Below are 143,566 nucleotides of genomic sequence, written 5' to 3' on the forward strand. Positions count from 1 at the left end.
GCTGACCCCAGCCCTGTCAGGAGATGCTTGGCTACAAACTTTCAGAAGTGCTATCTAAAAAGAGTCAACAGCCACCTATGACCTTGTTTCCATTCCCATTTTGGTAAGTAAATGTGCTAGGCTTCTCCAATTCTCTCTCTCTCTTTTTTTTTTTTTTTTTTTGAGACAGAGTCTCGCTGTGTCACCCAGGTTGGAGAGCAGTGGCATGATCTGGCTCACTGCAAGCTCCGCCTCTCATGTTCATGCCATTCTTCTGCCTCAGCCTCTGAGTAGCTGGGACTACAGGCGCCCACCACCACCATGTCCGGCTAATTTTTCGTATTTTTAGTAGAGATGGGGTTTCACCGTGTTAGCCAGGATGTTCTTGATCTCCTGACCTCGTGATCCGCCTGCCTCAGCTTCCCAAACTGCTGGGATTACAGGTGTGAGCTACCTCACCCAGCCTACATGAGCAAGTTCTTTAATGGCGATTTGTGAGATTTTGGTGCACCCATCACCCGCGCAGTATACACTGCACCTTATTTGTAGTCTTTTCTCCTTCACCCCCTTCCCATCCTTTCCTCCTGAGACCCCAAAGTCCATTGTGTCACTCTTAGGCCTTTGCATCCTCATAGCTTAGCTCCCAATTATTAGTAAGAACATAGGACATTTGGTTTTCCATTCCTGAGTTGCTTCACTTAGAATAATACTCTCCAATCTCATCCAGGTTGCTGTGAATGCCATTAACTCATTCTTTGTTATAGCTGAGTACTATTCCATTGTATAGATATACCACAGTTTCTTTAACCGCTTGTTGATTGATGGGCATTTGGGTTGGTTCCACGTTTTTGCAATTGTGAATTGCGCTGCTATAAACATGTGTGTGCAAGTATCTTTTTCAAATAATGACTTCTTTTCCTCTGGGTAGATACCCAGTAGTGGGATTGCTGGATCAAATGATAGTTCTACTTTTAGTTCTTTATGGAATCTCCACACTGTTTTCCATAGTGGTTGTACTAGTTTACATTCCCACCAACAGTGTAGAAGTATTCCCTGTTCATCACATCCATGCCAACGTCTACTATTTTTTGATTTTTTGATTATGGCCATTCTTGCAAGAGTAAAGTGGTATAGGATTGCCAATTATCTCTTTTTTTTTTTTTTTTTGAGACGGAGTCTCGCTCTGTCGCCCAGGCTGGAGTGCAGTGGTGCGATCTTGGCTCACTGCAAGCTCCGCCTCCCGGGTTCACACCATTCTCCTGCCTCAGCCTCCCAAGTAGCTGGGACTACAGGTGCCTGCCACCACGCCCGGCTAATTTTTTTTTTTTTTTTTTTTTTTTTTTGAGACGGAGTCTCGCTCTGTCGCCCAGGCTGGAGTGCAGTGGCCAGATCTCAGCTCACTGCAAGCTCCGCCTCCTGGGTTTACGCCATTCTCCTGCCTCAGCCTCCCAAGTAGCTGGGACTACAGGCGCCCGCCACCTCGCCCGGCTAGTTTTTTGTATTTTTTAGTAGAGACGGGGTTTCACCCTGTTAGCCAGGATGGTCTCGATCTCCTGACCTCGTGATCCGCCCGTCTCGGCCTCCCAAAGTGCTGGGATTACAGGCTTGAGCCACCGCGCCCGGCCAATTTTTTGTATTTTTAGTAGAGACGGGGTTTCACCAAGTTAGCCAGGATGGTCTCGATCTCCTGACCTTGTGATCAACCTACCTCGGCCTCCCAAAGTCCTAGGATTACAGGCTTGAGCCACTGCGCCCGGCACTAATTATCTCTTTAAGCTCCAATTTGTCATCTAGCACCAATGCTTCAGAAGGACTTCTGAACCTTCACTTCTCTAGCTCCTCCCACTATTATGAAAGGTATAGCTCCTAATTTAAGTCTCTCATCCAACAACACTCATTAAGGCTCTGCTTTCCTGAACAAAACCTGAACAATGTCCAATTTGTCAATACAACAAATACAAATTAGTGGGGATTTAGCTAATGCAGTGCTTAGAGGAAATTTTATAATTTATTTTTTATTTTTATTTTTTTGAGACAGTCTTGCTCTGTCACCCAGGCTGGAATGCAGTGGCACAATCTCGGCTCACTGCAACCTCCACCTCCTGGGTCCTTAAGGCTCTGCTTAAGCCTTAAAAGGTGCTTAAGGCTCTTTTCAAAGAATCAACTTTTGGCCTTTTAATTTTTTAAATTGACTGCTTTATATGTCATTGATTTCTACTCACTATTCTTTCCTTCTGTTGACATTTGTCTAATTTTTTCATCTTAATGTGGAATTTTAGATCACTGATTTCAAACCTATTTACTTTTAAAATACAATCATTTAAAACTGTAAAATTTCTGTGGCCAGGCACAGTGGCTCACATCTGTAATCCTAGCACTTTGGGAGGCTGAGGCAGGTGGATCACCTGAGATCAGGAGTTCAAGACCAGCCTGGCCAACATGGTGAAACCCCGTCTTAACCAAAAATACAAAAATTAGCTGGGTGTGGTGGTGAGTGCCTGTAATCCCAGCAACTTGGGAGGCTGAAACAGGAGAATTACTTGGACCCAGGAGGTGGAGGTTGCAGTGAAAGCTCAAAAAAATAAAAATAAAAAATAAATTATAAAATTTCCTCTAAGCACCGCATTAGCTAAATCCCCACTAATTTGTATTTGTTGTATTTTCATTATCTTTTTTAAACATTTAAGTTCAGGGGTACATGTGCAGGTTTGCTATAAAGGTAAACATGTCATGGGTGTTTGTTGTATAGGTATTAAGCCTAATGCCCATTAGTTATTTGTCCTGATCATCTCCCTTTTCCCATCGTCTACCCTCCAATAGGCCCCAGTGTGTGTTGTTCCCCTCTCTATGTCCATGTGTTCTTATCATTTAGCTCCCACTTATAAGTGAGAACATATTGTATTTGGTTTTCTGTTCCTATGTTAGTTTGCCAAGGATAGTGACCTCCATCTCAACTAATGTCTCTGCAAAGTACATGATCTAGTTCTTTTATATGGTTGCATAGTATTCCGTACCACATTTCTTTTATCTAGTCTATCACTAATGGGCATTTGGGTTGATTCCATGTCTTCGCTATTGTGAATAGTGCTGCAGTGAACATACGTATGCATGTGTTTTTATTACAGAACAATTTATATTCCTTTGGGTATATACTCAGTAATGGGATTGCTGGGTCAAACAATATTTCTGTGTTTAGGTCTTTGAGGAACTGCCATACTGTTTCCCACAATGATTGAACTCATTTACACTCCCACCAACAGTGTATAGGTGTTCCTTTCTCTCTGCAACCTCACCAGCATCTGTTATTTTTTTACGCTTTAGTAATGACCATTCTAACTGGTGTGAGATGGTATCTCATGGTGGTTTTGATTGGCATTTCCCTAATGATCAGTGATGTTGAGCTTTTTTTCATATAATTGTTGGCCACATGTAATGTCTTCTTTTGAAAAGTGTCTGTTCATGTCCTTTGCCCACTTTTTAATGGAGTTATTTGGTTTTTTCTTACAAGTTTTTAAAATTCCTTATAGATACTGGATATCAGACCTCTGTTAGACGCATAATTTGCAAACATTTTCTCCCATTCTGTAGGTTATTTGTTCACTCTGTTGATAGTTTCTATTGCTGTGCAGAAACTCTTTAATTTAATTAGATCCCATTTGACAATTTTTGCTTTTGTTGTAATTGCTTTTGGTGTCTTCATCATGAAATCTTTTCCTGTTCCAACTAGGCATGGTGGCCCACGCCTGTAATCCCAGCACTTTGGGAGGCCAAGGTAGGTGGATCACTTGAGCTTAGGAGTTTGAGACCAGCCTGGCCAACAGGGTGAAACCCAGTCTCTACTACAAATACAAAAATGAGCTGGGCATGGTGACTCACACCTGTAATCACAGCTACTCGGGAGGCTGAGGCAAGAGAACTGCTTGAACCTGGGAGACAGAGATTGCAGTGAGCCGAGATCGTGCCACTTCACTCCAGACTCCAGCCTGGGTGACAGAGTGAGACTCCGTCTCAAAAAAAAAAAAAAAAAAAAAAGGAAAAAAAAAATCTTTGCCTATTCCTATGTCCTGAATGGTATTGCTTAGGTTGTCTTTCAGGATTTTTACAGTTTGGGGTTTTGTATTTAAACCTTTAATCTGTCTTGAGTTTATTTTTGTATGGTGTAAGGAAGAGATCCAGTTTCAATTTTCTGCATATGGCTAACCAGTTATCCGAGCACCATTTATTGAATAGGGTGTTCTTTCCCCCATTGCTTGTTTCTGTCAGTTTTGCCAAAGACCAGATAATTGTAGGTGTGTGGCCTTATTTCTGGGTTCTCCATTCTGCTCCATTGGTCTATATGTCTGTTTTTGTACCAGTACCATGCTGTTTTGTTTACTGTAGCTGTGCAGTATAGTTTGAAGTTGGGTAGTGTGATGCCTCCAGCTTTGTTCTTTTTGCTTAGGATTGCCTTGGCTATTTGGGTTCTTTTATGCTTCCATATGAGTTTTTAAATAGTCTTTTCTAGTTCTGTAAATAATCTCTTTTACAGTGTAATAAGAATAGCATTGAATCTATAAATTGCAGTATGGCCATTTTTATGATATTGATTCTTCTTATCTGTGAGCATCGAATGTTTTTCATTTGTGTCATCTCTGATTTCTTTGAGCAGTTTTGTAGTTCTCTTTGTAGAGATCTTTCAGCTCCCTGATTAGTTGTATTCCTAGGTATTTTATTATTTTTGTGGTGATTGTGAATAGGATTGCATTCCTGATTTGGCTCTCAGCTTCACTGTTAGTAGTGTATAGGAATGTCTGTGGAGAAAGGATCCTACATCCTCATCTGATAGCCATGAGATTGAATGAAATGGTATAGATTGAAGCTAGTCAGACTCCACTTTCCCTTCCCTCAGTGTCAGTGGGTTCCAGTGAGAAGCTGAACTTACACATTTACTCAGAGACAATGAATGTAAGTTAGTGCTCTGCTTTTTCTGGAAAGGTGTCAGTAGGGCTGAGGGTGGAGCTGAACTTACCCTAACCATCTAAAAGAGGTGGTATAAATTAGTACTCTACTTCTTCAGGTTGGTGTCAGCCAGGCTTATCAGGGAGCTAAACATTCACTCACACCAAGACCTGTGTGCTATACCCAAGCAGGGGGAATGCTGTCAAACAAGAAACTTTTGTTGAACATAGTCTCACATTATAATATTCCAAATATCCAAAATATAATTTTAAAAATCACACATAATACCAATAACCAGGACAATTACAACTTTCATGAGAAAAAAATAATCATTATCAACAGATGCCAATAGTGATGAATCAGATATTGAAGTTCACAGGCTATCATAAAAGCAGCAGTCATAAATATGCTCTAGTAAGTAATTGCGAATTCTTTGAAACAAATGGAAACAATAGAAAATCTCAGCAGAAAATTGGGAATATTAAAAAGAACCAAAGGGAAATTATTGAACTGTTAAAACAATAACTGAAATTAGCAACTCACTGAAGGGCAAAATAGTTAATTAAACATGACTGGAGTATGAAATAATGAACTCAAGCTGGGTGCAGTGGCTCACACCTGTAATCCTAGCACTTTGGGAGGCTGAGGCAGGTGGATCGCTTGAAGTCAGGACTTCGAGACCAGCCTGGCCAACATGGGGAAACCCTGTCTCTACTAAAAATACAAAAATTAGCTGGGCATGGTGGCACATGCTTATAATCCCAGCTACTCGGGAGGCTGAGGCAGGAGAATCACTTGAACCCGGGAGGTGGAGGTTGCAGTGAGCAGAGATCACGCCATTGCACTCCAGCCTTGGGGACAGAGTGACACTCCATCTCAGAAAAAAAAAAAAGAAAAAAGAAAAAAAATTGAACTCAGTGACAGATACATAGCAACTACACAATCTTAACAACATAGAGAAACAGACTAGAAAAGAATGAATGGAGCCTCAGGGTCCTATGAGGCAATACCAACAGATGAAATATTTGTATCATCAGAGTCCCAGAAAGAGAAAAGAAAGAGTATGGGACTGAAAAATATTCAAGGAAATAATGGCTGAAATTTTCCCAAAGTTGGCTAAAGTTATAAACCTGTAGATTCAAGAGGCTGAGCTAACATAAATAGGATAAGCCAAAAGAAATCCATGCCAGTACACATTATAATTAACCTTCTGAAAACAAAACACAAAGATGTGCTTGCTTCAGGCTGGGCACAGTGGCTCAGCCTGTAATGTCAGCACTTTGGGAGGCTGAGGCAGGCAGATCACCTGAGACCAGGAGTTCGAGAGCAGCCTGGCCAACATGGTGAAACCCTGTCTCTACTAAAAATACAAAAATTAGCTGAGCATGGTGGCGTGTGTCTGTAATCCCAGCTACTAGGGAGGCTGAGACAGGAGTATAGCTTGAACCTGAGAGGAGGAGGTTGCAGTGAGCCAAGGTTGCGCCACTGCACTCCCACCTGGGCAACAGAGATTAGCATGGCCCCTGTGCAAGGATGACACACAAATTCATGAAGCCTTCCATATTGGAAAAAAAAAAAAAACTAAACTAAACCCACAGAAAAAAATCTTGAAAGTAGCATGTGAGAGAAATGACACCTTACCTACAGGGGAAAAGCAATTAAAATGACAGCAGATTTCTCATCTGCAACCATGCATGCTAGAAGGAAATGGCACAACATTCTTCAAGTTGTGAAAAGGATTGTCGGTGGTGAAATCTACATCTAGCAAGAATATCTTCAGGAATGAGTAGAAAATAAAGAATTTTATTTCTCAGACAAATGAAAACAAAGAGTATTTGTTGTTAGCAGGCCTACCTTTTAAAATGGCTTAAAATGTCAAAATAGGAAATAAAAAGCACAAAGAGGCTTGGAACTTTGGAAAAAGAACAATGGAATGAGTAAAAATGGGAATAAATATGATGGACTCTCATTCCCTTCATGAATTTCTTATATCATATTTGATATAAAAATTTTAACATTACATGATATGGTGTTTAATGTATGTAGAGGAAATACTTAAGACAATTATACTTTAAAACTAGAGAGGGATTTCTACTTCTGAAAACATGGAATAGACATAGTTTTCCCAGTTTATCCCATTCAGTACAGATAAAATCCAACAGAAGTCTGTGAAAGGTGGAGGGATGAAGCCTGACTGATTAGGTACATGGAGACCTGAGGAAGAACATGGAAGCTCCCTTGGCTTTCTTTTAGCCTTGTATATCCCAAACTGGGTGCTAGAGAAGCCTGCAACACAATAATGCCAGTGAGCACAGGCAAAAATAAAGACCTAAGAAAGACTGACTCTTTAGTCAAAAGATCAGGAAAGAAGCAACCTAGCAAGAGATACAACTTAGATATTAATTTATCCACCTCAAACACTGCAGACAAAGTTCAGTCCCAGGCCCACCCCACAGATGGCTGTGTGGGAAGCCTAGAATTCTACCACTCTTGCCAGGTTTTAATGAGGCACAGGGATCAAGTCAGAGAAAGCTGAGTGGGGAGCTGAGACTTTTATCCTTATGATCCTTATCCCTCCTCCCTCCACAGTGTCAATGGAGACTGTCTGTGGAACCTAGACTTCCAGCCCCATTTGGGCTTAACAAGGCACTCACATTCCCATACATGGGTACCAGAGGAGACCTAGTGAAGATTCAGGACTTTCACCATTACCTAGCAATAATGAAGCCACACCACTATGGTGTTAGTGGAAACCACGTGGGGAGCAGTATTAAGACACCCTGGTGCCTACCAGCGAGGGTGATATTAGCAGAGGCCTAAAGGGGAACCTGAACTCCTGTGCCACCTAGCAGTAATGAAGAGCCCCTTTCCTCTGGTGTCAACAAAGGCTGAGTGGGGAACCTGGATTTTCTTTTTTTTTTTTTTTTTTTTTTGAGACGGAGTCTCGCTCTGCTGCCCAGGCTGGAGTGCAGTGGCCAGATCTCAGCTCACTGCAAGCTCCGCCTCCCGGGTTCACGCCATTCTCCTGCCTCAGCCTCCCAGGCAGCTGGGACTACAGGCGCCCGCCACGTCGCCCGGCTAGTTTTTTTTTTTGTATTTTTAGTAGAGACGGGGTTTCACCATGTTAGCCAGGATGGTCTCGATCTCCTGACCTCGTGATCCGCCCGTCTCGGCCTCCCAGAGTGCTGGGATTACAGGCTTGAGCCACCGCGCCCGGCCAGGAACCTGGATTTTCAATCCTGAAGCAGAAGAATCGCTTGAACCCAGGAGGGGGAGGTTGCAGTGAGCCAAGATTGCACCATTGCACTCCAGCCTGGGCAACAAGAGCGAAACTCCGTCTCAAAAAAAAAAGAAAGAAAGAAAGACATGTTAACCCAGAAGTCTATATCCAGAGAAGAATATCCTCCTTTGGCGTGTTCAAGACATTCCTTTTTTTAAGACAGAGTCTCATGCTAATACCCAGGCTGGGATGCAATGATGCTGTCTCAGCTCACTGCAACCTCCGCATCCCGGATTCAAGCGATTCTCCTGCCTCAGCCTCCTGAGTAGCTGGGATTACAGGCGTGAACCACCATGCCCAGCTAATTTTTGTATTTTTAGTAGAGATGGGGTTTCACCATGTTGGCCAGGCTGATCTCAAACTCCTGACCTCAAGTGATCCATCCACCTCTGCTTCCCAAAGTGCTGGGATTACAGGCACGAGCCACCGCACCTGGCCCCAAAACATTCTTAAAGGACTTAAAAGTAAATTTGTCACCAGCAGATATACCCTGAAAGAATGGCTAAACGAAGTCCTCTAAACAGAAAAATAAAACAAAGAGTCTTGGAACATCAGGAAGAAGGAACGAACAATAAGAAGAGAAAAATGTAGGTAAATCCAGTAAACTCTTAAGTTTTCTGAAAAACTTTGTTGAAGCAAAAATTATATCACTGTCCAATGTGGTTCTCAATGTATACAAAGGCAATATTTAAGACAATTATAAATGAGGGCGGGTAGGGCAGGCACGGTGGCTCATACCTGAAATCCCAGCACTTTGGAAAGCCAAAGCAGGTGGATCACCCGAGGTCAGGAGTTGGAGACCAGCCTAGCCAACATACGAAACTCCATCTCCACTAAAAACTACAAATATTAGCTGACGGTGGTGGCAGACACCTATAATCCCAGCTACTTGGGAGGCTGAGGCAGAAGAATCACTTGAACCCGAGAGGTGGAGATTGCAGTGAGCCGAGATTGTGCCATTGCACTCCAGCCTGGGGGACAGAGCGAGACTCCGTCTCAAAAAAAATAAATAAATAAAATAAATAAATAAATAATAAATGAGGGAGGGCAAAAGGATGTAAAGGTAAATGAAGTTTCTTTTGAGATGGAGTTTCGCTCTTGTTGCCCAGGCTGGAGTGCAATGGCATGATCTCAGCTCATCGCAACCTCTGCCTCCTGGGTTCAAGTGATTCTACTGCCTCAGCCTCCCAAATAGCTGGGACTACAGGCATGCACCACTATACCCGGCTAATTTTGTATCTTTAGTAGAGATGGGGTTTCCCCATGTTGGTCAGGCTGGTCTCCAACTCCCAACCTTGGGTGATCCGCCTGCCTTGGCCTCCCAAAGTGCTGGGATTACAGGCATGAACCACTGTGCCTGGCCGGTAAATGAAGTTTCTACACATTACTGGGACTGGTAAAATACCAATATTCAGGAAACTGGCAAGATATAACTATTTTATTTATTTTTTGAGCTGTATTACAGGCATGTGTCACCACGCCCAGCTAATTTTTTTATTTTACTAGAGATGGGGTTTCGCCATGTTGGCCAGGCTAGCCTTGAACTCCTGACCTCAGATGATCCACCTGCCTCAGCCTTCCCAAAGTGCTGGGATTATAGGTGTGAGCCACTGCACCTGGCCAATATAACTTTTATATATATATATATATTTTAATGGTTTAACTGGAAGTTGCTCCTAAGGGCATACAGCAAATCAAGAAATATTCAAGAAAGTCATGGTAAGAACAGCTAGAGTCTGTGGCACTTAAACCGGGGCACACTCTCTCCATCCCCTAACCCCAGCTCAGAGTTTTTGGAAGCTCCATTCTGGGTAGTTGTGGCCATGAAGACGGGGCCCCCTCTCCTTCAGCTCCTAATCAGGGGATATGGCGTATCATAGGAGGGACAGGTTTCCAGCATTCCTCATCCTCTTTCATTCCAAGTTGAAGAGACTAAATTCCTGGTGAGACTGAGACCTTCCCCTACTCAACACCTACTCCTAGGGTGGAAGCTCTACCCCAGCTGAACACACCAGAACAACTAGGCGGAATATCAACAATAGATGACTTAACTCTCACCAACTAGTTCTAACAGAACACTCCATCTTTAACAATGGAAAAATACACATTCTTCTCAAAAGCACATGAAACATTTTTTGGGATAGACCACATGTAAAGTAATCAAACAAGCCTCAGTAAAAAAGATTAAAACAAAGTATGTCTTTGACCACAATTAAGTAAAATTATAAATTAATAACAATGAAAAATTGGAAATTCACAAATATATAGAAATTTAAAAATACATTTTTAACCAGTGGGTGAAAGAAATGAAAATGAAGCCACAACATACCAAAACTTAAGGGATGCAGCTAAAGCAGTGCTTAGATAGAATTTTTTTTTTTTTTTTTGAGATGGAGTTTCGCTCTTATTGCCCAGACTGGAGTGCAGTGGTGCAATCTCTGCTTGCTGCAACCTCCACCTCTGGGGTTCAAGCAATTCTTCTGCCTCAGCCTCCCAAGTAGCTGGAACTACAGGAACCTGCCACCACGCCCAGCTAATTTTTTGTATTTTTAGTAGGGACGGGGTTTCACCATGTTGGCCAGGCTGGTCTCAAACTCCTGACCTCAGGTGATCCACCACCTCAGCCTCCCAAATACCAGGGATTACATGGGGGAGCCACTGCACCTGGTCTTAGATAGAAATTTATACCTGTAAATGCCCACTGCCGCGCGGTGGCTCACGCCTGTAATCCCAGCACTTTGGGAGGCCAAAGTGGGCGGATCACCAGGTCAGGAGATTGAGACCACCCTGGCTAACATGGTGAAACCCCGTCTCTACTAAAAATACAAAAAATGGCCGGGCGCGGTGGCTCAAGCCTGTAATCCCAGCACTTTGGGAGGCCGAGACGGGCGGATCATGAGGTCAGGAGATCGAGACCATCCTGGCTAATACGGTGAAACCCCGTCTCTACTAAAAAATACAAAAAACTAGCCGGGCGACGAGGCGGGCGCCTGTAGTCCCAGCTACTCGGGAGGCTGAGACAGGAGAATGGCGTGAACCCGGGAGGCGGAGCTTGCAGTGAGCTGAGATCCGGCCACTGCACTCCAGCCTGGGCGGCAGAGCAAGACTCCGTCTCAAAAAAAAAAAAAAAAAAAAAAATGAAGAAAGATACCAAATCAATAACCTAACCTTTCACAATAAGACACTGGAAAAAGAAGAGCAAACTAAAAGCAAGGAGAAGGAAGGAAATAATATAGTGTAGAGTTAAAATCATTGAAATAGTGATAGTAATAATAAAGAAAAGAAATGCAGTCTAAGTAGTTTATTTGAAAAGATCAAGGAAATTGACAAACATGTAGCTAGAATGAACAAACGAAAAAGATGAAACTAAATAACTAAAATCAGAAATGACAAAGGGGACATTACTACTAACGTTAGGGAAGTAAAAATGATTAAAAGTAAATACTATAAAACTGTTTGCTAGGCCGGGCGCGGTGGCTCAAGCCTGTAATCCCAGCACTTTGGGAGGCCGAGACGGGCGGATCACGAGGTCAGGAGATCAAGACCATCCTGGCTAACACAGTGAAACCCCGTCTCTACTAAAAAAATACAAAAAACTAGCCGGGCGAGGTGGCGGGCGCCTGTAGTCCCAGCTGCTTTGGAGGCTGAGGCAGGAGAATGGCGTGAACCGGGAGGCGGAGCTTGCAGTGAGCTGAGATCTGGCCACTGCACTCCAGCCTGGGCGACAGAGCGAGACTCCGTCTCAAAAAAAAAAAAAAAAAAAAAAAAAACTGTTTGCTAACAAATTAGACAACTTAGATGAAATGAACACGTTCTTGGAATGATAGAAATTACTGAATCTGACTAAGGAAGAAACAGAAAATCTGAACATACCAAAGTATCAGGCAGTTCTTGTGTTGTTGCAGAGGAATATCTGAGGCCGGGTAATTTATAAAGAAAAGAAGTTTAATTGGCTCATGTTTCTTCAGCGTATAGAGGCATGGCACCAGCATATGCTTGGCTTTTGATGAGGCCTCAGAAAGCTGACAATCATTGTGAAGGCAAAGGGAGAGCGAGTGTGTCACATGGTAAGATTAGGAGAGAGAGGGGGAATCATGCCATACAACCAAATCTTGCATTAACTCAGAGCACAACTCACTTATCACCAAGGGGATGGTGCTAAAGCATTCTTTATCTTTATTATTATTATTATTATTATTATTATTATTATTATTTTATCATCATCATCATTATTGCAGGGAGCCAAAGGCCCACAGGACATGACCAACTCAGCATTCTGCTGGAGGTTATATGATCAAACCGCAAACTGTTTATCATGAATGCAGGATGTGGGCAAACTCACACTGCCCTGCCACCAAAAGGTTTGCTGAGAGACCTCATTCCCTGGCATGGGGTGCCTTGCAGTTACCTACTGAGAAAATTAGCGCCTATTGTTCAAAGGATGCAGTCTCACAATCCTGCTGTGAACCAAAGCTGTCTGATAATCACCGAGCCACCACCCCTGGCCTAACCCGTTCTTGAGGGATCCGCCCCTGTGATCTGCTCACCTCCCACTAGGCCCCACCTCCAACATGTGGAATCACATTTCACCATGAGATCTGAGGGACAAACATGCAAACCATATCAACCTATAACAAGAAAATAGATAGAATTCATAATGAAAACACTGCCCACAAAGATAAGCTCAGTCCCAGATGTCTTCCCTGGTGAGCTCTACCAAACACTTAAAGATGAATTCAGGCCGGGTGCAGTGGCTCACGCCTGGAATCCCAGCACTTTGGGAGGCTGAGGCAGGTGGATCACGAGGTCAGGAGTTCGAGACCAGCCTGACCAAGATGGTGAAACCCCGTCTCTACTAAAAATACAAAAATTAGTCGGGCATGGTGGCAGAAGCCTGTAATCCCAGCTACTCAAGAGGCTGAGGCAGGAGAATAGCTTGAACCCAGAAGGCGGAGGTTGCAGTGAGCCAAGATTGTGCCACTGCAGTCCAGCCTGGGTGACACAGTGAGATTCTGTCTCAAAAAAAAAAAAAAAAAGAATCCATAGCAATTCTTCACAAATTCTTCTGAGAAACGAAAGAGGAGAAAACGCTTTCCAACTCATTATTTGAAGCTAATATTGCTTCAATATTAAAATCAGAAAAAGACATCACGAGAAAACTACAAACCAATATCTCTTATGAAATAGGTGCAAATCCCTCAATTAAAAACTAGCAAGCTAAATCCAACAACATAAAAAAGGACTAAATACCACATTCGAGTGGAATTTATCCAAGAAATTCAAGATTAATTTAACATCCAAAAATCAATGTAATGCATCATATTGGTGGAACAAAGAACAAACCCCACAGGATTATCTTAATATTCAGAAAGAGCATTTGACAACATTTAAGTGGTTCTGTTCCACTTGAAGATTTATATCTTCAAGATGAAAACATTCAACAACAAACTAGGAGGAGAAGGTAACTTTATTGTGATGGTTAATTTTATTTGTCAACTTAAGTAGGCTAAGGGATACCCAGATAGCGGGTAAGACATTATTAATGGCTGTGTCTGTGAGGGTGTTTCTGAAAGAGATTAGCATTTGAATTAGTAGATGGAGTGAAAAAATCACCCTCACCAGTGTGGGTGGGCTGCATCCAGTCCACTCAGGGCCCAAATAAAACATAAAAGTAGAGGAAGGGTGAATTCTTTTTTTTTTTTTTTTGAGACAGAGTCTTATTCTGTCCCCAGGCTGGAGTGCAGTGGCACAATCTTGGCTCACTGCAACCTCCGCCTCCCAGGTTCAAGCAATTCTCCTGCCTCAGCCTCCCAAGTAGCTGGGACTACAGGTGCCCACCACCACGCCGAGCTAATTTTTGGGTTTTAGTAGACACCGGGTTTCACCATGTGGGCCAGGATGGTCTCAGTCTCTTGACCTTGTGATAGGAAGAGTAAATTCTTTCTCTCTGCTGGAGCTTGGATGTCTGCTTCTCCTGCCCTCAGATATAATGCCCCTGATTCTTGGGCCATCAGGTTCAGGCCAGTACTTATATTATCAGCCTTCAGACTCAGATTGAATCATACCACTGGCTTTCCTGGTTCTCCAGCTTGTAGATAGTAGGTCATGGGACCTTTGAGCTTTCATAACCAGGTGAACCAATTCCCAAAGTAAATTTTCTTTTATGTGTTTTATATATGTACATATAAAATTGGTTCAGTTTCTCTGGAGAACCCTAATACAGATTTTAGTGCTGAGAGTGGTTTTAGTGGAACAGAATTTTTAAGATGAGTTTTCTGAATTGGTTCTGGAATTGGCTGTCCAGTATGAATTGATTTAAAGATGTTAATAATTCTATTTCCAGTGGTAAAGAGAGAGCACTGATAATCCGTGGCATGTTCATATAGATACACAAAATATCTACATTGGATACTCTCAATCAACCACGTATAAGAAGCAAGGAGATAAGTGACTTTGTATATGATACTTTCAAACATTTTTGGAAAACTAAAGAATATAATGATGTTGGCTAATGCTAATGTCACTGGACAAAGTGGTGAAAGAAAAGGACACACTCAGGGATTTGAATTCCCAGGTCAAGTGCTGCAGAAATGATCCAAGAGTTTCTAGGCATACCCTGAAGGACAGCCTTATCTCCTACAGGCACAGGGCTGAAATTGCTGAAAAATCAAATGCAGAACCTCATTCTGTGATTGGCTGAATTACAGCACAAGTTGAACTCCAAGCCACGTAGGTGTCTACTCTTAAAGTGAGGAAAGAATGGAGTTCTGTAAACTTGGATGACTTCAATAAGGCTAGAGACATTGAGCCTCCAAACTCTGATGAATCTTTCTGCCAGTGGAAGAGGTCTCCCCAAACCCAGTGGCGTTGGCCTCCAAACCTGCAGTGATGTTGGTCTTTCCACGTCCGCCTGAGGGGATGAACCTTGCATTGCCTGAGGAAATGGTAAAGACCTATCCTGAGGCAGTTGTCTTGCAAGACACTGCTGGTTTTCCTCAAGACCCATATGCACCACCCCTTTTCATTTCTAAACCTATACCTAGACTGAAGTCCCAGCAGGTCCCTAAAGATGAGGTACAACGTGTAACCCACGAGAAGGTATACTATATTCCAAAAGAACTGCTTGATTTTCTAGTTTAAACAAGCAGAAAGCAGGGAACATGTTCAGGAATCAATATCAAGGGTGTGGGGTAACGGGGGAAGGAACAGAAAGTTGGATCAAGTCGAATTCATTAATATGAGCCCACTAAGCAGAGATTCTACACTTAATGTTTCAGCTCAGGACTCAGAAAGGGCTCTCACAGTTTGGTTGGTTGGCTGAAATGTGGATCCAAAGATTGACCACTGTGAGTAACTGGAAACATGCAACTTCCCTTTGTTTATTTGTTTTGTTTGCTTGTTTTTGAGACGGAGTCTTGCTCTGTCGCCCAGACGAGAGTGCAGTGGTGTGATCTCGGCTCACTGTAAACTCTGCCTCCTGGGTTCAAGCGATTCTCCTGCCTCAGTCTCCCAAGTAGCTGGGATTCCAGGCGTGAGCCACTGTGCCCAGCCATCATCTGTTCATTATTCTTATTTTCCCTGCTGTCTTTTGAATTGAGTATTTTTAATGATTTTATTTGTCTTTTGTTGGTTCATTGGGTATATGTTGGTTGTGTTATTTCAGTTATATCTTCGAGTTTATATTACACATCTTTAATTTACCACAATTTACCTTCAGTGGTATTATACTATTTACACAAAGTAGAACTTTACAACAGTGTGCTTCCATTTCAACCCTGGCCTTTGTGTTATCATAGTTATGCATTTTACTTCTATATATATCATAAACATCACAATACCTTCTTATTACTTTAAAAGTTTATTATGTATTAAAGCTATTTAAATAGAACCACAGCTTTTACATATTCTTTCTACTGTTTTTCATTTCTCTGTGTGGATCCCTATTTCCATCTAATATCCTTTTCCTTTTGATTGAAGGACATCCTGATTTTTCACTGGGTAAAAAATTCTAAGTTGATACATTGGCTTTTTTTTTTTTTTTTCAGTGCTTTAAAGATGTTGCTCCTTTTACCTTGCTTTTTTTTTTTATTTTTAATTTTTGAGATGGAGTCTCACTCTGTTGCCCAGGCTGGAGTGCAGTGGCACAATCTCGGCTCACTGCAACCTCCGCCTCCTGGGTTCAAATGATTCTCCTGCCTCAGCCTCCTGAGTAGCTGGGATTACAGGCGCACACCACCACTCCCAGCTAATTTTTGTATTTTTAGTAGAGACAGTGTTTCACCATGTTGGTCAGGCTGGCCTCGTACTCCTGACCTCATGATCTGCCTGCCTTGGCCTCCCAAAGTGCTGGGATTACAGGTGTGAGCCACCGCGCCCGGCCACATTTTTTATTGAATGAAATCTGCCTGTGATCTTTGTTCATCTGTACATAATATGTCTCCTCTTTCTGGCTTTTTAAAACAAGTTTCTTTATAGCTGCTTTTAAGCAGTTGTACCTTGGTGTCGTTATTTTCATGTTTCCTTTGTGTGGGCTTCACTGAGATGCTTTAATCTGTTGGCTTATAATTTTCATCAAATATTTTTCATAATAATAATTTTCATTTGAGTAATTTTATCCCTGTTTTACCTTGAATAGTTTCCCCTTCCATGTCTTCAGGCTAACTTGTTTTGCCCCTGAGATGTCCAGTCTGCTGCAATACCAACTGTGTCAGTCAAGATCCTCCAGAGAAATAGAACTAATAGGATATATATGGATACATGTATACACAGGATATATAAAGAAAAAAGTAATAGGATAGGAAAAAACTAATAGGATATATGTGTGTGTGTGTGTATATACATATATATTCTATCTGTTCATCTGTTTATCAAGAGGGAGAGAGATACTGATTTATTTAAGGGATTGGCTCATACAATTGCAAGGGCCTGGCAAGTCTGAAATCTGTAGGGCAGGCAGGCTGAAAATTCAGGTAAGAGTTGATATTGCAATCTTGAGTCTAAAATTCCTAGGGCAGGACAGCAGCCTAAAACATCAGGGAGGATTTCTGTTAAAGTCTTAAGGCAGAATTCCTTCTCTGGAAACCTCAGATTTTGCTGTTAAGGCCTTCAACTGATTAGATGAAACCCTCCCACATTATGGAATGCAGTTTCCCTTAAAGTCAACTGACTGAAAATGTTAATCACACCTGTAAGATGTCTTCATGGTAGTATCTAGACAACTATTTGACCAAGTAATTGGTCATTGTAGTGTAGCCAAGTTGACATGTAAAATTAATCATCATGCCATCCAGTATGGCATGATGCATAGAAAAACTCTTGCAGAAGTGTTTCCTGTAGTTTCTTGAAGTTGTAGTTATAATAAATGTTTTAATGCTCTTATCTTGGTTTTTCTTTTCTTTTCTTTTCTTTTTTTTTTTTTTGAGACGTAGTCTGGCTCTGTCGCCCAGGCTAGAGTGCAGTGGCACGATCTCGGCTCACTGCAAGCTCCGCCTCCTATTTTTTTCTTTTTTAGACAGGGTCTTGCTAGGTTGCCCAGGCTGGTCTGGAACCCCTAGGTTTAAGCAATCATCCCAATCGTTTTCAGCAGCCTCCTAAGTAGCTGCAACTACAGACACATGCCACTGTACCCACCTTGTGCCCTTACCTTTTCATTATATTTTCTGTGTCATTTCTATTTGTTGACTTTTCTCTTCATTTTGGGGAATGTGTTCTTTGCATGCTAGCATTTTTAAAATTGGAATTCTAAAATCCAGGGTCTCAGGATGGAAGCAGGGCTAAGAATAGAAAAAAAAAAAAAAATCCCCAGTTTTGCCTTATTGGATGCTGGATAGTTTTGTATTCTTTTAAATATTCTTGAGCTTTTTATCTGGGATGCAGTTAAGTTACTTGGGAACAATCTGATCCTTTCTAGTCTTGGATTTAAGCTCTATTGGGTGAGACCAGAGAAGCATTTAGGTTGATTTTTGCCCCACTAGAGGCAAAACTGTTCTGAGCACATGACTTGCTGCCGTGTGAATTCACGTTTCCACTCTGTCTGCTGGGAACAGGCATGACAGTGTTGATGTTCTTTTTGAGCTCACAGTATTGCTCTCTAACCCTTTCTAGTGTTTTTTACCCCTAATTTTGAGGAGTTTCCTCACATGTACATGCTGGTCAGCACTCAGCTAATACCTGAGGAAGAGGACTCTGCACATCTCTGGCGTTCTCTCTCCCTTTCTGTACTCTGCTCTGTGAACTCTAGCTGCCTAGGCCTCCTCAGATTCCCAGTTCCATCTCCTCAAGTTGAACTCCGTGCTCCACTTGAGTTTCCTTCTCCGTGCTGTGACTTGGAAATTCTCTCCATCTGCGGGAAGTTTAAGGGCTCGCCTGCATCATTACCCACGTCTTGGAGATCACTGCTCTTCATTGTCTCATGTCAAATGTCTTCAAATGTTTCATATATTCTGTCCTTTTAAGTGTTGATTAAGGTGAAAGGCTAAATCTGGTTCCTGTTATTTCATTTTGAGAAGAAGCAAATAGGAAGTAACTTAAAAATACCACTTTTATCAAATTCTTAGAAAAAGAGTATGTCTCATTTTGCAAAGACTTTGGTATGTTTCTGAGCGTATTATTCTCTTACACCACATCTGTAGTGTCAGTTACTCAGGAGGCTGAGGTGGGTGGATCACTTGAGCCTGGGGAGGTCGAGGCTACAGTGAGCCGAGACTGCACCGCACTCCAGCCTGTGTGACAGAACAAGACCCTGTCTCAAAAAAAAAAAAAAAAAAAAGAAAAGAAAAGAAAAGAAAAAAAGAAAGTAGAAGGATGGTTACCAGAGGCTAGGAAGGGTAGTAGGGGGTGGTGGTGGATGATTAATGGGTACAAAAAATAGAAAAATAAATAACACCTGGTATTTGCTAGCACAACAGGCTATAGTAAAAAATTTAATTTTACATTTAAAAAGATGAGTATAATTGGATTGTTCCAAACACAAAGGATAAATGCTTGAGGTGATGGATACCCTATTTACTGTGATGTGATTATTATGTATTGCATGTTTGTAATACATAATATTACATCTCAGGTAACCCATAAATACATCCACCTACTATGTACCCACAAAAATTAAAGGTACAAAAAGTTAAACTGACAAAAAAATAGGGGTGTAGCCAGACGTGGTGGCTCACGCCTGTAATCCCAGGACTTTGGGAGCCTGAAGTGGGAAAATTGCTTGAGGCCAGGAGTTCCAGACCAGCCTGGTCAACATAGCGAGACCCAGATTATTTTTCTTCTTTTTTTTCTTGAGAAGGAATCTCACTCTGTTGCCCAGGGTGGAGTAGTGGCACGATCTCGGCTCACTGCAACCTCCACCTCCTGGGTTCAAGCAATTCTCCTGCCTCAGCCTCCTGAGTAGCTGGGACTACGGGCGCCCATCACGATGCCCGGCTAATTTTTGTATTTTTAGTAGAGACGGGGTTTTACCACATTGGCAAGGCTGGTCTCGAGCTCCTGACCTCTGGTGATCCGCCCGCCTCAGCCTCCCAAAGTGCTGGGATTACAGGCGTGAGCCACCGCGCCCGGCGGCGAGACCCAGATTCTAAAAAAACAAAACAAAAAATTAGCCGGGTGTGGTACTATGCACCTGTATTCCCAGCTACTCAGAAAGTTGAGGTGGGAGAATTGCTTGGCCAGGAGTTTGAGGCTGCAGTGAGCTATGATCACACCACTGTACTGCAGACTGGCCGACAGAGAAGACCCCTTCTCAAAAAAGAAGTAAGTAAATAAAGTACAGAGATGCAAAATCACAGATGTGAATTTGCAGGATGGAGGACAAGTAACATCTTTTTTTTAAAAAAAAATTAAATTAGAAGGACCGTATAAAAAGTTAAATAGAAAGACTTAGTGCTCACCTGACCTCCCTTCTCATGGACCCGAAAGTTAGATTTTACTTTGTGATTTTTCACAATTTCTCCTGGATGCTGCGGTCCCGCCCCTCGCGGCATTCTGGATGTTGTAGTTCCTCGCTCCAGGGCATCCACGGTAGGGTAGTTGCGCGCCCCGGGGCAGTCTGGGTAGTGTAGTTCCGTGCCCAGGGGCGGTCCAGCTCGCGTACTTCCGCGTCCCGCCATCGTCTCCCGGTGTGTGGTGAGTGTCCTTTCACAGTTCTGGTGAGCTAGCCCAGAGGTGGTCCCCGCTTCCGCGGCTCTTCCACGGGAAGGAAGATCGGGAAAGCTGGCATGGGCAGTCCATGCTGTGGCCACATGTTCCATGGTGTTTGAGTGTCGGCTGTGGGGTCTGGGCGTGCGCCGTCCACCCCAGAGAGAGGTCTTGGCAGAGGTCCTCTGGTGGGGAGGGGGCATTGGCGTTGTTGCGTGCTTTTGGCGGGGCTTTGGGCCCAGTATCTTGACCTGGAGGGGCCAGTGCAGGCCTGGGACCGACTTCCCGAGCTACTCCGCAGGTGCGTCCCAGGTACTTTGGGGGCCGTTGAGTGGGCTCTGCCTGGGGTACCCAGACAGCATCCTGCCACCAGCATAGCGCCATTCGGTCCCACCAGCATAGCGCTATTCCCTCCCAACATCGCGCCCCGGAGGTCTCTGGGCCAGCAAATGTGGCTTTGGGGGCAAACTTCTCATTAGTGGGAGGCACGCGGCTTGGGCATCAGTCGGGTTGTTTATTTATTAAATTTTATTTATGCATCAGTCGGGTTGTTTGTTTATTAAATTTTATTTATTTATTTATTTATTTATTTAGTTTTGAGACGTAGTCTCTCTCTGTCGCCCAAGCTGGAGTGCAATAGCGCATTGTCGGTTCACTGTAATCTCCGCGCCCCCCACTCTCCCACCCGCCGGGTTCAAACAATCCTCCTGCCCCAGCCTCCAGAGCAGCTGGGATTACAGGCGCCCGCCACCACGCCCGGCTAATTTTTTGGTCTTTGTTTTGTTTTGTTTTGTTTTTGAGACAGAGTTTCGCTCTTGTCGTCCAGGCTGGAGTGCAGTGGCGCGGCCAACCTCAGTCCGGTTATTTATTAGGACTCCTGTGGCTGGCTGGTGCACCGTGGTGGTGATGGTGCAGCTTGGCCGCAAGGACTGGGGTTTGTGGGGGAGGACTGTTTGTGGATAGACATCCAGACTTGGTCTTGATAGTGGGGGTACCCCTAGGGCCATGCGACTGGGGTCAGTAGCCTTAGGGTCTGGGGCCCTGCTGCGCCTTGGTTAGTTGAGAAGGGCTCGGCTGGAGTTAGACATCCCTGGGTTGTGGGTTACATGGGTGCGTACTTGTGTCCAGATTGTCAGCGTCTGCAGCTGTGTGGCTTCCTCGGACTTTGGGACTCTTCCGGGAGCATGGGTTGCAACAAGTAGAATGGTGCCCATAGGGCCAAGGAACGTTTTTCTCAAGCCCCAGGGGGCTGTTGAATGACTCCTTGAATTCCTGGAGGTGGAGGAAGAAGTTGGGTGGAAGGCATCCAGACGTACATTTTTTTTTTTATTTATGAGGTGAAGTCTCGCTCAGTCGCCCAGGCTGGAGTGCAGTGGTGCGATGACAGCTCACTGCAACCACCATCTCCTGGGTTCAAGCAATTCTCTGCCTCAGAGTAGATGGGACTACAGGTGCCCACCACCACGCCCGGCTAATTTTTTTTGTATTTTTAGTAGAGATGGGGTTTCTTTCTTTCCTTTTCTTTTCTTTTACTTTCTTTCTTTCTTTCTTTTTTTTTTTTTTTTTTTTGAGACGGAGTGTCGCTCTGTCGCCAGGCTGGAATGCAGTGGCGCGGCGTGATCTTGGCTCACTGCAGTCCCCACCTCCCGGGTTCAAGGGATTCTCCTGCCTCAGCCTCCCGAGTAGCTGGGACTACAGGCACGTGCTGCCACACCTGGCTAATATTTGTATTTTTAGTAGACAAGGGGGGCAGGTTTCACCATGTTGACTAGGATGGTCTCGATCTCCTGACTTCGTGATCTGAAAGTACTGGGATTACAGGCGTAAGCCACCGCGCCCAGGCCGCGCCCAGCCAGAGATGGGGTTTCACCATGTTGGTCAGGCTGGTCTTGAGCTCCTGACCTCGTGATCCATCCGCCTCCGCCTCCCAAAGTGCTGGGATTACAGGCAGTGAGCCACTGCCCCCGGCCAAGACCTACATTCTTATTTCTAACTTTTCAGTAATGAAAACATTGCAAAGATATCCAGAAGTAGTTATGAAGTTCTATGGATTCATCACCCAGCTTCACCACTTATAAATGACTGACCTGTCTTCTTTCCCCCAAATCTGCAACCCCAAGTGTGGATCTCTTTGGAAATTGTCTCTTTCACTTAGGGGTCTATACCAGGATTTGCTGTCTTGAGTGACCCTTCATAGTGTGAGTTCAAATCCAGGTCTCTCCCTTTGTCGCTGTCACTTTGAGCAAGGTACTTAACCTCGTGGAGCTGCTGTGAATGTAGAATGAAGTAAAACTTGTGTATGACACTTCTGTGATGTAGTGCTTTAAAACAAAATTCAGATGTCATATCATTTCATCTGCAAATGGCAAAAACCACCATTACTTTTGCACCATCCTAATACTTCAGTATACATCTTTCATAAATAAGGAATTTAAAGAAAAACAACTTCAGCATTAACGATCATACTCAACAAAATTAACCGAACTTATTTAATATCACCTATACAGGCTATGTTGTTTCCCTATTTATCTCAAAAGATGCCTCACTACAGATGTTTGTCCACCGCAAAGCTTTCCTGAGTTTTCTCTGGCAGAATTACTTCCAGTGTCCTTTTTAGTTGCAGAGCACTTTATTACATGAGGACTCCACGGCTTGCATGGTACATCTCAACTGTCCGACTGTCCCAGTGGTTTTGAGATAGTTCTTTGAGGGGACAGGCACCTTGTCTGGCTCCTCATGGGTCACTGACACAGTGCTTGGCACCCACCTGGACTGTGCAACTGATTAACTCTGAGGGTATGAGGAGTTGTCCTTTTTGCCTGGAAAAGGAAGTTCATGGAGGATAGAAACTCAGATGGAAAAAGGGGGTTAGGCTATTACTAGGGAAAGCCTAGGGTGCCAAGATTGTGTGTGGATCTCATCTGCGGTCAGCGGGATCTACTGCCGGGTTCTGACAAGAGAAGGGTCATGATTTCTTTTTTTCTTTTTTTTTTCTTTTTTTTTTTTCTTTTTTTTTTTTTTTTCTTTTTTTTTGACACAGAGCTTTGCTCTGTCGCCCAGGCTGGAGTGCAGTGGTTCGATCTCATCTCACTACACCCTCTGCCTCCCGGGTTCAAGCGATTCTTCTGCACCACCATGCCCAGCTTTTTTTCTTTGTATTTTTAGTAGAGACGGGGTTTTACCATGTTGGCCAGGATGGTCTCAGTCTCCTGACCTTGTGATACGCCTGCCTTGGCCTCCCAAAGTGCTGGGATTACAGGCGTGAGCCACCTCGCTTGGCCGAGAAGGATCATGATTTCTAACTGCCCTCATTACCCTATCTCTCTGTTCCCTTTTACAGTGAAAGTCATCAAAACAATTGTCTGCACTTGATGAATGCAGTTCCTTTCTGTGCATCATCTGTTTAATTTCTAAATATTGTGGGGGGAGGGTTCTAGATATACTTACTGACTTCTTATTTAATTCCATTCAGGTCAAAGAACAAATGATGTAGAATGTCAGTCTTTGCAAATGTATTGGGAGTTATTTCCCAACCCAGCATGTAGTGTGAGTTGGGGAATGTCCCAGAGGCCCTTTAAAAGCATGTGCATTCTGTTGTGCAGTGGTGTACTAATATCAGTTTGGTCAAGTCAGTTATTATGTTCAAATCTTATTTCATTATGGATTTTTTTTTTCTAGTTATTTTATCAACTGTTGTGGCAGGGTGTTAATTCCAACTAGGACTATGGAATTTGCCAGTTTCTCCATTGAATTCTGTCAATTTTTGCTTCACATATTTTGAAGCATTGTTACTATAAGGTGCATACACATTTATCTTTGTTATATCTTCCTGATGAATTGACTGTTTTATTATCATGAAACATCCCTTTGTATCTCTGGTAATACTTTGTCTTGAAATATAGTTTATCTGATAGTTATATACCCATTCCAGTCTTGTTATGTTTACTCTTTGCATGTTCTATCTTTTCTCATTCATTTTCTTTCAGCTGACCTATGTCTTATATTTAAAGTCTTTATATTGTAGACAACATATCGTTGGGTCTTGCTTTTTTTTTTTTAATCCATTCTGGCAATCTGTGCCTTATTTATTTTTAGAGATGAGGTTTTGCTATGTCGCCCAGGCTGTTCTCCAACTCGTGGGCTCAAGCAGTCCTCCTGTCTCAGCCTCCCAAAGTGCTGGGATTACAGACATGAGCCACCGTGCCCAGTCTGTGCCTTTTAATTGGAATGTTTATTTCATGTAATTATCAATACAATTAGATTTAGGTCTCTTTTACTGTTTTTTTTTTTCTTCCTCTGTTCTTATTCCTGCCTTCCTTGGGCCAGTTGAACTTTTTTTTTTTTTTAACATTCTAATTTAACTTAATATAATTTAATTGCCACTTAGCTATACTGCTTTGCATTTTTACTTTATATTTTTAGTTGCTGCTTTAGAGATGACAGTATACATTTGTAACTCTTCACAGTCTATGTGATCTTGTACAACTTCATGTAAAATGAGGGATCTTGTAATTCTGGTACTTGTACCTACTTACTCCTTCATTCTATGTATTGAATCTTCATGTGCTGCCAATCGCAATGCAATTTTAATATATTTGCTATAAACAGTCTTTTATTTTATCTTTTTGAGGTGGAAGCTTGCTCTGTCGTCCAGGCTGGAGTGCAGTGGCACAATTTTGGCTCACTGCAATTTCCGCCTCCCGGGTTCAAGCGATTCTCCTGTCTCAGCTTCCCAAGTCACTGGGATTACAGGCATACACTAACATGCCCTAGCTAATTTTTGTATTTTTAGTAGAGATGGGGTTTTACCACGTTGACCAAGTTGGTCTTGAACTCCTGGCCTCAAGTGATCCACCCACCTTGGCCTCCCACAGTGCTAAGATTACAGGCGTGAGCCACCGCGCCTGGCCTCAGTCATGTATTTTAAAGACATTAGGAGAAAAAGATAGTTTTTTTGGGGTGTGAACATTATTTATCATTTCTGGTGATCTTCAGTCACCACAGAAAATCCAAGTTTCCATTAGGCATCATTTCTCTTGGGTTTGCAGAAACTCTTACAGGGCAGTTCTGCTGGCAATAAATTTTACTGGTTTTCTTTTACTCGAAAATGTCTTTGAAGCCTTTTTAAAAATCAGCTTTATTACAAAATCACAACTCTTAAGTGTACAATTTGATGAGTTTTAAGTAATGTATATTGTTGTATAACTGATTTGCTCCTTGTCACCGAAGTTTTGCCTTTCCTAGAATTCCACGTAAATGAAATCATATAGTATGTATTCTGTTTCTGCCTTGTTCCTTGATCAGTAGTTTATTCCTGTTCCTTTCTATTGTATTCTGTTGTATGAGTCTGCTACCTTTTTATTTATCCATTCTCCTTTTTCTGTTGTTTTTGATTGTTAGGTATAGTAATTAAGCCACTGTGACCATTCTTGTACAATTCTTTTCTTTTCCAGGGTTCATTTACTAGGCTGATGTATAACTCTTTCTGTGCCCTATTTTTTAAAAAAATATCTCTTGGGTACTTTGGGAATTGCTAGATCATATGTATGTTTAACATTAAAAACCTGCCATACAGTCTTCAAAAATAGTTATAGCATTTTACAGTTGTGTACCTGGACCAAACTGAGGGTCAGGCTGCTATTTCTCCTGGCCCGATAACGTGACGCAGATGAACTGGGGAGGAAGAGAGTTTTTACTTCTATAACTGGTTACGGGCAGAAGGCCTGGGAATCGTCGCAAAACTCAAAATTACAAAGTTTTGCCAGGCGCAGTGGCTCACGTCTGTAATCCCAGCACTCTGGGAGGCTGAGGCAGGCGGATCACTCGAGGTCAGGAGTTTGAGACCAGCCTGGCCAACATGGTGAAACCCTGTCTCTACCAAAAATACAAAAATTAACCAGGCTTTGTGGCAGGCATCTGTAATCCCACCTACTTGGGAGGCTGAGGCAGGAGAATCACTTGAGCCTGGGAGGTAGAGGTTGCAGTGAGCCAAGATCGCCCCTTTGCACTCCATCCTGGGGGACAGAGTGAGACTCTGTCTCAAAAAAATAAAATAAAATAAAATAAATTACAAAAATTTCCAGAGCTTATATACCAAGCTCTATCTCTACGTGTAAGTGTGCCTTCATCTAAAGACATAAGTGATTAACTTCCTTTAATCTATAAGGTCTGAGTCCTGAAGACCTTCCTCTGGAGCCTCAGTAAATTTACTTAATCTAAATGGGTCCAGCTGCTGGGGTAATTACTGTTATTTTATCTCCTGCTAAATCATGGAGGTTTGGGGAGTTCCCTCAGATCCTCAATAAACTTGTTTGTGGAGGCCTAGGGAGTTTCTTCAGACCCACAATAAAACTTGTTTAATCCTAAATGGGTTCTGTTAAGAATTCCTTAGTTATTTACAAAAATTAGCCGGACATGGTGGTGCTTGCTTGTAATCCCAGCTACTCAGGAGGCTGAGGCAGTAGAATTGCCTGAACCCGGGGGCAGCGGTTGCAGTGAGACAAGAAGATCACACCATTGCACTCCAGCCTGGGTGGCAGAGAGAGACTCTGTCTCAAAAAAAAAAAAAAAATTGTAAGTTATTTTGTCATGCTTTAAGGCCTGGGAAAGGCGTAGGCAAAACTCTTGATGGGCTTTTGTTACATCCCAGCCTTTGTATAAGGGCACTGGCTTTTAATATTTAACTTAACCACACAGTCAGTACTGAAACAGTTCTTGGTGCGACCTGACCTGCCACAATTCCCACTGTCAATCTGCACATGATTTCTGTCATGCTTGTATATTTATTTATCACGAGAATTGTAGGGAGATAGGGCATCATAATCTTTCTGGCTACTTCCTGCCGAGATGTGGTCATTGTTGCAGAGCACCGAACGCAGCGCTGGAGTGGAAGAGTTCAGTTTGTTCCCAGTAGTACTCTCTGTTTTGGGGGCTTAGAGGCAGTGCCTGCTGAAACATAATAGTATGCAACAGCAACACATATAAATAGGTTGCTGCTGTTTTCTTCTGGAGTTTAAGTTGTCTAGTCTTCAGTTCACAGGGTTTCAAGAAGGCACAGCTTAGGGTTCAGTGGTTTCAGATTAGGAAAAATGGGGAAAAAGGAAAAGAAGGAGGAAAGATTTGAAAATAGTATTTTGGAGACCTGTAGACAGAAAAATTAGAATTTAATCCAAAGTGTAGAATATAATAAAAGCTAAAAAAAAATCAGGTGTAACTAGAATTTAACAACAGGTGTACTATAGTTTCTGAAACATAATTTTTCTGTCTCCAGTTTCCCATTTTTATTAAAAGATAAATCATGGTAGGACTGGTTTTCTTCATTGTACTTGGTCTAATTATTTGTGTACAGTGCAGGAAGAATAATTATATTTCACGTGGGTGTTCTAAATTGGCTTTGATAGAACTTTGTTTCATAGAAGGAATCTGAGATAAGACTTTTTAACGCCAAGCCCAGCCATGGATTTGTATCAGCAGATACCTATCAGTTAGGTGAATACCTCTCCTCGTGAGGTTCTAGGATAACTTGGGGTTCCTGGCCTGTCAGAAAGTGATTACTTACCACAGATCAGAAACCCCATACAGGGACTGTGTACACAAAATATGAGGCCAGTTTCCAAGGACTTTATTGGCTTTATAAGTGAAGTTCGATTCGTTAAAGGAGAGCACATCATTCCAGTTAAAGCCTTGGTAAAATACCCATTGTAAATTGAAAATACTGTTTAAGTTGACAATGCATTTAATACACCTAACTAACCTGCTGCACATCAGAGTGAATCTAGTCTACCTTAAATTTGCTCAGCATACTTACATTAGCCTACAATTGGGCAGTCATGTGCCCACGGTGGTTGGGGCACAGCTTGGTTTTGTGTATTTCAGGGAGGCATGAGACATCAATCAAATACACTTAAGAAATACATTGGTTTGGTTCAGAAAGGACAAAATCATCTGGCAACACGGTCCGCTATAGAGTATGGGTTATTTACCTTCACGATTGTGTGGCTGGCTTGGAGCTGTAGCTTGCTGCTGCTGCCCAGTATTGCAAGCCCTGGAAAAGATGAAAATTCCAGATCTGAAGTAGGGTTTTGAGTGCACATGGTGCTTTATGCCTTGTAATCCCAGTGCTTTGGGAGGCTGAGGTAGGAGAATCGCTTGAGGCCAGAAGTTCTAGACTAGCCTGGACAAACAGTGAGACCCCATCTCTATAAAAAAAAAAAAAAAAAAGCCAGGCGTGGTGGCACACATCTGTAGCCACAGCTACTCTGGAGGCTGAGGCAAGAGGATTGCTTGGCCCCGGAAGTTGGGGCTGCGGTGAGCTATGATTGTGCTACTGCATCCAGCCTTGGTGACAAAGTGAGACTACCTCTCAAAAAGTAAATGAAAAAGAAGTATGGTTTCTACTGAATGTGTATTGCTTTCACACCATTAAGACATCAAAAAATTGTGAGTAGAACCATTGTAAGTTGGGGACTGGACTCTTTAAATTTTAGTCCTTTGAAATTGGAGATTTGTTTTATATGCCTCAGTATTGCATCTACTTTGGTGAATATTTTGTGTACACCTACAGGATATGTGTTCTGTACTTGTTGGGTTTGATGTTCTGTAAATGTCCATTTGATCAATACTGTCCAGTAGTGTTTTCCAGATCATCCATTTCCTGACTTATTGTCAATTCACTTTTCCATTAACTGAGTGAGGTGTAATAAATTTTCTTAACTATGATTATGCATTGGTCTATGTCTCTTTTTCCTATTCTGTAATTTTTCTTCCTGTATTTTCTCTCAGTCCATGGCTTGTCTTTTCATTGTCTTATCAGTAATGTAAAATAGGAGTCATGAAGGGGGGCATCCTTGCCTTGTTCCTGATCTTAGCGGAAAAGCATCTAGTTCCTCAATGTGATGTCAGCTGTAGGCTCTGCACTCTCTCTTTTTTTTTTTTTTGGCGACAGTCTCACTCTGTCCCTTAGGCTGGAGTGCAGTGGTGCAATCTCGCCTCACTGCAACCTCTACCTCCCGGGTTCAAGTGATTCTTCTGCCTCAGCCTCCCGAGTAGCTGGCTGCCAGCTACCATGCCCAGCTAATTTTTGTATTTTTGGTAGAGACGGGGTTTCACCATGTTGGCCAGGCTGGCCTCGAACTCCTGACCTCAAGTGATCCTCCTGCCTCAGCCTCTCAAAGTGCTGGGACAGCAGGCGTGAGCCACTACACCTGGCTTGCACTTCCTTTTTATTTAAGCATAGCCACAATTATTTGCAGAGGACATTGGTTAGACCATTTTTAACCTAACTTATAAACAGTATAAATTGTATTGAACTTAATTTTTTTGTGTTATCTATGATAACATTTTTAAAATGTTATCTAATATCTAATCATGTGCAGGTTTCCTCAATTGCCTCAAAAATGTCTAAACAAGGTTCACACATTACAGTTGATTGGGGTCGCTCTTTTTTTTTTCCTTTGAGATGGAGTCTTGATCTGTCGCCCAGGCTGGAGTGCTATGACGCGATCTCGGCTCAGCTGTACCTCCACCTCCCAGGTTCAAGTGATTCTTCTGCCTTAACTTCCGGAGTAGCTGGGATTATGGGCGCCCACCACTATACCCAGCAAATTTTTTGTGTTTTTAATAGAGATGGGGTTTCACTATGTTGACCAGGCTAGTCTTGAACTCCTGACCTGGTGATTTATCCCGCCTCGACCTCCCAAAGTGCTGGAATTACAGGTGTGAGCCACTGTTCCCAGCCAATTTTTGTATTTTTAGTAGAAACGGGATTTCACCATCTTGGTCAGGCTTGTCTTGAACTTCTGACCTCGTGATCCATCCTTGGCCTTCCAAAGTGCTGGGATTATAGGCGTGAGCCATTGCGCCTAGCCGATTGGTGTCTCCTTAATTCTCTTTTTATTCTGTAAGATCTGTAAGAGCTCTTTCTATTCTATTTTTTCTACTGTATTTTTAATGCTATTCATTTGTTGAAAGTGTTGCATTTTTTGAAAATTGCAAACATGTTAGTTCACACCACAGAACGTTTGTATCATTTCTTAATGACTGTTCCCTCCATATCCAGAATATCACAATCATACTGTTGACAAAAAGAGTCAAACTCTGTAAAATATTTTTAGAGATTTATTCTGAGCCAAATATGAGTGGCCATGTCCCGTGACACAGCCCTCAGACGATCCTGAGAACACCCAAGGTGGTCAGGGTACAGCTTGGTTTTACATATTTTAGGGAGGCATGAAACATCAATCAAATCTATTTAAGAAATACATTGGTTTGGCCGGGCGCGGTGGCTCAAGCCTGTAATCCCAGCACTTTGGGAGGCCGAGACGGGCGGATCACGAGGTCAGGAGATCGAGACCATCCTGGCTAACACTGTGAAACCCCGTCTCTACTAAAAAATACAAAAAAATTAGCCGGGCAAGGTGGCGGGTGCCTGTAGTCCCAGCTCCTCGGGAGGCTGAGACAGGAGACTGGCGTGAAACCGGGAGGCGGAGCTTGCAGTGAGCTGAGATCCGGCCACTGCACTCCAGCCTGGGCGGCAGAGTGAGACTCCATCTCAAAAAAAAAAAAAAAAAAAAGAAATACATTGGTTTGGTTCAGAAAGGCAGGACAACTCAAAGTGGGGGGGGTGGGCAGATTCCAGGCTATAGGTAAATGTAAACATTTTCTGGTTGACAGTTGACAATTGGTTGAGTTTATCTGAAGACCTGAGATCAACAGAAAGGAAATGTTCAGGTTCACATAAAGGATTGTGGAGACCAAGTTTTACTGTGCAGAGGAAGCTCTGAGATAGCAGACTTCAGAGAGAGCAGGTTGTAAAATATTTATCAGACTTAAAAGGGTGCCTGGCTCTTAGTTGATTATCTCTTGTATCTGGGAAGGAAGGAAGGAAAACAAAGGAGAAAGGGGATTCTCTATAGAATGTGGATTTTTCCCACAGGAGACTTTGTAGGGCAATTTCAAGGTATGGCAAGGAAATATATTTTGGGGTAAGACATTTTGATTTTCTTCCTTGTTATGCCACAGTCAGATTGGAAAGTAAGTCATGATATACAGGGTTAAATAAAACTCATCAGACGAGAATTTATGGTTTGTAGGGCACGAATCCCCAGACCCCTTAGGTAGGAATTTGGGCAAGATAAAAAAAAAATCAGAGCTTTGTCCTCAAAACCTAATACTATTAACAACAATTCTCATCACATATTGAATTGTCTCTTGTAGTCCGCTTTTCTCATTCATTTGTGCAAGACAGGATCCAGTCAAGACCTATACTTGTCATCTGAAGAATGATTTATTTCTTAGGAAATATTTTCATTAAGAAAAAATCTACCCCTACTTCTCCGTTCTTAAAAATCTCTTCATGAGGCCGGGCGCGGTGGCTCAAGCCTGTAATCCCAGCACTTTGGGAGGCCGAGACGGGCGGATCACGAGGTCAGGAGTTCGAGACCATCCTGGCTAACACGGTGAAACCCTGTCTCTACTAAAAAATACAAAAAAAGCTAGCCGGGCGAGGTGCCTGGCGCCTGTAGTCCCAGCTACTCGGGAGGCTGAGGCAGGAGAATGGCGTGAACCCGGGAGGCGGAGCTTGCCGTGAGCTGAGATCCGGCCACTGCACTCCAGCCTGGGCGACAGAGCGAGACTCCGTCTCAAAAAAAAAAAAAAAAAAAAAAAAATCTCTTCATGAAATTGACTTGTTATAGAACTAGGTCAGTTACTGACTGCCTGTTCCTAAATTCCAAGTCACATTTCAAATTTTGGTACCTAATTTTTGATACATGAGTGGAGGGAAGGGTGCAGCTAGGGTCATATAGGATACTCAGGTTATGGCCTCCACCCTGCTTCACGTCTCCCTGAAAACCAGGAACTTCTGCTTTGGACTTCCTGGAACCTGTCCTTTGGCCTCAGGGTAAATGTGGATGGGATGTTTCTGTTTTCAGTATGTTGAGGCTTTTTCTTTTTCTTTTTCTTTTTTTTTTTTTTTTTTGAGACGGAGTCTCTCTCTGTCGCCCAGGCTGGAGTGCTGTGGCCGGATCTCAGCTCACTGCGAGCTCCACCTCCCGGGTTTACGCCATTCTCCTGCCTCAGCCTCCTGAGTAGCTGGGACTACAGGCGCCCGCCACCTCGCCCGGCTAATTTTTTTGTATTTTTTAGTAGAGACGGGGTTTCACCGTGTCAGCCAGGATGGTCTCAATCTCCTGACCTCGTGATCCGCCCGTCTCGGCCTCCCGAAGTGCTGGGATTACAGGCTTGAGCCACCGCGCCCGGCCTATTTTTCAACATGAATGCTCATTTGAGGGCACTCTGAGGCCTTTTTCTTTTAATGGAGTCCACACAAAGTCTCACCCAGCTGCTGGAAGATGGGGGCTCCATTCCCCAACTGGAGTTTGGATATGAGCCTGTTGCTGGCTCAGCTCTGTGGGCTTTATTTGTAAGACACTGGCTAAGAATGGGCTTCACTAATGCCCTCTGCAACCTGCCTTTGTTGCTTCCCTGTTCCCCTACTCCCTACTGAATTGGGAGGCTGGACAGAGTGTGAAGGGTGTTCTTCCCAAGTACCTCTCTCACTTCTTATCTCTTTCCCCAGATTTGCCTCTGCAACTTGACTCTTCTCTAGGAAGAGCACTCCAGAGAGCAGGGATATGGCGCCAGGACTCCTGACCACCAGGGAGGAGGTAAGTCCTGAAATTTCTTCCTAGCTATTGCAGGAAGGATTCATAATAGTTTCTTGTCCTGAAGGCTGCCTTCTTGGTATTAGGCAAAGCCTATCTTGATCTTATAGGTGTGACTCATCTTATCTGGAGCTTTCTCTCAGTCTTATTTGCTGCATTTATGACTCACGTATTTACCAAGGAGTTAACTGTACCATCACATCCTGGGCAGTTAAAACAAAAATACAGGACATCCATGCTTATGTGCCCAGTGACTCCGAAGGCCTACAAAAGTATAGTGGCTCACACCTGTAAACCCAATACTTTGGGAGGCCGCGGTGGGTAGATCACCTGAGGTCAGGAGTTCGAGGGCAGCCTGGCCAACATGGTAAAACCCCGTCTCTACTAAAAGTACAAAATTAGCTGGGCATGGTGATGGGCACCTGTAATCCCAGCTACTAGGGAGGCTGAGGCAGGAGAATCACGTGAACCCAGGAGGCTGAGGTTGCAGTGAGCCGAGATCGTGCCACTGCACTCCAGCCTGGGTGATAGAGTGAGATTCCATCTCAAAAAAAAAAAAAAGTATAAGAAGGCTCTCAAAAGACAAATTGTCTGATTTGCCCCTGAAGGGTTTTGCAAGCTGAAGAGTTAAGGGAAGAGACTGCTGTGAAAATGGCACAGGACAGTGGCGCATGCCTGTAATCCCAGATACTGAGGAGGTTAAGGCAAGAGAATCACTTGAGCTCGGAAGGCGGAGGTTGCAGTGAGCTGAGAACCTGGGCGACCGAGCGAGACTCCATTTCAAAAAAAAAAAAACAGAGGAAAATGGGGCAGGAATCCTATCTCTTCTCAGAGACGAGGTGACTGGCAGGCTATCCCTCACCCTGTGGGAAGCTTTCAACAGCCAGTGGTCTTTGGCCACATTAGTCTTCTCTGTATAGGTGAGGGCTCTAACCTGCTATTTCTGTGTGGTGCATGGATAGATTTAGTTTTGCAGGCCCGTACTTTATAAAGTGGGTTTGCTATACTTGAAAATTGGAAGATTATGCTTAAAGGTCCAGATTGCCTCCTTCTCTGAAAATAGATTATTCCCCACCAGCTAGGCAGCATTTGAACTTGATGTAACTGAATGGAACTAACACTGACAACAGAAATGGCTGTCAGGCAGGGCATTTTTGTATTGATTTTATCAATTAACAAAATATTTATTGTCATTTTTGCTAATTCAGTTTTGCTTTGTGCTATAAATGTGTCAAGTATAGAATGTTTTTGAGAGATCTGTATGTAATCATATTCCGGGGCTCATGGTGGATATTTGCATATTTCTGGATACATTAAAAATGGTTTTGATCTTATCAGAATGTCACTGAGAGCTGTGAGTCCCTTATTTGTTACACTTTTGAGAGAAATCTGTAACACCTTTGAGAGAAAATATGTATGTAGCACAGGCAGTTCAGGATTTTTTTCCAAGGTAATAGGAGACTTTTTTTCTGTATGTTGCACTGTATGATTTCTTTGTGTTAGAAACAAAATGCTTGTTCCTCAGTGCCGCAAAGAAATAGCACTCAAATGTAAATTTGATTTTCTCAGCAAGGCAATTTTTACTTCTATAGAAGGGTACAACTCGCGAATGGAGTAATGGTGAGAGCACACCTGGACAAGGGAGGGGAAGGGGTTCTTATTCCTGACGCAGGTAGCCCCTACTGCTGTGTTGTTCCCCTGTTGGCTAGGATTGGACTGCACAGTCTAAGCTAATTCTGATTTGCTATTTTAAAGAGAGCAGGGGTACCAGCCAGAGTGGTGGGGTGGGTAGTTTGGCAGGAAGGGCAGTTACTCAGGATGATTCAGGCCCGAGCAGGTGACCAGGGGTGATTCAGGTCAAAGCAGGTGACCAGGGGAACAGATGTGAACTACTGATTATAACTGGTGGGAAAGTTGTTTACTGAAACCAGAGGCAAGGGGGTGAAGAGAACGAGGAAGTTAAACTTTAAAATGGAGAATCAGAGAATAAGAGAGCTGAACATACTGACATACTGATTCTTTGAAGAGAAACTTGGAGTTCACTATATCTAACATTTGTGAAAAATTGATGAAAAGATACAAGCATCTAAGAGGCTTAGCTTTTTAAGACAAAGCTTCCATACCTAGAATAGTGTCTCTTAGTCAAAAAATACTCATTGCGTAAAGGGAAAAAGGTTTGTTTGTTGTGATGCATGTTATTTTAAGCATTGAAATTGTGTATTTTATGATTTTTAAAATTGCATTTCCTGGTACTTTGTTATGCATCAGATCTGAATTATGTAGAAAAACCTGACCTATATGTAACATGACATTTAGGCATTTTTCCTAAGGGCTTTTGCCTGAGAGGAGAAATTGTAACATGCATTATAGTTGTAACATAGAAAGGGAGCTGGTAAGCACAGTATGTGAGCTAATAAGAAACTAATTAGCACCCTGTGAACCCAGAAAACCTGAGACAGGTCCCAGTTAATTTAGAAAGTTTATTTTGCCAAGGTTGAGGATTGTCAATGAAAAGAGTCAAACTCTGTAAAATATTTTTAGAGTTTTCTGAAACAAACATGTGTGACCATGGCCCATAACACAGCCCTCAGGAGGTGCTGAGAACACGTGCCCAAGGTGGTCGGTGTACAGCTTGGTTTTGTATATTTTAGGGAGGCATGAGACATCAATCAAATACACTTAAGAAATACGTTGGTTTGGTTCAGAAAGGCGGGACAACTCAAAGCAGGGGTTTCCAGGCTATATTTAAACATTTTCTGGTTGACAGTTGGTTGAGTTTATCTAAAGACCTGGGATCAATGGAAAGGAAAGTTCAGGTTATGATAAAGGATTGTGGAGACCAAGTTTTATGGTGCAGAAGAAGCTCTCAGATAGCAGACTTCAGAGAGGAAGCAGGTTGTAAAATGTTTCTTATGGGACCTAAAAGGGTGCCTGACTCTTAGTTGATTATCTCCTGGATCTGGGAAGGAAGAAAAAAAGGTAAACAAAGGGGAAGGGGATTCTCTATAGGATGTGGATTTTTCCCACAAGAGACTTTGCAGAGCAATTGTAAGGTATGGTGAGGAAATATATTTTGGGGTTAAATATTTTGATTTTCTTCCTTGTCTCATAATGTTATGCCAGAGTCAGATTGGAAAGTAAGCCACGATATATAGAGTTAAATAAAACCCATCTGATGAAAATGTATGGTTTGTAGGGTATGACTTCCCAGACCCCTTAGATAGGAATATGAGCAAGATAAAAAGAATCAGAACTTAGTTCTCAGGATGCTCCCATGACAGCCTCAGGAAGTCCTGACAACATGTGCCCGAGGCGGTTGGGATACAGCTTAGTTTTATACATTTTAGGGAGACATGAGACATCAATCAATGTATGTAAGAAGTATATTGGTTCAGTCTGGAAAGGTGGAACAACTTGAAGCAAGGGCTGGAAGACTTGAAGAGGGGTTCCAGGTTACAGATAGGTGACAGGGACAGTTACATTCTTTGAGTTTCTGATTAGCCTCTCCAAGCGAGGCAATCGGCTATGCATCTATGTCAGTGAGCAGAGAGGTGACTTTGAATAGAATGGGAGGCAGGTTGGCCCTAAGCAGTTCCCAGCTTGACTTTTCCCTTTAGCTTCGTAATTTGGGGGCCCCAAGATTTATTTTCCTTTCATAACCCCTTCATTGAATATTAAATTTTTTAAAAATGTCTGTTTTGTGCAGGAGACTTTGTTGGTTTAGGAACAATGATACCTATAGCATAGCATCAATTTGTATAAGATATTTGGTTTATTTAGGGGTTCACTCCTCATTGGAATTAAAACTTAAAAAACTTTTTTTTGTTGAGATATTCACATACCATACAACCCAACCATTTAAAATGTACTATTCAGAAGATTTTATTATAGTAACAAAATTGAGTGACCTTCACCGTCATGTTTTCATCACTGCCAAAAGAAACCTCATGCCCATTAGGAGTTATTCCCCATTCGCTCCTCTCCCAGCCCCTGGCAACCACTGATCTGCTTTTTGTCCTATGGATTTACCTCTTCTAGATATTTTATATACATGAGGTCATACAATTTAACAAAAACGAAACATGTATCATAAAAAATTACAGAGTAGGGGTGTTGACTCATGCCTGTAATCCCAGCACTTTAGGAGGCTGAGGCGGGTGGATCATGAGGTCAGGAGATCGAGACCATCCTGGCTAACACGGTAAAACTCCATCGCTACAAAAAATACAAAAATTCGCTGGGTGTGGTGGCGTGCACCTGTAGTCCCAGCTACTCGGGAGGCTGAGGCAGGAGAATTGCTTGAATCTGTGAGGTGCAGGTTGCAATGAGCTGAGATCATGCCACTGTACACCAGCCTGGGCAACAGAACAAGACTCCGTCTCCAAATAAATGAATACATACATACATGTGGAGTAGGGAAATCCAGGCCTCTGTCCTTCCCCAAAAACAACTAATGAGCTGGCAGAAACTGTCAGAATCAACTTTTGTAAAATTCTGGAATCTTGTCAAAACTGAAGACTTGGTGAAGAAATAAGCTGCTGCTTAGTGGTGAGAGTACTGTAGCATTTCAGACTGCCTGGCTACCATCAAGTTGCCTCTCTCCCACCTGTCCATGAGGAAGCCCAGGCACAAAGACTTTAAGTCAACTTTCTTAATAAGCACAAAGAACAAGGAAACTATGGACATGGAACTAAAGTAAATGAAGTCAACAATTTTCAACAGAGAATATCAGTATAGAAAACTTATTTTAAAAGGTATACTATGAGGCTGGGTGCGGTGACTCACACCTGTAATCCTAGCACTTTGGGAGGCTGAGGCTGGTGGATCACCTGAGGTCAGGAGTTTGAGACCAGCCTGATCAATATGCTGAAACCCCATCTCTACTAAAAATACAAAAAAAATTAGCCGGGCATGGTGGCGGGCACCTGTAATCCCATCTACCTGGGAGGCTGAGGCAGGATAATCGCTTGAACCCAGGAGGCAGAGGTTGCAGTGAGCCGAGATTGCGCCACTGCACTCCAGCCTGGGCAACAGAGTGAGACTCTGTCTCAAAAAAAAAAAGGACTATAACTACGTATAAGTAAGTTATTGAATTAGTAATATATTGAATTAGTATATTGTAAGTATATTGAATTAGTAATAAAGTAAGTGTATTGAATTAGTAAGAAAAATCCTCCCGAGGGTCAAGTACAGTGGCTCACACCTGTAACCCCAGCACTTTGGGAGGCCGAGGCAGGTGGATCATTTGAGGTCAGGAGTTCAAGGCCAGCCTGGCCAACATGGAGAAACCCCATCTCTACTAAAAACACAAAAATCAGTCAGGCATGGTGGCACGTGCCTGTAATCCCAGCTACTCAGGAGTCTGAGGCAAGAGAATCGCTTGAACCTGGGAGGCTCAGGTTGCAGTGAGATGAGATCGTGCCATTGCACTTCAACCTGGGCAACAGAGTGAGACCCTGTCTCAAACAACAACAACAACAAAAAGTCCTCCCAAGAGAAAAAGCCCATGACCAGATGGCTTTGCTTGTTAATTCCACCAAACATATAAAGAAGAGTTAACACAATTCTTTCTCAAAATCTTCTAAAACATTGACACTGCAAGAAAAGAGGACTATAAGCCAGATATCCTTTATGAATATAGATAGAACAATCCTTACCAAAAATATTATCAAATTGGATTCAGCACCGTATTAAAAAGATTATATTATTGCCAAGTGAGATTTACTCCCGAAATGGAAGGATAGCGCAACATATGAAAATCAGTAAGGTGGTATACCACATCAATGGAGTGTGGGATAAAACCCCACAGTCATGTTATTCGATGTAGAAAAACATTTGACAGAATTGAACACCCTTTCATGGTAAAAACGCTCAGTAAACTAGGTATGGAAGAAAACTCCCTTAACATGATAAGGGCCAGGTATGAAAAATCCACAACTACAATCATTCTTTATGGTGAAAGACTAAAAGCTCTGGGAACCAGGAACAAAGCAAGGATGCCCACTTTTACCCCTTCTATTTCATATAGTACTGGCAGTTCTAGCCGGAGTAATTAGGCAACAAAAAGAAAAGGCATCCAAATTAGTTAGGAAGAAGTAAAATTATCTCTTCACTGAAAGCATGATCTCATATTTACAAAACACTGGAGTCCTCTGCTGTGGTATGAATGTGCCCCCCAAAATTCATGTGTTGAAACTTAATCACCAATGTGATCCAATGTGATAGTATTAAGAGGTGGGCCTTTAGGAAGTGTTGTGGGCGAAGCCTTCATGAATTGAAATTTGTGACCTTATGAAAGGTTAGTGGTGGGCCGGGCACGGTAGCTTTTCACTGTAATCCCAGCACTTTGGAAGGCCAAGGCAGGTGGATCACCTGAGGTTGGGAGTTCTAGACCAGCTTAGAAGCAGAGACTGGACCCTTACTAGACACTAAACCTGCTGGCACTTTGATCTTGGACTTTCAGCCTTCAGAATTGTGAGAAATAAATTTCTGTTCTTTATGAATTAGTCTCAGCAAAATTTTTTTTTTTTTTTTTTTTTTGAGATGGGGTTTTACTCTTGTCACCTGGGCTGGAGTGCAGTGGTACGATCTCGGCTCACTGCAACCTCTACCTCCCAGATTCAAGTGATTCTCCACCTCAGCCTCCTGAGTAGCTGGGTGACGCCTAACCCAACGCCCGGCTAATTTTTGTATTTTTAGTAGAGGTGAGGTTTCGCCAAGTTAGCCAGGCTGGTCTCAAACTCCTGATCTCAGACGATCTGCCTGCCTTTGCCTCCCAAAGTGCTGGGATTACAGGCGTGAGCCACTGCACCAGGCAGCAATTTTTTTTTATAACAGCAGGAATGGGCTAAGTCATCCACAGAGAAAATTGTTAGAGCTAATGAATTAAGCAAAGTTGCAGGATACAAAGTAAACACACAGAAATCTGTTGTATTTCTGTACATTTACAATGAACTATCTGAACAGGAAATTTTAAAAAATTGTAACAGCATCAAAAAGAATGAAATACTTAGTGATAAATTTAACCAAGGAAGTAAAGACTTGTTTATAGAAAACTGCAAAATACTGCTAAAAGAAATTACAGAAGACCTAAATAAATGGAAAGACTTTCCATGCTTGGAATGAATGAGAAGATTTAATATTGTTAAGATGGCAATACTACCCAAAATGATCTATAAATTTAGTTCAATCCCAATCAAAATTCCAATGGTGTTTTTTTCAGAAATAGACTCAGACTGAAATTTATATGGAATCTCATGGTACTCTGAATAGCTAAAACAATCTTGAAAAAGAAAACAAAGTTGGAGGACTCACACTGCCTGAGTTTAATACTTACTGCAAAGCTATCATAATCAAAATAGTGTCCTACTGGCATGAGGATGGATACGTGTAGATCAGTGGAATAGACAGTCCTGAAAAAAATCTCACGTATATAGTAAATTGAATTTTTTTACAAGTATGGATGTAGAGATCATTCCATCAGAAAAGGGCAGTGTACAAATGGTACTTGGACAACTGGATGTCCACAGTCAAAAGAACACGCTTGAGATAAATGAAAGAACTAGAATGCCTCAGCAAGGAAATAGAAGGTTTTCAGAATAAGTATATGGAAATTTTAGAACTGAACTAAAAAGCTAGGGGACAGACTTACCAGTATATTAGAGGTAACAAAGAAATCAGTGAACTAGAAGACAGAACAGAGAGAAAATAGAGTGGAAAGAAAAATGAATAGAGCCTCAAGAATTGTGGGAGTACAACAAAAGATACAATAATATTGTCTTTGGAGTTTGGAAGGGGAAACAAAGGAGGGAAGGGCTGAAAAAGTACTTGAAGAAATAATGGCCAAAAGTGTCCCAAATATGGCAGGAAACAAACCTACAGATTTTAAAAGCTTACTGAGTAAATTTGGAACATGATGAACCCAATAAATCTATGTCAGAATACATTACAAGTAAACTTCTGAAGACTAAAGATGAAGAAAATCATCCTGAAAGCAGCCAGATAAAAATTATGTTACTTATAGGAGAAAAACAATTAGAATGCCAATGGATTTCTCATCAGAACTGATAAGAATTGACTGGACGCCGTTGCTCACGCCTGTAATCCCAGCACTTTGGGAGGCTGAGGTGGGCGGATCACCTGAGGTCGGGAGTTCGAGACCAGCCTGACCAACATGGAGAAACCCTGTCTCTACTAAAAATACAAAAAAATTAGCCAAATGTGGTAGTGCATGTCTGTAATCCCAGCTACTCGGGAGGCTGAGGTAGGAGAATCGCTTGAACACAGGAGGAAGAGGTTGCAGTGAGCCGAGATGGCACCATTGCACTCCAGCCTGGGCAACAAGAGCAAAACTCCGTCTCAAAAAAAAAAAAAAAAAAAAAAAAAACCCAACAGTATAGCTTACTGTGCCTAAAGTGTATAAACAATGTGGTTTATGCTGGACACTTGCTTTCTTTATGAGATCTGAGATTTTAATACGTGCTAGGCAGAGGATGTCTGTTGACTAGCCCCACTGAGACTTTGGGCACTGAGTTTCTAATGGGTTTCTCTGATAGACAACATTTAACGTATCACAAATTATTACTGAAGAATTGCAGAGTCATGTGTGACTCTGTTGAGAAAGAATTCTTGGCATTTTGTGTCTGGTTTCCTCCAGATTTGTCTCTCAAACCATTTCCCTTTTCTGATTTTGTTTTGCGTCCTTTCGCTACAATAAGCATAGCCATGAGTATAACTACATGATGAGGTTTATGAGTCCGTCTAGTCAATCATCATACTTGGGAGTGGTACTGGAGTCTCATACGGTTTGGTTCTGTGTCCTCCCTCAAATCTCAGGTTGAATTTTAATTCTCAGTTTTGGGGGAGGGTCCTGGTGGGAAGTGATTGGATCAGGGCGGTGGATTTCCCCCATGCTATTTTTGTGATAGTGAGTTCTCACAGATATGATGGTTTTTTTTGTTTTTGTTTTTTTTAGGTTTCAATATTTTATTCAATTTTTTTTTAACTGATATTAACTACAGCATTTGAAGGGGAGGAGTTAATTCCACACAAAATGCAAGACACTAAAATGTACCCATTAAACTACTAAAAAACAAATTGAGTGGTGAGAATACGACAGAAGTCCAGTTTAGATTCTGAGTGTTGTCACCATGTGATTACGATCACACAGACTCTTCCAAGCTTCCGGCTGGAGCTTCTGGAAGCTATTTCATAGTCTGATGCAAGGGCAAAGAAACACGCAAGGAATAAGTCCTGAATTACTGGTTTCATCACATCTACCCTCTCCACCCCAAAATGGCGGAGAAGACACAGTGAACCCACCCTGCAGTCCTTTTAGTGTGAAAGAGGTGAGGATGAGCTGGGGTGGGAACATGTCATGACGCTGTGTCTGAAAAGGTCCCTTTCAGGTGAGTTTGTACACACAATCAGGCAATGAACCTCTCATCAATTAAGGTTGGGAAACCAAGGTTCCATTCTCAGTCAATCAGAATTTCATTCATTTACTCAATATCAATTTACAAAGTACCTACGACATATTACCAGCTTCCACTTACAGCCATTTCTAGATAAAAAAGAAACTTGGCATCTCAGAGGGGCCACCATGTTCCCTCCAAGTCTGCCGCTGAAAGAACCTTTTTTGAATTGGGTTTCTTCTGTACCCCTGAAAGGGTACCACCTTAAAGCTGAATCATCTTTAACTTGGGGGTCTAACATGATATGTAGCAATACTTGCATCCTAGACATACAACATTAAAAGATACACTAAATTCTGAAGGTTGCTATACTGTGAAATTGTTTGTTTGTTTAGAAACGGAGTCTCGCTCTGTCACTCAGACTGGAGTGCAGTGGCGCAATCTCCATTCACTGCAACCTCCGCCTCTCGGGTTCAAGCAATTCTCCTGCCTCAGCCTCCCGAGTAGCTGGGACTACAGGCATGTGCCACCACACCCGGCTAATTTTTTGTATATTTAGTAGAGACAGGGTTTCACCGTGTTTAGCCAGGATGGTCTCGATTTCCTGACCTCATGATCCACCCGCCTCGGTCTCCCAAAGTGCTGGGATTACAGGCATGAGCCACTGTGCCCGGCCAAAAATAGTTTAAAATTAAACAATACAGTGTTCATTTATGTTTGAAATTCCAGTCCTCAACCAAGCTTGTGACCACCAGCATTGACATTCTTGCCATCCAGGAGAGCTGACAGTGTCAGTTTGATACCTGGCTTTAGGGTCTGAGTGTATCTTAAACCTCTCAGGCTGGAGTTGTTCACTTTAGCTGAGAAGCAGGCATCGGGGTCGATCTGATACTTGGCTGCTATTCCAAAGCTAGTGTTACTGTTTCCTGCTGTCCAGGCGAGATTGATAGTAGTCTCCAACTTGTTGTTCACCTTCTGGTAAATGGAGCTGCCAAACTCTGTCCTATCGTTCACCTTAGTGTGAAGCTGGAATTCATCAGTCTTGTAGCCAACTGCACTGTTCCTCTGGGTCACTCGGGACTTTGCATTCTCAAAATTCATCTGGTAGCTGGCCAGCCAGCCCTCGTAAGCCAGCACCAGAGCACCCTGGATTGAGGACCCAGCAATGTCAAAATCCATGTCTCAGCCCAGGTTAATGTGCTCCTGCTTGTACCCTGTTTTGATTTTAGCATTTTTTCCCCCAGTGTTAGGTGAGAAGGATGAATTGAAAGTCACCTTCAGTTCATGTGTAAGCTGATCTTCCACGGTAACCTCAGTGCTTGCTGTGTTGTCAGTGTTCTATTTCTCTGTCAATGTCAGGCCATATTCAGTCCATCTGTACTTGGTTTCCAGAGGGCCTGTCACTTTGGTGGTCTCACTGTTGGCTGAGCCTGAGCTTGTAAATTCCAATCCATTCTTTTCTTTTGTTTTCAAATCAAGTTCTATTCAGCCAAATCCATAGCCCTTGGTGAAGACATCCCTGGCAGATTTTCCAAGATCTCATACGTGGGTGGCCCAGCTATCTTCTCAGAGGTGGCGGCAGCAGGCTCAGAGGCAGCTATGGCAGGGGCTGTGGTGCGGAGGCAGATTTCCCTCATGCTCTTTTTGTGATCATGAGTTCTCACAAGATCTGATAGTTTAAAAGTGTGTAGCACTTCCCTCTCTTGCTTGTTTTTTCTCCTGCCACAATGTGAAGATTTACTTGCTTCCCCTTCATCCTTCCACCATGATTGTAAGTTTCCTGAGGCCTCCCATCCATGCTTCCTGTATAGCCTGTGGAACTGTGAGTCAATTAAACCTCTTTTTTTCATGAATTACGCAGTATCAGGTAGTTCTTTATAGCAGGGTCCCCCGAAACAATCGGGAAGAAAAGACCATGGTAAGAAAGACGTATAGGGTAAATGTAGTAGGCATTGCTATTCTACATGAATTTTCTAAACTTGTTGATGGCGGAAGCAAAGATTATCATATGGTCTGATGTGGATTTGAATGTATATAGAGGAAATACTTAGGAAAATTATGTTTTTAAACAGAAGGAGTAAGGGGATGTAATGGGAGGTAAGTTCTGTACAATTATTCAAACTGGTAAAATGGGCCAGCTGTGGTGGCTTATCCTCTAATGCCAGCACTTTGTGAGGCTGAGGCAGGAGGATTGCTCAAGCTCAGGAGTTTGAAACCAGCCTGGTAACACCCCGTCTCTAAAAAAAATATAGTATACCATAGTAACACCCCATCTCTAAAAAAAAAAAAAAAATTAGGTGTGGTGATGCATACCTGGTCCCAGCAACTTGGGAGGCTGAGGTGGGAGGATTGCTGTAGACTGGGAGATTGAGGCTATAGTGAGCCGTGATCATGCTGCTGCACTCCAGCCTAGGTGTCAGAGTGAGACCCTGCCTCAAAAAAACAACAAAATAGCAATCTGGTAAAATGATGGCACCCGTAAATTATGATAAGCTATATGTATGTAATGTAGCACCTAGAGCAACCACTTAAAAAGCTATACAGTGGCAGGGCATGGTGGCTCACACCTGTAATCCCAGCACTTTGGGAGGCCAAGGCAGGTGGATCACCTGAGGTCAGGAGTTCAAGACCACCTTGGCCAACGTGACGAAACCCCATCTCTACTAAAAATACAAAAATTAGCCAGGTGTGGTGGCGGGAGCCTGTAATCCCGGCAATTGCGTGAACTTGGGAGGCGGAGGATGCAGTGAGCCGAGATCGTGCCATTGCACTCCAGCCTCAGCAACAGAATGAGACTGTCTCCAAAAAAAAAAAAAGCAAAAAGCTATACAATGAAATACACTAAGAAACACTGTAGGCAAATCAAGACAGAACTATAAAAAAGTTTGAGTAACCCATGAGAAAGTTGTAAAGAAAACAAAGAGGCAAAAAGCCCAGAGAACAAACAGAAATAAAACTGAAATGGCAGACATTCCAACCAATAAGAACAGAATACATATTCTTTTCATGTGCCTTTGGAAACATAGATGAAGGTAGACATATCCGGGGCCATAAACCAACATAAAGCAAGAATTTCTTTTGTTAAAATTTTTTTTTCTAATTTAAATCATGTAATGTCGGTCATATCAATAGGCTAAAGAAGAAAACTGATTTTTTTTTTTTTTTTTTTTTTTTTTTTTTTGAGACGGAGTCTCGCTCTGTCGCCCAGGCTGGAGTGCAGTGGCGCGATCTCAGCTCACTGCAAGCTCTGCCTCCTGGGTTTACGCCATTCTCCCGCCTCAGCCTCCCGAGTAGCTGGGACTACAGGCGCCCGCCACCTCGCCTGGCTAGTTTTTGTATTTTTTTGGTAGAGACGGGGTTTCACCGTGTTAGCCAGGATGGTCTCGATCTCCTGACCTCGTGATCCGCCCATCTCGGCCTCCCAAAGTGCTGGGATTACAGGCTTGAGCCACCGCGCCCGGCCCAGAACAGTATTCTTAATGGTGAAAGATTAAATGCTTTCCTTCCACAATTGGGAACAAACCAAGGTTATATCTGTTCTTACCACTCTCATTCAGCATAGCGCTGGAAGTTCTAACCACATTAGCAAAGAAATGAAACTGTTCCTATTTGCAGAGGACATGATTGTCTATGTAGAAAATCTCAAGGAATGAAGGGAAAAAAAGCTTTTAAAGCTAAGTAAGTTTAGTCCGGTTGCCATGTAGAAGATAAAACAGACAAACAGTTGTATCATATGTCATAGCATGAACATACGGTCACTGAAGTTAAAATACAATACTATTAAAATTACTAAAAAAAAGAAGAAAGCTGAAGAAATTCTTAGGTGTAAATCTAACAAAATGTGTAGGGTCTGTTTGCAGAAAATCACAAAATGTTGATGAAATAAATCATAGACTGTCTAAACAAATGGAGAGACATACTATGTTTATGGATTTGAAGATCCAACATAGTAAAGATGTAAGTTCTCACCAAATTGATATACAGGTTTAATGGGAATCCTATCAAAATTTCAGCAAGGGCTTTTGGAGATATAGACAAGATTATTGTAAAATTTGCATAGAAAGGCACAGGCTGTTTTAAAATAGCTAAATCAACTTCTAACATGAAGAATAAAGTGAGAGGAATTGGTTTACCTGATTTCAAGTCCTGCTGTGTAGCCGCAATAATCAAACGTGTGTTCAATCAGTACAACAGAGAGCCCAGAAAGAGAACCACCATCAGTGTATGGAGGGGATGAATAGTCTTGAACATATGGAACCAGGTTTCAGGTTAAAAGCAGGATCTATAAATCTGACTTGGGTGCTCTAGGACTGCTTTCTTTTTGCCTTGACTGTGGTTAGTGGCTTAAGTTGGTTAGTGGGCATGGCTGGCTGTTGAGTGAGCAGGGATGTGTTTGTGTTACAGGCATTGATGGCCTTCCGGGATGTGGCTGTGGCCTTCACCCAGAAGGAATGGAAGCTATTGAGTTCCTCTCAGAGGACCCTGTACAGGGAGGTGATGCTGGAGAACTACAGCCATCTGGTCTCCCTGGGTAAGGCTGGCCTGTTTAAGGTTTCAGATTCTGCTTGTGGGCATTTTAATCTCTTACGTAGCAGCTGCCATGCTTCTGACTCAGAAAGAAAAACAGTTTTTCCCCTATTCCCCCAGAGAATGCCTGACTTTAGTAGAGCAGTTTTATGTGTGCGTGTGTGTGTGTGTGTGCTGTGAGCGTGTGGTATGTCTGACACTGCATTTCAGGCCTGTTTACCTTGGCTGGGCTCCTCCTCTAAGGTTATCTTCCTTCAAAAGGAGGAATATTTTTATTGACTCAAGCACAGGGTAGAATCAACATATTGCTTTTAGGTCTAGGATCCCCTCCCTGTATTCATCCTGTCTCAGCATTCATTGTTTACTCCACCCCTGCACCTCCCTATCACCTTCCGGGTTTATTGCATTCCTGGGTTGGCTCTGAGTTCTGAGATAGCCTCTTAAACCACTAACTCAAGATCACCTTGTTTTTTTTTTTTTGTTTTTTTTTCCTGTGAGTAGGAATTGCATTTTCCAAACCAAAACTCATTGAACAGCTGGAGCAAGGGAACGAACCTTGGAGAGAGGAGAACGAACATCTTCTGGACCTTTGTCTAGGTGAATGGGGAACCCTGGGCAGGCGAGGGTGCAGGGCAGTAAGGAGCTCAGCAGGTAAGGAAGGAGGGGCTGTTTTTGAGGTGCTAGGAGAAAGTTCTTCTTCAGGCCTCCTAGGCCACTGGTAAAGGCTGCATGGCACTGTCTGCCTTCCACACTGTGTGCCTCCCCCCAGGAGAGGGCACCCCTGGCATTCCATCTCCTTCCTCCGTCAGGGAGCCTCACTCCTCACTTGGCTTCCTGTCTCAAGCACATTCAGGATTTCTCCATTCTTGGGCTTATGTGGTTGGTGTGATCTTCAAAACAGTACCTGTCCTTTGAGACTAAGTCCTCTGCCCCGGTTTTTTTTTTTTTTTTTTTTTTTTTTGAGACAGTCTTGCTCTGTCGCCCAGGCTGGAGTGCAGTGGCGGGATCTTGGCTCACTGCAACCGCCACCTCCTGGGTTCAAGTGATTCTTCTGCCTCAGCTTCCTGAGTAGCTGGGACTACAGGTGCCCGCCATCATGCCCAGCTAAATTTTTTTGTATTTTTAGTAGAGATGGGGTTTCACCATATTGGTCAGGCTGGTCTCGAACTCCTGAGCTCAGGCAATCCATCTGCTTTGGCCTCCCAAAGTGTTGGGATTATAGGCATGAGCCACCGTGCCCAGCCAGTTTCTATTCTTAACCTGATAGCTTTTTTGTGCATCATTTCTATCCTGTAAATTCTCATAACTCTGTTTCTTTTATCATAGATTATTTAAGATTACAGCAAGGTATGAAAAACTGTATAATGAGTAGGGTTGGGGCAGCCCTATAGCCTGAGAGATAACATGTTATAAAGCCAGGTAATAGCCCCATACTTTTCCTGATTGTGTCCTGTTCCTCCGCTTCTGTTTTCTGAGTTAGCATTCCATGACTGCCTTTATCCTTTTATTCCATCCGATGGGTTCTTCATTCATATAGGGTGTTGTTTTGCATGTCTGTAAACTTCTCTGCACATAATATTATTGTTTCCAACTTTTTGACTATGAAATAATCTTGCTCTGTATTCTTGTATGCCTCCTTGGGAACACGTGCAAGAGTTTCTCTTAAGATATATACCAGCCAAGTTCGGTGGCTCACGCCTGTAATCCCAGCACTTTGGGTAGCTGAGGCAGGTGGATCACAAGATCAGGAGTTCGAGACCAGCCTGGCCAACATAGTGAAACCCCATCTCTACTAAAAATAGAAAAGTTAGCCGGGCATGGTGGTGCATGCCTGTAATCCCAGCTACTCGGGAGGCTGAGGCAGAATTTCTTGAATCTGGGAGGTGGACGTTGCAGTGAGCTGAGATTGCGCCATTGCACTCCAGCCTGGTTGACAGAGCGAGACTCCATCCCACAAAGAAAGGAAGGAAGGAAGGAAGGGAGGGAGGGAGGGAGGGAGGGAGGGAGGAAGGAAGGAAAGAAAGAAAAGAAAGAAAGAAAGAAAGAAAAAAGATATATACCTAGGTGTGTAGTAGCTGGTTCACAGACATGCATAGCCTCAACTTATATAAGTTATGCCAACTTGTGTTCTGAAGTAGGCATGGCAGCTTATGCTCCCAGCAGGAGTCTATGAGAATTCTTGTTGCACATCCTCACCAGTATTTGGGATTGTCAGACCTCATGTCTTATCCATCTGTTCAGCTGGAAGTGAAATCTCAGACAGGTTTTAAGCTGCTTACTAGTGGGCATGAGCATCTTTCCTATGTTGCTTGGCCCTTCCTGATTCCCCATTTGTGATTTGACCATTCAAGGTATTTGCCTGCTTTTCAATGGATCTATTCTTTTTGTTATTGATTTGTAGAACTCCCATATAAATTATGGAAACATTTAGGTCTTTAATCTAACCAGAATTAATTTTATATGAATGCTGGGAGATAGGAATTAATTTTTGCCTGCTTTATCTTCTTGTTTATTTTCATGGTTTCCTGGCATTTTATTTTTGTTTTGTTTTTTGCTTTTAAATATAACTATCTAGCTGGTGTTACACTGTGTAGCAACTGAGTGCTTTTGTCTTTCTAAAAAAAATTTCATTATATAAAAATGGATTGGGCACAGTGGTTCACGCCTGTAATACCAGATTTTGGGAGACTGAGATGGGTTGAGGTGGCCTTAACTGAGGCCAGGAGTTTGAGACTAGCCTGGCCAACGTGGCGAAATCCTGTCTCTACTAAAAACACGAAAATTAGCCGAGCCTGGTGGCGCATGCCTGTAATACCAGCTACTCAGATGGCTGAGGAGTGAGAATCGCTTGAACCTGGGAGGCGAAGGTTGCAATGAACTGAGATCACACCACTGTACTCCAGCCTAAGCTACAGAGTGAGACTCTGTCTCAAAAAAAAAAGTAAAATAATGATAAAAATGTTATTAAGATACAGTAATTAAGGTATAAGATATGTTTTTAAGGTATAATAAACTACACTTATTTAGGTGTAAAATTTGGTTAGTTTTGGTATATGTATACATGCATGAAACCACTGCCACAACTAAAGTAACAAGCATGTCTGTCATCCTTGAAAGTTTTCTTTTGCCTCACTGTAATCCTACCTCCCACTCCTTCCTGTCCTCCCCTGTACCTGGGCAACCACTGATCAGCTTTCTATAATTATAGATTTGTCTGCATTTTCTAGAATTTGTATAACTGGATTATACAGGATACAACTGGATTCTTCACTCAGCATAATTATTCTGAATTTTATCTATGATGTGTGTATCAGTAGTTTATTAATTTTTATTGCTGAGTATTCATTTATATGGCTAGGTCACATTTTAATACTGACCTATGGAAAGATATTTGGGTTTTCATTTTTGACAAATATAAATAAAGCTGTTTTAAGCATGCAAGTTTTCGTGTGAATATAATGCTTTCATTTCTGTTGAATAAATACCTGGGACTGGAATGGCTGGGTTGTATGATGATGGATATAGTCTATATTTAACTTTTGAAGAAACTCACAAACTGCTTTCCAAAGTGGCTGCACCTTTTCGCATTCCCACGGCAGTGTATGAGAGCTCCAGGTGTTCCGTATCTGTCGAAACTTGGCTTGGTTATTGTATTCATTTCAGACATTCTTATAGCTGTGCAGTGAGTGGCATCTTACTGTGGTTTTGACCTTTTCTTCATGACTGATGACGTTGAGTATCTTCATGCACTTATTTGCCATCTTACATCTTCTTTAGAGAAGTGTGTTTTCACATCTTTTGCCCATATAAAAATGTGGTTTCTTATTTTTGTATTATTGAGTTTGAGAGTTCTTCAGATATTCTATATAGAAGTCCATTATCAGATATATGATTTACAAACATTTTTTCTGTGGTTTACTTTTTATAATCTTACTAGTGCCTTTCAAAGAGAAATTTTTAACTGGGATGAAATCCAGTTTTCAATTTTTTCTCTTATGAATTACAGTTTTGGTAGTGTATTTAAGAAATTTTAGTCTAAACTAAGGTCAAAAAGATTCTCATTTTTTTCTTTTAGTAATTTTATAATTTTTAATTACATTTAGGTCTATACGCCTATTTTGAGTGAATATAAAAATGTACATAAATTCAGACTTCCGCTTTTTTAGGGTAGGAAGGGCATACAAATATCCAATTTTTCCAGCACCATTTATTGAAAAGACTACCCTTTACTGAATTTCCTATGTACTTTTGTGGAAAATCAGTTGACCATGTATGATAGGTCTATACCTGGACTTTAGATTTTTTTTCTACTCCTCTGTTAGTGTCTCTATGCCAATACCACAGTTTTGATTACTGTAGGTTTATTAGGTCTTGAACTCACTGTAAATCCTCCATCTTCTTTGGGAAGCCGAGGGAGGCGGATAATAAGCTCAGGAGTTCAAGACTAGTCTGGCCAGCATAGTGAAACCCCATCTCTACTAAAAATACAAAAAAAATTAGCTGAGTGTGGTGGTGTGCACCTCTGATCGCAGCTACTTGGGAGGCTGAGGCAGGAGAATCGTGTGAACTCAGGAGGCAGAGGTTGCGGTGAGCTGAGATCGCACTATTGCACTCCAGCTCAGGCAAAGTGCAACGAGACTCCATCTCAAAATAAAATAAAATATCCTCCATCTTTGCTTTTTATTTTGCAAGTTCTTTTCGTTATTCTTTTTTTTTTATATGAGTTTTAGAATCAGCTTGTCAGTTTTTATCAAAAATGCCTACTGAGATTTGGATTGGGATCAAGTTGAATCTGTATCAATTTGTGGAGGACTTACATGTAAATAATACTGTGTCTTACCATATGTGAACACAGTGTGGCTCTCCATTTACATAAGACCTCTTTCATTTTTGTCGGCATTGTTTTGTCATTTCTAGTATACAGGCCTTACATATCTCTTGTCAGATTTGCCCCTAAGTATTGTATTTTTTGATGCTATTTTTAAGTGTCAATTTTCAGTTGTTTATTGATGGTACATAGAAATAAAATGGATTTATGTGTAGTGATTTTGTATGCTGTAATCTTGCAAAACTCACATCTTTTTCCACTGGAATATTTTAATACGAAGGACCTTCTCTGTATTCCAGATGGAATGTGAATGGCAATCCCTAAAGCTGCTTAAGTTCCCTCTTGCAGATATGATCTTACTGACTCTAATCAACGATACAAGAAGTTTTTCTTAGGAATAGTATGGTCAAAAATAAGAAATACATATTTTGTGATTAAAAATAGTTAACAAATGGAATAACATATAAATCAGTATTCTATTTATAATCGTCTGCCTTGAACTAAGGGTCTTCTGTTAAATAGTTTAATTCCATTAAATTCTTCACTTCTGTTCTGATAGGGCACTTGAAACCCTGATTCAGTTTCTTGCTATGGGTTGCTACTTGCGGAGTACATTTCTGATCAATGCTCTTAAAAATTTGTTCCAGGGGCTGGGTGCGGTGGCTCACACCTGTAATCCCAGCACTTTGGGAGTTGGGTGGTGGGTGGATCACTTGAGGTCAGGAGTTTGAGACCAGCCTGGCCAACATGGTGAGACCCTGTCACTACTAAAAATACAAAAAATTAGCCAGGCGTGGTGGGTGCGCCTGTAATCCCAGCTTCTTGGGAGACTGTGGTGGGAGAATTGCTTGAACCCAGGAGGTGGAGGTTGCAGTGAGCCGAGATAGCACCACTGCACTCCAGCCTGGGTGACAGAGTGAGACTCTGTCTCAAAAAAAAAAAAAAGAACTTAGTCCATAATTACCTAGGAGTTATGGTATCAACTTACGGAAGCTGAAAGCACTGCCAATTTCCAGAGCCTTTAATTTATACCATCATGGGAATTAGTATTATCTCCAATTGGCAGCCTATTTAAACCTAGAAACAAAATTTTTTTTAAAAGTCAATTTGTATAGTTTTAACAGTTTTGGATAAGAATATGCTTAAGCCAAAATATGTATAGTCCCTGAAACATCTTTATGCTAATAAGTCATCTATTACTAACCTTCAAATGTTGAACTTCTCCTTAATTCGCCAGAGTTTTTAAAAATCCTGGATTGTTGAGCAAAACAATGTGTGCAGTGTTGTGCAATGCTATTCGGGGTATATACTTGGCTGCAGTCTGCCCAGAGGCTAGAGGATAGCACCCTCGTTTGCCAGGAGGGCAGCATCATGGATTCCTCTTCTTCAAGAGGACTTAAGAGTGTCCGTGCAGCAGTTCAGGAGACAACTCACATCAGGCTGCTGTGGAAGTTCCCTGGCCTAAAGCCTGTTCCACACAGGAACCAGTATCTCTTGGTACAGCTTATCTGATTCGTGGGTGCCCCTTACTTGAGTCGCCATAGTCAAGGAAGCCCAAAATATGGCTCCCGTTCAGATGTTTAGATCTTATTTATAGCATCTTCAGGATCGTAATCAGTCTGTTACTTACTGCAGCTCAGACACCAAGTTCTTGGCTTGCATAAACAGCAGGCCAAGCAAATGTTTCTCAGGCAAGGTTTCATAGGCATGAGCTGGAGCAAAAGCAAGAGAGCAGCGCCCAAGAGAGGAGGATCAATGTGTAACTCTACTTGCAGCAGTTTATAGAGCTGAAGCTGCCTGTGATGCTTTTTTGAACTTTTTAGTTTGGCTGATAGGACTAATTTGTAGTGTGGGTTTTCTGTGCTGCAATAGAGCATGTAATGTGCCCTTGTGGGTTGGAAGAGAGGTCTTTGTTGTGAACATCTGAAGAAAACTGCTGGGCAGGTATTGCAATCCACAGGCACCTGTGGTGATTCTGACCGAGACTTTCTCTCTAGCAGAGCCTAGGACAGAATTCCGGCCCAGTCTTCCCCACCTGGTGGCCTTTTCTAGCTCGCAGCTCCTCAGACAATATGCACTAAGTGGTCATCCCACACAGATCTTCCCAAGCTCATCTGCAGGAACTGACTTTCAACTGGAAGCTCCAAGATGCTCTAGTGAAAAAGGAGAAAGTGGAGAGACAGAAGGCCCCGACACCTCATTAAGAAAGAGGCCAAGCAGAATTTCTAGGACATTCTTCAGCCCACATCAAGGTGACCCAGTAGAATGGTTGGAAGGGAACACAGAAGGAGGAATAGACCTTCGCCTGGCCCAGAGGATGAGTCCTGGGGGGTCAGACACAATGTTGAAGGGAGTCGACACCTCAGAACCTGGAGCAGTCATACGTGGAAACTACAGACTGGGACTTAGCAGAAAGTCAAGCCTGTTCAGCCACCAGAAGCATCATGTGTGCCCTGAATGTGGGAGAGGCTTTTGCCAGAGATCAGACCTTATCAAGCACCAGAGGACACACACCGGGGAGAGGCCATACCTGTGTCCTGAGTGTGGGCGTCGGTTTAGCCAGAAGGCCTCCCTCTCCATACACCAGAGGAAGCACTCGGGGGAGAAGCCGTATGTGTGCAGGGAATGTGGGCGACACTTCAGGTATACATCCTCCCTCACTAATCACAAGAGGATTCACTCCGGGGAGAGGCCCTTTGTATGTCAGGAGTGTGGGCGAGGCTTTCGCCAGAAGATAGCCCTCATTCTCCACCAGAGGACACACTTGGAGGAGAAGCCCTTTGTGTGTCCTGAATGTGGGAGAGGCTTTTGCCAGAAGGCATCCCTCCTCCAGCACCAGAGCTCACACACAGGTGAGAGGCCCTTCCTGTGCCTCCAGTGTGGGCGTGGCTTCAGGCAGCAGTCACTCCTCCTTAGTCACCAGGTCACACACTCAGGGGAGAAGCCTTATGTCTGTGCCGAGTGTGGGCACAGCTTTCGCCAGAAGGTCACTCTCATCAGGCACCAGAGGACACACACCGGCGAGAAGCCTTACCTGTGCCCCCAGTGTGGGCGGGGTTTTAGCCAGAAGGTCACCCTCATTGGACACCAGAGGACGCACACCGGGGAGAAGCCCTACTTGTGCCCTGACTGTGGGCGTGGCTTTGGTCAGAAGGTCACCCTCACCCGACACCAGAGGACGCACACCGGCGAGAAGCCTTATCTGTGCCCCGAGTGTGGGCGCGCCTTTGGCTTTAAGTCGCTCCTCACCCGACACCAGAGGATGCACTCAGAGGAGGAGCTTTACGTTGACAGGGTGTGTGGGCAAGGACTCGGCCAGAAGTCACACCTTATCTCTGACGGAAGGACACACTCGGGAGAAAAGCCCTGCGTTTGCGATGAATGTGGGCGCGGCTTCGGCTTTAAGTCTGCCCTCATCCGGCATCAGCGGACCCATTCTGGGGAGAAGCCCTATGTCTGCAGGGAGTGTGGACGTGGCTTTAGCCAGAAGTCTCACTTGCATAGACATAGGAGGACCAAGTCTGGTCATCAGCTCCTACCCCAAGAGATCTTCTGACCTTTCCTTTCCTCGTGAATGTGAAGCTGGCAGAAATCACTAGTAAATGCTTCGGTTTCCTGAAATGGGATGGGAAAAAAAAAATGTTGCTTTCTTTCATCGATCATGAGATAGTTGAATTTTGGTTTACCTTCTATATTCACAATTTGTCTTGGCTTGCTAGGGATTCCATAACAAAGTACCCCAGGCTGGGTGACTTTAAGAACAGAACTCTATTTTCATATTTATGGAGGCAGAAAGTCCCAGATGAAGGTATTGGTAGGTTTGGCTGCTGCTAAAGCCTCTCTGCTTGGCTTGCGGATGGCTGCTTTCTGGCCACGTCCTCACGTGGCCTTTTTTCTGTGTGTATGCTTTCCGGGTGTGGCTTCCTCCTCTTGTAGGGATACCAGTCATTCTGGAGAGAGCCACAGCCATATGGCCTCATTTAACCTTCATAACCTTCTTAAAGGCCCTATCTCCAGATACAGTCACACTACGGGGTTGGGACTTCAACATGAATTTTTGGGAAACCCAATTTAGTCTATAACACTCCACTACCAAAGTTCAGGTCCTTCAAACATACAAAATACATTCACAGGATCCCGACAGTCCCAAAATTCTTTACCCATTTCAACTTCAACTCTAGATCCAAAATCTCATTTAAATATCATCTAAACCAAGCGTGAATGAGACTTTAGGTACAATTCATCCTTAGGCAAAATTCTCCAGTTGTGATCCTGTGAAACCAGACAGATTATCTGCTTCCAAAATATTATACAATAGTGGGACAAGCAGAGGCTGGACTTCCCCATTCCAAAGGCGAGACATGAGAAAGAAATGAAGAATGATGGATCCTCAGCAAGTCTCAAACCTGGCAAGGCAGCTTGCATTAGATTTTAAGTCTCGAGACTAATCCCCTTTGGCTCAGTGCTCTGCCCTGTGGGCCAACTGGATTGGCAGCCCTACTTTTTGGGCTCACGGGAGCTGCAGTGTCGCTTCCTTGACCCTGGGCAGTGGCTCCTGGCCCACTGAAATTGAGGAGGAGACACACTTGCCCTCTAGCCCTGTGCTCTCTGGGCCCATTAGAACCTTTGAGAATCACATTCTTCCCTTTTCTTGTACCTTCCTGTAGAATCCCAGAAATCCAACAGCCTGCCTCATTTTGTCCTGTCTGTTTCTCTATTCAGTTCAAGCTGGCAGCGTTTCTGGTGAGACGGTTCACTGGTTCCATTCAGACCTATACTAATCTCTTTATCACGTGGTTGTCCAGCCACACCCTAGTGTTCTTTCGAGAACATACTTTCTCATCTTTTGCAATGCGGACAGGCTGAGAATTTTCCAAATCTTTAAGTACTGGTTCTTTTTTGCTTAACAGTTCCTTCAATTTATCTTTCTCCTCTCACATTTTACTATAAGCAGCAAGGAGAAAACAGGCTCCACTTGCATCACTTTGTGTAGAAATATCACCTGAATATTCTGCACTGCCTCACTCACAATTTCTATACTCCACAAAACACTAGAATGCAATTTGGGCAAGTCCTTTGCAAGGATTCCAGTTTCCCGTTACCCATTCCTCATTTCTGTCTGAGACCTCACCACAATCACCTTAAAAAAAAAAAAAAAAAAAAAGAACAAATTTTGTAGATACGGGTTTTTTACTGTGTTGCTTAGGCTGGTCTCATACACCTGGCCTCAAATGATCCTCCTGCTTTGCCCTCTCAAAGTGGGAGCCACCACACCCAGCCCAGAACCTTTAACATCTACATTCCTACCAACAGTGTTTTAAAGGTCATCCAGGCTTTTCCTAACATGTGCCTCAAAACTCTTGTAGCTTCTTTCTACCAAGAACCCAGTTCCAAGCCACTTCCACATTTTAGGTTACAAAGCATCCCTATCGCAGTACCAAAATCTATATTAATTTGCTAGGGCTAACGTAAGAAAACAACAGACTGGGTGCCTTAAACAATAGAACATTTATCTTCTCACAGGTCAGGAAACTGGAAGTCCTAGAATGGGGTGTTGGCAGGTTTGGTTTCTACTAAGGCCTCTCTCCTTGGCCTGCAGATGGCTGCCTTCCCTCTGTGGTGTCAGCTTATTCTTTGTACACACACTTTCCTGATGTCTCTCGTTAAAAGGACACCAGTGATACTGGATTAGGGCAACACTCTAAAGACCTCATTTTAACCTTAATTACAACTTTAAATGTCCTGTATGCAAAAACAGTTACATTGGGGATTAGGGCTTCAACATATGAATTGGGGTGCGGAGGGACACAATTTAGTCCATAACACTCTGACTTCTGGACTTCCAAAATTCGTGTCTAGCCATGAGCACCTGCCACAGAGTGCTCTCCTGACCATTCGTTTCCTTTCTCCATAAGTGTGAAGATGGCAGAAACCAATAATATGATAGGTTTCCTGATATGGAGTGGAGAAAAAAGAGTTGCGTTCCTTCATTGATCATGAGATAGTTGGTTTATGTTTTACTTTCTGCACAGCGGTCCTTTGTATTTTATGGTCTTTTGTTTTAATAAACTGCTTCTCTACAAAGCTGCATACCTGGCTGTGTACCTCATTCACTGATACTTTTAGGAGAACCCCAAGGCATTCAGCCTCTTCGGAGACATGGAGGAATTACTCTGCATATTTATTCTAGACTACTGTCCTATGGGACAGGGATATTACGGTATTCAACCTCACCTCTTCCTAAGTCTTCCAGTGTCTGTGATGAGAGATGCTGGCCACGAGCTCAACTTCCCTGACGCCAGATTGAAGGGCATTTATTCACATCCCTGTCATGTTAGCTATGCCTGCGTGCCAGTGATCCAGCCCGTCAGCCACAGCCTTCCTTAAAACTCCAGTCAGGAGCTAAGACTCTGAAGCCACCCACCCTTCTATCCAGCCCAAGACACTGCCCCTTTAGCTATAGTCCCTCCTGTTCCCTGATCCCCAGAGCCCAAATGCCCTAGATCCTGACAAATGCCTACCTCAAGACTGGCCCTGGCCCTGTTCCTTCAGCACCAAGTGTTTACTGCATGGTCAGTCTCCCCAGTGCTTGGAGCCACTGCTGGCTCAGAGGGGTTTTTCACCAGAATGAAAAGAAAGAGATTTTAGTTTGGGAGAATTCGCCTTGGGAGGATAGATGAAAGAAGAATGACAGATGGGGGTCACTGACCCAGCATCTCAGCTGGAGATGGTCTTCGGGTTAGCTTTGGTGGGATGCCCTGAGAACACTGGGGACAGCCCTTATCAGTACATTTTCACTGAAGCCATTTTGCCTCAGTGAGTTATCCAATGGCCAGAGCTGAAGTCACAAGGGAAGCAGGGTGTGCGTGTGTGTGCGTGTGTGTGCGTGTGTGTGTGCGTGTGTGTGTGTGTGTGTGTATGCACGCGTATGTGTGGTGTGGGGTCATTTCATGCCAGCAGTGAAGCCATTTTGCCTCAGTGAGTTATCCAATGGCCAGAGCTGAAGTCACAAGGGAAGCAGGGTGTGCGTGTGTGTGTGCGTGTGTGTGTGTGTGTGTATGCACGCGTATGTGTGGTGTGGGGTCATTTCATGCCAGCAGTTTAAAAATTTCTACTGAGAATATAAATAGAAATCATAACCATTCCAGCATGTATATTGACCTTTTACTTGAAAGTGTTTTTCCATAATGGAAGTTTCTATGGCCATTCACCCAAAATGGACCTGATAAATGATATATAAATAAAAAACAGGCCCGGCGCAGTGGCGCACTCCTGTAATCTCCACACTTTAGGAGGCCAAGGTGAGTGGATCCCTTGAGGTCAGGAGTTCGTGACCAGCCTGACAAACATGGCAAAACCCCATGTCTACTAAAAATACGAAAATTAGCCGGGTGTGGTGGTGGGCACCTGTAATCCCAACTACTCGGGAGGCTGAGGCAGGAGAATCACTTGAACCCGGGAGGTGGAGGTTGCAGTGAGCCAAGATCGTGCCATTGCACTCCAGCCTGGGTGACAAGAGCAAGACACTGTCTTAAAAAAAAAAAAAGTGTATGTATATATATATATATTTATATATCTTATATATATATAAATGGAACTTTTTAAAAAAAATCTCTGCTAGATACATCTGAAACTTCTCTTTTAGATAAAAATGGTGATGAAAGAAGGGGAAAAGAATGATTTGATTGGGTTAATAGAGAACCACACCCGAAATGAATATCAGTGTTTTATAGAAATAAGAAATCTATGCTGGCCGGGCGCAGTGGCTCACACCTGTAATCCCAGCACTTTGGGAGGCCGAGGCGGGCAGATCACGAGGTCAGGAGATTGAGACCATCCTGGCTAACAGTGAAACCCCATCTCTACTAAAAAATACAGAAAATTAGCCGGGTGTGGGTGGTGGGCGCCTGTACTCAGGAGGCTGAGGCAGAAGAATGGTGTGAACCCGGGAGGTGGAGCTTGCAGTGAGCAGAGATCGTGCCCCTGCACTCCAGCCTGGGCGACAGAGCAAGACTCCGTGTCAAAAAATAAATAAATAAATAAAAATAGATTCAGCTATAGGCCTTTTGAAAAGAAAAAACATACCGCAAAAACATCTTCTTTAGGGTTACTCCATTTGAACTCTGGAATATAATAGAGCTGGCTGTTAATACCTAAAAGCAGCACAAAATGAAATGTAAAATTAGTGACTCTAGGCCGGGCACGGTGGCTCACGCCTGTAATCCCAGCACTTTGGGAGGCCAAAGCAGGCGGATCACCTGAAGTCTGGAGTTCAAGACCAGCCTGACCAACATGGAGAAACCCCGTCTCTACTAAAAATACATGGTGGTGAGCACCTGTAATCCCAGCTACTCGGGAGGCTGAGGCAGGAGAATCACTTGAACCCAGGAGGTGGAAGTTGCTGTGAGCCAAGATTGCACCATTGCACTCTAGCCTGGGCAACAAGCGTGAGACTCTGTCTCAAAAAAAAAAAAAGTGACTCCAATTTTGGTGACATTGGATTAAGATAAAATGTTTAGGAATAAGTTTAATAAAGAATGTTCAGAACCAACAAGTAGAAAACTAAAGCACCACTGAAACCAGAAGTAGACTTCAATGAATAGAAGGCATCCTCTTTCTTGGTGAGAACATCTCAATGTGATGAAGATGTCAGTCTCACCTTACAGTTTACAAAATTTTGCAATCTCATTAAAAATTCTCACCGGGCGCAGTGGCTCACGCCTGTAATCCCAGCACTTTGGGAGGCTGAGGCGGATGGATCACCTGAGGTCGGGAGCTCAAGACCAGCCTGACCAACATGGAGAAACCCCGTCTCTACTAAAAATACAAAATTAGCCAGGCATGGTGGCGCATGCCTGTAATCCCAGCTACTCGGGAGGCTGAGGCAGGAGAATCGCTTGAACCTGGGAGGCGGAGGTTGCAGTGAGCCAAGATCACGCCATTGCACTCCAGCCTGGGCAAAAAGAGCGAAACTCCGTCTTAAAAAAAAAAAAAAAAAAAAAATCTAATGAGTTTTTTCGTTGACATGGACTGTAAGTTAATCCTAAAATCCACATGGAAAATTAAAGAATTGCAACAAAATTGCTGCACAGGAAGTGCTTTAGAGGGACTAGCCCTTCCAGATTTGAAAAGTTTACAAAGCCTCTGTAATTTAAGTAACATCATAGCACTGGCACATGAATAGGTCAAAGTAACAAGAGCAGAATGCATTAAAAAATGCCTATCGAAAGGTGGAATATCACATGACTGTGGCAAATACTCTTTTAATAAATGGGACGTTGACTAGCCATTTGGAAAATAATAAAATTCCATTCCTCCCATCATACACAAGAATTTATAATGGGTCAGAGATTTTTTCACATTGCCAGAAGAAACATGGATACTAGAAACATGCTATAAGAAAACATGGATAAAATAATCTTTAACCTGGTATACAGAGAGGCTTTCTAATTCTAAATCCAGAGCCAATAAAGGATTAATAAATAATGTCTACAAATACCAAATAGCGTTTGCACGGACAAAGTGTACCATAACATCAAAAGACAAATGACTACAAAAAATCCTTGTCAACATGTAAATCACCATACTTCACCGATAAAGGGTTAATCCTGAGGCCGGACACGGTGGTTCACACCTATAATCCCAGCACTTTGGGAGGCTGAGGAGGGTGGATCACCTGAGGTCGAGAGTTGGAGACTTGCCTGACAAACATGGTGAAACGCTGTCTCTACTAAAAATAAAAAAATTAGCCAGCCGTGGTGGTCCACGTCTATAATCCCAGCTACTCGGGAGTCTGAGGCAGGAGAATTGCTTGAACCAGGGAGGCAGAGGTTGCAGTGAGCTCAGGTCGCGCCATTGCACTCCAGCCTGGGCAACAAGAGTGAAACTCCGTCTCCAAAAAAAAAAGGAGGGGTTAATCCTTACTTTGTAGATGTTTTAAAAATTGAGGGGGAAAAGATTAGAAATCCTATAGAAAACTGGGCAAAAGACATGCACAGACTCTTTACCAAAAGATGTATAAATATATGAAAAGACGTTCAACTTCACTCATGGTAAGAGAAACGTAAATTACAACTACACTGAGATACCATTTCTCACCTATCAGATTGTCAAAAATTTAAAAACTTAACAGTACTCTCTACGGCTGAGACTGGAGAAACAGGCATTTTCATACATTGTTGGTGGGAATGCAAAATGTTTTAAGTCCTATAGACTTAAAGTTGGCAGTATTTAATTATATATACACATACCTGTTGACACAGCAAGCAAGTGCACTTCTAAGAATTTATCCCTTAAGAGTCACCTCCAGGCTGCATGTGGTGGCCCACGTCTGTAATCCTAGCACTTTGGCAGGCCTGGATGGGCGGATTGCCTGAGCTCAGGAGTTCGAGACCAGCCTGGACAACATGGTGAAACCCTGTCTCTACTAAAATACAAAAAATCAGCCAGATGTGGTGGTGGTCACCTGTAATCCCAGCTACTCAAGAGGCTGAGGCACGAGAATTGCTTGAACCTGGGAGGTGGAGGTTGCAGTGAGCTGAGATCATGTCACTGCATTACAGCCTGGGCAACAAAGGGAAATTCTGTCTCAAAAGAAAAAAAAAGAGGCCAGGCATGGTGGCTCACGCCTGTAATCCCAACACTTTGGGAGCCCAAGGTGAGGTTGGCAGTTCAAGACCAGCCTGACCAACATGGAGAAACCCCATCCCTACTAAAAATACAAAATTAATCAGGCATGGTGTCACATGCCTGTAATCCCAGCTACTCAGGATGCTGAGGTCCTGAACCCAGGAGGCGGAGGTTGCGGTGAGCCAAGATCACACCATTGCACTCCAGCCTGGGCAACAAGAGCGAAACTCCATCTCAAGAAGGGAAAAAAAGTCACCTTCAGTGATATGAATGTACAGGTGCACACGATTACTTATCAGCATTATTTATAGTTGCAAAATATTGGAAGTTGCTTGGACATTCAAGCATAGGAAATGGATTAAAGAATACGTGATGGAGTCAAATGTAATTGTGAAAAGAATGAAGAAGATACCAGCGAACTGTTATGGAGTGATTTTTAGAAATGTTAAGTGAAAAGAGCAAAGTGGAAAAAGCATATAGAGTTTGTTACCTCTTGTATAAGAAAGAAGGGAAAATAATGCACACAGTGTTTGACTAGACCCCCTCAGTCTTGGTTGGGCAGGGTTTGTTATATGTGAGTTAGAATTACAAACAAATCCAAACGCTAGTAGGTTTGTGTTTTGTAGTGGTATGGGCAAAGCAATCCTGAAACTATTTTATATGCATTATAAGATTGAGCAAATGAGTACATGTGTCTGTGTTATTGAGAGCCAGTGTTCTCGCTGTGGAAGAAAAGTCCTACAAATGAGTAATGGGGCAAACAAAAAAGAATCCTGTGAGGATGGACTGGAATTGGAAGTATTGGTGTGAACATTTGATTCCAAAGATACGTATGTGTGTATCCATGCATGTATATGTGCAACATGCATCTTTGTATGCATGTGTATGTGTGCATATATCTGTATGTTTGTGCATACGCACGTATGCATTTTCTTTTTTTTCTTTTTTTTTTGAGACGAAGTCTTGCTCTGTCGCCCAGGCTGGGGTGCAGTGGCCGGATCTCAGCTCACTGCAAGCTCCGCCTCCCGGGTTCACGCCATTCTCCTGCCTCAGCCTCCCAAGTAGCTGGGACTACAGGCGCCCGCCACCTCGCCCGGCTAGTTTTTTTTATTTTTAGTAGAGACGGGGTTTCACCGTATTAGCCAGGATGGTCTCGATCTCCTGACCTCGTGATCCGCCTGTCTCGGCCTCCCAAAGTGCTGGGATTACAGGCTTGAGACACCGCACCCGGCCCACGTATGCATTTTCTAGGTCTGTCCACTGAAAAGACTTAAGAAGCACAGACACACCAGTAGCAGTGAGCACAGATGGTATCCAGATCTTAATCTCTAACACCATTTTTCAGTAATGAAAATCAGGATGACCTGAAGAAGTGGCTGCTTTCAGGACTAGGATTTGATGATCCTGGAATACTTTATCAGGCCAAAAAGGAAATGCATTAAAAAAAAAAAAAAAGATGGAATATGCCTCTAGGACAGAAGAATCAGTTTGAAGGAACTCCCATTCATTGGCCAAATCTGGGACAATTTGAGTATCAATCTAATCTAATTGAGTATACTAATGACTTACAAAGCATTGGGGGAGAAAAAAACTTAGGAGTCTATGTCAATCGTAAATATATAAATAAGTGAAGTCTGTTCTTACAGTAGAGTGCCATGGGCCAGCTGGTCAGTTCACGTTTCTCTCCTAATGTTAACATCTTACACAACCGTGGTACATTTGCCAGAGTTAGGAAACTAACATTGGGACAACACTGTTAACTGAACTACACACTTTATTTGGACTTTCCACTAGGTTTTCGCTATTCCATGTCTTCTGATCTAGATTCCATCAGGATCCCATGTGGCATTTAGTGATCACATCGCTTTAGTCTCCTCCAGTCTGTAAGTCTGTCAGTCTTTGTTTTTCATGACCTTCACTTGAAGAGAACTGCCCGGGAACTTTATAGAATGTCTCAATTTGGACGTGTCTGATGTTTTCTTATTAGATTGGCATAACTGATTTTTTGGAAGAATATCACAGAGGTGAAGTGTCCTCTTGTATTTTTTCAAGGGGTACATGATACCAGCATGACTTTTCTGGTGATGTTAACCTTGATCACATGGTGAGGGTGAAGCCTGACAGGTTTCGCCACCATAAAGTTATCATTTTTCTCTTCCCATACTCTTATTTTTAGTAGTCACCACTTCTAGCCCATATGCCAAGGGAGGGAAATTAAGCTGTATCTCCTGGGGAAGGGATTATCAAAGAATTTGTGAACACAATATTAAAACCACATTAGCAATTAACAGGTATTTCACTGGGTGTGGTGGCTTGTGCCTGTAATCCCAACACTTTGGTAACAAGTATTTGACTGGGTGCAGTGGCTCGTGCCTGTAATCCCAACACTTTGGGAAGCTGAGGCAGGCGGATCACTTGAGGTCAGGAGTTCAAGACTAGCCTGGCCAACATGGTGCAACCCTGTCACTACTAAAAATACAAAAATTAGCCAGGTGTAGTGGCACATGCCTGTAATCGCAGCTACTCAGGAGGCTGAGGCAGGAGAATTGCTTGACTTCAGGAGGTGGAGGTTGCAGTGAGCTGAGATCACAGCACTGCACTCCAGCCTGGATGACAGAGAGAGTGTCTGTTTCAAAAAAAAAAAAAAGAACAAATATTTTAGGAAAATAATTTTAAAATATGTAAATTTTGTGTGTGTGTGTGTGTGTGTGTGTGTGTGTGTGTGGACGGGATAAGGTCTTGCCTTGTTACCAAGGCTGGAGTGCAGTGGAACAATCATGGCTCACGGCAGCCTCTACCTCCCCAGCTGGAGCAATTTTCCCATCTCAACCTCCCAGGTAGCTAGGACTATAGTCGTAATCTGGCTGGAGTGCAATGGCACAATCTCAGCTCACTACAACCTCCACCTTCCGGGTTCAAGCGATTCTCCTGCCTCAGCCTCCCGAGTAGCTGGGATTACAGGCATGCACCACCATGCCCAGCTAATGTTGTATTTTTAGTAGAGACAGTGTTTCACCATGTTGGTCAGGCTGGTCTTGAACTCCTCACCTCAAGTGATTCACTCACCTCAGCCTCCCAAAGTGCTGGGATTACAGGCATGAGCCGCTGCGCCTGGCCGGCCCATGTTAGTTTTTAATATGAGTGTGCATATAGTTGTTAGTACGTTATTTTATTATCTCTTAAATGACTACAGGATCTGTAGTTTTATCTCTTCTTTCATTGCTGGCATTCTTTTTTTTTTTTTTTTTTTGAGACAGAGTCTTGCTCTGTCGCCCAGGCTGGAGTGCAGTGGCGTGATCTCCGCTCACTGCAAACTCAGCCTCCCGGGTTCATGCCATTCTCCTGCCTCAGCCTCTCAAGTAGCTGGGACTACAGGCACCCACTACCATGCCTGGCTAATTTTTTGTGTTTTTGGTAGAGATGGGGTTTTACCATGTTAGCCAGGATAGTCTCGATCTCCTGACCTTGTGATCTGCCCGTCTCGGCCTCCCAAAGTGCTGGGATTACAGGCATGAGCCACCGCACATTGCTGGCATTCTTAATTTGAATCTCCTCTATTATTTTAGCATGAGAAGATTATGAATTTTACTGATCATATTAAAAAACAATTTTAAGCCAGGTGCTCAGTAGCTCACGCCTGTAATCCCAGCAATTTGAGAGACCAAAGGGGGCGGATTGCTTGAGGTCAGGAGTTCAAGACCAGCCTGACCAACATGGTGAAACCTCATCTCTTCTAAAAATCCAAAGAGTAGCCCAGCATGGTGGTGGGCACCTGTAGTCCCAGCTACTCAAGAGGCTGAGGCAGGAGAATGGCTTGAACCCAGGAAGCAGAGGTTGTAGTGAGTCGAGATCACACCATTGCACTCCAGCCTAGGCATGGCGAGACTCCATCCCCCCCAAAAAAAACATTGTTTAAATTGTATTGATTTTCTCTTTTCAATTTTATTGATTTCTTCTTTTATCTGTTAGTTCCTGTCCTCTGCATGCTCTGATTTTATTTTGCTCTTTTTCTGGTTTCTTTATGTAAAAGCTTAAATTATTGATGTAAGACTTTTCTTCTTTTCTAATATATGCATCTAACACTGATTACTTTCCTCTTCACAATGCTTTATCTGTATCTTACCACATTTTATATGTTTTGTTTTTATTTAGGTCTATATTATTTTTAATTTTCCCCGAGATTACCCTTTAACTCATGAGCTATTTAGAAGAATGCTTTTCGATTTCCAGATGTTTGAGGTCTTTCCTTTTCTTCTCGTTTTTGTATAATTAAAGCTTATACTATAGACACGTTATATTAAAATTCAATTACACTTGTTTAGTTACATTGTATATGTTGTTCAAGTATCATTGGAGCAAACTTTTCAATACTAACTTTATGTAGTGGTTGTCAGTCTTTTGCACTTGTAGGGTGGCAAATAAAAAATACCCTGAAAATATGACCCTCAGGCCGTTGGAGAAGCTCACAGAGACAGAAATGGTGGGAATTTTCTGAGTCCTCAGTGCTCTTTGCTTTCTAGGCCAGCACACAGGGATCCAACAAAGCCAGAGTTAGTGTTCAGAAAGGGCAGTGGGATAGAAGGATGGGGAGTGCCCTGGTATCACCTAGCTGATTCTAATGACCCATGCCGGGTCCCATGGTATAAACTGGCTTGTAACACCACTCTTTCGAGACTCCTTCTGCGCATTAATGAGCGAATCTGTATTTGGACATATTCACATGAACAGATTGGAAGAGATGATAAATTTACCATGACCAATCCCTTTAGGATTGGTTTGAGGAACTTATTGATCCTGTATTCATCTTGGGCATTTGTCTGTTATATTTGCTATCACAGAATGTCTTTTAATCCCAAATACACTTCTACAGATCCATCCAATACAAGTCCCTAATCATGATCTTTGGAATGAACTAATACATTTCAAAGAACATCAGAAGGAAGGACTATGGCAGGAGAGATGGAATTGGTCCTTCAGAGGACTGGGATGAAGATGAGAAATGAACCAGCATTAGGACAACCTTAGTCTCAATACATTTGCCTAACATAAGCTCAAAGGGTGCAGTTGTGTGCACAAAATATCCTTGATGACATCATAACTCAGAATTCAGTAAAACAGCTCAAGTTGCTCACAGGGGATGCGCTAGGGTGGTAACCACTCTTGAGAGTCTGTGCCCAGTGATGAAAAATAGTATGACGGTTGTTTAAAAATGAAAATAGAGTTACCATACTATTCAACAATCCTACTTCTCAGTATATAACCTAAAGAATTAAAGGCAAGATCTCAAAAAGATATTTGCACACCCATGTTTATTGCAGCATTAGTCACAATACCCAAGAGATAAAAGCAATCCAAATGAGTTTGGTGGATGAAAGGATAAAATATGGTGTATATATGTGTATGGGTGTGTGTGTGTGTGTGTGTGTGTATGTATGTAATGGAAGACTAAGCAGCCTTCAGAAAGAAGGAAACCATGTCACATGCTAGAACATGGGTGAACCTCAAGAACATTATGCCAAGTGAAATAAGCCAATCACAAGAAGACAAATTTTTTTCATATGAAGTATTTAAAATAGTCAAAATCACAGTAGTGGTTGCCAAGGACTGGGAGTGGGAGTGGTGGTGGTGGCATTAGTGTTTAATATGTATAGAATTTTAGTTTTGAAAGATGAAAAATTTCTGAAGATCTAAATTTCTAAAGATTAAGAAGTAAGAATATACTTAACGTGTATTCACAATGATGAAAATATACTTAACATTACTGAACCCGTACACTTTAAAATGTTTTAAATGATTGTTTAAAAAGCAGCAGCAGGCCGGGCGCGGTGGCTCAAACCTGTAATCCCAGCACTTTGGGAGGCCGAGACGGGCGGATCACGAGGTCAGGAGATCGAGACCATCCTGGCTAACATGGTGAAACCCCGTCTCTACTAAAAATACAAAAACTAGCTGGGCGAGGTGGCGGGCGCCTGTAGTCCCAGCTACTCGGGAGGCTGAGGCAGGAGAATGGCGTAAAAAACCCGGGAGGCGGAGCTTGCAGTGAGCTGAGATCCGGCCACTGCACTCCAGTCCGGGCGACAGAGCGAGACGCCGCCTCAAAAAAAAAAAAAGCAGCAGCATAGGAATAAATCTTCATGACCTAGCACTAGTTCATGATTTCTTTTTTTTTTTTTTTTTTGAGACGGAGTCTTGCTCTGCTGCCCAGGCTGGAGTGCAGTGGCCGGCTCTCAGCTCACTGCAAGCTACGCCTCCCGGGTTCACGCCATTCTCCTGTCTCAGCCTCCGGAGTAGCTGGGACTACAGGCGCCCGCCTCGTCGCCCGGCTAGTTTTTTGTATTTTTTAGTAGAGACGGGGTTTCACCGTATTAGCCAGGATGGTCTCGATCTCCTGACCTCATGATCCGCCCGTCTCGGCCTCCCAAAGTGCTGGGATTACAGGCTTGAGCCACCGCGCCCGGCCTTCATGATTTCTTAAATATGACACCAAAAGCACAAGTAACAAAAGAACACGTAGATAAATTGGACTTCATACAAAGTAAAAAAACTTTTGTGCTTCAAAGAGTACTGTCAAGAAAGTAAATGATGGCTGGGTGCACTGGCTCAGGCCTGTAATCCCAGAACTTTGGGAGCCTGAGGCAGGCGGATCACAATTTCAGGAGTTCGAGACCAGCCTGGCCAACATGGCGAAACCCCGTCTGTACTAAACATACAAAAATTAGCTGGGTGTGATGACACATACCTGTAATCCCAGCTACTGGGGAGGCTGAGGCAGGAGAATTCCTGAAACCGAAGGCAGAGGCTGCAGTGAGCTGAGATTGCACCACTGCACTCTAGCCTGGGCAAAGGAGCAAAACTCTGTCTCAGAAAAAAAAAAAAGAGGCCAGGCACAGTGGCTCATGCCTGTAATCCCAGCACTGTGGGAGGCCGAGATGGGTGGATCACGAGGTCAGGAGATCAAGACCATCCTGGTTAACACGGTGAAACCCTGTCTCTACTAAAAATATGAAAAAAACATTAGCCGGGTGTGGTGGTAGGTGCCTGTAGTACCAAGTACTCAGGAGGCTGAGGCAGGAGAACGGTGTGAACCTGGGAGGCGGAGCTTGCAGTGAGGTGAGATCGCGCCACTGCACTCCAGCCTGGGCAACAGAGCCAGACTCTGTCTCCAAAAAACAAAAAATAAAGAAAGGACAACCCATGGAATGGGAGACTATTTCTGCAATGGGAGACTATTTTTTGGGGGGGACAGTCTTACTCTGTCATCCAGCCTAGAGTGTAGTGGTGCGATCTGGGCTTACTTCAACCTCCACCTCCTAGGTTCAAACGATTCTCCTGCCTCAGCCTCCTGAGAAGCTGGGATTACAGGCGCGTGTGACCACACCCAGCTAACTTTTGTATTTTTAGTGGAGGCGGGGTTTCACCATGTTGGCCAGGCTGATCTTGAACTCCTGACCTCAGGTGATCCACCCGCCTCGGCCTCCCAAAGTGCTGGGATTACAGGTGTGAGCCACCTCGTCTGGCCCCCCTTAAATGATTTTTATCTGGAAAATATAAAGAGTTCTTATAACTCAGTGACAAAACACAAATTAGTTGAAAGTGAGTAATGCTGAGTACACATGGCTCCAAAGAAGATATACAAATGGCCAATAAGTACGTGAAAGAGGTTCAACATCAGGGAAGCACAAATGAAAAGTATGATGAGATGCAACTTGAGAACCACTGGGATGACATTATCAAAAGGAGAGATGATAATGTTGGCTGGAATGTGGAGAAAAACTGAGACCCTCACATAGCTAGTGGGTATATAAAATGGTATATCTGCACTGGAAACAGTCTGGCACCTTCTGAAATGGTTAAACATGGAGTTTCCATATGGCCCATCAATTTCACTCTTAGTTACCTATGAGAAATGAAAGCATACATCCCCACAAAACCTTGTACACAAATTTCTTAGAAGTATTATTCATTGGGAGGCCAAGGTGGGTGGATCACCTGAGGTCGGGAGTTTGAGACCAGCCTGACCAACATGGAGAAACTCCGTCTCTACTAAAAATACAAAATTAGCTGGGTGTGGTGTCACATGCCTGTAATCCCAGCTACTCGGGAGGCTGAGGCAGGAGAATCGCTTGAACCCGGGAGGAGGAGGTTGTGGTGAGCCGAGATGGTGCCATTGCACTCCAGCCTGGACAACAACAGCGAAACTCCGTCTCAAAAAAAGAAAAAGAAAAAATACATATATGTTTTTCTTTTATATGTATTATATATTTTTTCTTTATTTTATGTGTATTTTATATATATATATAATTCACAATAGCCAAAAAGTGAAAACAACCCAAATGTTCATCACCTGATGAATGAGTACATTTCAGGATATCCACCAATGGAATGTTATTCAGCAATAAAAGGTTTGATATAATGATAGATTCTAAAACCATGGATGAACCTTGGAAATATTCAAAGTAGAGTAAGACAGGTGTGAAAGACATATATTGTATGATTCCATTCATATGGAAGTCCAGATCATGTAAAGCTATATAGAAAGTAAATTCATGGTTACGTAGGCCTAGGGTGTAGATGGGGGCAGGGGGTGATAGCTAAAGGACAAGGTTTTTTTTTTCTTCTTCGTTTTTTGAGATGGAGTCTCGCTCTGTCACCCAGGCTGGAGTACAGTGGCACAATCTCGGCTCACTGCAACTTCCGCCTCTTGGGTTCAAGTGATTCTCCTGCCTCAGCCTCTCATGTAGCTGGGATCATATGTGTGCCACCACACCCAGCTAATTTTTGTGTTTTTAGTAGAGACGGGGTTTCACCATGTTGGCCAGGCTGGTCTTGAACTCCTCACCTCAAGTGATTCACTCACCTTGGCCTCCCAAAGTGTTGAGATTACAGGCGTGAGCCACTGCACCCAGCCTAGGGTTTTCTTTTTGGTGATAAAAATGTTCTAAAGTTTATAGTGATGATGCTTGCAAATTCTATAAGTAGACTTAATGCAGTGATGGTTGCAAATTCTATAAATATATTTAATGTGGTGATGGTTGCAAATTCTATGAAAAACCCAAATTGTACAATTTCAATGAGCATGCTTTGTGAATGTCTTAATAAAGCTTTTATTTAAAAAATGAGCAAACGGTAGAATGTTAACATGGCCCACATCTATGTGGTGTCTGTATTGGTTTCTATTATACGTTTTCTATGTGGTTGAAACATTCCTAATAAAATGTGCATAGTTTTTTAAAAAAGAAAACACATCAGTGGACCTGAATGCAGGATGTCTTATGAATGCTCGCACAGAAGCTCCCATTCCTGAGGCATGCAGGGAAAAGCAGGAGATGGGGTAGGAGTTGGCATGGCCCAGCTAGCTCAGATGACACACGATGGTCCCAGTGGCATGACTTGGTTTGTGCGATTTGTGCTTTGGGGTTTTATTTTGGCACCTTATAAAGGAGTAAAGCCTGTACACAGTCAGTTTCTGTCTAGCTAATAAAGGGCAGGGGGATGAAGCAGTTTACCTTGACTAACCTTGACTAACCATCCACTTACATTGATTAGGAATCTTGTGATCCTATCTTCACCTGTGAGATTTCTATGTTGTTTGTGTTTAATGTCAGAGAATATCTTTTAATCGCTCATACAGTTTATGCAAATACTGTATACGTGATAAACATCCCACAATATGATCTGTGGAATGAACTAAGACAAAGGAAATTCTGAGGAAGGACCATGGCATTAGAGGTGGAATTCATCCTTCCGAGGACTGAGATGAGGATGGAAAGTGAACCATCGGTAAATACAACCTTAGTCCGGACATATTTGCCTAAAATGAGCTCAAAGGGCACAGGTGTGCAGACAAAGCATGCTCGATGACATCATAACTCAGAATTCAGTAACCCAGTGTATCAGCTCCCTCACAAGGGATGTGCCAGGGTGAGGGCCACTGTTGAGAGTCTGTACCCAGTGATGGTCAGGGACTCAGTGACAGTGACTCTGGCAGCCCTGGCTGGATATCAGCAGATCCCCCAAGCCAGGTGACTCTCACTAACACCGTCCAGGGCACCAAGACCTGAAAGACATCTTGGGATGCTGAAGTTAGAATCCAAGTGCAGCTACAGAAGGGCAGCCACCTGGATCAAGTCCATCCTGGTAGCTGTCAGGAAGCACAGCATGTTCACTAACGGCCTTGCTCACATTGTCAGATGGAGTTTCTCAGGAGGCCATGGCTTCTTCAGGGATCTGTCGTCCAGTGGTGAAGGGAGGAGGCGAACCTGCCCAGGGCCGCCCCAGCCACACTGGCTCCCAGGGAGTGACCTGGGTACATGAGCAGGGAGGCCAAACCTGTCTAGAGCCTCAGCACACCCCCAGCACCTGCTGTGAGCAAGCTGCATGGCTTCCCCGAACGTGGATGTGACGACGTCATGGGTATTTACAGATTCCCTTGCACTGTGTCCCACAGTGCTCCTGGTTCATGTGTGACACACTGCACTTGGGGTGGAGGTGTGCTGACAGTCGTAAAGAGCCGAGCCTTTCTTCATTCTTTCCCGTGGCTCTGATGCACAGTTTCCAGGCACCAGTCAGGAAGGAAGTTCCTGAGATAATGGACCTTGTCCCAGTCACATTAGACTGCTAGGACAACGTGTCATAGATTTGGTGGGGAGGGGAGGGGGCGCATATTAAGAAACGAAATGTATTTGTCAGTCTGGAGGCTGGAAGTCCGAGGTTAGGGTCCCAGCAAGGTGAGGTTCTGGTGAGGGCTCTCTTCCTGGCTTGCAGACAGCTGCCTTCTCACTGTGTCCTCATGTCAGGGAGAGAGAGAGCTCTGGGATGTCTGCTTCTTACCAGCACCCTAATCCCATCATTAGGGTCCCACCTTCATGGTCTCGTCTAACCCTGAATAACTCCCAAAGGCCCCATCTCCAAATACCATCACATGAGGAGTTAGGGCTTCAACACAGGAACTGGGGGGGACACACATTCAGTCTATCAGAGCCCCCCGTCAGCCCCACTGTGCCCGTGTAGGGGCAGATTGTAGGGCTCAGGCGGGACACAGAGGTGGAGGAAGCACAGGTTTTTCCTCTTGGAAATGGCTCAGCCAAAACAAGGACAGGGACAGTGGGGCAGAAAACAGCTAGTGAGGTAACCAGCAGAAGCCCCGAGGTGTCACTAAGCCAAGGTATCATTTTCACCCTTAAGTGAGGAAGTTGGCTGAGCACCCACACACACCAGAGTACCGACCATGTTCCCTTCAAACACGGCTCACTTAACATTCCTAAACCCTGCAAAGGGGAGGTGTTACCTCGTCTCCTGAGGATGGCCCTGAATGTAGAGGAGTCACGGGAGCTGCCCGCATCACCCACCAGTGACTCTTCACTCCCCATATTTTCCCCGAGGGCCTGATGTGCACTGAGCTGGGGAAGCCCTGCCAAGATAAACTCTCCTTCCCAAAGGCCACAGGGGCAGCAGGCCTCTGACACTGCCCACATCCAGCAGAAGGGACGGGGCAGAGAGGCATCTGTCCGGCTGACTGCTGTGTTCTGTGGGCAGATGGGGCCGCCCAAACACGGCTCCCTTTGTCACTTGGCAGAGGGGCCAGGCCACCATATACCAGACAGCTTTGCCCCACCAGCTTCTGCTGCTGGGCCAGCGCCCAGCATCATGAACACAGCTCTGCAGGCAGGCAGTGCTGGGACCTGTGCTCTGGCAGTCACAGCAGTCCTGAGCCAACAAGGGCCCTGGGGAGGAATTGGAACTCAGACCGTGGACAAGAAGGTATTGGCCAGGAGGGAACCAGGGCAGGTGCCAGGTCCTGTCCATGCTGGGATCTGAGATTCTAAGAGGTGGGTTAGGGGTAGGGGGACAGAGGTCGGCCACATGGGGTGAGGGGAGTTCAGCAGAGATGGGGAGGTAAGGACAACCTGGGAAAGAGCAGAGCGCCCTCCCCAGCCTCAGTCTCTCTCCCGATGCAGTCCTCATCTCACTCGTAGACTCCAGAAGTCTCCCTTCGGCGAACACCTGGCCCCCGACTCCCAGGACACTCCCCGAACAGCCAGTGCCACATCCCAGGCAGCCCTTGCTCTGCCCTTGGGGTCTGTGCCTGGCAGAAGGGTGGCTGACCCTTGGCTCCCCCTGGCCTGGGCCCCAGCTCCTCCTGGCCGGGGGACCAGCAGACACACCCACCCTGCTCCTGGCGGGCTGGTCATGCTTGTTCCCGTTGGTGATGGTGTGTTGGGAGGGAACTGTTTTAGATACCAGTGTAAATCTCTGTCTACATCAATTCCACACGAGTTCAGTCATCATATGGGAAAGGAATCATAACTGTGGGGGGCTCCATGCAGGACCCTGAGGGCCCCTGAGGCCAGTCTCTGTGGCCACAGCAAGGAGCATCTGCTTCAGCTAGTTGGACAAGACTCTCTCCTGCCCAGAGACAGACAGAGGGACTTCCCCTGCTCTGTGCCTCTCATATCCCACACACCCGTGTGGACAGACACCTCAACGTCTCCCCTCAGCCCAGTGCCCGCGCTCTTCCTGATGAGGGTTAGGCAGGAGCGGCCCCCTCTTCCCATGTCCATGTTGTAGGCAGCTGCCTTCTCCTCAGCTCCCATGGAGTAGAACAAGAGCTAGCCAGCTCTCTCCAATCCCAGGATTTTCCAGGGATACTGATAACGATGGGAGGCCCCGAGAAGCCTCCCTAAAGCAGGCAGGGTCTTGTGAGTGAGTGGTGGGAGGGATCAGGGCTTCCTCAGCATCTGTCAGTCCCCGGAGCATCTGAAGGGGCCCCCTATACCAGGAGGAAAAAGTGGAGCCAGCCTCTGTGGGTTCCCAGTGCCTGGCTTCTCCTGGTTCCCTCTGCCCTCCACAGACACCCTCCACAGAGCAGCACAGCGCCAAGGACAGAGGCAGCAGCCCCAGAGCATTTTCCTACACAACTACATTTATTCCATTTACACATGAGGCCTCCAAGGGCTTCCCGCCCCCCAGCCCCCTCCCCGCAGGCCCTCCCTTCCCGCCCTCCCTGTTCAGCCACCCTCTCCCTCCCCTCCCTCCTCCACCCTCCAAAGCTAAGGCCCAGCAAGATCAGCACTGGGGGAGAAGCAGCCTTTGCTTAGGGGCACCTGCTGCCATGAGGGTCCGAGAGTTCAGAGCCCCACCCTTGGGGACTGGGACCAGAGAGCCTGCCCCGCAGCGGCCCCTACTGGCTACAATGCCGCGTTTTCTTCCTCCTGGAGACCAAGGGGCCACCCCTTCTCTTTTGAGACTGTGAGGGGCCACCCAGCCCTGGAGCCGGGGATTGCTCCCCAGAGACCCTGAGCCCAGGCCCTGGGTCGGGCATCTTTTCAGCAGGGGATGGGCTTCCGAAGAGAAGTCGCTTCTTGGACTTGGTAACAGGAGAGGGTGCTGGGCTGAGGCCTCTTCTCTGAGCAGATGGCGACTGAAGAGCTCCCTGGGGTCCCCGCCCTCCTAGGCTGAGAAGGCCTGGGGAAGGGACAGGGCTCTGGGATGGCCTCCAGGGCCGCAGCCTGTGGTGGGAACCCACGACATACACCATGCCAGGGAGTTCCCTCTCCTCACTTGACCCCTTAGCCAGCCTGTGTGACTCCTTAACAGGAGAGGCTCCAGGGAGATCCAAGGTGTCCTTGGTCCCCAGGCTGGGGCAGGTGGGTCTGTGGTCCTGGAGAGGAGAGGTTGGCCGGGCAGCCCTCAGCCCGGGGCAATCCTGACATCCCAAAAGCACAGCAGGGTCTTTGGACCTGGCCATGCCGGTGCACACTCTAGCCTGTCCCTGAGGGACCTGGGCAGCCATCTGGGGTGGGCAGGTTTCCACGCCGACCCCTTGTTGGGAGTCAGGGGCGTCTCTCTCTGCTCCTTGGCGAGCTACAAACTTAGAAGGACTTGAGTCCAAACAGGCCGTGCCATGACCAGGGGCTGCCCTCACACGCCGTTTCTCCTTCAAGGATAGGAGGCGCTTCTCCACTAGCTGCGGGAGGAAAGAGGCACTTACTGGCGCTGCCCCAGGTGTGAGCAGGGCCCAGGGTGTTGGAGACCAGGGCACTTCGGCGGGAGACAGGGAAGTCTGAGGCAGCTGGGCTTCGTGTCAAAGGGAGAGGGTGTGGCTCTGCTGGGCATCCCATCGGGCCTCATTGCAGCTTGCATCCTGACTCCCCTCCCTGGCTCCTCTCCATCGGACTCCGTGTGAACCTGCATCTTCCCACCCCGGAGTGACTCCCCAAGAAGCCAAGCATCCCCAGCAGGATGGGGTTAGACAATCAGGTGGGCCTTGTGTGCCGGGTCCCTCCTGCCCCCGGGGTACCTGGGTTCCCCTCCCTCCGCTGGTCTACCTGGGCAAGTGTGAGTTCTTCTTCCTTCTCCAGCTCCTGGCTTAGGGCCAATAAATCCATCTGTGGATCTGGGGAAAGCAATTCTTCCAGGAATGGGGAGTGAATGACGGCCTCCACCTGGAAACAGAAGGAAGAAGACATGAGCTTCCTGGGCAGGGAGTAACCTGGAGCCAAGGACACCCAGAGGAGATGCAGAAAGCGGGGAGGGCCCTGTCCCCACCCTCCTGGGGCTGTCTCATATCATGGCGACCACCAGCTACACACACAGACCACAGACCTGGTAGCATACACACATACAGACAGAGACACACAAACCGCACACAGACACACAAACGGATCCATATATGACACAGGAAAAGACACAGACACAAGTAACACACATGCCACATTCACACCCACACAGACACACACAGCAACACACAGACACACCCACACAGACACACACACACAGCAACACACAGACACACACACACAGCAACACACAGACACACACGCAACACACAGACACACCCACACAGACACACACACACCACAGCACAACCCCAGCACACACAGCAACACAAGCACACACCCACACAGACACAACACACAGCAACACACAACACACACCAGCAACACACAGACACACACAGCAACACACAGACACACCCACACAGACACACACACACAGCAACACACAGCCACACACAGCAACACACCAGACACACCCACACAGACACACACACACAGCAACACACAGACACACACACACAGCAACACACAGACACACACACACAGACACACACAGCAACACACAGACACACAGTAACAAATCACAGACACACAGTAACAAATCACAGACACACAGTAACAAATCACAGACACACACACAGCAACACACAGACACACAGTAACAAATCACAGACACACACACAGCAACACACACACACACACAGACACACAGTAACAAATCACAGACACACACACAGCAACACACAGACACACAGTAACAAATCACAGACACACACACAGCAACACACACACACACAGCAACACACAGACACACAGTAACAAATCACAGACACACAGTAACAAATCACAGACACACACACACAGCAACACACAGACACACACACACAGCAACACACAGACACACACACACAGCAACACACAGACACACAGTAACAAATCACAGACACACACACAGCAACACACAGACACACACACACACAGCAACACACAGACACACACACACAGCAACACACAGACACACAGTAACAAATCAGACACACACACAGCAAGACACAGACACACAGTAACAAATCACAGACACACACACAGCAACACACAGACACACAGTAACAAATCACAGACACACACACACAGCAACACACAGACACACAGTAACAAATCACAGACACACACACAGCAACACACAGACACACACACAGACACACAGTAACAAATCACAGACACACACACAGCAACACACAGACACACAGTAACAAATCACAGACACACACACAGCAACACACAGACACACACACACAGCAACACACAGACACACAGTAACAAATCACAGACACACAGTAACAAATCACAGACACACACACAGCAACACACAGACACACAGTAACAAATCACAGACACACACACAGCAACACACAGACACACACACACAGCAACACACAGACACACACACACAGCAACACACAGACACACACACAGCAACACACAGACACACAGTAACAAATCACAGACACACACACAGCAACACACAGACACACAGTAACAAATCACAGACACACACACAGCAACACACAGACACACAGTAACAAATCACAGACACACACACAGCAACACACAGACACACAGTAACAAATCACAGACACACACACAGCAACACACAGACACACAGTAACAAATCACAGACACACACACAGCAACACACAGACACACGCAATCACATACACAGACACTCAAATCCACAGAAACACACCCACCCACCCCCCTGCTGAGTAGCTAAGGAACAGAGCTTAATTCCAAGGGCCTGGGAGTGCCACCCCCTGGAATTCTGCAGACCCCAGCACTCCAGGCCAGCCCACCTTGGTGACAAAGTCTTCCTGGGAACACAGCTTGTCAATGTAGCTCAGGAGGCCGGGGTCTGGAGTCATCCCATCCTCTTCCTGTGGCTGCTCCACTTCGCCATCTTCCCAATTTCCCTCGGGCTCCCCTGTGGCCCCTAGGTGAGACCCCAGCAGCTCCTCCATGATGTCCACATACTCCTGCACCACTTCAGGGGGGATCTCCTCAGGGACCTTGGTCTCTGCTGGTCGCTGGGGCCTGGGTGGTGACAGGTGGGCCTTGGTCTCCGCTGGCCACTGGGGCCTGAGTGGGGGCAGGCAGGCAGGCGGGGCCTTGGGGCCAGCCTTGCTGGGAAGGTACACTGAGGCAGAGAGGGAAGAGGCCGGTGTGGTGAGGGCCGCTCCTCCTGCCTGCACCACACAGGGGAGGGCAGGGCTTGGGGATGTGAAGTGGGTCCCGGCTGGGTCAGGACCATCTGAACCACAGCGCCCCTGGAGAAGACACACAGGAGGGGCACATCGGAGACAGCATTGCTTGGGAGGAAGTTTGGAGCCAACAATATGCCATGTACTCTCCCGACTCATCCCTGCTTCCTGGGCAGAGCATATGTGGAGTTTTGGACGGGCGAGGGGAGAGAGTAGCTAGGAAACTTGACCTGGTCAATACCCAACATACACTCCCAGAAGCTGTCCTGTTGGGGAGCAAACCCCCCTCTTGAAGGGAAGCATGGGGTGTGAGGACAGTGGCCTCCCGTGGCCCCTTTGGCCTTTGCCGTGGCTCCTGTGGGAATGTGGGAAGCTGTACCTGGCTGCTTGACCACCTCAGGGGCCGGGGGTCCTTGAGGTTCAAGCCTCGGCGGGGCTGGAGGAGGCAGGCTCTGGGTCCCCTTCATCCACTGTGCTTTCTGCATCTGCATCTCCTCCTCAGCCTCGAACTCCAGGAACCTGGGGGTGAAGGAGGCCCAGGCTGTGCGGAGAGGGTCCAGGCCCCCTGTCCCCAGGACCAGGCAGCGGGCGAGGGCAGGGATGGGAGGCAAGGCCTCGGGTGGGCTGTCTGGGCCCTCAATGGGTCTCATCCCTCAGTCCCAGGAGGGAGCTGCTCCCAGAGTTCCGGGCTCACCCTCCCTCACCCGGCCCCTGCAGAGTCCATGGCATCAAAGGGGCTTCCTGACTCAAGTCAGGGCCACGAGGCCCAGGAGGGTCCCGGGGGGCTCCTCCTCCAGGTCTCAGCTGCCCAGGGTGGGTCGATGGCAGACGGCGCCAGGGATGATGCAGGAGTCCTGAGGCTGGGACTGCGGGTCCCTGAGAGATAACCCAGGGGCATGAGGCCCGGGAGACCCCTGGTCGGGAGGAAGCAAAAGCTGAGCCCGGAGGACAGGACCCCTTTCCCCTGAGGCTGCTGTCTGTCTGTCTGTCTGTCTGTCTTCACGGAGGGCACTGCCCAGGAGCAAAGGCGGTCAGGCCAGAGATGGGTCTCATGGTGTCCCGGGCGCAGGTCTCCCCTGCCCAAACTCCCTGGCCAGGCTGGGATGGCAGAAAACCGACTTCTGGCCACTGCTGTGAGGAGTCTGCACCCCACTCTGTCTACAGTCAGTAGCGCCCCTTCTCCCCATCCCCACAGCTGGAGGTGACCCCCTCTGGGCTGCGACGCTGGCTGCTCCCGCCATGACCTCCAGTGTCAAGGCAGGGGTTGGCCCAGGCCAGGCAGGGGGTGCTCCCCAAGAGGGCAGGACAGAGACCCCAGAGCACTCTAGGTGGCAGGAGCAGCTTCCTGAGGGAGCCAGGGGCCCAGAGCATCCTGTGTTTGTCCACACCCTCCTCATGCTCCATGCTGAGAAGCCACCATGGCCACCAGGCCTCTGTCATTCAGCCTCACTCTGCCACGCGGGCCCTGCTCCCAGGACCCCAGACTCACTTTTCCGCCATCTCGTAGAAGATCATCCGGTCAAAGTTGCTCGTGTGCTGCCATTCCCACATGGCCTGCCACAGTCCCTCCTCCAGCGTCATGGTGGGCTTCCGCCGGGCCAGGGATCGGAGAACTGGGCTGTAAACCAGTGCAGTCAGTCCCAGTCTATAAGCCCACCCTTCATCCCGAGCCCACCTGGTCCCAACACCTGGCCCCTGTCCTCCCCACACCTGTCCTGCCATCTGTCCATGTCCTGTTCTCCCCCACGTGGGCTCCTCAGGCCCCAGGACACGCCCCCAAGATCAAACATCAACACAAGCTACGGAGTAGCCTCTCCGACTGCCCCTCAAGTCCTTGGTGTTATGATGTTGAGAAGTGAACTCAGTACTATGGGTGGAACATATGTGTCCCCAACATTCCTGTGCTGAAGCCCTCAGCGCCGGCGTGTCGGTATTTGGAGGCAATCATGGTTACATCACGTCATGAGCATGGGTCCCAGTCATGGAATCTGAGCCCCGATAAGGGCAGGAGGAGATACCAGGGCTTTTCCTCTCAGCCACAAGAGGACACAGCCGAGGCAGCTTTCCCCAGCCAGGAAGAGGGCCCTCACCAGACACCCAATCTGCTGTCACCTTGATCTGAGACTCCTGGCCTCTGAAACTGGGAGACATGAATGTGTCTTGATAAAGCACCCAGTCTATGGGATTCGTTGCGGCCGAGCCTGAGCTGACTGAGACAGCGTGAGCCTTAGCTGACTGAGACAGCGTGCACACAGAATGACCTCGGAGCGAGGGTTAAAGTGCAGGTTCTAGGGCCCCAGGACTGAGCATTTCACCAGCTTCCTGGGGACTCTGGAGTAAGGCAGCCCTGGGGGTGTAGCCTCAGGGTCCTGGAGCATGAGAAGCAGGAGCACACGTCCAGAACCAAAGCAGAGCAGTGTCAAGCCCACTGCAAGCAGCCAGGTACAGCTTCCCACATTCCCACAGGAGCCATGGCAAAGGCCTGTGAGCCTGGGGCAGCTCCACTCCAAGAATCAGGGTCCCCAGTGCACCGGGACTCCGCTCCAAGGGGAATGCAACCAGTTCCAGGGTGCGGGGGCAGCGAGATTGCTGGGGAGGAAGATGGGGCTGTGTTCCACCTACACCCCAGGCAGGGGACTTCCCAAGGGGAGCGGCCAGTGTGTTGCACGGTGGATGTGCTCAAGCTCCCGTTTGCTCATCAGTGGGAAACACAGGGTCACAGAGGCGCCACAGGGTGGAGAGAGGCAAGGACTGGGAACGAAACCACAGACTCTCCCGGATGCTGACGTTGCTGCCTCACAGTCACCACAGTCCACGGCCCTGGGCTGCTGAGCTCGTGGTGTACTCAGAGCTATCACTGGAGCCTGTGGCTTTGGGGAGCACTCTCCTAGATGGCCTAGTCCTGATAATGATAGTAATAGGGACAGTAATCATAATTGCTATCATGTAATGTGTCATAGCATGTGCCAGGCACTATGCTATGCATGTCATGTGTGAGCTCAAGTCATCTGTTCGCCATCCTCTGAATGAAGCATCATTGTCCTTTTTTCTAGGGAGGATTGAGGGTGAAGATGCAAATAGCTGCCCAGCATCGACCCTAGTGCGGGGCCCAAGACCATCCCCCTGTGCAGGCTCCACCACCGCCGTGCTAACTGGACCTCACTGGCAGAACTGCGGGCATGTGCCAGGTTCCCGCCGGGCCCTGCAGCTCCTCCCCCCAGCCCCATGTGATGTGCCCCTGGCCATTGACACTCAATTCGAGGGAAGGCACTGGGGTGTACACTCAAAGACCTAAACCCAGGACAGGTGTGGTGGCTCACACTTGCAATCCCAGCACTTTGGGAGGCTGAGGCGGGTGGATCTCGAGGTCAGGAGCTCAACACCAGCCTGGCCAACATAGTGAAACCCTGTCTCTACTAAAAAATACGAAAAATTAGCTGGGCATGGTGGAAGGCACTTGTAATCCCAGGTACTCGGGAGGCTGAAGGAGGAGAATCACTTGAACCCAGGAGGTGGAGGTTGTGGTGAGCTAAGATCGCACCATTGCACTCCAGCCCAGGTGACAGTGCGAGACTCCATCTCAAACAAACAAAAAAGACCTAAACTCAAACCGTGGCTCACGTCACACCAAGAACCCTCTCTGACCTGGGTCTTCTGTATACATTGCTGTGAAAATTATTGAAAGTAAAAGCCCAGCACAGTGGCTCAAGCCTGTAATCCCAGCACTTTGGGAGGCCGTGGCGGGTGGATCACCAGGTCAGGAGATCGAGAGCATCCTAGCTAACATGGTGAAACCCCGTTTCTAGTAAAAATACTCAAAAATTAGCCCGCCGTGGTGGCACATGCCTGTAATCCCAACTGTTCAGGAAGCTGAGGCAGCAGAATTGCTTGAACCCGGGAGGCGGAGGTTGTGGTTAGCCGAGGTCACGCCATTGCACTCCAGCCTGGGCTACAAGAGCAAAAGTCTGGCTCAAAAAAAAGTAAGGATTGGCTGGACTCACAGGATAGTGATGGGCAGTTGACATGAGGCCCCTGACAGTCTGTCCTGAGCCACAGCCAGATTAATGTTGCTGAAAATGTACCTTCCCATAGCACAACCAATCACCCTCACAACCGCCCTGCAAGCTCCCCTGAACAGCGTGACCTCCTGTCCATTCGGCAGCCACTTTATGTGTGAGCTGCAGGACAAGCTCCAGTGCCCCGAGGACACTCACATGAGGAAGCAGGAAAGTGCTTCGGTGTCAGGACTCTGGGGAAGGTGCCTCCGGGCCAGGGGCGTGTAGCGCTGCCAGAGTCGGAAGTTCTCATAGACACTCTTGGGGTTACAGGAGTCGTCCGGCGGGGCCTTGGCCTGGGAGGGAGCCAGGCTGCCCTCTCCATGAGCCCCGTCTGGCCATGGCCCAGCGTTCCCTGGGGGCACGATGGGAGGCATCTGGGCAGCCGGTGGTGGTGGTGGAAGAGGAAGGCCGTGGGACCAGCCTCCCTCACAGGCCTGGGCGCTCCCAACCACCTGGGCAGATGTAATGGGCACCCCAGGAGCAGCTGCCAGGAGTAGGGGAGGTGGACACACGACACCTCCGCAGAGGGCGCCTGGAGCCTGCCAGACGAGGGGGTCCTGAGTTAGGACCAAGGTCTGTGCCTGAGGGGGCTTCACAGGCCCCACTTCTGTCCTCATCTGGACAAAGACGTTGGAAGCCCCCGCACCACTCGGGCCGCGGCCATCCTGTCCTGCCACCAGAGGTGTGCTGGGGAAGGCAGACAGCACCAGAGGGCCGCCTGGAGGAACCGCTGCAGTCATGAGGGGTGGCCCATGTGCTGGGCCGGGAGCGGGTGTGGCCAAGGGCAGAGCCGTGAACATAGACAGGGAGGCTCCAGGGTTCACGGTCACACCCGTTCCCAGCACTGGGTATGCTGTGGAGACAAAGGAAAGAGATGAATAAGCTGCGGTCTCCAGGTCCTCACTAGTCACTGGGGAATCCGAGGGGAGCCCCAACAGCTGAGGCGTGTGACAGGGAAACTCTGCCGCTTGCAAGTGTCCCTGAGTGTGCATGGGATGCTCTGTTCCTCCACGAAAGGGTCGCTCCACTAGAGAGCTGGGCCCCGGTCACCAAGACTCCCTGACCCCTGTCTCCCAAGAAGGAACAGCCAAGCCTTCGCTGCCCAAGGGTCTCCCTCAGTGTCCCTGGCAGACCCCGTCAGCCTCACAGGCATCTCCCAAGCCATGGGTCAGGGGTGAGTCTCTCAGTGGCCTGGTGGTCCTTAGCGTGCTCAGCAACAGGAGACGGGCCTACCCCAGGGCAGTGCTGCGCACTGAGAAGGCTGGCAGGAAGCCAGAAGCTTCCGAATATTACGGCCCTGTCTCCTCTTCAGTCTTCCTTTTCCTGAAGCTCTTGCAAATTCCTTTCTTTCCTAGCTCAACACCACAAAAGAAAACCACTGGATAGGCCAGGCATGCTGGTTCATGCTTACAATCCCAGCACTATGGGAAGCCGAGGTGGGTGGATCACCTGAGGTCAGGAGTTCAAGACCAGCCTGGCCAACATGGTGAAACCCCGTCTCTACTAAAATACAAAAATTAGCTGATGGCGCATGCCTGTAATCCCAGCTACTCAGGAGGCTGAAGCAGGAGAATTGCTTGAACCCAGGAGGCAGAGGCTGCAGTGAGCCAAGATTGCGCTACTTCATTCCAGCCTGGATGACAGAGCAAGACTCCGTCTCAAAAAAAAAAGAAAAAAGAAAACCACTGGATGGAAATCTCACCCAAGCCAGTGCCCTAGGAACCCCGAAGATAAACCATAACACATCACACCCAGCATGCAAATGATTGTCCTGGCACCACCCACACAAGTGCTAAATGGGGGTCAGATTCCGGCCACCCGTTCCTCAGTGCTCAGTGGTCCCAGCTGCCACTCAGGAAGCTCTGTTCCCAGGGAGCAGGTCTGAGAGGCAGTGGTAGAGTCCCCTGAGATACTGTCACCGCACAGCCAGCAACAGCTGCACACGATTAGAACTCAGCCAGCAATTGGTGAGCAGCAGGGCTATCAGGGGAGGTGCCCAGAGATTTTCACAGCTGCTGGTCATGTTACAATAGGTAGTGGGACAAGGAGCATCTCTGGTCCTTCTCCTTTGAGCTCCCAGTAACTGAACATAGTGACCAACCAAGAACCAGGGGTTCTTGGCCACGGGCCAGGTGAGGCAAAGTTGTCTGGAACTCATCCCTGCTCACTAGGACCCTATGCAGTCTCTAGTCAGGGGGAATAAGGGATACAGCACATGCACCTCATCATTCAGGACACACATCCTAACTTGAATAATAATAAGAGAACCATCTTCCTATTTGTGTGCTACTCTCCTTTCTCTACTGAAAAGGAAACCAGCCTTTCCAAACCCTTCCACTGAGAACCAGCAAGAATCCACACCTGTCCCCTGTTCATGAGGTAGTATACGTGGAATGGGGCAAATTCTTCATCTCCACAGTAACACAAAGTGCAGGGGACAGGCCATGAACTAGCAGACAAGAGGAAGTGGGTCTGAACACCTGAGCTTCTACAAAAGGGCAAACAATGCAGAACAACTCAGGAAGCCCAGGCCATGTGTTACCTGAACTTCCCCATCTGCCCCCACCCCTGTTGGATCAAAGCCAACAGCTACCTGAACTGATGGAGCAGCCAGCTCTGGGGAGGAGCTGAGAGGCTCTGGGCTGTGGCAGTTACAGTAGCCCCCAGCCTTGTCCACCCAGAGGCTGTCACTGCATGCTCTGTCACAGCCAACCCACCCAACAGTTTTCTGGCTGAGATCACTTCTCCCCACTCCTCCCTCAGATCTAGAAAACTCCAGTCCAAATCCCTCTGAACACTATGGAAGGGCACCTTCCAGGTGCCTGAAGACACACAGCACAGGGCTCAGGCTTGCCTGTCATCCTCCCGTGGCCACCAGTACAACACGATCCCACCACTCTCTACAAACACACAATGACGTGACCTGTCCCCCTCCAGAAAGGATCAATCCACCCACTCCATCCTTTCCCCTACACAGTGTATTCCCGCAGGCATCTTGGTCCACCTCTAAGGAGCCGTCCTCCCTAACCACAGACTCAGGGTGCCATGGCCATCCCCAGGTGTGATATCCTTGGGGACATCCAGTGCTCCCTCCCTCTTCAACATCAGCCCTATCGGCTGTCCCCAGGGGCAGTTCAAATTTGAATTCCCAGGGAGTTGAGGCATGGCAGACTCGGATAATGCCCCCATCCCTACAGGCTCACCTCCATTTGAAGCCATCCCCTCAGGCTGGGCACTGACCACCGCTGTCTGGCAGTTTCCGCAATGAGAAAAGTCAAGGGCAGGACCCAGAGAGTGACCTGGCTCAGCAGATGCTCCTGAGTCCAAGTGGAGCAGGGAAAATTTGAATGTAAATAGCTTTGGAACATAGGACCCCAGACATTCTGCAGAGGGGGAGGGGTGGTGGGCAGCTGGGCTTGGCAGGGGTGGGGGACATTCTGTGAAGGGCTCTGGCCAGTAGGCAAGAACCTGAGTTTCCCTTCCAACTGGACGGCAGCAACACAGACGGTGTGGGCCCCTTTAGGCAACTTTTAAATTGTCCTTCTGACTCACAGCAAAAACTTGTACCTGATGTCCCCTTTACTTCATTCTTTATCAACAGACCTACTTTTGTGCCATTCAACCCAGGCTCCTTCCCCCTTTGGCTCTTTCCCACTCTTGATGAATTTCAACAGGGGCTGCACTTCCCGAACAAAATTCAGAACACGTTTTCAGTCTGAGAAACACAGGGGTTCTTAGGAAGGCAAGGGGACTGGGTGTTTGAAATCAGGATGGTCTCAGCCCATCCAGGCTATTAGGTGGCTGTGCGCTCATCATTGTTTACGAGGCAGTCCTTGTGCCCCCGGGTCATGTATGTTGCTGGAATCTCTGTCCACAGCAACGGGCAGGCCTTACTTCCCATCCCCTTTCCTGGGAAGCCTCAGTCCAGGAAAGAGTGGCTATGCGACCTACAGCACCGAGACCAGAAATCCTTTCATTTTGTTTCCCAGCGTATTGTGCTGGTGTTAAATGTTTATTTTTTGTATCTTTTACATGATTTTAACTTAACTAGGCAATACTTTTGCATGGTTCCAGATTCAAACTGTGCACGGTGGAATAGACAGTGACCAGTCTTCCTCCCACCTCTTTTCTTTTTTTTGTCTTTTTTTTTTTTTCCTTTTTGTGGAGAACGGGGTCTCGCTGTATTACCCAGGCAGGTCTCGAACTCCTGGGCTCAAGCTATCCTCCCGCCTCTGCCTCCCTGAGAGCTGGGATTACAGGCGTGAGCCACCGCGCCCGGCCCTCCCACCTCTTTTCTTTGGCCACCACATTTTCTTTCCTGGACCAAACAGGTGTTATCTGATTCTTTTTCATCTTTCCAGAGATATATTATGCAATCAAAAGCATAATAAAGCTATTTTTGCTGTCTAAAAATATTTTGGTTTTTTGGGTAAAAATTAATATATTAATATGTTCCAGTATTCTGCTGATACTTGCAGTGACCATGTTTGTCCCGGTAATGTGGTTCCTCTCTTTATTTTTGTAGGTAAATTGCTAGAACGAGATGTTGCTCTTTTTTAAAATTAAAAATACATGAAAGAACATAGTGGCCAGATTTAGCAAGTATGAATAAAGAATACCAAGTGGAATTTGAATTGAAGATAAACAGCGAATTCGTTTTTACTATAAGTATGATCCGTATGATATTTAGAGTATACTTTTACAAAAAAAATCTGTTCTTTATCTGTGTTATTCACATTTCACTGGGATCTTGCACTTTATCTGGTAACTCTTCCCAAAAAAGTATATAGCATATTAGGCAATTATTGTTTTTATTTTATTTTTTGAGATAGAGTCTCATTCTGTCGCCCAGGCTGGAGTGCAGTGGCGCAATCTCAGCTCACTGCAAGTTCCACCTCCTGGGTTCACACCATTCTCCTGCCTCAGACTCCCAAGTAGCTGGGACTACAGGCGGCCACCACCACGCCTGGCTAGTTTTTTGTATTTTTAGTAGAGATGGGGTTTCACCGTGTTAGCCAGGATGAGTCTCGATCTCCTGACCCTGTGATCCACCTGCCTCGGCCTCCCAAAGTGCTGGGATTACAGGCATGAGCCACCACACCCGGCCTAGGCAATTATTGTTAACTCTCCACTGTGAGAGTGAGAACTTGCAGTAAGGAGACTCAAGTGTGAATCCTGGCTGCACCGCAAAAAGATTCTGCACCACAACCATTGCAGAAAACAACATCAGGCTGATTTGATGAGAGGAAGTCAGGAGTAGCCATTATATCCTTCTCAGCTTGCAGGTTTAGTGGCAGTTTTAAGGGACAGGAGGGCAGAGCACCGTCTGTTTCTTTCCTAACATAAAGCAGCTTACAATTCCTAGAACTCTGGTTTCTCCAGGAGTTAGAAATTCACTACCCATGTCCATTCTGAGACAAGCAAGGATGCTATCTACCAACGTCCCATCCCCATTCCCATGCATCCCCTCCCACGTGTGAATCCTGGCTGGCCTCTCTCAGCTCACCGTTGGCCTCGTCTTCACCACAAGTGTCATCGCATGTGGTTCTCAGTGTGGGAATTATTGTAGCCTGTCTTTAAAAAAAAACTTCATTCTCATTTTCACACTGAGAATTGCTGCTTATCAGCGTCAAAATGACAGGAAAGAGCACTCATGTTCTGTGCTGTGAACAAGGGGAGTTTTAGGAAACTGGTCAAAGGAGATGAGGAGTACTCAGAGCACAGCAACAAAATCTGAGACACACATGTCACTCCCTGCTGGGCAGGGTAATTTTGCACTGATGGCAGGGTGTTGGGGAAGGGAAGAGGCTGTCAGCCGGACCGGTGCACACTGTGAACGTTCACGGAAACACACTCTGTTGGCACTTAAGAAGCATTTGCCCCTTTCAAAGACATTTGGACTTAAGAAGGCAGAGTAGGCCGGGCGCGGTGGCTCAAGCCTGTAATCCCAGCACTTTGGGAGGCCGAGACGGGCGGATCACGAGGTCAGGAGATCGAGACCATCCTGGCTAACATGGTGAAACCCCGTCTCTACTAAAAAATACAAAAAACTAGCCGGGCGAGGTGGCGGGCGCCTGTAGTCCCAGCTACTCGGGAGGCTAAGGCAGGAGAATGTCGTGAATCCGGGAGGCGGAGCTTGCAGTGAGCTGAGATCTGGCCACTGCACTCCAGCCCGGGCGACAGAGCAAGACTCCGTCTCAAAAAAAAAAAAAAAAAAAAAAAAAAAGGCAGAGTTGCAGGAAAATGTAACAGGGGCCACACCGCAGGGGAAGGCGGTGGATTGCAAGTCTCAAGCCCAGGGTTCTCCCCTCCTCGCTCCAGTTGTGTGAAAAAGTCATTTCCTAACTCCTCCTGTCCAATATCCTCATGAGTTCTCGATTTTGTCCCAACTCTAAACCTGAATGGTCCAGCAAGCATTTCTATAAAATGCCTCCACAGTGGCCACTGGGAGGGGAGTGACCTCCACGCAGTGACTGCCTGTCTGGGTGTTCCCAGGCCTTCTGTCCTGTGAGACAGAGCTGCCTTCTTACATGCAGCCCTCTTCCGCTGTGCACCTCTACCTTGATCTTAGATGAGAAGATCAACGGAGAGCAATTCAAGCAAAATCATAGTAAACTTACCAAAAAAAAAAAAAAAAAAAAAAAAAAAAAACAACCACTTTGGAGACCTTTCTGAGGACTTGAGCTTTTATCATGGGGCAAACATAAATGATTTTCAATCAGTAACTCCATCTAAAAGGGCTGTTGAGGCAAAATATCACACTCAGGCACTGAAGAAGGGCAGAATTCTTGGTTGCTTCCTCCCTTGTCAAGTCAGTGAGCCGATGCTTTCTCAAGATTCTCACACACGACTTTGATACAGGATTTCAATGAGTCTTTTTCTGAGCCACTGATACAAAAAGCATACTGTGGAACAGTGTCTTGTCTCAATTCTGCAATCGCTTCTGTACATGTTTGAAGTCCCAGACCCCAGGAGGAGAGACAATCAAATTACCCAAAGGTAATTTGTGAAGACTGGCCATGGGAGGTGGTGGCTAAAAGCCCTCTGGCCCCTGCTCTCTGAGCATGCCCACACAATGTCCTGGGCCGCACTAACTGCTGAGAAAGAACATCTCAGGGCTTGGATCCCCTGTTCAGAGGACACATGCTCTTCCACCCAGTCAGGGAACAGTAGAGGAATGGCGGCTCCATGCTGTGTCCTGCAGAGCTCTCAGTCTCCGCACTTAAGGCTCCAGGTCAGCCTGGATGTGAACGCTCTTCAGTGTCATCACGGGGAGACGGACAATAGGAATCCTGCAAATGAGCAGAAAGGATCTGATGATGAAAGTTTCTTCTGAAGCTACCACAAACTCAAGTCAGTGAGTTGCTTACTAGTTTTTTTTTTTTTGAGATAGAGTCTCTCTCCTGCCTTGAAGTGCAGTGGTGTGATCTTCTCTCACTGCAGCCTCCGCCTCCCGGGTTCACGCAATTCTCCTGCCTCAGCCTCCCGAATAGCTGGGACTACAAGTGCGCGCCACCACGCCCAGCTAATGTTTGTATTTTTGGTGGAGACGGAATTGCACCATGTTGGCCAGGCTGGTCTCGAACTCCTGACCTCAGGTGATCCACCCACCTCGGCCTCCCAAAGTGCTGGGATTACAGGTGTGAGCCACCGTGTCCGGTCAGACGCGGTCGTTTCTAGGAGGGACGGTCTTGGAGGTTCCTCCAAGGAGAAGGCGTCGCCTGGTCCCAGGAAGCGCCCAGGCGCCGCGTCCCTCCATTTCCCCATCTCCTGCGGGCCCCTCCAGGCGGCGCCAGGCCTGTCCCGTGCGCCTGCGCACGAGCCTCGAGGCGGGCGGGGTTCCACTGCGCAGCCGGCTGCCCTCAACCGCTCGCGGCCAGCATCGGTTGCCGGTGGTTCGGGGCAGGGAGACGGCGCAGCGCGAGCAGAAAGGGCGGTTACCCAACGGCCTTCGCTCTCATGGCGTCCTCCATGGTGTTACCTAAAAATAAAGTTATTAGTGATTAGAAGGTAATCGCCTCCTGGTCATGCTTCCGCTGGTCCCCACTGTCTGCGGGGCGACCCCATCCTTGTGGCCAGAGCAGGCCTGTGGCTGCGCTCAAGGCGGGAGCGTTCCTTAGCGGGGGCTCTGCGGGACGCCCAGGCCCTGCTCCTTTCCCATGCTCGCCTGGCCTTGAAGTGAAGGGGGAAATTTAGCAATACAGTGGGAACCCCAAAGTTTGTCTCGGCGGTGCCGCTCACATTCCAAACAATGCAAAAGCTTGAGGAAAACCTCAGCAGTTGAAACGTGTTGCAGTTCAGCAAAGAAGTAGCTCCTGTGCTCCTAAAATCAGTGAAGTTCTCGCGGACGACCTCATTTGAGTGAGTTGCCAAGCTTGTTGACTTAATCAGAATGATCAGCCAGCAATGCCTGTTCCAATACGCTCATTTGCCAATGATATGAGCAGCTGCAAAGTGGAAGAACAGGCCTTTAGTCATAGTCTGTTCACTTGGTAGCACAAGTTGGTTGTGGATGCAAGAGTGTGGCCAAAGTCAAGAAAAGCTTCTATGAGAATCGCTTACTTATGTGGAATTTACAATAACAAGTAGTGTGTATCATTATTTGTAAATTGTAGACTACACGTGTATTATTTCTAAAATTTACTGCACACACGTGTGTGTCTTCTTGGGCAGTCGGGTCAGTGTGTGTACTTGAAAATGTGAGAAAGATTGTTTTGCATTTTGGGGGTTGTGAGATTTGTGGGGGTGGTTGTGTGTATGTGAAAATTGTTTATATGAATTCTTAGTTTGGAATTTGATAAGTATTTAATTGGTGAGAATCTAATAGTAGATTCACCTGTATCGGTTGGTGGTGTCTGTGTGGAGATTGCAGATTAAAGAAGGTCATAATTGGGCTGGGCACGGTGGCTCACGCCTGTAATCCCAGCACTTTGGGAGGCTGAGGTGGGCAGATCACTTGAGGTCAGGAGTTCACGACCAGCCTGGCCAACTTGGTGAAACTCCGTCTGTACTAAAAATACAAAAATTAGCCAGGCGTGGTGGTGCGCGCTTGTAGTTCCAGATACTCAGGAGGCTGAGGCAGGAGAATTGCTTGAACCCGGGCGGTGCAGGCTGCAGTGAGAGGAGATTACGCCACTGCACTTCGAGGTGGGAGCAAGACTCCATCTAAAAAAAAAAAAAAAAAAAAGGAAAAGAAAAAAGAAAAGCAAAGAAGGTCATTCTTAACTATTCATAACTGCTTTTGTGAGAGTGTGTAAGAGTGAGTGTCTATATTTGGAGGATATGAGGTGTAATATATGTATACAAGAAGAATTAGGGTTAGATATTTGCGATTTGGGTTGTGAAGATGTATTTTCCATGTGTTTTCTCAGATGAATGTTGGGGGTTTGTATTTGTCTAACATTTGGCAGATTTGGAAGAATTACCTTGTTGTGCATATGGGCAATAATAGAGAAAGTGCTTGTGTCTATTTTTGTGGATGTACACTGTGGTTTACATATTTGGGGAATGTAGGAAGACCATTTGTGTGCTCAGAATATGTTGCATGGTTGTGTGTGTTTCCTTTCATGATTTTCAGGGGTTGCGTATGGCTATTTCAGTGTGTGAGGGCAGATCTATGACTACTAGGGGACTGGTAGAATGAATGTGTGCAGTTGTGAGGTAGAGTTTGTATGATTCTGTGTCTTGGAAAATGGAGGAGTTATTTCTGTGTGTGCATCTGGAAGTGTGATTACATATGTGCAGGTATTGTGGGACTGTATGTGTATTTGGGGATATGAGGTGGCATGTTTGCGTATTTGTGGCGTGTTAGTTAATCGCAGATATATTTAGGGCATATAGGGAACTACATGAGTTTTGAGTGTGTGTGTGTGTTCAAGGGCATGGCAGTTTAGATGAATGTTTTGTGGAGCTATGTGCTTGTATTTTTCCGTAAGTGGTTATTAGGGTTATATATTCTGGGAATGTAGTATGTGTGTGTCTGATAGAGAGATGGGGTTCTGTGTTTATACAGGAGAGTGAGATAATTGAATTTATATGTATTACAGGTATGTGATATGGTTATTCGTTAGTACTTGGTGATGTGAGAGACACTCCCCTTGTTTACAAAGTGGTGCCCAGCTGGTTTCTGCAAGTGGAGAACATGGTGGCCCAGCTCCTAAGAAACAATGACCTGTGCTACTGGTGAGCACTAAGATGTGTTTCTTCATAATGTCTTTTGTCATGTGGTTAGTGTGGCTAACACTTCCCCCAAGTTACAATTTTAATAGCCATCTTTTATTGTGTATTATAATACACCATGTTGGCCAGGCTGGTCTCGAGCTCCCGATCTCAAGTGATCCGCCTGCTTCAGACTCCTAAAGTGCTGGGATTACAGGTGTGAGCCACTGTACCTGGCCTTCTTTAGGTAATTTGAAACAGTTTATAACAAAAATTTTAAAATAGACTACAATGAAGTAGAAGACAGACCACCACATAGAAAGTAGAATGAAGTTAAAATTCTGGGCTAATATAATTATGCTGGCTAAACATCACTAGAAGCAGCAAGTTATAACAGAGAATGTAGATTCTGAAGTGAAACACATTTGTTCACCCCTTCTTTACTGTATAATGTTGAACAAGTTGCTAAATTTCTGAGATGTAACATCCTCCTCCACAAAATGATGTAACAATTATGTTGTAGAGTGTTGTGAGAATTAAATAAAATGACATTATGTATATTCTGGATGATACTTAATAAATCTATTTTATTAAGTTTATTTATAAATCTCCCTTAAGCTGTTAGTTGAGACAAAAGGGAGACAGAATTATGCAAATTTTGTTGTTGAATATAAGGCTTTGTTTCTGAGATTCTCGAAAGTGTGGACCATAAGCATCAGCATCATCTGGGAAGCAGTTAAAAATGCAAATTGTCAGCCTGGTGCAGTGGCTTACACCTGTAATCCCAGCACTTTGGGAAGCCGAGGCGGGCGTATCACGAGGTCAGGAGTTTGAGACCAACCTGGCCAACATGGTGAAACCCTGTCTCTACTAAAAACATGAAAATTAGCTAGGCGTGGTGGCGGGCGCCTGTAATCCCAGCTACTCAGGAGGCTGAGGCAGGAGAATTGCTTGAACCTGGGAGGCGGAGGTTGCAGTGAGCCGAGATTGTGCCACTGCACTCCAGCCTGGGTGACAGAGCGAGACTACATCTCTAAAAAAAAAAAAAAAATAGAGCTGGGGTTTCACTATGTTGGCAAGGCTGGTCTTGAACTCCTGACCTCAAGCGATCTGCTCCCGCTTGGCCTCCCAAAGTGCTGGGATTACAGGGGTGAGCCACTGTGCCTGGCAATAGATTTTAGTTTTAAGATAAAGTTTTTGTTTGTTTGTTTGTTTTTTTGAGATGGTTCTGGCTCTGTCACCCATGCTAGAGTGCAGAGGCGTGATCTCGGCTCTCTGCAACCTCTGCCTCCCGGGTTCAAGCGATTCTCCTGCCTCAGCCTCCCGAGTAGCTGGGACTATAGGCACACGCCACCATGGCTGGCTAATTTTTTGTATTTTTAGTAGAGATGGTGTTTCACCGTGTTAGCCAGGATGGTCTCGATCTCCTCACCTCATGATCCGCCTGCCTCAGCCTCCCAGAGTGCTGGGATTACATACAGGCATGAGCCACTGTACCCGGCCAGAATAAAGTGATTTTTTTTCCAAAAAAAAAAAAAAAATTTATTTTGGACCTTTAAAATTAGGCCACGCTATTAAAAAACAAAACAAAAAAAAGTCCACACTCTTATATTCAGCAAATTCATACTAAAATATTCCATTTTTGTAGGATAAAGGCCAAGAAAACTTTACATATGCTACAAGTTTATTACATGTATTTACATGGCTCTTTCTTCCCTAGTTACTTAAAACTTTCACATTATACATCTCTCAAAAGCAAGCTTCCTTTCCCCAAGGCAAGCTTTGCGGAAATGATACAGTCACATTACTGTCAGAATAGCTTAGGCACTGCCGTAATATAAAAATGTTTTGTTTTGTTTTTGAGACGGAGTCTCGCCTGTGTTGCCTGGGCTGGAGTGCAGTAGCACGATCTTGGCTCACTGCAACCTCCACCTCCTGGGTTCAAGCAATTCTCCTCCCTCAGCCTCCTGAGTAAGCTGGGATTACAGGCATGTGCCACCATGCCTGGCTAATTTTTGTATTTTTAATAGAGGTGGGGTTTCATCATGTTGGTCAGGCTGGTCTCGAACTCCTGACCTTGGATCCACCTGCCTTGGCCTCCTAAAGTGCTGCAATTACAGGTGTGAGCCACCATGTCCAGCCATAAAAATGTATTTTGTAAGCTATTGAGTGACCATTAAATGATATTTTTAAAAAAATGGTATTGGGCTGGGCACGGTGGCTCACGCCTGTAATCCCAGCATTTTGGGAGGCCGAGGCAGGTGGATCACGAGGTCAGGAGATGGAGACCATCCTGGCTAACACGATGAAACCCCGTCTCTACTAAAAATACAAAAAATTAGCCAGGCGTGGTGGCGGGCGCCTGTAGTCCCAGCTACCTGGGAGGCTGAGGCAGGAAAATGGCATGAACCTGGGAGGCGGAACTTGCAGTGAGCAGAGATTGTGCCACTGCACTCCAGCCTGGGCGACAGAGCGAGACTTTGTCTCAAAACAAACAAACAAACAAACAAACAAAAAAAAGCCAATGGTTTTGGTGTATTTGTTGGCAGACACCTATCCACTGCATTTAGAGAAAGGGCCGTTGGGGTGTACTCTGCTTCGTTCTAATAAACTCCAAGTGCCCTTTCCAGTTTCACCACTGTACAATTTACTAAAATGCAACTATTAGGAAAACTTCACATTTTCTTTTGGCAGTGCATCAGGTTGTTGGCATATTACTGGTTGAGTGCTTCTAGTATACTGAACTTTCAGAAGTTTACCTACTTCTCAATCCTGTGTCTTAGCTAGATGTTTACAATCTGATTCACTTTCAGCAATCTACTATCCATGAATAATAATGTTATATTACTATTTTCCTCCAACATTCAATAGAAAAAGTTGATTCCCTTGCCAGTCCCCAAATCTAAACTCGAATGGTTTCACTTAAAAGTTACTCATTTGAGGCTGGGTGTAGCGGCTCATGCCTGTAATCCTAGCACTCTGGGAGGCCAAGGCAGGCGGATCACTTGAGATCAGGAGTTTGAGACCAGTCTGGCCAACATGGTGAAACCCCGTCTCTACAAAAAATATAAAAATTAGCTGGGCGTAGTGATGCACGCCTTTAATCCCAGCTACTCCGGAGGCTGAGGCAGGAGAATTGCTTGAAACCAGGAGGCAGAGGTTGCAGTGAGCCGAGATTGCACCACTGCACTTCTGCCTGGGTGACAGAGCAAGACTCTGTCTCAAAGAAAAAAAAAAAAAATCTCATTTGAGAACACTTAATAGTTAATACAATTATTAATCTAGTACTTTAAGTTGCACTGATGCTATCATTACATCACAGTGCACCCAACACATAAAACAAATGAGATGAAGTCAATTATATTTTTTATATTAACAGTTCTACACAAATACATTAATCCCTTGGTGAATTTGTTTTAGACCAGTTGACAACTATCTGTAAACATAGCTAAATGTAAACATTCGTCCTTTATCTTATTTTGTACCTGTACTTTAAGTAAGGTTTTAAGTTACAATGTCATTATTTCCTTATTGGAAGAATTAAAGGAAATACCTTGGTGGTTTGGGAAGAACACTTGGTGATGGAGGCTCGCTACGTTTGACTCTGGCGAAGTTCTGATTAGCTTGAGATTTAAAAAGTAAGCTGGGACCTAAAAAGTTGAGAGTTCCCATTTTGATTATTTGGAAAACTTTTGTTCTTTCCCCCATCTTGCATGGCCTGCCCTATAGCTGCTGCTGAGTTATATCCCTGACTTCTTTCTTTTCTCTTATGAAGAATCTTCGTCGGGGGATTCTGACTCTCGGTCTATTAAGCTGTTCTTGATTCTACTAACATTTCTAGATTGAGGGGCTGAAATGTTACACCTCTCTCTACCACCCGTCTTCAGCTTCTTTGTTACCTGTCCTCTTTCATAGTGTCAGGACAATAGGTGTTGCTTTCTGACAGATCCTTTCCTTTGTCTCAATACAGAAGTTTTCATGGGCTGAGCTGCTGAGTTCAGCCTGGGAACTGAGGCCAACATTGGAGTCTCCTCGGCACACAAGTTGGAAAGAAGTCCTAGTGACTTAAAGCTCAGAAGCATGGGTGGCAGGGCTCCCTCTGGATGTGGAATTCTCCGTCCCTTTCCAGGGAGGGAACAAAGCCCACAAGCACCAGTGAGTGAACTGCTGACCACCCCCGCAATTTAAAAAATATCCTTTTTTCTCTTATCTTTGCAAAAATAACATGGCATAATATTTATTCCTAGCATCCAGCTAGCTAGAGATACCACTTTCCTGTCTCTGCCCATCTGTATTATGTCTCCCTGTTTTCTTTTGAAGCCAGCCAAAATCTGTTTTGTAAACTGCTTTCTCCCCACTCAATATATAGTGGGCCTTTTTTTTTTTTTTTTTTTTTTTTTTTTTTTTTTTTTATGAGACGGAGCCTCCCTCTGTTGCCCAGGCTGGAGTGCAGTGGCATGATCTCAGCTCACTGCAAGCTCCACCTCCAGAGTTCAAGCAATTCTCCCCGCTCAGCTTCCCTAAGTAGCTAGGACTACAGGCACAGGCCACCTCGCCCAGCTAATTTTTGTATCTTTAGTACAGACAGGCTTTCATCATATTGGCCAGGCTGGTGTCGAACTCCTGACCTCAAGTGATCCACCTGCCTTGGCCTCCCAAAATGCTGGGATTATAAGCGTGAGCCACCATGCCTGGCCTATAGTGAGCATTTTCTGTCAATCATATATATTCTCCCATAAAATGACTTTAAATATGTGCAATAAATACTACTAAAAGGCTGGGTATGGTCGCCCATGCCTACAATCCCAGCACTTCAGGAGACCGAGGTGCAAGGATGGCTTGAGCCCAGGAGTTCATGACCAGCCTGGGCAACACAGAGAGACCCCCATCTCCACACACACACACACACACACACACACACACACACACACAAATTTAGCCGGGGTGGTGGTATGAATCTGTAATCCCAGCTACTCAGGAAGCTGAGGCAGGAGGATTGCTTGATCCCAGGAATTGGAGACTGTAGTGAGTCATGATTATGCCACTGTACTGCATTCTGGACAAAGAGTGAGACCCTGTCTAGAAAAAAAATTCTGGCCAGGTGCGGTGGCTCATGCTTGTAATCCCAGCACTTTGGGAGGCTGAGGCTGGCGGATCACGAAGTCAGGAGTTTGAGACCAGCCTGGCCAACACAGTGAAACTTTGTCTCTACTAAAAATACAAAAAATAGCTGGGCGTGGTGGTGGGCGCCTGTAATCCCAGCTACTTCGGAGGCTGAGGTAGGAGAATCACTTGAAACCAGGAGGCAGACGCTGCAGTGAGCCAAGATTGCACCATTGCACTCCAGCCTGCATGACAGAGCTAGACTCTGTCTCAAAAAGCAAAGTTTTACCAAATGAAATTCCATGATTTAGAATCAGTCACCTATTGTTATTTATGTAGCTTCCAGCTTCCAATTTTTCTACCACAAATAGCCTTGCTAAACATCCCTGAAAATTAATGTATGCATACATCCTGGATTGTTTTTCATTTGAATACATTTCTAGATGTGAATTAATGAGACCAAACGTAGGTAAGAAATGGAAAGGTTTGAGGGGGCCGGGGGTGCTGACAGCAGCACCACAACAGCACGGTGACAACACAGTGGTGGAGGCCTCAGCAGCGCCTACTCCTCTCTTCACTTACTGCATTGCTTCCTTCCTCTTCTCCCCAGTAACTATTAGTCAGAACTTCCCAGAATAAAGCCGGGGCTCTGATTTTACCTGGACGAACAGTGCCAGAGGTTTCCCCTGAAGGAAAGACTGAACCCGGCAGACAGACGCAGGTGAGGGTGGGAGCGCCAGAGGGGAAGGGGCACAGGTGGAGCCGGGATCCAGATTACGGATGGATGCCCCTCCCAGGTAGCACCCAGGCCCAGCCCTTCCCCTCCCATGCATGGGAGTGGCAGGAGGTTGTGACAGTGGCCCTGACAACAGGTGGCCAACTGTCTTTTATGCCATTGACCATAGAGTGCTGCAGTCTCTGTCTTCCTTGTTTCTCCTCACCCTCTCTTGCCCCACACCTTTGGCTCTCCTCCCTTCCCTCTTCACCAGGCCCAGGTGAGTGGGATGAGCCCAGCGGCTTGGGCTGCGGAGCCGCTGCACACCACAGGCATCTAGCTATAGAGTGCCTAGGTTGCAGCTTGGGACCAGCCCTTGGAGGAAAAGGTCTAACTCAGTGCTCTTTACCTGCACACTGTAATGGGGTGACTGGTTTCTTTTCGTGGTGTTTTTCTTTCTGACGGAAGAGGTCCCGGATATCAGAAATAACTTCTTTTTTTTCCCCAGAGACAGAGTCTTGCTCTGTCACCTGGGCTGGAGTGCAGTGGCGCGATCTCAGCTCACTGCAAATCCACCTTCAGGGTTTAAGCGATTCTTATGCCTTAGCCTCCCAAGTAGCTGGGACTAGAGGTGTGTGCCATCACGCCTGGCTGATTTTTGTATTTTTTGTGGAGACAGGGTTTCACCATGTTGGCCAGGCTGGTCTCAAACCCCTGGCCTCAAGTGATCCGCCCGCCTTAGCCTCCAAAGTGCTGGGATTACAGGCGCGAGCCATTGCTCCAGGCCAGAAAGAAGTTCTTGGTGGCACAAGACATCAAAATCAGCTGGCAGCCAGTTCCCCTATCCTTGCCTTCTGTTTCACTGGTTGTTCAGGGAGTGAAGAGATGAAGCTTTAAGTGCAAGTATGATGCAGGTTACTCACTCACCTGCCATTTTGTCATGTTTTTTCGTTATTCACTTTCCCTAAGTCTGATTCTCCTGTTTATAGCCTTCACTGCTGTATAAACTTCTCCAGTGCAAGGCACCAGCTCTTACATTTCTTAATGTTGTTTCCTAGATAGATAGATGGATACCTATAGATATATATAATATAAATAATATATGATACTATTTGTATATATTGAATATGTATTTTTTAATATATGACATGCCCACTTGTATACTATTGCTTGAGCAAGAGAAATAGCTAGGAGTAAAACCAACAGTGGTCCTGTGTGACAGTCAGCTGCCTCGCCTGCTCACTGCCACGTCAATCATCACTAATGGGAATGTCCCCTGAGTACTACTGAGAACTAGGGGGATATGTAGGTCGATACTTTACCTGGATTACTGCACTTCACGTGGCTGAATGCCATCTCCTTAAGTCTCAGCTTAACTTTTACTTCCTCTGGGAAAGTAGTTCTGATTTTCCCCCACAAAACTAGAAACATAAATCCACAGGAATTCCACTGTTGAATGAACTAGAGAAAGTGGGTAATTTTTGGTAGAGATGCGGTTTCATCATGTTGGCCAGGCTGGTCTCAAACTCCTGACCTCAGGTGATCTGCCCACCTCAGCCTCCCGGAATGCTGAGATTACAGGTGTGAGCCACTGCATCCGGCCTAGGAAACTTTTTGAACTGCAAAAAGACAAAAACCCAATTACAACAGCTCTACCCTGTGTACGTGCTTTAGGAAATAATGCTGTTTACCTTAATTTTCACATTTTCAACAATGAATAGGCACGATTTGCTAGTGAACAGGACCCCAATTTATTGTTTCCCTTATTACTATATTTCTCTGTTGTTCTTATGATTCTACTTTAAGAAGACATTAATTTAATACTATGGAGTTGTAATTTATTATATTGGATACCTAAAAGGGGTAGAATCAGGTTGAACAAAGAATTTTCTTGGCATAATTAGTACAAATGTTTTGTTTATGAACTGCAGCAGTATCTCCTTTAGACCCAGGCAAGAGGGACCCTGCTCTGAACCCTAGCACCCCAACACATTTTATACACCCCAATACCTATGTTGCTTTGTTACAGGCAAATGGTACTTTCGTCTCTCAGGACCCCATGCCCTATTCTGGCACAGCATGACCTAAAGCCCTAAACACCCACGCTTATGTGCAATGCTGCTCACCAAGAGATATCTCTTGATCTATGCTCCCAAAACACAAGGCGTCTGCATACGAAGGTCATGAGAGTTTGTGGGTTGTATGCCGTTGATGTCAAAGCAGATACTGTTCCAATTAGAGGAAGGATTCCAGAGGAAGAAGCACTTAGGAAGGAAACAAACATAATTGCCTGCCAAATCCTTACACGTGGATAGCATGAAAGCAATTAGCTCTTGCCAAATGGAAATACTGGTATGCTGAGCATTCGTGTTCTTGTCACATTCCAGTTCTGATTCCTGAGGTACTTACATTACTTTGGTATTCACCACAGTTGCGTATAGCACCTGAGAAACATTTTGTAACACTGAATGATGCATGCTATTCTTACATTTGTATGTATGTAGGACTAGCCCCGTCTCTACTAAAAATACAAAAATTAGCCGGGCATGGCAGTGCATGCCTGTAATCCCAGCTACTCAGGAGGCTGAGGCAGGAGAATTGCTTGAACCCTGGAGACAGAGGTTGCAGTGAGCCAAGATCGCACCACTGCACTCCAGCCTGGGTGATAGAGTGAGACTCCGTCTTGGAAAATAAAATAAGTGAAGGCCAAAAAAAAAAAAAAGCAATATGTATTTTATTTTTTTGCTCATCTCCAAATCACCAGCTTATCATTAGAGCATCCAGACACTTTCAACCATAATAACACTCAATTATCTTGACATTTTGCCTTTTTTTTTTTTTTCTGAGACAAGGTCTCGCTGTGTTGCCCAGGCTGGTCTCAAACTCTTGAGCCAAGCAATCCTTCTGCCTCAGTCTTCTGGGTAGCTGAGTTTATAGGTGCACACCATTGCACTAGCTCCATTTTTAACTTTAGGAGAAATAGAGCTTTAAACCAATTTTAAAAGTTTAATGTTCTGTAATCCCAGCGCTTTGGGAAGCTGGGGTGGGCAGATCACCTGAGGTTACGAGTTTGAGACCAGCCTGGTCAACATGGTAAAACCCTGTCTCTACTAAAAAAATTACAAAAATTAGCCAGGTGTGGTGGCCCACGCCTGTAATCATGCTACTTGGGAGGATGAGGCAGGAGAATTGCTTGAACTCGAGAGGTGGAGGTTGCAGCAAGCCAAGATCATGCCACTGCACTCCAGGCTGGGCATCAGAGTGAGTCTCTGTCCCCTCCATACCCCCTGCCAAAAAAAAAGTTTAATATTTTAGAAAGGTGCATTTGTCAAGCTAGGAAGATAGAGCATGTTTTCTCTGACAGTTTAATTCGATTTGCAACTTAAATACCTGGATGTAGCATATTTGGGCCTTCTTTTGCATTCTTAGTCTGGGCCCTGCAAGTGTTAGGGGAAGTCTGAACTACTCTAATGGTTTGATTTTATTTTAAAAATTTTTTGAAATGGAGTCTCACTGTGTCACCCAGACTATAGTGCAGTGGTGTGATCTCAGCTCACTGCAACCTCCGCCTCCCAGGTTCAAGTGGTTCCCCTGCCTCAGCCTCCAAGTAGCTGAGATTACAGATGTTTACCACTACACCTGGCTAATTTTTGTATTTTTAGTTTCACCATGTTGCCCAGGCTGGTCTTGAACTTCTGGCATGAAATGATCCTCCCTCCTCAGCCTCCCAAAGTGCTGGGATTACAGGCGTGAGCTACCGTGCCTAGCCATAGTTTGATTTTAAACACCAATAACCTTGATATTTTTGAAAGCCTACTTGTGTATTACTTTTCTCTCTGGGACATTGCAGCTAGTTTTTTTTTTTTTTAAGAACAACTCAGCAAAATAAAATTCCTATTTATTGTTGGACAACATTGTTTCACACATACATCAAACAGGCTCCCCCCCTAAAAAATAGCAACTTCATAGACAAAAAAAGGAAAAAAAAAAAAAAAAGGTCAGGCACAGTGGCTCACGTCTGTAACCCCAGCACATTGGGAGGCTGAGGCGGGCAGATCATGAGGGCAGGAGTTCAAGACCAGCCTGGCCAACATGGTGAAACCCCGTCTCTACTAAAAATACAAAAATTAGCTGGGCGTGATGGCGTGTGCCTGTAATCCCAGCTACTCGGGAGGCTGAGGCAGGAGAATCACTTGAACCTGGGAGGTGGAGGTTACAGTGAGCCGAGATGGTGCCACTGCACTCCAGCCTGGGTGACACAGCGAGACTCCATCTTAAAAAAATAAAAATAAAAGGAAAGAAAAGAAACCTTTTATCTTTGGCCTTTTTGTTTTTGAGACGGAATCTCACTCTGTTGCCCAGGCTGGAGTGCAGTGGCACGATCTCAGCTCACTGCAACCTCCACTTCCTGAGTAGCTGGGATTACAGGCACCCGCCACTACACCCAGTTAATTTCTTGTATTTTTAGTAAAGATGGGGTTTCGCCATGTTGGCTAGGATGGTCTCAAACTCCTGACCTCGTGACCTGCCCGCCTCGGTGACCCCCAAAGAAAGGCCTGGGATTACAGGTGTAAGCCACTGCACCTGGCCTGTTTTTGTTTTGTTTTGTTTTGTTTTTCAAAACGGAGTTTCATTCTTGTTGCCCAGACTGCAGTGCAATGGTGGATCTTGGCTCACCACAACCTCTGCCTCTCGGGTTCAAGTTATTCTCCTGCCTCAGCCTCTCAAGTAGCTGGGATTACAGGCATGAGCCATCATACCCGGCTAATTTTTTGTATTTTTAGTAGAGACAGGGTTTCTCCATGTTGGCCAGGCTGGTCTTGAACTCCCAACCTCAGGTGATCTGCCCACCTTGGCCTCCCAAAGTGCTGGGATTACAGGCGTGAGCCGCCGCGCCAGCCGGCCTTTTTAACCATCTCATACAAACTACTTACAGTACAGCTAAGTACATACACAAAAAAGTTACTGGAATGGTGGGAATAAGATTGCTTTTCTGTTGTCGTTTTTGCTTTTTTTTACAAGTTTTTTTTTTGTTTTTTCTCCTTTGAGATTATAATGAACGTGGTCACAGTCACACCACAAGTAAAGTCAGAAGTAGGACAGAGAACGGTCCGAAGGCTGCTTTGGTCATCCGAGATCATTAAAGGTGGCTGACCCTAACGATATGTACAAAAATATAAAATGTAAATAAAAAACACAAACAAATTTCTTTTCTTAAAGTACTTTTAAGAAAAAAATCAGGGCCTTGGAAATTTTGGTTCTTTTTCCTCCCTTGTTGCAAATTCTTACGGTTTGGGTTGGGTGGTGGAGAGAGTGTGTCATCTGTGGGTGGCACTGCCCGTGGCGGGCGGGCCTCAGTACTGGAAGGTGACCACCTTTAGATTCTGAGACAGGAAATGGAGGGTGAATAGGTCACAGTGGCCTTTTTTTTTTCAGTTTGACTTTTCCTTTTTTGCTGTCTAGTCATCCTTGTTGGTCTTCTGCTTGTTGGTATGGACATCATCATCCTCATCATCTTTAGCTGCCCACTTGCCTGTAGCAGACTCAGCTTCCTCGTCTTCATCTCCATCCTCTTCCTCACCATTACCTTCTTTTTCCTCCTCTTCCTCCCCACCTTCTTCCTCTTCCTCATCTACCTCATTGTCAGCCTCCTGCTCCCTAGCATTCCCCTTAGCAGGGGCGTCTCTTCCATTTTCCACCTCTTCCACAACTTCCTTCTTCTCCTTTAAGTCCTTGGTGATGATTTCGGGGCTGGTGTCTACGGCTGCATCTGACACGGTGCGGCACGCGGGTGATCTGATGCAGGAGATTAAAAAGAAAGCGAGAGCTGGGCACCGTGGCTCACGCCTGTAATCCCAGCACTTTGGGAGGCCGAGGCGGGTGGATCACGAGGTCAGCAAATCGAGACCATCCTGGCTGAAACCCCGTCTCTACTAAAAATACAAAAAAAATAGCCAGGTGGTACAAAAAAATTAGGCAAGCGTCTGTAGTCCCAGCTACTCGGGAGGCTGAGGCAGGAGAATGGCGTGAACCCGGGAGGCGCAGCTTGCAGTGAGCTGAGATCCGGCCACTGCACTCCAGCCTGGGTGACAGAGCGAGACTCTGTCTCAAAAAAAAAAAACAAAAAAAAAAAAAAACCACAAAAACAAAACAAAACAAAAAACAAAATGGAAGGAAGGAAGGAACGCACGCACGCACAGTTCAGGGACTCTGGCGATAAAGCTGCCAGAGTCCGTGGCGAGCAAGGAGCCCGACGAGGAACAATGCAAAGATGGCTTTTGAGAGCAGCCAGTCGGGATCTTGAAACTATTAAAGCCTAAAATCATTAGCACTGTTTTCTCCCTCTAAGACATACGTGGCTTTTCACTTTATTTTCAACTGAATGCTTTCACTGTTCTGGGTTTAGCAAGCTTTTGGTCTTAAAAATATCCAACAATGCAGTTAAGAGGCCAAATGACTTTATGCATGAAACACTGTTAAGATGAGGAATTTTCCCATAGAAAGGTGACCGGATTTGAGGAAATTATTTAGTCAGTATCAGCACTTCTCTGGATTTATGTACAGTACAGATTTTACTTTCAGGCTTTCCTAGTAAAGTTTCTAACAGACCTGGAGAAGGAAGAGTAATATCTGTTGCAAAACCCCAGTTACATGTAGGACAAATAACAATCTGGGAGAGAAGTGACTTGCCCAAATGACACACTGATTTGGGATATATTAGGGAGAACCATTAATTCTTGTCCATAAGGCTTGATTTAGAATTGTTTTTTATTTTAATGGAAGTTCTGTAGAAAGAAAGGAATACTTGGAAAAACTGAGCCACTTGTAAATACTTGGAAGATGAGAAAAGAGAGTGGTTTAAAATCTTCTTACCATATTCCTATTCTCCTCCTCTTCCTCCTTCTCATCGTCATCAGAATCACAATCAGGCAGTCAAAGTTGGCACTTTATTAGTGTGAACAAGGTCAGTATGAAAACACAAAGTATAGGGAAGCTGTGACACCCAATGTGTACAATTTCTAAGTCACACCTCTCTGTTTCACATTGATATAGTTATTTCTCAGTTTCACTTGAATATGGTTATAGAACCATCAGGTTCGATTTCCTGTTGCATGGTAACAAACCAATGCACCAAAACAGTGGGGATTGCAGCAGAGAAAGAGTTGAATAATTGTAGGGCAGCTGAACAAGAAGACAAGATGAGAGGACTCTTCAAATCTGCCTCCCTGAGAGGTTTGGGGATGGGGATTTTAAGGGGTCTGGACAGGTGATGGTCTAAAGTATGGGGATTGCTGATTGGTTGAGAAGTTGGGGGTGAAGTCATGGGACCAGGAGATGCTGAATCGGTTTCTTGGTAGGGGTCTTCAGACGGGTTGGCATCAGCCATTCTGCTGGAATTCAGGATCTGAAAAACACCTTAAGCAATTCTTAGGTAAAAAGGTCTCGTGTCAGATTCTATCTATGGGAGCAGTGGGGGAGCAGGTGGTCAGTGTGCTGCATGACCCTCGATTGGTTAGCAGCTGCAGGGAGATGAGTCAGAGCACACCAGTGCACCCTGGTTGATGCCTGACCACAATTCAGCCTAAAGCCTGGCTTGTAATTCTCATTAACCCTGCGAGGGTGGTTTTTTCCTTGGGCTTTTGCCCCATTCTAAGCAGCACTTCTATGGATATTTTTGACTACATGTGTTTTGTAGTGCACACTGGAAAATATTCTGTGTGCTCAGATTACATTTTTTCCAAGACTGTTTCTCATTTATTGAGTGCTTACTCCATGGTAGTTAGGCACTGGCCTGGGCACTGGAAAACAAAGGAATATAACATGGCCCCACCTTTCTCAGCATAAAACTTATCAGACTGTGTCCATTGTGTTTATTTAAGAATATATTTACAATACTAGTGGTTCTGTTTATAGCTATCCATCTTACCTCACCCCCTTCCCCCAAATAAAAAATAAGCAATGTTCAATTTTAAGACACTATCAAGGCCAGGCACAGTGGCTCCCACCTGTAATTCCAGCACTTTGGGAGGCCAAGGTGGGCAGATCACCAGAGGTCAGGAGTTCGAGACAAGCCTGGCCAACATAGTGAAACCCCATCTCTACTAAAAATACAAAAATTAGCTGGGCGTGGTGGCAGGCTTCTGTAATCCCAGCTAGTCAGGAGGCTGAGACAGGAGAATCGCTTGAACCTGGGAGACAGAGGTTGCAGGGAGCTGAGATCATGCCATTGCACTCCAGCCTGGGCGACAGAGCGAGACTCCGTCTCAAAAAAAAAAAAAAAAAAAGACCAGGCACGGTGGCTCACGCTTGTAATCCCAGCACTTTGGGAGGCCGAGGTGGGCGAATCACAAAGTCAGGAGATTGAGACCATTCTGGCTAACACGGTGAAACCCCGTCTCTACTAAAAATACAAAAAAATTAGCCAGGCGTGGTGGCGGGCGCCTGTAGTCCCAGCTACTCAGGAGGCTGAGGCAGGAGAATGGTGTGAAACTGGGAGGCGGAGCTTGCGGTGAGCCGAGAATGTGCCACTGCACTCCAGCCTGGGCGACAGAGCAAGACTCCGTCTCAAAAAAAAAAAAAAAAAAAGACACTATCAAGCTACAGAAATCAAGGCAGTGTGATATTGGAGAAGACTTAGACATATAGAATGGAACCCACACATAGATCCTCACAAATATGGCCAATTGATTGTTTTAAATTGTGGTAAAATACATGTAACATAAATTTACCATCATAACCATTTTTAAGTGTACAGTTCAGTATGGTTTAATACATTCATATTGTTGTACAACTACTTTCTGGAACTTTTTTGTCCTGCAAAACAAACTCTATTTCCGTTAAACAACAACTGCCCTTTTCTCCTTTCCCCAGCTCCTGGCAATCCCCATTCTACTTTCTCTTTCTATAAGCTTGACTATTTTAGGTGCCTCATATAAGTAATCATATAGTATTTGTGACTGGCTTATTTCACTTAATGTAATGTCCTCAAAATTCATCCATATTGTAGCATTTGTCAGAATTTCTTTCCTTTTTAACACTGAATAATATTCTCTCGTATATGTATACTACATCTTGTATATCCATTCATTCATAGATGGGCACTTGGGTTCCTTCTACCTTTTGGCTATTGTGAATAATGCTGCTATGAACATGGGTATACAAATATCTGTTCAGCCGGGCGCGGTGGCTCAAGCCTGTAATCCCAGCACTTTGGGAGGCTGAGACGGGCGGATCACGAGGTCAGGAGATCGAGACCATCCTGGCTAACACGGTGAAACCCCATCTCTACTAAAAATACAAAAACTAGCCGGGCGAGGTGGCGGGCGCCTGTAGTCCCAGCTACTCCGGAGGCTGAGGCAGGAGAATGGTGTAAACCCGGGAGGCGGAGCTTGCAGTGAGCTGAGATCCGGCCACTGCACTCCAGTCCGGGCGACAGAGCGAGACTCCGCCTCAAAAAAAAAAAAAAAAAAAAAAAAAAAAAAAAAAACAAATATCTGTTCAATTCCCTGTTTTCAATTCTTTTGGGTATTGTTATACTGTGAAATATATATTTGGTCTTTGTTCCAATTTCCTGGCATACAACTCCTAAGATCCTTGGAATCTCCAAAGTGATGTCTTTTTGTATGCTAATGAGTTGACAGATGGCTGGTAGCTTCAGGATGGGGGCTGGTCACCAGAAATGATTAGAAGTTTGGGACTTTTGGCCCTAGCCCCATCCTTTAGAGAGGAAAAACGGGCTCAAGGTGAAGTTGATCACCAGTGGTCAATGGTTTAAGCAATTATGCCTATCTACCAAAGCTTCTATAAAAACCTGCAAATGACAGGGTGTGGGAAATTTCTGAATAATTGAACTTGTGAAAGTTCCTGGAGGGTGGCATGCCTGGGAGGCTATAAAAGCTCCACATCTGTTTTCATATTTTACCCTAGGCATCTTTTCATCAGCATCCTTTGTAATAGTCTTTATAAGAAACTGGTAAATGTAAGTTAAAAGTTAAGTGTCTTCCTGAGTTCTGTGAGCCACTCTAGCAAATTAATCGGACCAGAGGTGGGGATCCCCCATTTCTAGCCAGTCAGTCAGAAGTGCAGGTAAAGCAACCTCGGGCTTGCAATTGGCATAGGAAGTGAGGGGCAGTCTTGGGGAGAACCCCACACACATCTGGTGTCTGAAGTACTCTGTGTTGGGAGAGTACAGTAGGATAAATCAAGTTTGGTTATTAGTAGTATATATTATTTAGTATATATGATTATTAATATATACCCAGAAGTAGAATTGCTGGATCATAGTGTAATTCTTTCTTTAATTTTTTGAGGAGCCGCCATACTCTTTACCTTAGTGGCTACACCATTTTACATTCTCATGACAACAGTGCTCAAGAGTTTCAGTTTCTCCATATTCTTGCCAGTGTTACCAAAAAGCGGTCCTAACCCAGACCCCAAGAGAGGGTTCGTGGACACAAGTCCATAGAGTAAAGTGAAAGCAGGTTTATTAAGAAAGTAAAGGAATAGGCCAGGCGCGGTGGCTCATGCCTGTCATCCCAGCACTTTGGGAGGCTGAGGCGGGTGGATCACAACGTCAGGAGTTGGAGACCAGCCTGGCCAATATGGTGAAACCCCATCTCTAATAAAAATACAAAAATTAGCTGAGCATAGTGGTGTGTACCTGTAGTCCCAGCTGCTCGGGAGCCTGAGGCAGGAGAGTTGCTTGAACCCAGGAGGCAGAGGTTGTAGTGAGCCAAGATAGCACCACTGCACTCCAGCACTCCAGCCTGGGTGACAGAGCAGGACTCGGTCTCAAAAAAAAAAAAAAAAAAAAAAAAGTAAGGGAATAAAGAATAAACAGTGGCTGCTCCATAGGCAGAGCTGCAGCATGGGCTGCTTGACTTATAGTTATTTCTTGATGGTATGCGAAACAATGGGTGGATTATTCATGAGTTTTCTGGGAAAGGGGTGGGAAATCCCCAGAACTGATGGTTCCTCCCCTTTTTAGACCATATAGGGCAACTTCCTGACATTGCCATGGCATTTTAAATGGTCATGGTGCGGGTGGGAGTGTCTCTTAGCATGCTAATGCATTATAATTAGTGTATAATGAGCAGCGAGGACCACCAGAGGTCACTGTCATCACCATCTTGGTTTTGGTGGGTTTTGTCTGGCTTCTTTACTGCAACCTGTTTTATCAGCCAGGTCTTTGTGGCCTGTATCTTGTGCCGACCTCCTGTCTCATCCTGTGACTTAGAATGCCTAGCCTCCTGGGAATGCAGCCCAGCAGGTCTCAGCCTTCTTTTACCCAGCTCCTATTCAAGATGGAGTTGCTCTGGCGCAAACGCCTCTGATACCAACACTCATTATTTTCTGTTTTTCGTTTTGTTTTACAGTAGTCATTCTGATGGGTATGAGGTGATGGCCAATTGATTTTTGGCAAAGGTGCAAAAGTAATTCAAAGGAGAAAGGACAGTCTTTCCAAAACCAGTGTTGGAATAATTAGTCATCCTGCAAAAAAAATGAACCTTGACCTAAATTTCACCTTATACACAGACTAACTAAAAATTGATTATACATGTAAATGTGAAAATTCAAAGCATATTTAAAAAAGAAAACAGAAGAAAATATTCATGAACTGAAGTCAGACAAAGAGTTCTTAGGTATGATGTCAAAAGCCTAATCCACTAAAAACATGACAAGCTGGATTTCATAAAATTTAAAACCCCTGCTCTGCAAAATACACTGTGAAGAGAATAAAAATACACACCATAGACTTGGAGAAAATGTTGAGAAATCACTTATCTGACAAAGACTGGTATTCAGAGAATATAAAGACCTCTCAAAACTCAACAGAAGGAAAATAGAGTTTAAGTAAAAAATGGGTAAAAGACTTGAGCAGATACTTCATCAAAGAAGTTATATCAATGGAAAATAAGCACAAGAAAATATTTTCAACATCATTAGCCATCAGGAAGTGCAAATTAAATCCATAGTGAGGCTGAGGGCAGTGGCTCATACTTGTAATGCCAGCATTTTGGGAAGCCAAGGCAGGAGGATTGCTTGAGCTCAGGAGTTCCAGACCAGCCTGGTCAACATAGTGAGACCCTGTCTCTACTAAAAATAAAAAATAGCTGGGCATGGTGGCACACCCCTGTAGTCTCAGCTACTCGAGAGGCTGAAGTGAGAGGATTACTTGAGCCCTGGAGATTGAAATTACAGTGAGCTATGATAGCGCCACTGCACCCCTGCCTGGGCGACAGAGTGAGACCTTGCCTCCATAAAAACAAAACAAAAACATCATAGTAAGATACCACACCATTAGCTAAAATAAAAAAACTGACCTGACCAAGTGATGTCAAGAATGTGGAGTAACTGGAACTTGTACACATTGGTGGTGGGAATGCAGAATGATGCAGTCACTCTGGAAGAACGCTTGTCAGCCTTTTATAAAGTTAAACATATGCTTACTATATGACCCACCAGTCCCACTCCTAGGTATCTACCTTAGCAAATGAAAAGTTATGGCCGGGCGCCGTGGCTCACGCCTGTAATCCCAGCACTTTGGGAGGCCGAGGCGGGCAGATCACAAGGTCAGCAGATCGAGACCATCCTGGCTAACATGGTGAAACCCCGTCTCTACTAAAAATACAAAAAAATTAGCCGGGCGATGGTGGCGGGTACCTGTAGTCCCAGCTACTCGGAAGACTGAGGCAGGAGAATGGCGGGAACGCGGGAGGCGGAGCTTGCAGTGAGTGGAGATCGCGCCACTGCACTCCAGCCTGGGCGGCAGAGCTAGACTCTGTCTCAAAAGCAAACAAACAAGCAAGCGAACAAACAAACAAAAGTTATGGTCACATGAACACTTGTATAGCAGTGTTTCATAAAGCTTTGTTTGTAATACCCCCAAACTGGAAACAACTGAAAACTTCTCCCGCTGGATAAATGGGTAAGTAATCTTTGGTACATCCATATGGTGAATGGAAATACTACCCCGCAAAAAAAGGGACCCAGCAAGTTGGTTGGATCTCAGAGGTAACATTCTGAGTGAAAGAAGCCCGTCTCAAAGGCTTACATATTGTATTATTTCATTTATATGACAACCTCAAAAAGATGCAACTATAAATGTTAGAGAACAAATTAGTGGTTGCCAGGAGTTAGTGGGAGAATGTGGCCTTAAGGGAGCGGCACGAGGGAGTTTCTTAGGGTGATAGAGCTCTTTTGTGTCTGCATTGAAGCAGTGGCTATATGAATCTGTATTTTTTAAAACTTCTGGAACTGGCCAGTCACGGTGCCTTATGCCTGTAATCCCAGCACTTTGGGAGGCCAAGGCTGGAGGATCGTTTGAGCCAAGGTGTTTAAGACCAGCCTGGACAACATGGCAAAACCCCATCTCTGCAAAAAATACAAAAATTAGCCCGGTGTGATGGTGCATGCCTGTAGTCCCAGCTACTTGGGAGCCTGAGGTGAGAGGATCACTGGAGCCCAGGAGGTGGAGGCTGCAGTGAGCTGTGTTCGTGCCAGTGTACTTCAGCCTGGGTACTTCAGACAGTGAGACCCTGTTTAAAAAAAAAAAAAATTAAACTGATAGAACTGTACATAAGAAAAGTCAATTTTACCACAGGCTAACTTAAAAATGAAATATATAAAATAATATTTACATGAATACAATAAAAATGTTAACATAAATAACATAGTTATGCAAAAAAGAACTTTACAAAAGAATTTCCAAAAGAAAAATGTTATAGTGAGAAGAATGGCATTGTTTTACAATTTTGCAAAATTTTTTTTCTGCCTTAACAGAAGACATTGGATTCAATTGTATATATATAATACTATGTATCTTACAGACTCAGCAAATCTCTACTGTACACTCATGAGACAATGAAAGTAAATTAGACAAGTCATTCCCAGTTTTTTTTTGTGAGATGGAGTTTCACTCTTGCCCAGGCTGGAGTGCACTGGCCTGATCTTGGCTCACTGCAACCTCTGCCTCCTGGGTTCAAGCAATTCTCCTGCCTCAGCCTCCCAAGTAGCTGGGATTACAGGCACGTGCCACCACACCCAGCTAATTTTTGTATTTTTAGTAGAGACAGGGTTTCACCATGTTGGCTAGGCTGGTCTGGAACTCCTGACCTCCAGTGATCTGCCCTCCTTGGCCTCCCAAAGTGCTGGGATTACAGGCATGAGCCACCACGCTTGGCCCCAGTATTGTTTTGAGAATACTTTTGACCTCATAGACCATTCTCCTAAAAAAAGATTTGGGGATTCTCCAGGGTTCCCTATGCCACACTTTGAGAACCACTGGCCTATGTTATAACTTTGTAGTAAAGGAAGTACTTTTCTTCTTATGATTAGTTTTAGGGAAAATATTACTTTATCCTTCACAGAAAAAAATTATTTAATATATTTATTGATTGAATTATGATATACAGTCATAATTTTAAAAGTCAAATTCAGATGTTTCTTTTTTTTTTTGAGACAGAGTTTGCCCAGGCTGGAGTGCAATGGCATGATCTTGGTCACTGCAACCCCCATCTCCCGGGTTCAAGCCATTCTCTTGCCTCAGCCTCCCAAGTAGCTGGGATTACAGGTGTGTGCCACCATGCCCCATGCCTGGCTAATTTCTGTACTTTTAGTAAAGACAGTGTTTCACCACGTTGGCCGGGCTAGATATTCAGATGATTCTCATACTTAAATGGTCATTTTGTTTATGATTTCCAGTAATAACCAGCCCTAGGAACCTTAAAAAAACCTTCCTTAAAGGGTTTTTTTTTAGGCTGGGCGTGGCAGCTCACGCCTATAATCCCAGTGCTTTGGGAGGCGGAGGTGGGAGGATCACCTTACGTCAGGAGTTTGAGACCAACCTGGCCAATATGGTGAAACCTCGTCTCTACTAAAAATAAAAAAAATTAGCTGAGCGTGGTGATGCACATCTGTAGTCCCAGTTACTCGGGAGGCTGAGGCAGGAGAATTGCTTGAACCTGGGAGGCAGAGGCCGTAGTGAGCCGAGATTGTGCCACTGCACTCCAGCTTGGGCGACAGAGTGAGACTCTGTCTCAGAAAAAAACAAAAGTTTTTTTCCATTATAGGAGAGTAGATATTGTTTTCACCATATGAGAGGAATGACTTACAAATTATTTACTGTCAAAACTTTAACATAGCCATTTCTTTTTTTTTTTTTTTTCCACTCCGAGACAGAGTCTTGCTCTGTTGCCCAGGCTGGAGTGCTATGGCCTGATCTTGGCTCACTGCAATCTCTGCCTCCCCGGTTCAAGCAGTTCTCCTGCTTCAGCCTCCTGAGTAGCTGGGATTACAGGCATGCACCACCATGCCCAGCTAATTTTTGTATTTTTAGTAGAGATGAGGTTTTACCAGGTTGGCCAGGCTGGTCTTGAACTCCTGACCTCGTGACTCCTGACCTCATGATCCGCCCGCCTCGGCCTCCCAAAGTGCTGGGATTATAGGCATGAGCCACCGCACCCGGCCACCATTTCTTTTTTAAAGTGAATAATGGGATTCCTTGTAAGGAGTGGCCTATCATGGGTGAAAAGATGCTTGTATACCCCATTTCAGGTTATACTGCACTGTTCTTTTGTTTGTTTGTTTTGTTTTGTTTAGACAGAGTTTCGCTCTTGTTGCCTAGATTGGAGTGCAATGGTGCGATCTTGGCTCACTGCAATCTCTGCCTCCCAGGTTCAAGTGATTCTCCTGCCTCAGCCTCCCGAGTAGCTGAGATGACAGGCATGCACCATCATGCCCGGCTAACTTTTTGTATTTTTAGTAGAGATGGGGTTTCTCCATGTTAATCAGGCTGGTCTCAAACTCCTGACCTCAGGTGATCTGCCTGCCTCGGCCTCTCAAGGTGCTGGGATTATAGGCATGAGCCACTGTACCTGGCTCATACTGCACTGTTATGTGAGCAGTACTATTCTGCTTGGAAGCCATTTGCTGTCTATACATCAGAAAGTTTCACTTCCTAAGAAACTTCATGAAATCTATAAGCAGCTTCTTTGAAGATGGCCTTTTGTAATCTGCATATGACCCCAAATTCTGAAACTGACTAGGACTGATTGCAGCATCAGGAAGGAGGAACTTCCTGCCTCTGCAAGGTTTGAGCAATGTGGAGGTTGGGGCAGGTGCCACCACCCCGGGGCTTAGACTCAGTGAGTTTGCCTGGGACCCAGCTCTGTGAGCTTAACCAATATCTCAGAGTAAAGGCTATTAAGTAGGACACTCTGATCTGGTCTAAACTAATTTTGGCCTGGTGCAGTGGCTAACGCCTGTAATCCCATCATTTTGGGAGGTCAAGGCCAGAGGATTGCTTGAGCCCAGGAGTTTGAGACCAGCCTGGGCAACGTGGCAAAACATCGTTATTACTAAAAAATAAAAAATTAGCGGGATATGGTGGCACACACCTATAGTCCCAGCTACTCAGGAGGCTGAGGTAGGAGGATCACGTCAGCCCGGGAGGTTTAGGCCAATGAACCAAGATGGGGCCACTGCACCCCAGCCTGGGAGATAGAGGAGGACCCTGTCTCAAGCAAACAACACAAGAAAATCCCATTATATTTGGAGTTGGCTGTGTTTCCCTCAGTAGGCAGGTTCATTATTGAGAGTTGGAGGCTTACCATCTAGCTAATATTTGTGGATGGTTAGACTGCTTTTCCCTGCCAGTCTCTTGGAAGCAGTCAAGGCAACCAGGCCTTTAGTGGAAAAAGGAGAAGAGACAGGAATACCAGAGGCAGTCCCTCAACCTTGGATTTCTCAGCCTCCATAACTGTAAGAAATAAATTCGTTTTATTTATAAAATACCTGGTTTCAGGAATTCTGATATAGGTAACAGAAAATGAACCAATATAGTACCTATGGTCCAAGATCTTTAAAGGGAGCTCCTAGGTCCAATATCTGGAAGAAATGTTACAACTAAATAACAAAAAGATTAAAATATGAGTAAAGGACTTAGACATTTCTCTAAAGATATACAAATAGTCAACAAGCACATGAAAAGATATTCAGCATCGGCCGGGCGCGGTGGCTCACGCCTGTAATCCCAGCACTTTGGGAGGCCGAGATGGGCGGATCACGAGGTCAGGAGATCAAGACCATCCTGACTAACACGGTGAAACCCTATCTCTACTAAAAATACAAAAATTAGCCGGTGTGGTGGCGGGTGCCTGTAGTCCCAGCTACACGGGAGGCTGAGGCAGGAGAATGGCGTGAACCCGTGAGGCGGAGCTTGCAGTGGGTGGAGATCGCGCCACCACACTCCAGCCTGGGTGACAGAGCAAGACTCTGTCTCAAAAAAAAAAAAAAAAAAAAAGAGAAAGAAAAGATATTCAGCATCATTACTTATTAGGGAAATGCAAATCAAGACCACAATGAGGTACCACATCATGCCTACAAGGATAATTATATATATATATATATATATATATATTTTTTTTTTTTTTTTTTTTTTTTTTTTGAGACGGAGTCTTACTCTGTTGCCCAGGCTGGAGTGCAGTGGTGTGATCTCAACTCACTTTAAAAAGAAGGAAATTTTGACACACTGATGAACCTTGAAAACATTTTAGTAAGTTAAATAACTCAGTCACAAAAGGAAAAACACTGTATGATTCGACTTATAGGAGGTACCTAGAATACTCACAATAGGGCAGACAGAAAGTAGAATGGTGGTTGTCAGGGATTTGGGGGACAGGGAGTGGAAAGTCTATAATGGACTTGGAGTTTCAGTTTGGGAAGGTGAAAAAGTTCTGGAGATGGACAGTGGTGTCGGTTGTCCCAAAATGAGAATGTACTTAAATGTTACAGAACTGTGTACACTTGGAAATGGTTAAAATGGGCCAGGCATGGTGGCTCACGCCTGTAATCGCAGCACTTTGGGAGGCCCAGGTGGGTGGAACACTTTGGGAGGCCCAGGTGGGTGGATCACCTGAGGTCAGGGGTTCGAGACCAGCCTGGCCAACATGGTAAAACCTCATCTCTACTAAAAATACAAAAATTAGCTGGGCATGGTGGTGCACACCTGTAATCCCAGCTACTCGGGAGGCTGAGGCATGAGAATTGCTTGAGCCCGGGAGGCAGAGGTTGCAGTGAGCCAAGATTATGCCCCTGAACTCCAGCCTGGGCAATAGAGGGAGACTCTGTCTCAAAGAAAAAAAAAAGGAATGGTTAAAATGATCAATTTTTGTTATGTATATTTTACCACGATTTTTAAAAATAGATGAGGTATTGATACTTCATTGACAATGTAGATGAACCCAGAAAACATTATGACAAGTGAAAGAAGGCAGAAATTGAAGGTCATATGTTGTGGTATGATTCCAATTATATGGAACATCCAAGATAGGTAAATTCATAGAAACACAAAGCAGATTGGTGGGTACCAGCGGCTGGGGGGAAGAGGGAACAGCGAGTGGCTGCTTGATGGGTACAAGGGTTGGTCTCCTTTGGTGTGAAGAAAATATTTTAGAACTAGAGGTGATGCTTGTTACAACTTTGTGAATATACTAAGTGCCTCTGAAATGTGTGTTTTAAATTGGCTAATTTTATATTATGTGAATTTCACCTCAATTTTTTGCAACAGAGACGCCTTCAGGGTGAGCAAAGGCCTGGAAACCAGTATGCAGATAAAGAAAAGGAGAGAAAGAGATAATCAGTGCATGCAGTTGTCAGCTGGCTGGGACCTGAGGAGAGTCACTTCTGGAGGCACCTGGTCTTTATCCCGGTCATCAGGTACAAGGCAGGCATTAATCCTGTGATCCTTATCTGAAGCTCAGGTTTGATTTGTTGTTTTCTTAAGTACCTAGTGTTATCCCCAAGCTTGTAATAATAGTTTCTTAATTGTTACAGCCAGTATCTCACCTTCAGAAGTAAGATGCTTAGGAAACCAAGACAAGGAACTGTGTGTTGCAAACACCATCATCCTGGAGAAGAGGTGGCAGGAAGTGACCTACAGAAAATGGAGCAATAGCCTAGAGCAAGAAACACAGAACAAAAGAGAAATGAGGGGTTAGGCAACCTCCTGGAAGCACCAACGGGACAAGCACATATTCAGGGGCCTCCTAACAGACTCGACTTCCAGCATCCTCAGATGCGGATAGACATGTGACATAGACATTCAAGACTGGAGAACTCAGGGACTTCTGATTTATATCAAGAAATGCAAAGGCTGGGCGCAGTGGCTCACGCCTGTAATCCCAGCACTTGGGGAGGTCGAGGCGGGCAGATCATGAGGCCAGGAGATCGAGACCATCCTGGCTAACACGGTGAAACCCCGTCTCTGCTAAAAATACAAAACATTAGCCGGGCATGGTGGTGGGCGCCTGTAGTCCCAGCTACTTTGGGAGGTTGAGCCAGAAGAATGGTGTGAACCCGGGAGGTGGAGCTTGCAGTGAGCCAAGATCGCGCCACTGCACTCTAGCCTGGGCGACAGAGTGAGACTCTGTTTCAAAAAAAAAAGAAAAAAGAAATGCATACACAGCAGACCTGTGCCTGTGGAGTGGAATTCTGGAAAAGCTCACAGCCCAGAACATAATGCAGACTCCCCCAGCCACAGCACCTTCCAATCCTGAGAAGAGTGCTGATTCTCCATCTGAGCACCCATTCTCCTGCAACATAAGGGGAGAGGATTTCACCTAAGGTTCAGACCAGCATCTCTAAACCCAGCTTCCCACCTCGGCCTGTTGGTGGCACTTGTAGGAGAAGGGGAGATAGTATGAAAAGAGCCACAACTGGAGTCACCTGGACAGGGTGGAGCTTGATGGAAACTGACATTTGTGTCCGTTGGAGGCAAATGTAGAATTTGGTATCTTCCCTAGTGTTAGGCACATGAAACTCTCCAGTGCCCATGACTTTTGACAGTGACTTCAGAGCACATCTGGGAGACCCATGTGGCCCAGGCTTCACACAGGCAGGAGCTCAGCTTCACTCACAGCAGGATTCCTAGTGCCAAGAACACCACAGGTGCATAGCAGGTGATCAAAATAATTGTGTGTGGCTGAATCAGTGAGGGGTGAGAGAGAGGACTTGATCCTAGCTGCAAACTAAGAGACCTCATTAAAACCTAACGTGGCTGGGCACGGTGGCTCACGCCTGTAATCCCAGCACTTTGGGAGGCCAAGGCGGGTGGATCACCTGAGGTCAGGAGTTCAAGACAAGCCTGGCCAACATGGCGAAACCCCGTCTCTACTAAAAATACAAAAAATACAAAAAACTAGCTTGGCATGGTGGCGGGTGCCTGTAATCCCAGCTACTTGGGAGGCTGAGGCAGGAGAATCGCTTGAACCCAGGAGGCGGAGGTTGCAGTGAGCCGAGATTGCACCACTACACTCTAGCCCTGGCAATAAGAGCGAAACTCCATCTCAAAGCAAAAAACAAACAAACAAAAAACACCTAACATGTGAGGTCCGGGAGGCTTTTTTTTGGGAGGCTGAGGATGGAAGATTGCTTGAGCCTAGGAGTTCAAGACCAACTTGGTCAACATAGTGAGACCCTGTCTCTGGGAAAAAAAAAAATTACCTGGGCATGGTTTCAGTCCTAGCTACTTGGGAGGCTGAGGCAGGAGGATTCCTAGAGCTCAGGAATTTGAGGTTATGATTGCGCCACGGCATTCCAGCCTGGGCAACAGAGCGACACCCTGTCCCTCTACAAAAACTATATATATATATAGTGTATGTGTGTGATACCAGAAAAAAAAATAACCTATTCATTGTGGGGGACAAAAGAGCCTGACTTTGGAGGTGTATAAGCATGGAGTCGGGTTCAAATCAGGCTCTGATCTTTCTGGCTCTGTGATATGGGGCAGGGCATATTACCAAGCTCAGCCTCAGCGTCTCTACCTGTGAAATGGGCTTGATTCGGTACCTACCACACAGGGCTACTGTAGAACTATATGAATTAATGTTTGTGAAATATTTAGCATGGTACTCGACACATGGTACTCAGGAAGAAACAACTCTTGCTATTAAGTGCTTTGCACTTTGGTTTCCATAGAGCTAACAATTTTTACTGTCTAGCTTTGTGTCTTTGAGATTTTTGAGCTTTGAGAATGACCTCTTAAGACCCCAACACTTCTGGAAGTGGTCACACTTTGAGCTTTAGTAGCTGGCATATTTGTCAATTAGTTAACAGTGTGCTGCAAGCAAGTCCCTGTAGAGACTGTTCACGGGCATGAGCCACAGGGAATACAGTGCGAGGTCTGTGGAGGTGGCAGCTGAGGATGTCAACAGGGAAAGCACAGAGTACCAAAGACAAAAGTTGCCCAGGACAGTTCTGTGTTAGCTACCTGGTGGCAGCCTGGACACCCAAAGATAGAGCTGAAGACACCTCTAATACAAGAGGCAGATGCCCCGGAGACGTGGCTTATTCCTTGGCTGATTCCTCAGCCCCGCCATCGTGCAGCTTTGTGACTTCCTGGAGTGCCTACATGTAAGCAGGAAAGTCCCAGCATAAAGAAATGTGGATATTCCACATATTTTAAAAAGAACTGGAGGGATGAAGAGGACGAGCTGTCCCAGTAGGCCCGGGACTGCCCTGGTTTTAACACTGAATGTTCCACATCCTGATAACCCTTAGTCCCAGGCAAATCAGGCCAGTTGGTCATCTAATTGGAGGTTATCAAAGGAGGTTGATTTTAGCATCCTCTTCCCTTTCCTGTTACACTGAGACCATAGGGTGCAATTGAATAAACTTGATTCGATTTCTTCAAAAAAGCCAGAAATTGATCTAATAGGTTTTGCTCGTATTTGGTAATTGAATTGGACTGTATACAGTCTGCATGTTTACCTTATTTTCCATTATATAATGGTACCGAATATCACAATGATTTTTAAAAATTAATGTCTTTAGTAGTGGATTACTAGGTGTTGAAATGCTTTATAATATACTTATGAAAAGGTTTGTACAAATAATTTTATCCTCCACGTGACATTTAGGAAAGTTTAGTCTGGCTGGGCGTGGTGGCTCACTCCTGTGATCCCAGCATTTTGGGAGGTCAAGGCGGGCAGATCACCTTAGGTTAGGAGTTCCAGACCAGCCTGGCCAACATGGTGAAACCCCGTCTCTACTAAAAACATACAAAAATTAGCCCAGTGTGGTGGCGTGCACATGTAGTCCTAGCTACTTGGGAGGCTGAGGCAGCAGAATCACTTGAATCTGGGAGTTGGAGGTTGCCGTGAGCCAAGATCATGCCACTGCACTCCAGCGCAGGAGACGGGGCGAGACTCTGTTTCAAAAAGAAAGAAAAGAGAAGAGAAAAGATGAAAAGAAAGGAAAGGTTTAGTTTGAAACTCCGTTACTGAAAGTTCTTGGGGTTGGAGGAGGTGGGAGGCAGTATCTTTTTGCTGTTATATTTCTTATACTCCAGTGTCAGTGAAACTACATCATCCTTTGTAAAATCAATGAAATCCCTGTCAATTTATCTGATACTTTATCATCTATAATTTTTCAAGACATCTATTTGGTTGAAGTGCCTTCATCAATTGATGGACTGTACCTCAGTCTGGTTTGGCAATTTATATATTATTTTCATCTGAGTTTATCTTCTGTGTTTCATCGGCTTCACTAGGGTCCGTGGTTCCAGTGGATGACAAGAAAACCCAATCTTCCATACAGGGTACAATTTGGCCATTGGTTTTAACTCAGGTCATGGCATAGCAGTTGCATTTCTATGGAAACAAAGCTAACCTTGGAAATGGACTCTAATCAAAGACTCACTAACATCAAACAAGTCATAACCACATTAAGTAATGACTTAAAGGCAAAAATCAATAGTAATTCACTTTGAGCATTTAAAGAGTCAGGCTCTCAGTCACTGTCTTTGAGATTATGAAAGGATAGCAGAAAACAGCTCATTCAACTGCCTTATTTAATAGATGAGCTCACAGAAATGAAGTAACTCAGTCAAAGTGACATTGGTTTTCATGGCTAAGTGCAGGAACTGGAAAATAATGGGAGTATTGTTAGAAATTACAATAATATTGAAATTTGACTTCAAGCTAATGAGTCAAGTATGAAGATATTAACTTCACAAACTCAATAGCAAAACATGTCCTAAGAGAAAAGACAATTTTATTTAGCACTATCTTTTTTTTGCAAAAGATTTATAATAAGATACAGAAAATAAAGTTTGTCTGCTAAGAGAACAATGGATTACTTCCATAATTTCTTGAACAACTGTAATGAAGCCAGAGTATCCCAAGCTTCACTAGCCTGAAACAGTCTACCACATGAACATGAGGCTGTAGCCTCACACCTCTGAGCACCTCCTCACTATCCACATCTGCTCATGCCGGGGTTTAGTCCCTACCCAAGTGTCACCCTAGTCTTGCCCATGAGGACATACACAGTGGACTCAAGTGCAAGTCCACCTGTATTTTTGGGCCTTTCTCTCATGATGGTGGCTTTTGCTGTGATGCTCCCATGCCCTTCGAGCCCTGAGTGCAAGGCCGAGCTGCCCCACAGCCCCCTAGCTGCTGCTGAGTTCCCCACCCCACAGATGGGAGGTATGCTCCTCCCATTCTGGGTCTCAGTAGGTCACCTGGGCCCTGGTCCTCTGAAAGCCTATTGAATACAAGTCAGTAATACAAGACTGTTTTATTCATTACCCATACAATTCAAGAAATCCAATTTGCGAGCCAGTATTGACTTGAGGCGAAAACCTCCAGGGTCATTCTGCCCCAACTTGAATCCTGGCACCACTTATTGCTATGTGATCTCAGATGCCATAACCAATCTCTCTAATTCTGTTTCCCTGCATTTAAAATGCAGACAATGCCCATGGTTTGCCCTAATGACTCAATGACTGTGTATTAAAGGGCTTATTATTGGCCTGTCATGTCTCAATAAATGTGCTACCGTTCTTTCTCTGTGTTGACCCTGGATGTACAATTGCAAATAAAACAAATACTTGTCTTCAGGATGCTTGCAGTCTAGTGGGCCAGTTGGATTTATTTCAGTTCAACTATTGGCTAACAGATGAACAATAAAAGGTATTGTCAAAAAGATGAACATCCAGAAAGAGTCTATTTGGTATACAGATAATTGTGATAAATACAACAAAAATATGTGCACAGGGTAAAAAGTAACAGGGAGAGTGACCAGGAGACTTTAAAATTATAGTAATGTGATCCAGGCTACATTGACTGGCACTTCCCAAACACTCTCCACAGGGGAACCAGGATGGGATCAATCCTAAGACCTTCTCACTCATTCAACTAAGGCAGTGAGGAATGGGAACAGACAGAAAGGGGTGGTTTAAGCCAGCACTCAAAGTGTTAAAATCAAACCAGTGGAAAAGGATCAGCTGACCAGGCTGAAGGGAAAGGCAAACTAACCAAAGGAGGTGACACAATGTTCAGCGAGTCAACAGCAAGAAGACAAGGGTCTTGGCTGTGGCTTCCACTGGAGTTCGGAGGTACGGAATTTTCCTCCTACGCAGTGGCCTTCAGTGTTGTGCTTGTTGATCCTTAAAAGAATGTTGGTCAGGTGCAGTGGCTTGTGCCTTTAACCCCAGCACTTGGGGAGGCCAAGGCAGGAGAATCCTTGAGGCCAGGAATTTGAGACCAGACCGAGCAACAAAGTGAAACCAACCTTGGCTCTACAACAGCAACAACAACAAACTAGCTGGGCATGGTGGTGCACGCCTGTAGTCTCAGCTACTGTGGAGGCTGAGGTGGGAAGATTGCTTGAGCACAGGAATTTGAGGCTGCAGTGAGCTATGATCATGTCACTGTACTCCAGCCTAGGTGATAGAGTGAGACCCTGTCTCCTAAGGAAAAAAAAAATGTTAACAAACTGTTTAACACCCCCTGTACACTTTTAAGTTGACATTTAAGTTTACCATTAGTTTGTAGATAAAGAATGTATTTTCCAGGATATTGTAGACTGGCTTTCAGTATATTTTTGTCAGACTTTTGAGGCCAATTTGGCTCTTTTGCTTAATGGAAAATGGGAGTGTTTAGGTCTCAGGGTATGCTCATGAGTAGGCTGGGATGGGTGGGAGGCTTTGGTGAGGTGGCAGAAGGGTGATTGGACTGGGAGGAAAAGAGGAACTTGGAGAACAGAGACACTTCAGGGAGCAGGTTAGCTGTAAGAAAAAGTACATGCTTAGGACGAGGGCCTGGAAATTGGTCATCTAAAAGCTATCCATGGCCACGTAACCCCTGAAAAGTCTTTCCATATTACAAGGGGTATACATACCCTAGTTTGAACACCAACGCTTACGTTCTCTCAAGTTCACAGTGTGTGCCAGGATTGGGTGAATTAAAAAGTGTAGCATCAGGGTAGACAATGATAGTAGTGCTAGGCAAAATTACTCAAAACTTGGACACAAAGTAAAGAGATTCCACTTCCATCAATGTCATGCTATAAGACGACTGTCTGACAAACCCACCCAATGGTCTTCTGACTCAAAGGGTTTTGACTATTTATTTTTGATATTATGACTGATTAGGCTCAGATATTTTACAACCCTGTAAAGTTAGAAATTGTGTCCTAAGAAACTGATGAGTTGGTTTTCTTTTCCATGGTGGAAAAATGAGAACCCCCAACTGCTACAGTTTGATTGCCCAATAGGACATTAACTGGGGCTACATCTAATGTACTGACATTAATTCATCCTTCCATTTTGTTCACACTGACTGTAATAATCCTAATTTTTCAAATTCTCTTTTGAACCCACTTTATGGGTTCCCTTATTACTGAGATAAATAAAATGTGGGCATGTGCTCACTATCTCTTGGGTAAGATTTTTTTTTGTTTGTTTGTTTTTGTTTTTTGAGATGGAGTCTCACGGTGTTGCCAGGCTGGAGTGCAGTGGCGCGACCTTGGCTCATGCAACCTCTGTCTCCCGGTTTCAAGCGATTCTCCTGCCTCAGCCTCCCGAGTAGCTGGAATTACAGGCATCCACCACCACACCTGACTAATTTTTGTATTTTAGTAGAGATGAGGTTTCTCCATGTTGGCCAGGCTGGTCTCAAACCCCTGACCTCAAGTGATCTGCCTGCCTTGGCCTCCCAAAGTGCTGGAATTACAGGCGTGAGCCACCGCGCCCAACAAGATTATGTATTTTTTTTTTTTTTTTAACATTCAGAGAACTATATGTTGACAGAAATCTAAACAAAGTGTCCAGAAGGTGCAAGGAAAGGTTTTGCAATATGGAAAGGGAAACTTGGAGAAGACCTGGTGGAGACCATACTTGAGCTGAGTCTTAACAGGAATTAGACAAATGGCTGGAGGAGAAGGAGAAAGAGGCTATTTCAGACTGAGGGAGCCTCACATGTGATGGGAGCCCAATGACATGGGTGTAGAAAAATGCCAGGAGAGAAGGCTGACAGGTGGGCAGAGGCCAGAGCCTGAGGCATTCATGTCATGCTAACGCGCCAGAGGCTTTTCCTTCATGAAAATGGGATATCTTGAAGAATTTTTAGCAAGAAAGTGACGTAGTAAGATAGATTTGTATTTCAGAAAGACCATTTTTTTTCAAACTTTTAGGTTTAGGGGTACATGTGCAGGTTTGTTATATAGGTAACCTAGTGTCATGGGGGTTTGTTGTACAGATTGTTTTGTCACCCAGGTACTAAGCCTAATACCCAATAGTTATTTTTTTTCAAATCCTCTCCCTCCTCCCACCCTCCACCCTCAAGCAGTCCCCACTGTCTCTTGTTCCCCTATTTGTGTCATTGAGTTCTTATCAATTAGCTTCCACCTATAAGTGAGAACATGTGGTATTTGGTTTTCTGTTTCTGTGCTAGTTTGCTAAGGATAATAGCCTTTAGCTCCATGAGTGGTCAAGCAAAAGATATGATCTTATTATTTCCTATGGCTGCATACTATTCCATGGCATGTATGTACCACATTTTCTTTATCCAGTCTGTCATTGATGGCTGTTTAGGTTGATTCCATGTCTTTGCTATTGTGAATAGTGCCACCATAAACATACATGTGCATGTGTCTTTATGATAGAATGATTTATATTCCTCTGGGTAATATACCCAGTGATGGGACTGCTACGTTGAATGATAGTTCTGTTTTTAGCTCTTCAAGGAATTGTCACAGTGCTTTCCACAATGATTTGAACTAATTTACACTCCCGCCAACAGTGTAAAAGCATTCCCTTCTCTCTGCAACCTTGTCAGAATCTGTTATTGTTTGACTTTTTAATAATGGCTATCTTGACTGGTGTGAGATGGTATCTCACTGTGGTTTTGATTTGCATTTCTCTAATGATAAGTGATATTGAGCTTTTTTTTATATGTTCATTGGCCGCAGGTATGTTTTCTTTTGAAAATTGTCTGCTCATGTCCTTTGCCTACTTTTTAATGGGGTTGGTTTTTTTTTCTTGTTGATTTGTTTGAGTTCCTTATATTAATAGAGGCTGGATATTAGACTTTTGTCAGATGCATAGTTTGCAAAAATTTTCTCCCATTCTGTAGGTCGTTTACTCTATTGATAGTTTCTTAACTATGTAGAAGCTCTTACATTTAATTAGATCCCATTTGTCAATTTTTGCTTTTGTCACAATTGCTTTTGGTGAGAAAGACTAATTCTGTGTGAAGAGTACATGCATAAGTAGAAGTGAACCCAAAGATATACAGCAAACTACTGAGAAATTGGAAGGGTATGAACTAAGGCAGTAAGCAGGCGTAGAACAATCTGACTTTGATGTACGAGTGGTGAAAGAGATAGGACGTGAGAAAGGGCATAAGCAAGATTTGATCATTGACTATGCGAGGGTGACAAGGAAAAAGAGGAGTTGACTTACATCAGCAGTTCCTGCTTCTGGCATGGAGACGGTTGTGAAGACTACAGGGACAGCAGGCAGCATGCTGCATACATTTCTAGCATGTGAAACAGAAGTAGGGCAAGGAAAAATGTCCTTACATTCCTACTTTTTACATGATTCACACACATTGTAGAATAAACCCTTTGCCTGGGTCACTCAAAATTCCACCTTATTATTATTATTATTACACTTTAAGTTCTAGGGTACATGGGCACAATGTGCAGGTTTGTTACATAGGTATACATGTGCCATGTTGGTTTGCTGCACCCATTAACTCATCATTTACATTAGGTATTTCTCCTAATGCTATCCCTCCCCCTACCCCCCACTCCACAACAGGCCCTCGTGTGTGATGTTTCCTGCCCTGTGTCAAGGTTTTCTGTCCTTGTGATAGTTTGCTCAGAATGATGGTTTCCAGCTTCATCCATGTCCCTACAAAGGACATGAACTCATCCTTTCTTATGGCTGCATAGTATTCCATGGTGTATATGTGCCACATTTTCTTAATCCAGTCTATCATTGATGAACATTTGGGTTGGTTCCACGTTTTTGCTATTGTGAATAGTGCCACAATAAACATACATGTGCAGGTGTCTTTATAGTAGCATGATTTATAATCCCCCGGGTATATACCCAGTAATGGGATCATTGGGTCAAATGATATTTCTAGTTCTAGATCCTTGAGGAATCACCACACTGTCTTCTACAATGGTTGAACTAGTTTACACTCCCACCAACAGTGTAAAAGCATTGCTATTTCTCCACATCCTCTCCAGCATCTGTTGTTTCCTGACTTTTTAATGATCACCATTCTAACTAAAATCCCACCCTTTTTATAAAATGTTTGCCTGGTCCTTCTGACTCTGAATCATCTTGGTATGTATAATTGCCAAATATACTTTTTTTTCAGATGGCAATTCACATCTGCCTTTTAGCCTAGTGCTGAATGGAAGGCAAATCATTGAGGAGGTTCAGTAAGGATAGTTCTCCATGAAAAAAAAAAAAAGCGCCAACCAAACTGAATACTCTCAAATAGGACTCATTATGCATTGCAAATACTGAAAACAAGTTTTGATTAGAACTTTATCTTAAACTAAAATCTGTTGCTAGGCTTACCCTTGTAATCCCAGCACTTTGGGAGACCAAAGCGGGCAGATCACCTGAGGTCAGGAATTTGAGACCAGCCTGGCCAACATGGTGAAGCCGCATCTCTACTAAAAATACAAAAGTTAGCCGGGCGTCGTGGTGATCCCAGCTACTCAGGAGGCTGAGGCCAGAGAATTGTTTGAACTCGGGAGGTGGAGGTTGCAGTGGACTGATATTGTGCCACTATACTCTAGCCTAGGTGACAGAGTGAGATACCGTCTGAAAAAACAAAAAAAATTATCTGGGTCTGGTAGTATGCGCCTGTGGTCCCAAGCTATTGGGAGGCCGAGACAGGAGAATCGCTTGGGCCCGGGAGGCAGAGGTTGCAGTGAGCCAAAATCGCACCACTGCACTCCAGTCTGGGCGACAGAGCAAGACACCATCTCAAAAAAAAAAAAAAAAAAAAAATTATCTGGGTGTGGTAGTATGCACCTGTAATCCCAGCTACTTGGGAAGCTGAGATAGGAGAATTGCTTGAGCCTGAGAGGCGGAGGTTGCAGTGAGCCGAAATTGCACCACTGCACCCCACACTCCAGCCTGGGTGAGAGAGCGATTATTCCATCTCAAAATGAAAAAAAAAATCTGTGAAAATAAGTTTATCTTAACATATTAGGTTACAATTGCAATTACAAAGTAGTGCTTGGAACAAACAAAATTAAGTGAAGTGTGTTTTAAACATTTAGACAATTATCGTAAGACAGTCTGATGTCCTTTCACACAGGGAACAGCAGACAGGTGCAGAAAGAGCAGCAAAGATACCATGTGACCATGTGGAGGTATTGCTTTATACACCTTGGCTGGCATCTGGGCCATGCAGGTGCCAGCTCTGGATTTCCTTCCCAGCAGACAACTGCCAGTACAAGGAGACTCACATACATTATTGAACAACTCAATTGCATCATACTTTTAAAAAGATTCAAATTATATATAAAAGTGATGAATTCAATATCATTTTCCCCTTTCTGTTGATTACAAAGTGACCACACAAGGGAATATTTAGGGTCGTGTGGTGGTAGATGCATAACTCTACCTATTTCTCTTGAACTCCTGGTCTCAAGTGATCCTCCCACCTCGACCTCCCAAAGGCCTTACAGGCCTGAGCCACTGCACCTGGCCCATCCATTCGTCAACCATGCTGGCCTGGCCAACATGGTGAACTTGTCTCTACTAAAAATATAAAAGTTAGTCATGTCGTGGCATGCACCTGTAATCCCAGCTACTCGAAAGGCTGAGGCAGGAGAATTGCTTGAACCCGGGAGGCAGAGGTTGCAGTGAGCCGAGATTGAGCCACTGATCTAGGCTGGGCGACAAGAGCGAAATTTTGTCTCGGGGGAAAAAAAAAAAAGGCCAGGCCAGCATGGTGAGTCTGAGGGGGCGGATCACTTGAGGTCAGAAATTCAAGACCAGCCCAGTCAACATGGTTAAACCCCGTCTCTACTAAAAATACAAAAATTAGCTGGGCGTGGTGACGTGCACCTGTAATCCCAGCTACTCCACAGGCTCAGGCAGGAGAGTCGCTTGAATGCGGGAGACAGACGTTGCAGTCAGCCTAGATCACGCCACTGATCTAGGCTGGGTGACTGTAGCCTGGGTAACAGAGCGAGACTCTGTCTCAAATAAAAAGTAACAGTCAAAGACTTCTGCAAAGTGTGTGTGTGTGTTTGGGGGTGGTGGGTGGGAAGAGAAAGAGAGGCTTTTTTTTTTTTTTAGACGAAGTCTCACGCTGTCGCCCAGGCTGGAGTGCAGTGGCACCATCTCGGCTCACTGCAACCTCCGCCTCCTGGGTTCAAGCGATTCTCTTGCCTCAGCCTCCCAAGTAGCTGGGATTACAGGTGCCCACCACCACGGCTGGATAATTTTTGTATTTTTAGTAGAGATGTGTTTTCACCATGTTGGCCAGGCTGGTCTGGAACTCTTGACCTCAGGCAATCCGCCTACCTCTGCCTGCCAAAGTGCTGGGATTACAGGCGTGAGCCACCCAGCCCGGCCTGAAGAAATTCTTAAATGAAATAACTTTAATTCAATTAAAATTATTAATCTTGTTAATAGAAATTTTATTCTTTTTTCTATTGATGTTTGTAAAAAGATCAAAATATATTATTGTTTTGTAGCCTTTTCTTTTTTTTCTTTTTTTTTTTTTTGAGACAGAGCCTCACTCTGTCACCCAGGCTGGAGTGCAGTGATGCTATCTTGGCTCACTGCAACCTCCGGCTCCCAGGTTCAAACTATTCTCCTGCCTCAGCCTCCCGAGTAGCTGGGATTACAGGCGTGGGCCACCAAGCCCGGCTAATTTTTTTGGTGTTTTTTTTTTTTTTTAAGTAGAGACAGGGTTTCACCACGTTGGCCAGGCTGGTCTCTAACTCCTGACCTCAGGTGATCCAGCCGCCTCGGCCTCCCAAAGTGCTGGGATTACAGGCGTGAGCCACTGCACCAGGCCTCTAGGCTTTTTTATACTTCAGTATTACGTAAATATCTTTCAAATTAAATAAACATAAAAAGCCAGGCTTTTCCAACTGTGTCCTACACATTCTGCAAGATATTAATCATGTTTCAAGAATAAAAAGTGTTCAAGTACGTTTGGGAAACATTGCTATTATATTATTTTCTTCTTGGAGAATCATAGAAAAACTTGAGAAGTTGGTGGGTTGGCGCAAACCAAGACCAAAACTGTACTGCAATCACTACCAAACCCCCCCGAGTTTGCTCCTCCCCACGTGCTAGGCTCAGTCCACTCTCCGGAAAAAGAAATCAGACGAAGGGGGTTCTCGAGATGACGTATTTCCCGCGCGCCGCGAAGTCCTGACGCCAAGGCGCCAGTCGCGAGGTGAAGGCGCGGTCTGAAGTGGGCGTGGCGTCGCTAGAGGCTACTCAGGCTCGGGACCCGTTCTAGAGGCGGGAGCTGGGGTGCGGGGCGGGGCCTCCTGCCTGGCGCCCGCCTGTGGGGAGGCGGGACGGGGCACAGTTGCTTGACCATCCAGCCCGCCCCTGACGCCGCCGGCAACTGCGAGAGTCGGGGTCGGAGTGGTTTGCTAAGTGGTTGGTTACTAGAGCTGCGGTCTTTTGCTAACCTGACCCGCAGCTTCAGCCTCCGCCGCCTCCTCAGCCCTCGGCGCCGCCGCTGGCGCCGCCGCCCGACCCGCAGGCCGCCGCGGGCCGCAGAGCCCATGAGGGCGCGGGCACCGCCGCCGCTTCCGCGGCGTCGCCGTCGTCCCGGAGCGCCCCGAGCTGGCGCGGGCATGGCCGCGGCATGAGCGTGGAGCCGCCGCCGGAGCCGGAGGAGAAGGCGGCGTCGGAGCCTGAGGCGGGAGCCATGCCGGAGAAGCGCGCGGGCGCGCAGGCCGCGGGGAGCAGCTGGGTGAGCGCGGGCGCGGGGCGGGGCGGCCTGAATCCCGGGAAGGCTGGGTGGGGTCGCACCTGGGGCCCGCGAGCCAGTCGCTCTGGGCAGGGGCTTCGGCTCTCGGAAAGCGGGTCTTTTTCCGTGGAGGGGGAGGCGAATTCATCACGAATACAGGGTTTCCCTACTGACTGCTCATTGCAGACAGAACTTTACAGGATTTGGTTATTGTTTCAAAAGGCGCTAGACATGGGACAGTGAATATAAGTAGTCGTTTGGTTATTCCAGAGTTCTCCATCCCTGTAACAGTGGATAACAGTTTTCCTGGCGCAGTTTCTGCCCAAGTCTACATGGAAAACGGGTAGGGAGCATTTGAATCAGACCGTCGACCGGGAAGTTGGCGGCAGATGCCGGGCAGCGCCTCGCTGCTCCTTCCGTGTCCTCCCGGCGTCGGAGGGGCGGTCGCAGCGACGGGGAGCAGAGTTTCAGGGGCGTTGCTGGGGACCAGCTGAGGAGCAAGTTAGGCCGGCCTCTTTCTCCAGTTTTACTTTTACTTGAGGTCGAGATGGCTTCTGACAATAATACAGAAGCAATTGGGCCCTGACTTAATTGGCCTGGTTTCGGCAGAACAGGCCTTGTCTGTGTCAGTGGTTTCATATGGTGGAATATCCGAGAGGGTTTGTCGTTTCTTAAGGCCTAAGCTTAAAGAGGACTTTTTGTTTTTTGGTCTTAGTACCCGAAATATAGAGAATGTTACAGTGAATAGAAACTCTGACACAATGGGAAAGTTTTCCCAAAGAAAAGTAGAAATTTAAATACATGCTTTTTGGCTTTAGATTTTTAGCGTACATACCTGATTTTGTTTTTAGTTGAAGAATGCTAAGTGTTTACATGAACGTATTTGGGGGATGTAAATCCCTATTAGTTTGGGAGGGCAGGTGAAGCAGGAGGAGCACTAGGTAGAACGGAGCCGGCAGAGCTGGTTTTTCGTCCTGATTTTGCCTGAACAGTGCGCACTCTGGACAGGGTATTGAAACAGCCTTGCTCCTCAGTGCCTAATCTGTAAAATGAGGACTTAGTTGAAGTCCCCTCCCAGCCCAAGTGACTCCCTAGTTTTGAAAAGCATTCAAAGTTAAGATCTGTAATATGAGAAGCTTATCTTGTCGGGGGAGAGGAATTCTGTAGAATTGCTTTCTCTCATTTTGATTCGTGTTAGGTAGACTTGTCCTCTTCCTGCTTGCTACACAAAACTAAAGCACCAGTTCCTCCTTCTGTCTTCTGTCTTCCATGAATTGATGGACAGTAATAACTAACCGGTGGCCCAGCTAGTAACCTGCGAGGTACCTTCCTTCATCCCTTCCCATACTTAAAAAAACCAGAAAGTCCAGCTAAGTTTATTAGATACAGATTTTAGGTTTTTATCATCTCCTATGCATTCTTGTGCTCATTTCCTCAGCATTTTTGACCCAGACTTGGGACTATCTCTTTCAAGACCCTTGCTCACCCCAGCGTCAGTCCACCTTGCACATGGCTGAGTAGTGTGTTCTAGCATGTGAAGATGATCATTACTGCTGTCCTTAATTTTTTTCATTGGCTCCTTATGACTTACAGAATAAAAAATAAATTGGCAGGTTGGAGCATTATTAGCATAGTGATTAGACGAGCATGCTTGGAATCCCAGTTTCCACAGTTTGGTAAGTTAACGTAACTCCTGATTAATAATGTCATTTACCTCATAGGGTTGTAAGGGTTGCTGCAACTTGGCATCTAGTAAGCCCTTAATACATATTAATGTTATTATTTTTAAATAATCTTCGCATGTATGATTGAACGATCACAATCTGTAGGTGATCTTTTGACCGTGATAAAAGGAGTAGTTGTCTGCCATTTCCTAATGTTGACAGGAACTAGACCCCAACCTAAAAATTAAAGTTGCTAAATTTATGTGCCTAAGAGCAGAAATTTGTGAGGGATGTTTACTCAAAAAAACCTAGATTCAGTTTATTCCCCAATTCCTTCTCCGTTGGATCCTGATGGTAACCTGATTTTGGGCACGGGTAAATTCCTGCCTGATCTTTCCTCCTCTCTGAGAACGCATGGAGTTGCTGTTAATAAACTGATGAATACTGAGTTTTCTTCGTGTTTGCTGTAGATAGAAGACTAGCGTGAGCAGGTAGCAGTGTTTTTCTGAGTGCGTGGACGTTGGGAGAACAGTGAATGCTTTTGATGATGTATGTTCGTGTCATATGCTAGTACCCCTGAATTATGCATTTTTCCTGTTTGCAGTTTCTAATGTCACCTCCGGGTGCTGTGTCCTGTAGCCCCTGTATGAATTGATTTCATTTTAATGTGTTGGAATTTCCTTACAGCTTGGTTTCAGTGACACTCACGATTTCAGGTTCTTACATGCTACTAGTAATCACAGGGAAGATTGTCCAGCTGATAACTTTTTTCTTTTTTGTTTTTTTTTTTTGCGATAGGGTCTTGCTCTGTCATCCAGGCTGGGATTCAGTGGCCAGTCATGGCTCACTGCAGCGTTAAATTCTTGGGCTCAAGCAATCCTCTCACCTCAGCCTCCTGAGTAGCTGGGACAACAGATATGTGCCACCATGCCTGACTTTTTTTTTTTTTTTTTTTTTTTTAATTTACTTTTGTAGAGATGGAGTCTTGCTCTGTTTCCCAGGCTGGACTCAAACTCCTGGGCTCAAATGATCCTCTTGTCTCAGCCTCCCAGTGTTGAGATTACAGGTTAGAACCACTGTGCCTGGCCCTTCAACTTTTTTCTACCTTGTTTGGCAAAAAGGTATATTGACCAGAAAAAGATACTGGCAAAGAGATGTCATAATCTGAAAAATAAAAGAGAATCAAGTATTTGCTCCAAGAGATCATTTCCTTCTAGAAAAGGGAGGTATGCAGCTGGGCACGGTGGCTCGCACCTGTAATCCCAGCACTTTGGGAGGCCGACGTGGGCGTATCACGAGGTCAAGAGATCAAGACCATCGTGGCCAATGTGTTGAAATCCTGTCTCTATAAAAATACAAAAGTTAGCTGGGCATGGTGGCGTGTGCCTGTAGTCCCAGCTACTCAGGAGGCTGAGGCAGGAGAATCGCTTGAACCTGGGAGGCGGAGGCTGAGACTGAGGAATTTATCAAGAAAAGAGGTTCTTTAGTCTGTACAGGAAGTGTGGCACCAGCATCTACTTCTGGTGAGAGCCTCAGAAAGCTTGCAATCATGGCAGAAGGTGAAGGGGAAGCAGCTTATCATGTGTGGGGGAGGGAGCAAGAGAGAGGGGAGGAGGTGCCAGGCTCCTTTTAGCAATGAGATCTTGGCCGCATTCGGTGGATCACTTAAGGTCAGCAGTTCAAGACCAGCGTGGCCAACATAGTGAAACCCTGTCTCTACTAAATATACAAAAATTAGCCGGATGTGATGGTGCATGCCTGTATTCCTAGCTTCCTGGGTGACTGAGACGGGAGAATCGTTTGAAACTGGGAGGCGCCACTGCACTCCACCCCGGGTGACAGAGTGAGACTCTGTCTCAAAAACATACAATAAACAAAACCAATCAGATCTTGTGGTAACTAATGGAGCTAGAACTTACTCATTACCGCGAGAAGGACACCACACAACTGAGCAGAGATCAGCCACCATGACCCAAACACCTGCCGCTAGGCCCCACCTCCAACATTGGGGGTCACATTTCAACATGAGATTTGGAGGAGACAGATATCCAAATGGTATCTGCCTTAAAAACAAGTTGGATAGTTTGGTTTTCTATTCTCCAGAAGAGTTTGTCTAAGATTGGTAATACAGTTCTAGAACTTTGTAGTTCTTGGCCTTTTGGAGGTTAATTCTAGAACAGTGTAGGTTTTCTGTTTGATTTTTAGTTCTGTCAGTTTCAGGAAGTTGTGTTTTGTTGGCAATTTGCCCATTTTCTCTAAAATGTCAAATTAATTGGCATAAAGTTGTGAATAATGACCTCTTGGGCTCTTTTCACCTTCTGTAGGGATTCTTGGTGTACATTTTTTTTTTTTTTGAGACAGAGTTTTGCTTTTGTTGCCCAGGCTGGAGTGCAATGGTGCAATCTCGGCTCTCTGCAGCCTCCGCCTCCTGGGTTCAAGTGATTCTCCTGCCTCAGCCTCCTGAGTAGCTGGGATTGCAGGCATGTGCCACCGTGCCTGGCTAATTTTGTATTTTTAGTAGAGACGGGGTTTCTCCATGTTGGTCAGGCTGGTCTTGAACTCCTGACCTCAGGTGATCCACCCTTCTTGGCCTCCCAAAGTGCTGGAATTACAGGCGTGAGCCACAGTGCCTGGCCCCCCCACTTTTTTTTTTTTTTTTCATTTAAAGAAGTGGGGCTTCACTCTGTCATCCAGGCTGGAGTTCTGTGGTGCACAATCATAGCTTGCTGTAACCTTGAACTCCTGGGTTCAAATGATCCTCCTGCCTCAGCCTCCCTAGTAACAAGGACTATAGGCATGTGGCACTATGCCTGGCTAGTTTTTAAATTTTTTTGTAGAGATTGGGTCTCACTATGTTGTCCAGGCTTGTCTTGAACTCCTGGCCTCAAGTAATCCTCCAGCCTAAGCCTCTCGAAAGTGCTGGGATTATAGGCATGAGCCACCATGCCTGGCTGGTACTCTGCATTGGTAACTTGTGCTTTATCTTTCAAAAAATATTTAATTTTCTAGCATCTTCTGGATATTCACAAATATTGCATGTGCTGATAATTTTATATGTCATTTTGATGTTAAATGAACTAGAATATCCAGGAAAGTATTCAATGGTAATGGTAAAAGTGCATACAACCTCCTCTGCATAACAGGAATACATTAATTTTTTCTTACTGTTAGGTATCCTGTTGGCTGTATACATGTAAACATACTTTATTACCCTATGGAAGCATTTTTGAAATTTCTCAGTTTCAGCTGGGTCCTGGTGGTTCATGCCTGTAATCCCAGCACTTTGGGAGGCTGAGGCAGGTGGATCACGAGGTCAGGAGATCGAGACCATCCTGGCTAACACGGTGAAACCCCGTCTCTACTAAAAATGCAAAAAATTAGCCGGGCGTGGTGGCGGGCGCCTGTAGTCCCAGCTACTCGGGAGGCTGAGGCGGGAGAATGGCATGAACCTGGGAGGCGGAGCTTGCAGTGAGCCGAGATCGGGCCAGTGCACTCCAGCCTGGGCTACAGAGCGAGACTCCGTCTCAAAAAAAAAAAAAAGAAAGAAAGAAATTTCTCGGTTTCTTACATGTATTCTGTCTTCCCCTTTCCCTCTTCCCTTCCTCCAGTTCAGCATGTCGTAGAACTTTCACAAGTGGTTATGAAATCGTCAGATATGCTATGGAGAAAGAGGTTATGGCATAGCAAGAGCACTGTTCTGTGAGAATTGAAGAGAAATCTATTCTTAATGTGTATTAATTTATTTTTTTACTTTTGAGACAAGAGTCTTGCTCTTTCATCCGGGCTGGAGTGCAGTGGTGTGATTATGGCTCAGTGCAGCTGGGAACTCCTGGGCTCAAGTGATCTTCCTGCCTCACCTTCCTGGTAGCTGGGACTACACGTACGTCCCACCATGACTGGCAAATTTTTAAATTTTTATTTGTAGAGATGCCATCTTGTTTTGTTGTCCAGGCTGGTCTTGAACTCCTGGCTTCAAATAATCCTCCTGCTTTGGCCTCCCAAAGCATTGGGATTGCAGGTGTGAGCCACTGTGCCCAGCCCTAGTCTGACTTTTTTATAGTTAGCTTTGTATTTGCTTGTCCTTTTTAAACAACCTTATTCAGTTTAATTGACATAAAATGAACTGTATGTGTTTGGAGTGCACAGTTTTGTGTGCGACATGTCTGTACACCTGTGAAACCATTATCATAATCAAGATAGTAAACATATTCATCACCCACAAATGTTTGTTTTTACGTCCCTCTGCACCTCCATTTCCAGGCAATAATTCATCTATTCTGTCACTATATATTGGCTTGAATTTTCTTCCCTTTTTTGTTTGTTTGTTTGTTTGTTTGTTTTTTAGAGATGGAGTTTCATTCTTGTTGCCCAGGCTGGAGTGCAGTGGCGCGATAATGGTTCACTGCAACCTCCGCCTCCCGGGTTCAAGTGATTCTCCTGCCTCAGCCTCCCCAGTAGTACGGATTACAGGCATGCGCCACCATGCCTGGCTAATTTTGTATTTTTAGTAGAGACGGGGTTTCTCCATGTTGGTCAGGCTGGTCTCAAACTCCTGACCTCAGGCGATCTGCCCGCCTCGGCCTTCCAAAGTGCTGGAATTATGGGCGTGAGCCACCACGCCTGGCTGGTTTGAATTTTCTAGCATTTTTTTGTTGTTGTTATTTTATAAATACAGCATATTCTCCTTTTTGGCTTTTAAAAAGTTCAGCCTAAATTATTTTGATATTTATCAATGTTATGTAAATCCACAGTTCATTCTTTTAAATTACAGAGTAGTATTCCATTTTGTGGATGAACCACATTTGTACATTCCCTTGTTGATGGACTTTCGGCTTCTCACCAGTTTTTGGCTATTACAAATAAAGCTGCTGTGAACATCTGTGTGCCAATCTTTGTACAGAATACACTTTTTTAAAAGTAAATAGGAGTGGAATGGCTGGGTCATATGGTAGATGTATTTAACTTTTTAAGAAACGGCTGGCCGGGCATGGTGGCTCATGCTTGTAATCCCAGCACTTTGGGAGGCCGAGGCAGGAGGATTGCCTGAGCCCGGGAGTTTGAGACCAGCCTGGGCAACATGGTGAGACCCCCGTCTTTAAAAAAATAATAAAATAAATTGCCAAACTAATTATTTTAAAAGTAATTGTACAGTATTACATTGCAGCTAGCACTGTATGATAATTCTAGTTCATCCATATCCTTACCAACACCTGGCCAATTTTAGCCCTTCCAATTGGTCTTTAGTGATGTCTCATTGTTCTTTTAATTTGTGCTTCTCTATGGCTAGTGGTATTCAGTATCTTTCCATAGTTTTTTTTTTTTTTTGAGACGGAGTCTCACTCTCTTGCCCAGGCTGGAGTGCAGTGACTTGATCTTGGCTCAGTGCAAGCTCTGCCTCCCGGATTCACGCCATTCTCCTGCCTCAGCCTCCTGAGTAGCTGGGACTACAGGTGCCTACCAGCATGCCTGGCTAATTTTTTTGTATTTTTAGTAGAGACAGGGTTTCACTGTGTTAGCCAGGATAGTCTGGATCTCCTGACCTTGTGATCTGCCCATCTCGGCCTCCCAAACCAAAGTGCTGGGATTACAGGCGTGAGCCACTGTGCCCGGCCAAGTTTTTTTTTTTTTTTTTTTTGCCTCTGGCAGAGTCTCACTTTGGTTTCCCAGGCTGGGGTGCAGTGGCATGATCTTGGCTCACCTGGGCGCAGGTAATTCTCCCACCTAAACCTCTCGAGTAACTGGGACTACAGGCGTATGCCACCATACCCAGCTAATTTTTTAATTTTTTGTAGAGATGGGGTCTTGCTATGTTGCCCAGACTTGTCTTGAACTCCTGGATTCAAGTAGTCCACCTGCCCCAGCCTCCCAAAGTGCTGGGATTACAGGGGTGAGCCATGTGCCCATCTTCCCTAAGCTTATATGTCATCTGTATATCCCTTTTGGCAAAATGTCTTTTCTTGTCTGTTGCCAATTTTGTTGTTGTTGTTGTTGGTTGGTTGTCTTCTTATAATTGAGTTCTGAGAGTTCTTTATATATTTGGGATGCAAGTCCCTTGTCAAATGATTTGCAAATACATTCTAGTCTGTGGTTGATCTTTTCATTCTCTCAGCAGTGTCTTGAAGAACAGGAATTTTAAATTTTGATGAAATTTATCAATTTTTTCTTTTATAGATCAGGGTTTTGGTTTCATATTTAAGAAATTGTTGCCTAATCCCAAATCATAGGAATTTCCTTCTATTTTTTCTTTTTTTTAGATGGAGTCTCATGCTCTGTTGCCCAGGCTGGAGTGCAGTGGCACAATCTCGGCTCACTGCAATCTGCATCTCTTGGGTTCCAGCGATTCTCCTGCCTCAGCCTCCCAAGTAGCTGGGACTACAGGTGCAGGTGCATGCCACCACGCCTGGCTAATTTTTTTTTTGTATTATTATTATTATTTTTTGAGACAGAGTCTCACTCTGTCACCCAGGCTCGAGTGCAGTGGTGCAATCTCAGCTCACTGCAAGCTCCGCCTCCCGGGTTCATGCCACTCTCCTGCCTCAGCCTCCCAAGTAGCTGGAACTATAGGCATCTGCTACCATGCCTAGCTAATTTTTTGTATTTTTAGTAGAGACGGGGTTTCACCGTGTTAGCCAGGATGGTCTCTATCTCCTGACCTTGTGATCTACTCACCTTAGCCTCCCAAAGTGCTGGGATTTCAGGTGTGAGCTCAGTCTACTGACCTTAATATCCACCCGCCTTGGCCTCCAAAAGTGCTGGGATTACAGGCGTGAATCATTGTGCTTGGCCTTCCTTCTATGTTTATGGAAGCTTTATAGTTTTAGATTTTACAATTGGGTTTATGTTTCGTTTTGATTACCATTTTATATGGTGCAAGATAAAGATGGAAATTATTTATGAATAATCAGTTGTTCATTTGCTGAAAAAAACGTTTTTATTTATTGAATAGCTTTTGCATCTTTTTTTTTTTTTTTTTTGGAAATGGCATCTTGTCTTGTCGCCCAGGCTAGAGTGCAGTGGCGCAATCTTGGCTCACTGTAACCTCCACTTCCCAGGTTCAAGTGATTCTTCTGACTCAGCCTCCTGAGTAGCTGGGATTACAAGCACATGCCACCATGCTTGACTAATTTTTGTATTTTTAATAGAGACAGGGTTTTACCACGTTGGTCAGGCTGGTCTTTGAACTCCTGACCTCGTGATCTGCCCGTCTCAGCCTCCCAAAGTGTTGGGATTACAGACGTGAGCCACCGCACCCAGCTTGCTTTTGCATCTTTGTCAAAAATCAGTTGTCTGTGTATCAGTCAGTCTCTGAACTCTTAATTCTGTTCCTTTGATCTATTTGTATTTACATCAATACCATGCAGTCTTGATTACTGGAGGTTCATAAGACTTGAAAACTAGGTTAGTCCCCTGATCTTGTTATTTTTTAAAGTCGTTTTAGTGATTCTGTGTCTTTGCATTTTAGAATTAGCCTGGCAATTTCCACAAGAAAACATTTTGGGATTGTCATTGGTATTCTTTTGCCCTGAAGATCTGTTTGGGAAGAATTGATCAAGTCTTCTGAAGCATGAATGTAATATCTCCATTTATTTTAGATCTGTAATTTCTTTCAGCTGAGTTTTGTAGTTTTCAGTTGACATGTCTTTCCCATCTTTTGTCAGATTATTCCGTTTCGTATTTCTTGACGTTATTGTCAATGGTATCATTACATAAATGTAAATTTTTTAAATTTAAATTTGCAATTGTTTGTTGCCATTATATAGAAATATAGTTGATGTAAAAAAATTGTTTAATTGTGGTAAAATACACATAGCAAAGAAGTTACCATCTTAACCATTCTTAAGTGTAGACTTCAGTAGTGTAAGTATATTCACATTGTTCTGCAGCCAATTTCCAGAACTTTTTCTTCTTTCAAAACAAATTCTATACCCATGAAACAACAACTTTCCATTTTTTGCCACCCTCCCATTCCCTGACAATCACTATTCTCCTTTCTGTTTCTATGTGTTTGACTTGCTTTAGATACCTCATATATATGGAAACATACGGTATTCATCCATACCTTTTTATGATTGACCTATTTCACCTCGCATAATGTCCTCAAGGTTTGTCCGTGTGTGCCATGTGTCAGAATTTTCCTCTTTTTTTTTGGAGACATGGTCTCTCTCTCTTGCTCAGGGCTGGAGTGCAGTGGCATGATCACGGCTCGGGACCCTCGACCTCACCAGGCTCAGGCGATCCTCCCACCTCAGCCTCCCGAGTAGCTGAGAGTACAGGCGTGCACCAGCATGCTCAGCTAATTTTTGTATTTTTTGTAGAGTTGCAGTTTTGTCATGTTACCCAGGGTAGTCTAAAACTCCTGTGCTCAAGCGATCCACCCGCCTGGGCCTCCCAAAGTGCAGGGATTACAGGCATGAGCCACCATGCCTGGCCTCTTTGCCCATTTTTAAATTGGGTTATTTAAGTAAAAATAAGTGTTATCTATTTTTACTTTGTTGCCTGGGTTTTTGTTGTTATAGCCAAGAAGTCATTGCCAAATTCATACCGTGAAGCGTTTGCCCTATGTTTTCTTCTAAGTTTTATAGTTTTAAGTCTAATGATAGGTCTTTGGTTCATTTTAAAAGTTTGTGGTTTAAGAAAGCCCAACTTCTTTCTCTCTCTTTTCTTGTATTTTTAGTGTCATATATAAGAATCTATTACCAAATCCAATATTTATCTCTGTTTTATGTTTTTAGCTCTTATGTGTAGGCCATTAATCCCTTTGAGTTGATTTTCATATATGATGTGAAGTAGGGGGTCCAGCTTTATTCTTTTACATGTGAAAAATTAGTTGCTCTAACAGCATTTGTTCAAGAGACCTTTCTTTTATGGCCCCATTACTCAAAATCGGTTGGCCATTCACGGCTTATTTCTGGAGTTTCCATTCTACTCCATTGGTGTATGTCTATCCTTATGCAAGTACCACACTGTTTTGATCTCTGTAGCTTTGTAGTTTTGAAATCAGGAAGTGTGCGTTTTCCAATTTTGTAATTTTTCAAGATTGTTTTGGCTGTTTGGTGTCCTTTGCAATTCCATATGAATTTGAGGTGACCCTTAATTCTTAATAATGACCTTTTTATTCTTTACTTATTTTTTTGAGAGAAGGTCTTGCTGTGTAGGGATTGTATTGAATCTGTAAATCCCATTGAATAGTATAGCTTAGTGATAGTAAGTCTTCCTTCCTGTGCACATAAATGTCTTTATTTAGGTGAAATTTGTTTTCGGTAACGATTTGCAGTTTTCAGTGTGTAAGTCTTTCACCTCCTTGGTTAAATTTATTTTTAGGTATTTTTTTTTCTTTTAGATGCTATTGTAAATGAAATTACTTTCTTAATTTCATGTATGTATAGAACATATCATGTGTTTATATAGTTTTTCTGCATTGTCTAATCTGCAATTATCTTATTAGGCACATTTGGAGCAGTACTCGTTGTAGGACTAATTATTCTCCACTACCCAGGCAAGGTTTTCCTGATTTTGTACTCAGCACTATGTGAGTGAAATAAGGTTTTTAAGGTTAGTTGGTGGAAACATGCATAGGCTCAGAGTGACATCGGGCCAGATCTGTATACTGGTCAGATTTTTTTCCCTGGTTTTTGGTAATTATGTCACATGCATGTGCTTTTCAGTACCCTGCTGAATTCTTGAAGTGGATCTTCCGCAGATCTCTGGGCTTCTCTCTCTCTTCTCTCCATTACTCTGTTCTGCCTTGCTCTCCATTAGCTCTCACTTTCATGTCAACTCAGGAAGTTGTCCTCCAGGTCTTTGTCTGGGTTCTTCCTACTAGAGCAGCTCATCTTTTCTTTCCTGATTTTCGGGGATCTCTGTCCTTCATTGCCTGGCATCCTGTTTGTCTTGGTTGTCTAAAGCAGTAGGGTAATTTTGATTACTATTAACTTTTTTTTTCCACTTTGTTAAAGATGGATTTTGTGGCTCTTTCTTGAGATGGATGAAAAACTCAGTTTTTCAGACTTTTTTTCTATCCATTTATATTAATTTTAAATTAACAGTTGTCTTCTCTCTGGCTTAAAAGTTTCTTCCTCTTATAAAATCAGTATTTCAATATGCATATTACCATTTTGCCCTGGTGGTTTTCTACCTTTTCTTTCCTTTCGCATCAGCTCTGGGCCATCCTCTCAATATTTTTATGGAGAACACTCTCATATCTACTGTGACATTCATTAAGGTGGGTGGGAAGGGGCACTTCCTAGGAAAGGCACTATGTACGGTGTGAAAAAGTTTTTCCCTCACCATCTTCATTTTCCTATGCTTCCCACATCCCTTTCTGTACTTACTTTATTTTGAAATCTGCTGCTCTACTAGAAATCATATTAATATTATTTATATACAGTATTAGACCT

At 44.9% G+C, this 143,566-nt stretch overlaps 4 protein-coding genes and 2 pseudogenes across 6 annotated transcripts in view; 3 read left to right on the forward strand and 3 right to left on the reverse strand.

The window, feature by feature from the left end:
- Window positions 1-6,420: 6,420 nt before the first annotated feature.
- Window positions 6,421-6,485, forward strand: LOC115894063 (annotated as a pseudogene).
- Window positions 6,486-20,240: 13,755 nt separating this feature from the next.
- On the forward strand, window positions 20,241-57,852 carry ZNF169 (zinc finger protein 169). Of its 2 annotated transcripts, none has more exons than XM_010375128.2 (5): window positions 20,241-20,320; window positions 32,910-32,997; window positions 46,812-46,938; window positions 47,436-47,531; window positions 53,760-57,852. In XM_010375128.2, the coding sequence occupies exons 2-5, from the start codon at window positions 32,965-32,967 to the stop codon at window positions 55,316-55,318; spliced, it is 1,815 nt and encodes a 604-aa protein (XP_010373430.1). In that variant the 5' UTR covers window positions 20,241-20,320; window positions 32,910-32,964; the 3' UTR covers window positions 55,319-57,852. The 2 variants fall into 2 exon arrangements, with proteins under 2 accessions (XP_010373430.1, XP_010373431.1); XM_010375129.2 differs by having other exon boundaries at window positions 20,274-20,320; window positions 53,763-57,852.
- Window positions 43,119-44,044, reverse strand: LOC104671612 (annotated as a pseudogene).
- Window positions 57,853-72,454: 14,602 nt separating the features above from the next.
- Window positions 72,455-86,845, reverse strand: NUTM2F (NUT family member 2F). Of its 2 annotated transcripts, none has more exons than XM_010375132.2 (7): window positions 86,469-86,672; window positions 83,422-84,118; window positions 80,697-80,825; window positions 79,587-79,726; window positions 78,803-79,143; window positions 76,719-76,835; window positions 72,455-75,160 (listed from the first exon to the last, which is right to left on the reverse strand). In XM_010375132.2, exons 1-7 carry the CDS (start codon window positions 86,482-86,484, stop codon window positions 75,122-75,124), a joined length of 1,479 nt encoding a protein of 492 aa, XP_010373434.2. In that variant the 5' UTR covers window positions 86,485-86,672; the 3' UTR covers window positions 72,455-75,121. The 2 variants fall into 2 exon arrangements, with proteins under 2 accessions (XP_010373434.2, XP_010373433.2); XM_010375131.2 differs by lacking the exon at window positions 72,455-75,160 and adding an exon at window positions 75,294-76,357 and having other exon boundaries at window positions 86,469-86,845.
- A 17,754-nt stretch (window positions 86,846-104,599) lies between these two features.
- On the reverse strand, window positions 104,600-105,567 carry LOC104671620 (prothymosin alpha-like). Its single transcript, XM_030919188.1, has 2 exons — window positions 105,432-105,567; window positions 104,600-105,125 (listed from the first exon to the last, which is right to left on the reverse strand). Exons 1-2 carry the CDS (start codon window positions 105,565-105,567, stop codon window positions 104,701-104,703), a joined length of 561 nt encoding a protein of 186 aa, XP_030775048.1. The 3' UTR covers window positions 104,600-104,700.
- A 25,583-nt stretch (window positions 105,568-131,150) lies between these two features.
- The window catches only part of MFSD14B (major facilitator superfamily domain containing 14B), a 77,360-nt gene continuing 64,944 nt past the window's right edge, over window positions 131,151-143,566 (forward strand). The window contains exon 1 of the mRNA XM_030919157.1: window positions 131,151-131,508. Within this exon, the coding sequence (XP_030775017.1) occupies window positions 131,401-131,508 (108 nt within the window). The 5' untranslated portion in view covers window positions 131,151-131,400. The remainder of the gene's footprint in view (window positions 131,509-143,566) is intronic.

This window comes from Rhinopithecus roxellana, chromosome 16, assembly GCF_007565055.1.
Source record: "Rhinopithecus roxellana isolate Shanxi Qingling chromosome 16, ASM756505v1, whole genome shotgun sequence".
Taxonomy (NCBI): Eukaryota; Metazoa; Chordata; class Mammalia; order Primates; family Cercopithecidae; genus Rhinopithecus; species Rhinopithecus roxellana.

Coding starts and splice junctions, on each gene's coding strand:
- NUTM2F (XM_010375131.2), bottom strand. Junction 79,144..79,586: donor TGAGGTGGTCAAGCAGCCAG/GTACAGCTTCCC, acceptor TCTCTGCCTCAG/TGTACCTTCCCAGCAAGGCT. Junction 76,358..76,718: donor AAGAACTCACACTTGCCCAG/GTAGACCAGCGG, acceptor TTCCTCCCGCAG/CTAGTGGAGAAGCGCCTCCT.
- ZNF169 (XM_010375128.2), top strand. CDS start 32,965: ATGGCGCCAGGACTCCTGACCACCAGGGAGGAG. Junction 46,939..47,435: donor CAGCCATCTGGTCTCCCTGG/GTAAGGCTGGCC, acceptor TCCTGTGAGTAG/GAATTGCATTTTCCAAACCA. Junction 47,532..53,759: donor TCTTCTGGACCTTTGTCTAG/GTGAATGGGGAA, acceptor CTTTCTCTCTAG/CAGAGCCTAGGACAGAATTC.
- LOC104671620 (XM_030919188.1), bottom strand. CDS start 105,567: ATGATTTTAGGCTTTAATAGTTTCAAGATCCCGACTGGCTGCTCTCAA. Junction 105,126..105,431: donor AGTCCCTGAACTGTGCGTGC/GTGCGTTCCTTC, acceptor TGACCTCGTGAT/CCACCCGCCTCGGCCTCCCA.